At 33.7% G+C, this 144,179-nt stretch overlaps 1 protein-coding gene across 4 annotated transcripts; it reads left to right on the top strand.

Moving 5' to 3' along the window:
* Positions 1–23,900: 23,900 nt before the first annotated feature.
* On the top strand, positions 23,901–79,924 carry LOC149568173 (eukaryotic translation initiation factor 2 subunit beta-like). 4 transcript variants are annotated; one of them, XM_089821180.1, is made up of 11 exons: positions 23,901–23,939; positions 24,037–24,103; positions 24,176–24,243; positions 25,332–25,440; positions 25,594–25,637; positions 25,784–25,838; positions 26,049–26,143; positions 47,919–48,064; positions 77,001–77,143; positions 78,667–78,752; positions 79,426–79,924. In XM_089821180.1, the coding sequence occupies exons 3-11, from the start codon at positions 24,196–24,198 to the stop codon at positions 79,501–79,503; spliced, it is 804 nt and encodes a 267-aa protein (XP_089677306.1). In that variant the 5' UTR covers positions 23,901–23,939; positions 24,037–24,103; positions 24,176–24,195; the 3' UTR covers positions 79,504–79,924. The 4 variants fall into 4 exon arrangements, with proteins under 4 accessions (XP_089677306.1, XP_089677304.1, XP_089677305.1 ...); XM_089821178.1 differs by having other exon boundaries at positions 24,192–24,243; XM_089821179.1 differs by having other exon boundaries at positions 23,901–24,103.
* Positions 79,925–144,179: the final 64,255 nt, after the last annotated feature.

A 144,179-nucleotide genomic window follows, 5' to 3' on the forward strand; every position in this document is an offset into this window, starting at 1 on the left:
TGTTGGAAATATTAAGACAAGCTAAGTTGCTGAGAGGGGAGGGGTGAATTAGTAACTTCTAAAACTTTAATCTAGTTTAACAATTAATCTTTTATGTGAATTCTAATCTAACTACATGCATGAGAAACTAAAAACATGAAAGCATACATAACACTTTAACACAATATTTGGTGACCTAGAAACCTTCCAAATAGAAAGTAAAATGAGGGTGGGGATGATACCCACAAGCTTTAGTACTGTAGTATAAAGTTGGCCTATTAAGGCTTACAATGATCACTTTTGATGATCTGCCCTATTAGGAGCAATAAGGACTACTAGGTCCACCTTGCAAAAGGATTTACAAACATACAATGAAGTATGCACTTGGTAAAGAGATTTACATAAGACTATTAGGTCTACCTTGTTAAAGTATTTGACTGATCCACCTGTTAGGATGAAACAGTAGCTGATCTCTAATCTACAACTTGGTTTGCCAAATGAGATTCCTCTAAGTGTACAAATCACCTTGTTGTGATAGATGAATCTTTGTTGCTCCTTATACTATCGTAGCCTTTTTAATTCACTCTTATGTTCTTCTTTTATGATTACATTACTTCTCCATTCAATGATTTGGATGTGATACAATACATTACATATATATCAATCCAATTACACAATTACAAAGTCGGCCACAATACAAGTTTACACAAATATTACAAAGTCAGCCAAAGTGTAAAAATTTGAGCTCTGAAAACTGACTCAGTGAGGTTCTGATACTTGACATCCACTATCAATGCTTGACATCATCATGCACTCGGTAGACATAGAAGCTCAATCCATACTAATCACTTCCAAGTAGTCTTGAACTCGGTCTACACTGGTGACTCGGCGAATACTACAAAACTCGACATATAAATTGAATCATTTGATTCACACTGTATAGCTCGGTCAACATTATCACCTTGGGCTCGGTATAAACTAAGTCTCTTGGTTAACACTAAGTAGCTTAGTTAACACTAGTCTTGCATCATATCAATTGTAAACTCGGTAAGCATTGCACAACTCAATTTGCACTGGTAAACTCAGCGTACACTGAGATGCTATGTTTACACTATTGATCATCACCTCTATAGTAACTACTTAGTGCAAACTAAAATTTGTCCATAGGACTCATTAGCAAAGGTAGAACTCAGTAATAACTGAAATGCTTGGTTAACACTATTAACTGTACAAGATGCTCGATATGAACTCACAATCTGAATAAGTGTATGTCACTAATAGCAAACATGACTAGAATGTCAACAATCTCCTCCTTTAGCATTAGTGACAAAAACACTTATTAGTCAAAACTAAATTATCCATCACCTTATGTCTCTAACTCGGTAGAGTATATTGTTTTTGAGATTTTTCAAATTTGGTTTTGTAAAGGATACATTTATGTACATGATAATGCTCCCCCATGAATAATATATAGTATACTATACATACAATATACATTTCTTCTACAATTTTCAATTTTCTTCCAAAATTTTCTCATCATCTCCTTATAGCTTCTCCCTCTTATAGCTTCTCCTTATAACTTCTATAGTCTCTCCCCCTTTTTGGCATTAATGCCAAAGATTTATGGTTGCATTTACATAGTAACGCCAAAATAAGATAAGAAATCTGAATGTACCTTCAGTATGAGTGCCAAAGTCTTGTCCCAGTTCTCTTGCAAGACCCTGCATGTGTGTAATGCAACTTGCACTTCTGCTGATAATTCAATCATGTGGTCTACAATAGAGAAATTATTATCATGGATGGGGGTTTTTTAATATGCAATATGCTTCTGCAGTGCATTAATGTTAGGGAGAATCACATTCTGGATATCTATCAATGTAGATATGATTCTTGCCTCTTCTCTGAGTAGTTCTGCCTACATATCTGTCAAAAATCTAATTTTATTAAAGTGAGCAGAGCTAGAACTCAAGTCAAGTTACAATTGATGTGCACTTGTCGTCAGATCCTCATCAATTTTAAATAATTTGTCTTTTATTTCTTTTGTGAAAATCAATGTGTCACATAACTTGCCAAAAAGTAATGATACATTAATACAAGAATTTTCTAGAAAGCCCAAAATAGTTGATAAATCTACTTGGTGAATGGCAATCTATTGAGAAATAAGTTCTAAGACCTTATTCTCAAACTTATTCTCAACTCTCTGTAATAGTTTATCCTGTCCATCTAGATCTTCACTGTGTGGTATTGCTTCTGCCAACTGATACAAAATTGGTTGAGAAGTATCAACCTCTATGCCTATAGCCTCCATTAGAATGTTCTTGGCATCCTCAATGATTTTGAGCCCCTTATTCCTTTCTTCTCTTAGCCTTTTATGCTTGGCTTTCTTTTGTAGAAGTTCACCAAAGGTTTACATTTGATCTGGAGTTAGATTTGAGATGTCCCATTTGGGAATGACAATTTCCTCATCAAGATCTATATCTTCCTCCTTTTCTTTACCTTTACCCAAAAATTTTGTGCTTGGTTGAGGCTTGGTCTCAAGTGTACTTGCACTTATTACTTATGTACTCAGAATGGAAACAATAGTTGAAATAGTAGGACTTGCTACAAAAATTGATACTGCACTCATTGTAGAAATACTATTGGGAATACCTGTTGTAGCCAAAATTGATGTAGAAGGTAGAACTTGCAGCTTGATAGATGAATTACTTGGCACTTCAGTCAATGATGTTCTGAGCTAGACTGGTGCAAAGATTGATTGGGTGTTTGTGCTTGCAATGCTTGTCACAATAAATCCTGTTGAGGTTGTCTCTGTGCTTGATATTATCAATGTTTTGCTTGGAGAGTGAGAAAGTGAGGCTATAACACTACAATAATCTTAACTGGGTCAATTTCCTTAGCATCTTGTGTATCTTCTTCAGTAGCCTCTTGCTCTTGTTCCTCTTCATCATCCTCATTATCAAAATGTCTTACTTCTTCACCATCTTTCTCTTCATCTTTTTCTTGATCATCATCATCATCATCCTTGTCACTATTACTAACTGGAAAATCACTCAGTTTGTGAAGAAGATAGATATACTTCTAAGTATTTTTTGCATTATTCACAACATGCTCTATTTCATTCAACAAAATAAGACAAATATTGAATCTTAAGGTCAAATTTTCTTCATTTTTCTTTAAATATTCTTTCACTTCCTTGGCAGCCAAATTTGGCATGAGCTGTCTCGATGTTTGCTCATAAATATCCTTTGCAATTTTCATTGCTTGTCCTCATCATGGCTTGATTTTTTCCATTAAAGCATTGGGAATTTGCTAAGTGAGTTGATCAGGTGAGTATTTCCATTTACCCATCTTGGATATCAACATGTCTTCAATCTACTTTTACTTATCAGTTGTTCTGGTCTCATATTTTAATGCTTTGAAGTTTGTTATTCCAGAACCTAATTCCAATACTTTCATTCTCTCCTCAAATGTAGGTGGAGACCTCTTGAAAATTGCGTCTCCTTCTTCTTTGTCTTCTTTCTTATTGGAGGATCTCCTAGTGAATACTACAATGGTTGTCTTAGCAGGGTTAGTAATGATTACCTTGCCCCTTTTCTTCAGTGGCTCCTCTTCCTTTGATTCTTCATCCTCTACTTCTTCATCTTCACCTTTGCCCTTGGTCAACAGGAGAGTAGAACTTGTTTTCAACTTGGCAATCCTCTTCTTGCCTTTTTTAACCGCTCGAGGGAGCTTGATCTCCAGTTCTATACTAGCCTTAGCCTCGTCACATGTGCAAAAATATGCAGCCTTGGGATCAACTAGCTCATTTATTAATGCCTCAATTATATCTTTTGTCTCATCAATATTTACCTCATATCCTAGAGGTTTCACCCATGCAATTCTAGGCCTAAGTGCCTAAATGTTTACCTTATCACTATCCACCATAAAACAAACATCATCTTTATAGTCCTCAACTAGTTTCTTGGGGATTCGAAGTCTTTTATTCATTTTATCCTTGAATGCATCAAAATAATTGTCCGTTATACTAGTGTAATTTTCTCCCATCTCAACAATGTATTCATTTATCTGATAAAGTATTGGCACATATTTCCTCCAAACAATAGTACCTTTTGATGGAAAGAATTTCTAAACATTAGAAGAATAAACATGTCAAAAGTGAGCCAAACTTACATGGATTTTTCTTTGATGTCCTGATGCTCTCCATGTTCTTGTTGAATTGATTCAACAATAGCTCGGCAAGGTCAAGAGAAAGGTTATTCTTGAATACCTTGTATGCTAGGTCCATAGCTTCACACGACACACTATTCAACCTACTTGAACTATAGATTTTGTGTGTAATGACATGAATACCGAACTTTAATTCCATGTTTGTGACACTGCTAATCAGCTAGGGTTTTAGTCATTTTATCTTTTGCCAACATTGGGAGACCAATGATTATGTGGATCATCTTCTTGGTTATCAAAATTGGTTGCTCTAGCCATAGCTAACCATTTTGCACATGACTAAGGATAAACCTAATCCATTTCACTTGGAAATCTTGTAGCATGTGAGGAATATGGGCTAAACCTTTTGCCTCGAGATGTTGATGCTCAGGTTTTAACACGCCATCAATGCATAACTCTTTTAAACATTCATCCATTTCTAGTGTGCCAATATCTTGAATCACACATTTAAAATGAGAATGGATATCATTGATCAATAGTACCTTGGAAGGGATTTGTGACTGCACTCCACTTGGAAATATGGTGCTTTCCATTCCACACCACGAACCAACATATCTGAACCTCATTTCGCTTTGTTGGTGGTAGCTTCCATCCTCACTTGGTAGGGTTTGAGGGAATTCAAAAACTTTAATTCACTCAAATCTCCTGAATGCTCTTGAAGATCACTTTGCACAATTTGCTAAAAAATTCACAGTGGAAAAATGACTTCAATTTCATTCCTTTTATCAAATTTCGCCATAAATGCCTAGTACAAATGTTAGATCAAATTCACAAACTGTCATCCACTTCACTAGCATTGATTACTTGGTAGAATCTCCCATCATTCAGTAGTGACATAAGATTTAGTTACTCCTGACCTCGCTCAGTAGAGTCTGTGACCCGACCTCACTCAGTAAGGAAGGTAACTTGGTAGTAACTAGTACCTTTTACTTGGTGATCCCTTTGCATCTTGAATGATGATATGGATCTTTTGTCCTATCAACTAGAACTTATTTAGATGTCTTCTTTAGTAGCCTAGTTTCAATTCTCCTTTAAGAAGTCAAGTGGAAATGGTGGAGTCACCCAGTTCTTGAGTGACTTGATTATCATTGCTTGGACTTGCATTCTCGGCAGACTTTGAAACCCATTGTTGTCTCATTTGTTTTATGATGTTATCAACTTTTTCCTTTTGCCTTCTTTTCATCTTTTATTCTACTAGTATTCATACAGTTCATGGCAAGATGACCAAGTTATGTACAAATGAAACATCTTTTGGTAGTATCTCTTTTCCACAAGTGATGCTTTACACAATTTATGCCAATGTGTACAAATTCTTCATAGTAATAACATCTGCACCAAGTGTTATAGTCCCAACCAAATATAGCTTTCATAATTTATTCTATTGGATTCAATATCTTGGTTTTGCATTCTAATGATTTGTGCCCTTGCTTCTTACATTTGTGACATTTGCCTTCAAATCTTGGTTTCTCATTGCGTTCATTTTCTCTATGACCATGTTGATTGCAATTGTAGCATTTTCCATTGAATTTTGTTTTATAACGCTTCTCTCGTAATTGCTGGTGTAACTCGTATATTTTGGCATTCCTGATATGCAGATAGTTGTCCTTTGTTTTCCAAGTTAGCATGGATTTTCCAACTCCATCTATAGTTTCCTTTTTGTAAATTTTACTGGCATGCTTTTCTATGGTATCAAGTTTAAGTTGCAACCTCTTCTCCTTCTTTTTTATCTCTATGCAAATCTTACATCTTCATTCTACAGGAGGCTCACCATCAATTGGATTGGCTACTAGTTCAATGAACTAGTACTTTTCCACCCATTCTAATTGAAAATTCTTGTTGGACAGATCCCAGCGAGATCGATCTTTCTTTGATTCCAATTTTCTTTTCCCCTTTTGTGCATGAACATGATTTATGGAATCAATTTTGGTTTTCTCACTTGACTGGTTCAGGACTGACTCCAACTCCATAATATCAGCTTGTGACTCCCTACTTAGCGGAAGTGCCCTCAATTTGTGTTCAAGTTCATCCTCGACTGAGATATCAAGTTCACCAACTTGAACTTCTTGAACAAAAGACTCAAATAGTGATGACTCAAAGATTGTGAACAGTGATAGTAGACTACTTAGACTACATATAATAACAATAATATTATTCATTCTCCAAAAAAGGGTACTGCTGCTACGGTACTACCTAATATAATTCACAAACCTATAAACTATCTTAGCATGTGAGATGTCCAATCACCAGTGGACACTGGACAGTAAAACTCAAAAAAAAACCAGTACCATTGTTGACATAAAAAAAGAAAAAATCACTTGTCTTTTATGAAAAGTAGGGTCCACGAGTCAATGGGCAATGCACTCAACACTTTGAAACTTTGATAACAATAAGAAATGTTAGTCTCCAGACTAGAAAAGAGAAAATTGTGTAGAATAATAATATCTTATAGTCCAATCTAGGTTGGCAAATTACACAGGATTAACAAGTAGGAATATCAAATGTAGTGTGAAACACACATTCCTATGCAAGCCCATAGTAGGAAATAGTTGGCTAAATAGGGCTGGTGGTTGACACACGTTTGGGAAATGGTAGGCGATGCCCAACCCAAGCGAAAATTATTTGGTTGTAGTAATGGCAAAAGAATGTGGGCCAATAAGAAACAACATGCAAAGGATGGTGAAATGTTTAAAATAAATGTATCCAAAATGTATATTGCATTGGCAATTGGACCAATATTTTTGACCAATCATGTGATAACTAATGGGTGACTACCATGGGTGTTGGACCCAAATCTAATAAATATCTAGCGACACGGTTGACCTACGTTGCATGCACTATTCACCAAATGACAATTGACTCATGAGACGGGATTGCCAGATAGCGAATATTTGCTGCTAAAGTATTCTCTAGAGCTAATCAATGAAGTCTACTTGCTGAAGGGATAGGTGTTGAATTTCATTGTTCTTTCCTTCTATCTCTTCTCTTATCTTGTTTTTCTCTTCCATGACTTCACACAGTCTCATTGACTAAATTTCTTGCTCTTTTCTTAGTTTTCTTACTTCTTCTTGAAGAGTATTATTCTTTGCCAATAGTTCTTTGATTGCTTCATCAACTTCATCTGAATTGCTTGAACAAATGTCTTCAATTCTTTCTTCAATGTAGAGTGAATCATTCATTTGGATTGCAAGATTGTTTCTTCTTTTCAGGGATTGGGAGAGTTGCTCTTTTGCTTTCTTGAGTTGTCCAATGGCCAATTCCAAATCTCGCTTCTCATGGTCAATAGCCTTGTCAAGCCTGAATACCTCCATTGTCTTTGATCTTTGCTCAAGTGGTTAAACTTTTCTCTAAGAACCACAATGCTCTAATACCAATTCTTGGAAATATTAAGACAGGCTAAGTTACTGAGAGGGGAGGGGTGAATCAGTAACTTCTAAAACTTTTATCCAGTTTAGCAATTAATCCTTTATGTGAATTATGATCCAACTACATGCATGAGAAACCAAAAACATGAAGGCATACATAACACTTTAACACAATATTTGGTGACCCAAAAACCTTCCAAATAGGAAGTAAAACTGGGGTAGGGATGATACTCACAAGCTTTAGTACTACATTATGAGTTGGCCTGTTAAGGCTTACAATGATCACTTCTAATGATCTACCATGTTAGGAGCAATAAGGACTGCTAGGTCCACCTTGCAAAAGGATTTACAAACATACAATAAAGTATGCACTCGGTAAAGAGAATTACATAAGACTGTTAGGTTTACCTTGTTAAAGGATTTGACTAATCCACCTATTAGGATGACACAATAGCTGATCTCTAATCTACAACTTAGTTTGTTGAATGAGACTCCTTTGAGGGTACAAATCACCTTGCTATGATAGATGAATATTTGTCGCTCCTTATACTATTGTAGCCTTTGTAATTTGCTCTTCTACTCTTCTTTTATGATTACATTACTTCTCCATTTGATGATTTGGATGTGATACAATACATTACATATATATCAATCCAACTACATAATTACAAAGTCGGCCACAATACAAACTTACACAAATATTACAGAGTTGGCCAAAGTGTAGAAACTCGGGCTCTAAAGGCTGACTTAGTGAGGTTTTGATACTCAACATCCACTGTCAATGCTCAACGTCGTCATGTAATTGGTAGACGTAGAAGCTCAATCCATACTAATCACTTTCAAGTAGTCTTGAACTCGGTCTGCATTGGTGACTTGATGAATGTTATCAAACTCAACATATAAACTGAATCATTTAATTCACACTATATAGCTCGATCAACATTATCACCTCAAGATCGGTATAAACTGAGTCTCTTGATAAACACTGAGTAGCTCAGTTAACACTAGACTTGCATCACATCAATTATGAACTTGATAAGCACTGCATAACTCGGTTTGCACTGGTAAACTCAGCATATACTGAGATGCTCAGTTTACACTACTAATCATCACCTCTATAGTAATTGCTCGGTGCAAACTAAAATCTATCCATAGGACTTGGTAGGAACTGTAGAACTCGGTAACAACTGAAATGCTTGGTTAACACTGTTAACTGTACAATATGCTCGCTATGAACTCACAATCTGAATAAGTGTATGTCACTAATAAAAAACATGATTGGAATGTCAACAAGTGGCTCTTTGTATTATGTTATATTCATTAATGATGCAACTAGAAAAGTATGAATTTATTTCCTTAGACAAAAGTCTAATGTATTTGTAACTTTTAAAATGGAAAATATTGGTTGAGAATGACACTGGTAAAAGACTAAAATGTCTTAGATTTGATAATGATGGTGAGTATTGCATCAAATATTTTGAATAATATTGTTCCACTAATGGTATTTTTAGGCAAAAAATTATTCTAAGAACCCCATAAGAAGATGGAGTGGTTGAACACATGAACAAGATAATAATGGAGCATACAAGTAGTATGTGGTTGCAACTTGGGATTCCCTTAAACATGTGATTAGAGGATGTAAACACTTCTTTTATTTAATTAATAGAGGTACCGCTACTCTTTTGGGTCATGGTATTCCAGAGGAATCATGATCAGAAAAGAAGGTGAATTATTATTTTCTTAGAGCCTTTGGTTGGAAATTTTTTGCACATGTTGATTATGAAAATAGGGCCAAGCTATAATATAATTCAAATAAACTTATATTTGTTGGATATGGCTTTAATCAACTTAGATATAGACTTTGAGATTTTTAAAATCATAAAACTATAGGAAGTAGAGATATCATATTCAATGAGAGTGTTGTACAAAGATTTGTTGAAACAACATGAGAAGAAAGAAAATAATTGCGTAGTACTAGATGATACTCCAAAAGATGATGTTCTAGTGGTCACTCATGCTCCACAATAATAGCAACAACAAATACCACAAACCTTAGTGAATGTTAGATTATCAACAAGGCTAAGTAGACCTCTATAAAGATTTATCTCTCTTTGTACTCTATTTTAGTACCAAATGCTGGTGAGCTAGAAGGACATGACAAAGGTATGCAGGCAGATACAAAGATTTAGTAGGAGACTGTAATGACTGAAGGAATGGACTCCTTGCTGGAAAATAAAAGTTCGGCATTATGTAAGTTACTTACATGTAAAAGGGATTTACAAAATAAATAGGTTTATAGGATGAAAGAGGAGAACAAAGGTAAGAAAAGATTTAAAGTCCAGTTAGTTGTAAAAGGATTTGGATAGGAAAAGAGCATTGATTTTGATGAGGTCTTTCCTTTAGTTGTTAAAGTGACTTCTATTGAATATTATTTTAAGTATCATGACTATTCAATATTTTCATCTAGAACAACTTGATGCTAAAACAACTTTCCTCCATGATGATTTGGAAGAAGTAATATAAATGAAACAACCACAGGGAATTGAGGTCAAAGGAAAGGATAATATAGTGTGTAGATAGAAGAAAATTTATATGGCTTGAAGTTAACACCTCAATAATGGTACATTAAATTTGGCAGTTTTATGATTGAGCATGGGTATCGTCAGTGTCATTCAAACCATTGTTTTTATTTTAAGAGGCTAGATGATGCTAGCTACATTAGTTTATGTTTATGTGTTGATAATATGCTTGTAATGAGGTCTAACATGGATCACATCAAGGGTTGAAACTATCAGAAGTTTATTGGGAAACTAAGATACTGAGGTGGGGGGGGAGGAGTGGGGGTGAATCAAGATCTATACAACTTTTAACCTTCAAAACAACTTGATTGTATTCACCAAGTTAACCATCTCATATCTATCTTATGCATAACATAACTTGTAATATCAAATGCTCAAATAAATCTAACTATATATCATACCCATGACATGTAAACACATAACACAAAAGATTTTGATAACCTAGGAACCCTCCAAGTTGAAGGTAAAATTGGGGTGGGGATGACACCCACAAATCTTCACTACTGTAGTAACAAAGTTAGCTTGTTAAGACTACAAATTTGACCAATTATGATGATATACCTTGTGATGGATCTACCCTATTAGGAGCTTTAGAAGACTATTAGGTCTACCTTGATTAAAGGATTTAACACTTATAATAAAGTAAGGACTTTGTTAAGAGATTCACAAAGGTCTATTAAAACCACTTTGTTAAGCAATTTACCCTGATTCAATATGCTAAAACTGATCTAGTACCTGATCCTTCAATTTGCACTTACAATTATTGATTACAGATCTCCTCCTTGTAATCTCTGATATGATCTCTTATCTAATAAATCTTTGTTACTCCTTCACTACTTCATTAGGTCACTAACTCTGTTGCTTCACAACTTTCACTTGTAGCTTCCAAAACCTAACTGCTTTGCATAATACTTTGCTTTATCTCACCTATTCATCATTACCATATTGAAATAGGGTTTGGATCTGCATATTTAAAGACATATGTAGAGTCTTCTAGATGCTTCCCTTTTTGCCTCTTCATTTGATTGGTTGTTCTCCCTACACAAGGATCGATAATCTACATCAAAATGTGTAACAAACTCGATAATCATAAAATGTCATGGACATGTCAACTCAAAATGGTTTACCTCAAAGTTTGTAAAATTTTAGACAGTTTTGTTCACTCTATGTTACTTAGCACATATCGTCTCTAATTCTTAGTCGTAACTGATTCAGTCTCTTCTATATGACTCGGCATCTATAAGCTTTAATCGCTCGAAATTCACCAAACTTGGGTTATATGGAAGTACTTAGTGACCAAAGACTTGCTTAGCTCCTGTAGAGCTTGACATATACATGATTATTTACAAGTCTTTACATGATTAGACTTATAGATATTTAATTTGGTTGCAATGATGACCGACTAACTTTGCCTCATATATGACTAAGTGTTTGACACTAATAGACAACAAAACTTAGAAGAACCAACAATCTCCCCCTATGACATTAGTGGCAAAAACACTTTGTCATGATTACATCTGTACATTACAAAAATAATAGTACTCCCCCTATGCCAATGACTCTTTCTTATCTATCCCATTTCAGTTTTCTTTCATATCATTTCATATCATCTATCACCCTTGTTCTTGTCACTTATGTCTGTTGTTGGGGCTGAGTAGATGGAATCAAACCATATTTATTAATGAATGGCTTATGAGTTTGAATGGGCATGGCAAGAACATGATCCCATGTGGTTCTTATTGATTCCAACATATGAATATTTATCTCTAAATTTGTAGCTAATTCAATTAAGCTATCCGCAATAGAAAGATTATGATCTCTTTGAACTAGATACTTTGTTGAAGCCAACTCTCATTGCATAACCTCCAAATGAGGTATCAAAATTGATTGTTGGAGATAAGCTTGGATCTCATTTTGCTATCTATTGTATGTAGCTCAACCAACCTTCCTTGTGTAAACAATAATCTATTGTAATGCATTGAGTTTGATTCAACTGACTGAGAGATAGTCACCTGATAATTTCATATCAGCTTGAATCCTCTGAATGTTTACCTGAAACTTATTTGTAAATCTTGGCACGTCACAAAGATTATTGTACAAATTTTGTATTTTTTGAACAAGTTCTTCAATATTCTATACAAGTGTCATCATTCAACCTTCCTTACTACAGTTATAGTAGAAACTTTCTCCAATACCTTCTTTTTAAATGTTTTCTTAGACTAGGTCATTAGCCTTTCATTTGCTTCAATATCCTTAGTGTTGACTTTTTCAACTATTTGCACTAACTGAGAGATAATGGGGGTCTTCTCGTTAATGGTTTATATATCAAAGGCATCAAAAAATATATCCTTAATATCATGCAACACTTGCTTCTATTGCTACTCTCTTCATCTCTTCTTACTTTCTTTCTTACGAGATGACAGTCTGTTCAAATGTGATATCGTTTTTTAATCCCAATTTGGCATCTCAATAACTTCATCTAGAGTAACTATAGTACCTAGATAAATATCATACTTCTTCTTTCCTTTTCCCTTCTTTGGAGCAATGTTGCTTGGCACATCTAGAGTTAGAGTAGGTGAAGGGGTTTCACCACTCGATCTAGCTTGTATTTTAGTAATCATCTTTAATTGTTACAGTGTCCACTTCTTTCTCTTGTTCAACTCCTCCTGTTGTTAGTCCAAAAATGATTTTCCATGATAATTCATTTTGTTGTACAATAACCTCAACTTTATTTTGTAAAATTCATTTTCTTTCTCTTCTTATCAATAGAAGAAATATTCATATCTATAGTTATTCTTGCTTTTGCTTCTTCATATTGTTGGAAATGGAAAGGCGTAACTAAGAGGGGAGGGGTGAATCAGTTACTGCAAAGACAAATCCAAAAGTCCCTTTAAGATGTCAACACAATCTAAAACCAATAACTTGATCTAACTTGGTTAACACTAAATATTCTATTGTAACTCGGTTAGCACTGAATATATTACTATCACTTAGTTAACACATAGATCTTAATATATTAATGTGATTAGCCTTTATTAACTTATTTGTAGAAACATAAAGAAAATAACATGAACACAAGAGACACCAAGATTTAACGTAGAAACCCAATTTGGGAAAACCACCAATTGCAACTAGTTATTGTTTTTCACTCTTCTGAAGTGAACCCTATTAGGAGCCAACTCTATTAACGGTTACAAAATAAATTGTTAGGTGTGACCCTATTGGAGGATTTAATTCACCCTATTTGGAGTGGCCTTGTTGGAGGTCTTTAGAAACTTCAATCTAAAAATGCTACCTTGTTAGATGATTTTCCAAATAGCTGTTAGGCTAACTTTGTTAAGAGATTTAATTCATTGCTACAATTATTAGAGAGTAACAATGACTTGACCTGATTGCTCATGCAACTGTCTTTGCTGATTCAAATCTCAGTTTTGGATTAATCACTTGATCCTCCTTAATTGGAATGTTCTTCGCAACTCAATCAACTTAGATAATCTATCCTCTTACAAATATCCTTCCAAGTTCACTTCCTTATTCATCATCTTCAAAAATAAACATTTCAATCCTTAACTTGACCTTATATATATAATTGACCTTATCAAGTTGGTTGAATATTCTTTTAATCAATCAAATATTAACCCTTAAGTCAGCTTGTATTAACCAATAAATTTATCAAACTTAATATACTAACAGTTGACTAATACAAAATTAAGTACTTAGTCAACACTGAGAATCTCTTCGTCAACTGGCCCAACTTGGTTAGAATAGGAGTTCTAACATTAACCAACCAACTCGATTAATATTGACTCTCTACTAACTTTCCTTCGGTAACCAAGTGAACGCAGTTAATACTAGACCTTCTTCATTAACCAACTGAGCTCAATCAAACTTGTCTCTGAACTTGGCTAACACTGAACGCTTAACATACACAGGAAATTGCCTTTGATGCTCGAGTGAGCTCGCTATCACTGATTGCTTGGTAAAGGCTTGATATTTTGTGTAACATCAAAGACAACATACAATTTCATAATCATTTTCAACACATATTTTCCAAATAACTCAGCCTTTGCATCAATTTCTTCACTGAGTAGTGCAGTAATGACTGCACTCACATCATCAATCTCAATTTCATAATCAAAAGGTTTAAGCCAAGCTATCCTTGGCTTAACTGCATGTTCATATGTGTAATCAGTATCAACTAGAAAATACACATCATTATAATACTTTTCGACTAAATATGCAAGAATCCTTAATCTCTTCAGCATTTTCTGCTTGAATTCTTCAAAATATCCATCTAGAACTTTCTCATATATTTCTCCCAAATTTGTAATGTACTCACTGATATGCCTAGTAGTAGGTTTGCCTTGTTCCAATTCAATATTTCCAGTAGTATGAAAATAATTTTGAGTGTAAAATAAAATACACATAATCAATGATCTAAACTTACACATTGAATTCTTTGCCTTCCTGATTGATACTGAGTTCTCTTCCAGTTGCAAGCATTGTAACTTGGCAAGATCATATTCATGATCTTTCATCAAAAAATTTCATGCTTGATCAATAGCTATATACAACACACTATTTAGGTGCCTTGATTGATAAAATTTATGTGCAATCACTCTCATTTCAAACTCGATCAATGGATCAGTAATAGTTGAAATAGACATGCCACGTCCATTCCACTCAACCTTGGTATTTGCCTCGATAGCTTATTTTCTTTGGCAACACATTGTCTTCTTCTTGTCAAATGTTGGACAACCCATAACAACATGAGACATCTCCTTTGTAATCTTGAATAGCCCATTGTCTAACCATAACTCAATGTCATGGATTTTTCTCAACACAACCTTGATCCATTCAATTTCAAAATTTCTTAGAAAATCTAGGGCACGAGTTAGCCCTTTCTTCTCAACAATCTTGAATTCATCTTTTAATACCTCTTCATGATACAATTTATGATATGTGACAAGAATTTCATAATCTTCAACTTTACCAATCTTACACATGTAACAACTCCTTACATCATGAATCATAATAACCTTAGGTGGTATCTATGATAACACACCTATCAAATCTCCTTTCATAGTGATTTTAGGAATAACATGGTATTTAGGTGGAGGAAAAGTGTCACTCTTTACCAATTAAACATTTCTTACCTCTTCTTCTTGATTCTTTGCTATTAATGATGATGATGCCATTTCCACATTTAGGGTTTTGAATTTTATTTTATTTCTGAACAACTCGACACAACTATCAATCAATACTCAATTACACTCCAACAACAAATTTGCTCTTATTCACCTAAATGTTTCTTTACAAATTGCTCAAATTGCTCTATGCTTCTCAAAATATGAATGCAAGGTGTGTAAAATGCCTTATACTCTCTATATACACCTTAACTCATTCAATTTAGGGTTATCATAAATGTTGTATCCTTTGTTAGTTGGAATCCAACTATCTCGATCATCATTAACCTTTTGAACTTGGCCTTCATTATACCACTCTATCAATACCATTTAACTCAACCTATACATCAATTTGGTCATTAGATACTTGATCCATATTGCAATACATGGTTAATACAAACAAAATTACTGATGCTCGACACCCAAAATATAAATGATTCTATTGCACAATTCTATCCATAATTCTATTCTAATGCATCTTGTGCTATGCAGATAAGAACTTTGGCACATTTTATGTTAGGAACTGATGTAAGATATGTCATTAAATATATAGTTCCTTACATACATCTCTTGATTAGTTTGAGCTGGTGTGATCACCTTCTCCATTAGATTGGGTGATCTTGACTTCATTTGTTCAACCTCTTCTAGCTCCCACCTTTTTCTTTCAAGTTTGATTCATCTCCCTTTGTTTGTTCAACATCCACTTTGACTTTACCTTTACTATGTTCATTGTTTAGTACTGGTGTTCGGGTCTTGCAGTTCTTGCTCACACGTTCAACCTTGTGACAACTAAAGAAATCTTTCTTAGGTACATTGGCCTACCTTCTGGTTGTCTAGTTAGATTTTGCATGTTGCATTCATGTACTCTATGTCCATACCTTTAACAATTGTAGAAATATCCCTCAAATCTAGGTGTAGTAGGTGCATTGTTCATGTTTGATCTACACTCATGTACTTGATGTCCTTGCTTCTTGATATAAAAATAGTTACCAGTAAATTTAGGTTTAGGGTTTTGCATACCATTCTTGCTTCTGCAAGTGTTTACAGTATATCCGAGTTTACCACAATGATAACATTTAGGTTTGCCTTTTGATTTTTCAATCCTTAGCTCTCCACTCTTGTATGATTCTCCTTCTTTAGTAGATGAATGTTGTTTTATATGCCCTAATACTATGGTGTTGCCAAATGACCTAGGTGATCTCATTAGTTCTTCAAAATAACTTATTGCTTAATTAGGCTTGTTCATCCCTTCCAAAAGTTATTTCTCAGATCTTAACTCATTCCTTAGTAGGTCAGTATGCGATCTCAGATTTTCTATCTCCATGTCTTTCCTATTCAGTTCTTGATTTGCAAGTATTAGATGATTCATAATGTCTAGTTGTGTGTTTGCAAGCTTTTGTACATCAGATGACCTTTCTTCAAGTCTAGTAGTCATTTGTCTTTTTTCTTCTTCGGCCACAACTTTGTCTTCTTCAACTTCTTTTGTTCAGTCACTTTGCATAGCCTTACTGACTGGATTTCACATTCTCTTTTCAATCCTATGACTTCTTCATTTAGAATATTGTTCTTCTCTAATAGACTTGTAATGGCTGCATCACTTTCACTAGAATTTCCATCATCAAGCAATCCTTGTGTATCAACTTCTTGATAATGTGTGTCATTCTATTGACTGGCCATATTCTTTCTCTTTCTTAGGGACTTGCTTAGTTCCTCTCTTGCCATGTCAAGTTGGTGTAGTATGAACTAGATGTGAATTACTTGATTGCCAACAATCTTTCCCAATATGTAAGCCTCCATCTCCAAGATCTGAACTCTTAAGTTGTTAGACTTCTTTGAAGAGAACATTGCTCTGATACCAATTATTGGAAGTTTATTGGGAAATTGAGATACTGAGAGGGGGGGGGGGGGCGGGTAAATCAGGATCTATAAAACTTTTAACCTTCAAAACAACTTGATTGTATTCACCATGTTAACCATCTCATATCTAGGTTATGCATAACATAACTCGTAATATCAAATGTTAAAATAAATCTAACTATGTATCACATCCATGAAATGTAAACACATAACACAAAAGATTTTGGTAACCCAAAAACCCTCCAAGATGAAGGTAACACTGGGGTGGGGATGGCACCTACAAATCTTCACTATTGTAGTATCAAAGTTAGTTTGTTAAGACTACAAATTTAATCACTTTTGATGATCTACCCTATAAGGAGCTTTACAATATTGTTAGGTCTACCTTGATTAAAGGATTTAACACTTACAATAAAGTAAGGACTTTGTTAAGAGATTTACAAAGGTTTGTTAAAACCACTTTGTTAAGAGATTTACCCTGATTCAATCTGCTAAAACTAATTTAGTACCTGATCCTCTAGTCTATACTTATAATTGCTAATTATAGATCTCCTTGCAATCTTTTGTTTGATACCTTATTTGACATATCTTTGTTTTGCCCTTCACCACTTCATTAGGTTGCTAACTTTGTTGCTTCACAACTTTCACTTGCAGCCTCCAAAACCTAACTCCTTCACATAATACTTTGCTTCCTTCATTTCATCTATTCATCATCATATTGAAACAGGGTTTGGATCTACCTATTTAAAGACATCTGTAGAGTCTTCTAGATGCTTCCCTTTTTGCCTCTTCATCTAATTAGTTATCTTGCCTTCATAGGAATCAGTGATCCACATCAAAACGTGTAACAATCATTGTAACAAACTCCATTAAATCTCATGTACATTTTGTTCACTTTGTGTTACTTGGCACATACTGTTTCTGATGCTCGGTCATAACTGACTTGGTTCTTTTTGTATAACTTGACATCTATAAGCTTTGACTACTCGACATTCACTAAACTTAGCTTATGTGGAAGTACTCGGTGACCAAAGACTTGCTCAACTCCTATAGAGCTTGACATATACATGATTATTTACAAGCCTTTACATGACTCAACCTATATAGAGTAACTGGGTCACAATGATGACCAACTGACTCTACCTTATATATGACTAAGTGTTTGACACTAATAGACAACAAACTTAGAGAAACCAACATAAAACAACGGTTAACAAACTCCTTTGTGATGGATTATTTGGGGGAAACAAAATAAATCCTTTGTTTAAAAATTTGAAGAGACAGTAATAACAAACAATTACTCTATCTCAAGTTGATTATGTTGAAAAGGTCAGATTGCAAAGATTTTATAATATGGAAAATGCAAAATTTATTAGCATACATTTGTTGAGTCATTTGAAATTGAGTATGGATATGTGTCTAAATGCACATGAAGACAAGGATAAAATGTGCAAGGTACCTTATGCATCAATAGTAGGTAGTTTAATGTATGCCATGGTATACACTATACTATATATTATAGATGTTGTTGGAGTTGTTAGTAGGAATTCAAGTCATTCTAGGATTGAGCATTAGAATAGAGTCAAACAGGTTATTAGATACTTCAGAGGTACATCCAACAAATGCTTGCATTTTGGGGGCTCCATTACTGATGTACTAGGCTTTTTGGACTCATATTTGGCAAGTGTTATAGATACTAGGTGGAGTACCATAGGATATATAATTATCGTTGGTGGGACGATGGTGAGTTGGATTTTTCAATTGTAGAAGTTGAGTGCTCTATCCATTGCAGATGCAAGTATGTTGCTTCTACTAAGGTAGCCAAAAAGATGATATGGCTATACAATTTCATGAAATAGTTAGGACACTCACATACTAGAAATTCTCTCTCTCTCTCTCTCTCTCTCTCTCTCTCTCTCTCTCTCTCTCTCTCTCTCTCTATCTATCTATCTATCTATCTATCTATCTATATCTATATATATATATATATATATATATATATATATATATATAGAGAGAGAGAGAGAGAGAGAGAGAGAGAGAGAGAGAGAGAGAGAGTTTCATTCATCTTGCTAAGAATTATTCTTTACATTCAAAGATAAAACACATATAATTGTGATGGCATTTCATTCAATCGGGTTTTGGATGATGAACATTTAAAGATGGAAAAGATACATACAAATGACAATCCAATAGACATGTTTACAAAGAAAGTTGAAATCATGTTTAGCTTTGGTTGGTCTTCTAAACTAAACACAATAAAAGAATAATAAGAAGTCTAGGGTGCATCAATCCAATGGGAGCTTCAGGGATAATAATGTGGCTACAGGGTTAGTCTCCAAGTGGAAGGCGGTCTAATGTGGAGCCTGATTAGTCCTCGAGTGGGAGATTGCCAATTTAAGGTGACTGATGGGGAAAGTACTGTACACTTTTTCATAAGCATTTTCAAGATTACTCATTAACCATTTCCCAAGGTTGACTCGCCAAGTATATTTATGGTTAATTTGTTAATACAACATAGTTCATGTAATACTGGATTAGGGTTAAAGTTTCTAAAGTAAAATTACAGCTTCTTACAATGATATTGAGCTACAAGGGAGATTGAACTTGTAATAGATTGAAGTTATTGGATTATAATATTGGTCTCGCTGTTTAATATAGCCTGGGGATTGGGTGAACCATGTTAAATATTTGTGTCTTTTTCTCATTTACATATGGTTTATTCATTTACAATATTGGTTGTATTTACATGTAACTGTTATTTTATGTCTAACTAATCCTGACATTAATTCATGATCAAGCAAGCAGTCATAATTCAAGATCTCTTATACAATTGAACATCCAAGTCTTTAATCCTTCAAAGAACTCTTTTCATTCTTCATCAAGCATTGTTGTAAACTACAATATCCATCATTCAAGGATTTTTTTTAATAATTTGCTTTTGGACCAAGCTAATTTATTAACATTTATGAGCATATCTAAAGAAGCACTAAATCATCAAGGTATAAGGTGACTTATAATTTAGATCTAAGTTCTATTTCATCTTTCCTTATGCAATTTTCTTTCATTTTCAAGGGTGATTCTTAAACAAGGCATTGACTAAGGAAAACACCTTTGTCCAACCTTCTGCCATATTTTTGTATTTGTAGTGATAGGTTACAAAGTTGTCAAACAAAATCTTAGAAGATTAGGACTAGACAAAGCACCCCTGCAAATTTCAAACCAAAATCTAGTGTAGAAGACAACATTGGTGACCTATCCTTGGGTACAAGATGACATTAGCACAATTTACCCTTTAGATCTAGCTTAGAATCAATAAGAAGTTAGATCACAACCTTTAGGTCACACATCTATATTTATAAGTGTCTACATGATCCTCATTATCGGTAGTTCAATTCTAAATCATAATACCTCCTACTTTGATTCTAAGTGACTCAATTCTTCTCTAATGTCTCTCTACATTTACTTTTCAGTTCAATTAATTTAATTCCTAGTTGGGTTAATTGTCTCATCCATCTCTTTCTCAATTCTAAGCAACAAAGAAATTAAAAACCCAAAGGCATTGATATTGCATTAACATCTTTCTTACTAGGTGGCATTAATCATATTATTTATTAAGGTGGTTTTATATTTCATTATGCCATATAAATTGGAGATATTAGTCCCTTTATGTGATCACCTTTTGGTATTGTACAACAATGATAGATAATATGAATAAGTTAGTCTACAATTGAAAGTTATACACATTTTTTTATGGTACTTGATTCCACGCTTACTTAGTACACATTTTCATGTGTGTTTCATTTTGAATGACTTTTAGGACCTTATTATGAATTTAGTTTATACAGTTTAAAATACAAGTCCTCCATTAATTCAACATCGTATCTATATATGAGCGCTTTGTTATCGGTGTCTCTTTAATTATTTCAGCCATTTTAATCACCACTTGCTTACATAGGCCCTATTTTACCATGTGTAGCCTTCTGTATATTAAACCAATATCACAACTCAATTTTACTCATATTTTTGGCATCCATGTATACCAAATTGGACTCCCAATCCAAATTTGAGTTTGTAATGGGTGATCAAGGGTGACTAGTGGGGTCAGAGGAAATTTGGGTAATCCTTGACCTAAGAGTCACCCTTTTACCTAGAGAATTATCCTTAAATTCAAATAAGAGAAAGCCTATTTGGATTTAGTAAGATTCCTAAATCCTCATCAGTCTCCATTGAGTTTTGCACCCCAAAAATTCTTGAGAGCTCTATAAAAGAACTCTTATCACTTCATTGGGGTTAATGAAAGCAATTGTGAATATTTAGCTTTATAATTTGAAGACATCCAATGAAGTGAAGATCTCCAAGTCAAGGAAAATAAGCATGTAACAAGGCTCAAGTTCATTTTCTTTCCATCATCATCATCATCAATGTCAACATCAATCATCAAACATCAACAACAACATGAAAGCTTTCAAGAGATTTTGACGGATAGTAGGACACTACTGACCAATGATTGACTTGTACTCCTCCCTTAGGTCCAGGTATGATTTTATGTTATTTTAAGGATCTCTACATTTGAGCTTTAGATTTGAATTCAATGGTTGCAAATTACATCATCTTATGCATATTTGATTTCAATATCATATAGGGTTTACATATGTAGTTTAATATAATATTTTTTTAAGCTCATAGCAATTTCTTAAATACACTTAGATTCAAAAGAAGACATAATTTCTATTTTGAAATTGACTGTTTATTGAGGTGAAAATAACCAAAGTAGGGGTTGATTGAGGCAAACCTCTAAATAGCTACACACCATTTTTCTCTTTATAGATATAGATATAGGTCAAAATCTAATTGAGGTAGAAGAGACAAATTATTGACATCAATATAGTCACAAATTGCAATTCTAGACAATTTTGTAGGGTCAAGGGCAACTCCTTGGTTAGAGGCGAGCCAAAGTTTCCCATGCCCTGCCATAATTTGCTTAGATTTAGATCATAGTTAGATACAATCCTCAATAACTCAAATCCAAAATCCTATTGGGTTATTTAGTCTCTCGCAACCTGGTCACCTTTGTCCTATAAAAATGAGTTAAGTTCAAACTATAGGTGCACACCATCATTCTCAAATCACTTCTTATTTTGTGTTTGTGATTATTTTAAAGTATTTTTTTAGAATTAAACTAAAAGTCATACATCCACAATCTCTCATTTCTAAGCAACAAAGGAATAAAAGTTCTGAGAGCATTTGTACTAAATTGACTCCTTGATCAAATGGTTAGTCAATCATATTTGTCTCTTATTTTTTTGTATTTCAACTTAATTAAAAACATAGATTTACAAACTTAGATTGACCCATCCAAATTTCCAACCACTATAATTAGCTTGAATACAATGCAAATTATATAAATACTACAAAAATAATGTAAAAGATGTGAATATTTAGAAAAAAAACTTTATAAAAGTGTAATTTAAAAAAAAGCCACTATACTTCAAATATTTTAATAAATAATAAAAAATATAGATTTAAAAAAAAATAAAAAAGATAAGATTAGGCATACTATAGAAAACAAACTCCTCTTTTAATCTACTTAAGAAATCACTATAAAGAAAATACAAGGGGCGCATGCGCCAAAGTTCCTGCCTTCATGATTTTATTGTTGATTGAAGTAGATTTTGGTTAAAATATAATGTATTTAATTTAATAAAATAACAAATAAATAGTAATGAAAAATATAACATTATAGTGCTAAACTAAATTAAATTATGAGTATAGTTAGTATATTATTAAATTATATAACTGCAATGATGTATATTAATTAAAATAGTATAAAATATATAAATAAACATTATAGTATCATGCTAAATTAAAATTAGATGACATCCTAAAGAACATTTATCATACCAAAGATATTTATCAACTAATTATACATGAGATATAGATAAAATTGTATAATTTTTTAAAAAATGAGTTAAATTGATTAATTTCAATTATTAAATTGTTTGATATATCTTGTTCAAGTGATAAATTAATGCAATTGCAGAAGCTGGGCAATATTCTTAAAGTTAAATATAATGCATTAAAAAAATTAAAAAAATTAAAAATAACATTTATGCTTTAAAAAAATGAAACACACTTATAATAAATAAAGTTGATAATATACCAAGCTAAATAATTTGAACTTTATTAAAATTGATACAAAATTAATATTATGTATTTTAAAGTATAAATTAAAAATATCAATATAGTAAAAATTATATATGTTAAATAAATGTATAATCTAATAAAATTATATATATAAAAAAAAAAAAAGTATTAAAAGTAAGTTTAGATATGTAAAAATAAAAATAATTAAATTCTAATTTAAACTTATATACAAATTAAAATTAAAATAAATATGAAATTAAACTATATAAAAAATAATTTTTGAAAATTGACAATTTAAAAAAGTTAAAATCTCTATATTTGAATAACATTTTACAAATTACAAATATAAACATCAATTAAAACTAATTGTCTTTTTAAAAAAAAGTTTATCTGCTTGTCACAAATGTGTGGAAAAGGTACAATTGAAATTAATGCATTCATTAATAAAGGTGTTAGAAAAATGTTTATTTAAAAAAAACGTTTATCTACTTGTCACAAGATTGCAATTAATGCTTGCATTAATAGAAGTGTTAAAATATAAGTTGTTTTTAATCACCATTGAATACAACAGAAAGAATCCATTTTGAGGTCGTGAATAAGCAAAGGTTGGTTGATCTCTCTCGTTTGCTTATTTATTAACGAGGGTTTCTTCTGTCTTCTGAAGAAACGAGTTTTAATCACTGCTTTCAAACGATTTTGCAGTGGACTTTGGTGGAATAGTAGCAACAACTTGTGTCCTCCAGCTTAAGGCAGGGAAAACAAGAATTAAGTAAGCTAGGGTTTCAAGTATTTTTGATAATTTTTTATTGCCGATGGATTGTTTTTACTAATCCCTGGTCAGTTGTTTTGTATTGAAGGAAGATGGCAGACGACGAGGCTCATATTGAAATGAAAGAAGAAGTATCTGAGGTGAGTTTTCTCTATCAATCTTGCTAGCTAGCTATCTTGAACATACGTGATGTGATTCTATACTGGAGTTGCAGGAAATTCCATAATAGTAGTTGTTTGTAGAAAAATTGAAAAAGGAATGGCAAGGCTGTTAGCAGACGTTAATTTCTCCACCACCTACGATTAGGAAATTAGGATCCAAAAAAAGGAAAAATATTAGTATATCGGCAGTTTTTCACCGCAGTAGAAACCAAAGTTATGCTCTGTTCTTATTGCTGTTAAAATATTAACTGATATGTATGCAGTCCCTTAAGTATGTAAACCACAATATTAATTAGGGGCAACTCAGGATTTGTATTTGATTTACTACCATCGGTAGTATCGAGTTTCGTAGTGAAAGCAATGTAATGTGGGTTGACTGATTTAAAAAAAGAATTTTGTGTCTTTGTTGTCTGCTGTAGCAGTAAGTTCATAGTTATTATTTTTTGTTTATTTCTTTGCTTTCAAGGCACTAAGCTGTAAAATAGATGATTCGTTTACACAAGTTTGATTTATGTGGGTTTGTCAAGACACTCAGTTGTAAAAGTAGTTCCATAAACCTTGGGGTATACCATCTGGGAAAGATATTTAATAGCACGGTCATGGAGAGGCTACGCAATTATATCTTTATAGAACACAGAATAAAAATTCAGCAAATGAATTCTAGCTTTTTCTCTTCAAGTTTTTTATTGTGACAAATATGGTTGACAAACCGAACTATGAACAGTTCTAACAATAATTAATAAACGATACACTTCTTAGAAAATGTTGTAAAAGTAAATCTCATTAGTAAAGAGATAGGGAACCTTACAAGTTTGGAAAATCAAATCACAAGCTCCATGAGAGGGAAGCTTAGAGGAGATTTCGAGTCAGAGCATAGGTCTCACTAGGATTAATGAAGCATAATGAAAATAATATAGTCTAAACTTGTAGAAACACATAATACATATTTACAACATGTTTGCCACTTGCCTCATGATTTCGAGTACAATATTATATAATTTAAATCAAGTTGGGATTTCTGTTTCACCATTTTAAGTATATATATTATGTCATGTTATGATTTGCAGCTTGCTCCATTTGATCCTAACAAGAAGAAAAAGAAGAAGAAGGTTGTGCTACAAGATGCGACAGATGAAGGAGCAGAGAAGGTGACAGAGAAAATGGAAAGTCTTTCAGGTAGAATGAATATTCCGGTATTAATGGAAATTTTTATGGAATAGAGCCTTTGTAGGTAATCCATCCTATGTTTCAATTAGAATGTAATCTGCAACATAATACATGATGTATGTAAGAATATTAACTGTTCAACTTTTTTGTATGCATCTACAGTTTCTGATACATTGACTGGACTAAAGAAAAAGAAAAAGAAGCCTGTATGTTACATCTTTAATCCTCTATTGTAATTTTTTTAAAATTTGGAGGTGTTATGATTTTGAGTGATTTAAGGAACTTGAGTGATTTAAGAAACTTTTCAGCATTACATCTGAAAATTGTATTACATGTGTCAATGTTTCTTCAGGTGGAAGGGAGTTTTCAAGATGAGGAGAATGTAGAACCCATAGAGGATGTTAATGGTGAGAAGGCTAAGGTTATCTGGTTGTTTTGATTGGTATCCTTCGTAAAGTAATGAATGCTAGCTTGGACTTTTGATGGAAGTCTAATTGGTTGGTCTTCCTATTTATTTATTTATTTTGGTCTCTTTATCAGAATTTAAAATTAGGGCATCCGACTTTCGAGTTCTATTCTTTTTGACTGCCATCTTTGTGCGTCTTGTGTATTCCCAGGTAACCACGAGGAGGAGGATGAAGGAGGGGAAGAAACTATTTTTCAAGTTCGATATCCATGGGAGGGAAGTGATCGTGATTACAAATATGAAGAGGTGCTTTAGAAAATTTATTAGTTTGCTATTTTGCCTAGGGTAGTTAACTTGTATGTGAGTGAATCATTATATTCATCTCATTAATCAGATGTGTTTCAGCTTGAATACTTGTTTGGATTAATGTTTTTAAATGCAACATTTCTAGATGAATAAAGTGAATCATCCATGAACGCGTGGATAATTATACACAAAATGGAAAAACATTTGGTGGAAATTGATAGAATGTGAATTTTATGAAAAACAGATGGGCAAGTAACCTGTGTGCAGCGTTCAAGAGTCTATTTAGTGACATATATCTCTTTCTATTCTACAAATGTGGTAATGAAAATGTTGTATTATTCAGATTCTTCAAAGTATTCTCATTGTTTCCTTGACATTTTTTTGAGGCCATTTGCCTTTTCCCTTGTCCTTGGCTGCGAAGACCTGTTTTATACTCAGTTTATTACTTCTTCTGGCAAACTACTTCCATCCATATTGCCTGCAAGAGCTTATTGTACAACTCTGTGAACTTTAGGTCAACATTGGTAGATGTGATGTTGAGTGTGTCAATGAAATTTGGAATGGTAATAAAGCATAAGCTATCTTCCAACACTTGGTTGGTAACTAAGCCATCCCTCCTGCAATTTGGAATCATGTAACATAAAAATCTCTAGTTCGCAAACACTTCAAAATTTTCTGCTAATAAAATATTGAAGAATACCTAAAGTGCTCAGTAAAACCTTTAGCCAGAAAATCGAAATTCCTTGCCCTGGTGACTGTAAACTTCAGGCACTGAACAAATAGCTGAAAATTCCTCCATTTGATGAAAAATAAAAAATTCCTGAAATACAGGTCTGTAATCTGATAGAAAACCTTACCACTCAGAAAAATCCACAATTTTGACAAAAAATCTACAAAATATTGCAGAAGACCCACAATTATTCAAAAATTGTCCTAATAGTAACGCACAAGCCCATTGTGCAGGTTTGAAATCACCTAATAAGAAAGGGCCCATGATATTTTAAAAAAAGCATAAAAAATATTTAAAAATGTATCAGCTATGATTTTTCCAGAAAACAGCTTGACTTCTACCAAAGAGCCCAATTTGAACAATCTCACTGTTTTTTTTGCCAAAAAGAGCATGCAATTTTGCAGAACTAAATTCTGACTTTAGCAAAAATATACCTGCGATTTTTGGGGAAAAATACCCAAATAGTTCCGTACATTTTTGTAAAGTAATGTACAATGCTTATTTGGTACTTTTGTGTCATGTGTGTTACTTGAAGTGTCACTGCTAGCACTAGTCTCTAGGTGTTCACGCTTTCTCAAATTTTGAATTTTGACTCGAGCTTTGGTACTATTTTAGAGAGAAATGAACACAGAGAATGATTATCAAGATATTTGATATAAACTAAAGAACAACTGGAGTACAGAGAGCGATTACTTGATCTGGAGACTTTTACTTACAATTAATTTGAGGGTTCACCAACAAACATCATTTTTCAGATATGTAGTTTGTTGTTTTCAGGTCTTTCTTCATGTTGGGTGCTCTGTATATTATCCTTAACAAGTATTTTATTTGTTTCTATTTTAAATCTTTCTATGAATTTTACGATGACAAGGAGCATGATCCCTGTGGCCAATTGGAAGCATTGTAAAGTAAGCTTCTGCCAACATCCTGAAACAAAAATGCTGTGATACAAAGGCTAGAACTAACTAGCTTTTGACCATTTGTTGAGCAAAGGCATTTCATAGGTTATAATCTTTTGCTGATAATGCCACTAACTATGCCGTATGCTTTTTTAAAGATCCATTTGCCACATTCATGCTGTATTCTGGTAGTACTGATGATTATTGTTTTGTTAGATTTTGAGAGGATGTTGATGAAACCATGTGGAATGCTCCAAAGGTTTATGAACAGCATTAGTGTCTTGGAAATGATTCTGTGTGGTAGTATTGGGTTAGCTGCATCATTAGGTGTCTAATGGCTTAAAATCCAATAGAGATTTGGAAAGTTTGTGATCTAACTCGCTGGTTTTGTAAACGGAATGTGCCATGCTAGTCCTAGGTAAGAGTATAGCTATATTTGTATGTGCAAAAAAAGCCCACTGCACAAAATTGAAACTACGTGTTACTTGATGCTACAAATATACACGTACAAAATTTAAAATACATTTGATATTTGATTCTATGACACTTGTGTGACGTTCCTTTTTGGGATGATCCTAAAATTTGCCTTGAAATCACAAGTTCAATAAGAAACACAATATGTTGTTTAGAATTATATATATTTACCAGTTGTATGTCTTCATCAAGATTAATCCTAGTTTAGATCCTGCTATCATGTTAGGCAACATATGAAATATAATTTAGAAGGCCAATTATTTTAATAAGGTTTAGGGATCCAACAACAAATAGAAGTGCATATATATATATTTATATAATTGTCTTAATCTATTTAGTTGGATTATGCAATAGCTTTTGAACTTTAGGAACCAAACCATCAATAATTCCATTTCACATAACCAACTGTAGTAGGTTTTGGAGATGGAAAACTACAAAAGGTGTCTGGAGACTGTTCAGTCCAATTAGTTAAGCTCAAGAATACACAGCATCCAACTAAGACAACTTGCCTCTTGGCCAACAATTGGTAGCAATATCCAACTAAGACAATTCTGACCTGGGGTGTTCTACTTAAATCAAAGAACCCAGGATATTGAGGAAGATTGTATGTGCCAATTAAGCCCAAGAGCATAAAGCATCCAACTAAGAAAATTCGCCCGTGGACCATAAATAGAAGGAACATCCAGTGAAGACAATTCACCCTTGTTCTGTAAATAGAAGGAACCAATCTACTGCCTCTCCCTAACAAATTTCCTTCCATTCACATAAGATTGCTTGTGTGAATAAAGAACATATAAACTAATTATTAAATAAAGAAACATATGAAATTTGCGAACTTTATTAACTTTTAACTATCATTATTGCATGCAAAATACTTGTGAATGCGGTCGTCTGCTGGTTTTTCTTATATCAATCTGATCTGCTGCTTATACCCAGATATAAATATGTGAGAATCTTCTCGGGTTTGATCTTATCCTCTTTTGGATGTTAGGCTTCCTTCCTTTTATTTCTTCCATAAAGAAAAGGGTCATAGTTTTTGTTTTGAAAGGATACACCTTTTTGCAATTGCCACCCTTTTAAAGAGTCAACTCTTCCTCTTAATCGCTTGTTTTATCCTTGATTATATGCTAATTAAATATCTTTTATCCTGGGATCCCACTGCCTTAGATGTTCTTTTTATTTATTTTTTAACTGGCTTCTTGAAGAGTTGTTGCTAAAATGATATCCGTAGCTTAAACTTATAGGTATCCTTAATTGACTTCGTAAATGAATTGTTGTTCTCTTGTTTCATTCATCCCGATTTTACTTAAAATGCTGCAGTTTATGGTAAGGCTGTGACTGTTTTCAAATTGGTGGTGGCATGACAACTTGACAGTGATTGAGTAATTACGAATTCATTGTTATATCATTAATGTTGAACCCTTACAAAATTTGAAAAAAGTAATCATTAAATTAGTAAATACAATAAAAATCTGCATCTTGGTCTTCATTGAAAGCATCCAGATCTAAGTCATCTCTTGGTTCAACATCAATTTAACCACAAGCAACTGGAATGGCACTTCCACTATGTAGATCATGTGGAGCCATGTTCATCATCGAAAATGACCTTCACAAGCTCTGTGTTACATGTATCCAAGTTGGCAGACTTAGGGTTTGTATCCCAATTCTTTATCACCTCTTGCTTGTAGTTATACCTTATGTGATGAGTTGTGTAAGTTGGAATGGGCATAGATTAAATCTTCTGTTTTTTTTCGAGGCAATTCGATATGTTCAATTGACTGGATAAATCAGTCTCTAAAATTCTGTTCAATCAAAGAACTGCTAACTTTGTTTAAAATAAAGATAACATCTGTACAACTAAAAAAAGAAGGAAAAATGGTAAGAAAGTTATTTTTTATTTAAAAATGCTTATTTGTGAGAGGATTTTGATCACATGAGCTACAAAAACATATAATTTTGCCCTTGGAGGTGCAACCATATATGATTGAAAAGGGTAACTGCTACGATCTTGGAGAATATGGGTTTGCTACATTTAGTACTAACATTTGTAGGGTGGGAAATGTGAATTATATTGTGAAGGATAACAATGCTTGGAGAGCTCAAGTTCTTGTTCCACACTCAGATTAATTTGAAGGTAATCACAACCTTCTGATTTATCTTATTGATTACATAAGTTGAAGCCCCAGTGAGTATAGGGTCAAATTAAATCGTTCGGGCTCTGGGAACACAAAGTATAAGCGACAATGATCATTTGGTCAGTCTGGTTAACTCTCTATTCAGGACATTTGTGTTGCGTGTGGATGACAGTGAGGCATGCTAAAGTTCCATATGGATAGAAAGTAAATTTGTCTACATAAAATATAATAATGTAGGCTACACAAATTTCGAGTTCCATAAATACTGGATTGTGATGAAATTACAGATTATATTAGATAAAAAGAAATGTGTATTAAGTTAAGCCAAATCACAAAATGATAGGAGAATAGGAGAGAGATTACCCTAGAAAGTTGGAAAGTTGAAAGAGCCTTCCCTTTAGCATTTGGGAGTGGCTATATTGTGCATGTTGTATTCAAACCATGGACAAGCAAGATAGATGAGTAGGCAAAAGACATTTAAGAAAGGAAATTTGAGAACAATATGCTATTGAATAGAGATGGTATAATATGCTAAGAAAGCTTCAAAGGCATTGTTTACCACTCCAACAAAGGAAGACAAAATGCTTGCAAGGCAAAGTTGTTGTCATGCAAATGCCACAAGGAATAACTATCTTCAAAGCTTTTGTTGATAATCTCACTGTGATAAAAAGGAGCTTCAAGATCTTGATATAAGAAAGATGAAAGATGAACGATGATGATACAAAAAGAAAATAGTGTGGGAGAGACCTTTGTGAAAATTTGAGAGAGAGATTGAATCAATTAGTTGGAGGCAAAATAGAAGCTTTGAAATTGTATTAAAAGAAAATAGTAGTGTTCCTTATCTTCAAAACTCACCACCACATCCTCATGTCAGGAAACTTTGTGGAACAATGAAAATAGAGATGCAAGGGTGATTCACCAGGATGAATTGACAAACTAAGAAACTCACACCTATCTTCTATCAAAATTTGGAAGGAAGATGATTCACTAGTCTTGACGAGGCTAAGCGCTAAAAGGATGAAATGATACTTTGATTTCGTGGAAGATGACTATTCAAATAAAAGTGGAAACTTCTGAATTTAGGGCAATAATGCAAAGCTTGCACATAGAAAAATGGGAAAAATGTTGTGGAAAGGTGTTTACCTAATTAAAACCTCGATTGAGGAATCAACCTTGAAATTGAAATAAAAATGCTTGAAAAGGAAGCATGCTAATATGCAACAGAGGCTTGATAAGATGCTTATACCTTTGCAAGTCTTTGTAATGTCAAAACTACTCATGAAGATGTTTGAAGTTGTCTTTGATGTTGTCTTGACTTTGGATTTGAGCTAGAAGAACATCTAAGTTGTCGTTTTGAGTTTGGGTTCAAATACAGTTTCCAAGAATGTGTTCGCTAGCAGGACAAATTTTGAAAATGGGGTTTGGGTTCAATTGTACAAACAATTATACACATTATTTTTTTCATTTAAAAAAACATAATAGAAAAAGGAAATTAAAATTTAAAATTAAATAATACAAAATTTGATTTAAATTAATCATTATAATATAATAATATACTATTTAATTTATTATTTATTTGTCATCTTTAGACAAGATAATCAAACATCAAAATGACTAAGCTTGGAGATACAATTCTTATGCTTATTTATTTGAGAAATAGTTAATGCTTTGTAATAGAATACAATATTTGCAAGGGTAATCACAAGCACATGTTGCTAGCTTGGAACACATTATGGGTAGCACTATATCATGAAACTGCCAAAAGTTTTGATTTTGTGTTCAGACCAGTCACCTGCATTTTAAGGAGCTAAGCTTATAAGGTTTGCTATCACAATACAAAATATCTCTAGTTAATTACCACGAATTTAATTTCTCACAAATTAGATTCATTTATATGAGTTTGTTGCTAGCTTTAGTGCTTTACATGTACGGATGTGGCTAATGAAGTCTTAAATACACCTTCCTTCACTTCTTGTGATGACTAGTATATCACATACTAAATCATATATTTGGTTCGAAGGGAATCTGTATTTGCCCATAGAGCCCATAGACCTGGTAAACTTAGACAAACATGAATGCCTTCACAAATGCCTAGATCTAGACATCACTCTTTGTGTTCCATGTTTGATGCTTGAATTGGACTTGATAGGAATTGGATTCTCCTTGTTTGGATGCTCTTGATACTTGATGAATTTTTTTATTTATGTACTATGATTATCTTTATTTATTTATTTTGATTATTTATTCTATTTGTTTTTTGATTATTTGTTATTTTTTGTTCTTTTATGATATATTTTGATTATTATATATACTATTATTTCCATATAGTATTTACTATTTGTTGCCTTGGTATCAAACCTACCCAAAATTTTAAAATTTTCATCATGTCAACTAAGGTTACTTGTGGGAAATAGTAGTTGCCTTGTGGCTAATATGTCCTATTCTGCATATGGGTCAAGTAGCCAAAATTCCTCCTGGAGCCTAAAATGAGCCAGAACATGCCTAACTTTGAGTGTTAAAATGGTCACATTTATCAATTTTTTAGTGATTTTATAATTCCAAGGTCTCCGGCTGGTTTACAGCTCTGTCCAACACTATGAATTTTTGGAAGCTGATGCCCGAGTCAAAAGTTATGAGAGGTTAAAGAAAGCTTTGAAAACACATATTTGCAATCAAAATGTCAACCTTTAAATTCGAAAGAGGTTAAGGAACCTACCCCAAAACACGTAATTCCATTCCAATCCTTAACCTGTCTAACAAAAAAAAGGTTAAGAAAGTACTTTGAAAACATGTTTTGGCCAAAAATATTGACCCCCTGTAAAGGAGGTTAAGTGGGAATTTTTTTTTTTGATATGTAATTGGCTGAAGCCTAGATTATATATTATTCATTTATTATTATTGTTAAGATTAATTATTATTACGAGTTAATCTTGAGTAGATTCGAACCCAAGACCTCTCTGATGAGAGGCTCACAATTTACCATTGGGTATGCAATTTATGACATTACAACATTATCCACCACTTTTGGATTTGAGAAGATTCCGTAGAATATTTTCTTGTACCTTTTGACAATTTAATTGCCTGTAATGGTGTAGTTCTACCATGTAATGCCTCCATTTGGGATAATCCTTAATCTTGCCCTAGAATCACAAGTGTAATTTAAATAAGGAGCATAATATTGTAAGAATCATACCTTTACCAATAAAATGTCTTTATCAAGATAATTCTGCTTGAGATGTTGCAATCATGTTAGAGGAAATTTGTAATATAAATCATGAGATTAATTTTTTCTAATTAGGGTTAACAATCCAACAACAAATATAAATAAACATACATGTACATATAAATCGACCACCAAATATTAATACATATACATGTACACATGTCTTTAATTGCCTAAATTGACTTAAACATGCTACTTGGTGATCTAACAAATCGAGCATTGAGGGTTCCCTTTTCTTAAATCAACCATAGTGGGGTTTGGAGAGGAAAGATATAATTGGTACTTGGTTATTGTTCAGTCCAATTAAGCCCAAGAGCACACAATGGCTACAATGGCCAACCAAGACAACTCGCGTCTTGGCCCACAAGCAGCAGGAACATCCACCTTGATGATTCCATCCCTTGGGGGAGGCTACATAATTTGAGGGAACCCAGGTCACAAAGGAAGATTGTGTAATGTCCCTACTAGGTCTAGACTCAGTCATTACCGGCTTACCACAAATTTAATATTTTTGTGCTGTAAACTAGATTGATGAAATATATAGTAATCCAACTTCTATAATATTAGATAGTACAAGGTAGAGAAGATTGTACATGAATCAAGTAATTAGATTCCCTGGCTGTTTACAACTTATAATATTGAGACTGATCTTATTATTTTTTCAGTTATGGAGAAGGGAGAAGACATTGGAGGCAAACGAAAGCACTTAGAGACCATTTGATAGGCTCCCTCCAGGTTTACAGATCCCAGCCCTTATCCTGTCTTGGGACCGAGCCCTCAAGGTTAAAAGGGATCCCGATCCCTTCTTTATCTTGGGAACTATCCTTTTGCATTAGATTGCCCATCTTTGGTTGCTTCAGCCCTCTTCTTCTGTTTATTGAAGTAGTAACAGGATCTATGCACATACACATCTATATATATAATTCTTTTAATATTATCTATGCTCATTCTACTCAGCAGGAAAGACTCAAGTTAATGTGCGTACCAATTATGGTGGTATATATTGATGCCTGAGTTCAGACTTCAGTCTGAAACAAACGTTGCCTGATGAATGGTTTAGACTTTTCTGATCCTTAATTCCATATTGGTTCCTTTACTTCCATGCTGATTGATGATCCCAGTTTGATGAGTGGACTGTTATAAATATATAGTCTGTTTGTAGATGAAGCGGTGCAATACACTTCTCTTGGCTTTGTTGCTCATCATGCCATTAATTTAATGTTTGATTAATCTCAAATTAGTCTTACGATATTAATAATCTCTTGAAAGAGACGCTTGTCTGGGTCAATACTTACTTGCCATGAGTGCCCCTAGTTTGATTGATTACTCAATAGTATGATTGTACAAGGCATAGTTAAAAAAAAAAGCGATATGTGGCTGATATCATGAGATATTGTGAGCAAAACTGCCAGCTGATATAATCGCCAAATAAATCGCTGATGATATTTTGAAAAAATCGCACTGCATTTGGGATGAAAAAATCACAGTTTTTATGATTTTTGGGTCAAAAAACTGCTGATTAAGTCAACTTGAAATACAATAAAGTATTCTAAAAAAGTTTAGAGCTTTTTCATTTTCCCGTAGGCTGCGATGGTTGCTGAGGAAAGGTGCAATTACTGAGGACTATTAAGGCACATAGATTCAGATCGCTGAGAAAACGTAGAAGCACAGATTCAGACACAAGAACTATTTCAATTTTCGACGATATGCCTCAAAGATGCCATCACATGGAGTGCTAATTGTAGGATACACACATAATGGTTTTTCTCTTCAACAGGTTATAGAAAACATTTTTGGAAATTTAATGTAAATTTGTTGAAGTGTGCCAAATTTCATCCCCAATGAATGATTTGGAAAGTCAACACATAGTAGTCAAATCTCCTCACATACACATCACTATTATGCTCCTGTATACACATCAACATCACTATATATTTTTATAAAGCTATAAGTTGTAAATTTATATAACTACAAGTTATGAATTGATGAGTGTGAGTTTATAGTTAAGTTTATAATATACAAATTTTAATTAATTAGAACTGGTTGTTTAAATTTATAATACTATATATTAATACTAAAGTAGTATAATGTTGCATATTAATAAATTCATTATAGAGAGTTATAAATTAGTATAAATTAATAACTGTATTTCTAATAAATTATAATACAGTATATTTATTCTTAATGCTAATATGCATATGCATTGTTTATTAACAGCATTTATAAGTTTATAGTGTTTATAAATTATGAATTCATTATAGAGAACAAATATATTTATTTAAAGTTTTCTTAATTATTTATTAATATCTTTCTATAAAAATTATATATTTTGAAATGTTTGATAAAAGTGTCGATATATTGCCGAGTTTCTAGCGATTCCGAGTTTTTCAAATTTTTTGAGCTAGCCGAGATATTGCTGAAACCGAGTTTTTCAACTATGGTACGAGGTATCGATTATTGCTGGTGATGTATATTGTATGTTTAAGTTTCTTTGATATATTATAATGATTAACATAAATATTTAATTAATTAATTATTATTTATTAAATGATCAATATGAATCATTAATATATTTATTTAATTATTAATTAATTTGTTGATTGTTTTTTATTTAGCAATCAATATATATGATTGATGTATTCAATTAACTAATTTATTTATTAAACTCTTCTTACAGAAGGGGATATGACAGACTTATCAGCCCAATTAGGGCACAACAGTTCACAATGTCTAACCAAGACAGCTTGCCCCTTGGCCTGCAAGCAGCACAATGTCTAACCAAGACAGCTCGCCCCTTGGCCCGCAAGCAGCAGGATTATCTTCTTACATAAAGGGATATCACTGACTGATCTGCCCAATTAAAGCACAAGAGCTTACAACGTCTAACCAAGACAACTCGCCCCTTGGCCTACAAGCAGCAGGATCATTGACCTTGATGATTCCATCCCTTGGGGTTGCCAACTGAATTGGAGGGAACCCATTTCTACCATCACTCCCTAACATATTTCCCTCCATTCCTGCTATGATTGTTTGTGGGAATTAAGAGCAGGCAACTTATTTAATTAAAGAAACATAATAAAGTTTATAAACATCTTGATAAGAGATTTTTGAAGAGCATAACAAATGAACAAGAATGTTATTTCCTGTAATATTTAGTAATTTCTCATATGACCGATTGGATCAATTTGGCTGATCACTGACATCTTATAAACCAATCTGTTCTTTTATGACCAGTGATGCTCCTCCTTCAATTGATTTTCTTGATGCCTTCCTCAAATGAAAACCTATCTTATATATCTTTTGAATGGACACATCCTTTTGCAAAGTTCACTACCTTGCCAAACAAGGTGTCTCTCTCAGAGACTGGTACCTTTTCCTAACTCCTGATGTTTTGAAATCAACTAATTAGAATTAGTTTTATGCCTTTTCCTAATTAATGATAGTTTGAAATCAACTAATTAGAATTAGTTTGAAGATAAATAATTGCTGCTTAAGTCGTTTTGAATATTTTAATTGCTGGGATTTATTGATCGCTGCTTAACACCTAACATAAGTGTTATTTGTCTTAAATCATTGCTGCCATATATAGAATTGCTGCTGAACAAAGCTCTCAAATACCACATCTTTTGTTAGCTATCCAATTTTTGACACAGGCAATAAATATGGATGGTCTTCTATAATGAGTCTTTGTGTGATGGATGTACTTCATGGATTAATGCGGTTTTAAATTCATTTGTTCTTAAAAGAATGGTTGAGGAGGTATTAGGTGGGGGCACAACGTCCCATGCAGAAAGGTATCTGTAAACTGTAATATTTAGATGGATGTATCGGAGATGGGCATCCACCTTGTCCATATCCCCACCTCAGTATAATGACACATTCGAGGAGATGGCAAGGGTGTGTTGTTTCAGTGACCAATAATGGTTTTTTTCATGCATAGGAAAACCATTTCCTTAGGAATCATTTTCCTTTTCTGCTGTTATTGCCTTTATTTTTCCTAACACAGAGTCCAAGCCATTATATATTTTCTCAAAACACAAATAATTTGTATCAACTATGTTGATCATACTTGTTATGGGCTTGATGAAAACTTAATTTCAACATCCATTGATCAATGATTTTATCTTCAGGCCCTTGTTAAATTTGATTACCTCCATGCATTCTGTTGGTTGCAGGTAATTGTGTCACCCAATGGCTCTTGCACGTACAAGTACCAAAATCATTGTATTATGTAAAACAGTATATTGAGTCCTAACAACCTAATTTGTGTGAAGACAAGAAATAACTAATAAAAATAAAAATAAGTACAATATGTCATGAATTAGTTCGAAGCAAGAATTAAAAAATATTCTTATGCTTTTTTTCAGCCGATAACTTTGTTGACCTACAATTTTTGCATTGTCTTTGACAACTTGAGTTTTGAACAACATTTGTAGTACCAACCAACTCTGTGGATGCAATGATGATTCTAGAAATGAAATTTGCATCCTTCATTTGCCCCTCACAACTAGTCATGTTTTCATTGTCCCTTTAGTGGACATTGCAATGATACTTAAAGAGTTTTGCGATTCTTCAATCCATTAGAAATAATGGACACTCTTATTTCAACATAGGTGTATTTGATTGGTTTTAATGATATATGCAGTTTTCTTTCTCTTTTTCCTCCAATGTAATTTGCACATTCTAATGACTAGGAGATGAATAAATGGAGGGTGTTTGACTCTAATCGCTATCGCCTTATCCGACCAATAAGGTGGTCTTGGAAGATTGAAAGGAAAATCATTGGCATACATGCAATATGCAGTGTACTCATATGCAATGTCTAATGTTTCATTCTAAAATGGCTCATCCAATGGGGCCTCTTGTGGGTAGAAAGAGTAAGATATTCTTCTTTGATAGATGCTGTCTACAAGAAAGGATGCAGGTTAGTTATAGTGAAGGACATTTTGTAAATGGCTTCCAATTTCTCTTGTGGGTAGAAAAAGTGGGATATTCTTCTTTGATAGATGGTGTCTGCAAGAAAAGATGTAGGGTAGTTATTATTGAAGGACACTTTGTGAATGGCTTCCAATTCCTTTTTTTGTTAAAAAACAATGTTTTAATTTTTGTGTCTCACTAATTGCACTAGCATTCTTTTTTTTAATGTATACAGTAATTTGTTCCTTTGAGGACATCTTTGTGTTTGTCCCTTAATAAATTCTAATTCTTGGTTGTTCATAGCATGTAAGTTAGCTTTTGCATGATCATGCGAGCCTTTATATTAGGTCCCAAATTGAGTAGAATTCCATGGGAAAGTGCCACCTTCATGAAGTTGTTCAATCATCACAATATACCAATAGAGAGGAGATTTTTGATCAAATTTGAATTGTCTATTGACCTTAGGGGTCACTCAACTTCAACAGTCAGCCTTTCTAAATAGATATGCTATAAGAAGACAAATTTTATTAGTATAGCATGTAATTTTAGTTTCAAAAAAATACAGCCCCACAATATGTATTAGTGTAACAAAAAATAAAACCAAGCACAAAAAAATTCAAAATGTTCAAAAAAAAATCTAAAAGTTTTTTTTGGTAACTCAATGTTACTGCAACCAACAAATCTAATTGTTGTTAGTGGGATTTTGTGAATAGCATTCAGCTGCACACGAGAGGTGGTACCTATTAGTATTTTTGATCATGACAACTAGCAATGCACCACCAATGATCATAGTAATGCCAATCGTTGCAGAGAAAATAAGAAATAAAGCTTGGGAGTATGTTGTAATTTGTTCCTTTGAGGACATCTTTGAGTTTAGCCCTTATCAAATTGTAATTCTATGGTGGGTCATAGCATATAAGTCAGCTTTCACATGATTGTACAAGCCTTTATATTGGGTCTCGGATTGAGTACAATTCCATAGAAAAGTGCCACCTTCACAAAGTTGTTCAATTATTATAACATACCTCTAGAGAGGAGATGGTTGATTAAATTTGAATTGTTTGTTGACCTTGGGGGTCACTCAACTTGAACAATTAGCCTTTCTAGATAGATTGTTCTAAGAAGACAAAATTTAGTAATATAGTATGTAATTTTACTTTAAAAAAATACAACGCTACAATATGTATGAATGTAATAAAAAATAAAAACAATCACAAAAAAAATCAAAATGTTAAAAACAAATCTAAAAGTTTTCTTTTGGGTAGCTCAAGGTTACTGTAAACCAATGAATCTAATTGTTGTTAGTGGGATTTCCTGAATAGCATTCAACTGCATTTGAGAGGCGATGCCTATCAGTGTTTTTGAACATGATAACTACTTATGCACCACCAATAATAATGCCAATCATTGTGGAGGAAATAATAAAGCAAGCTTGGGAATTCACACAAACACTTATCTTTCATTAGTAGGTCCCTTGTGCAAGCTAAAAACTAGCATGTCATCTTTTAATGCTATTGGGTGTTTGTGTGGGCTTGTGTTTCTAAAATGAATCATTTTCAAGTGCTTTGGACTTCTTTTAATTTTCACTCATGTTTCAGGGTCAAACATGCATATTTTATTGTTAAAAATGGTAAATTGAACATTTTTTTCTTTGATGGGGATTTTCTCTTTTGAGCTCCATGAGTGTGCCTTGCTACATTGGGTACCTTGTGGAGATGAACCCGTATGGCATGTGTGATGTTACCTTGTGGAGATGAATCCGTATGGCACGTGTGATGTTATGACTGCACTATATTGTCCCATCCACAAACTGGTGCTTGTTCCTAATGCAGGAGTAGTTTAGTACAATGACAACAGAGAAATGAGAGGAAACTGACTAGTTAGGTTATAGAAATGTGTAAAACATTATTGTAGCTGCATTTTATGAAAGCCAAATATTCTTCTCATTTTCACTTGCCCATTCATTTGATTTACCAATCATTTTTTTCCATTTGTTTGAGGTTGACAAGCAATGGATTTTGTTAGCTTTGTATCCCACATGGTTTAAATACATTTCTAGAAATTGACCAAAGAACATGTGCCTATTAGAAATAATGGTTTGTATGTGTGTTTGTTGTTCGTTCTCTTCCAATTGACATTGTTAAAGACATTAGGCAAGATTGTGCCATTGCCCTCAGACGTACGAAGCGTCCAAGATGGAGTGTCCCCAAAGCTGAAATCTTGGCCTTCAACGAGTTAATTCACAACAATGACATTATTATTTTTGAAGCCGACAAGGGCAATGCAATGGTCATCATGAACAAGCATGATTACATTGCCAAAATGGGTGTCCTCTTTGACTCAAGCAACTACAAACTCTTATCTTGGAATCCTTGCTCTAGAATTCTAAAATGTGTTAAGTCGGCCATAGTGTGCTCCTCTTTTGATGGTATGACAAAGAGGCATCTCATCTCCTCCAAGAAAGTGACTCAAATCTATGGGGTCCTTAAGAGCCATAAAGAGGGCATTCCTTTTAGACCCATTGTTGACACTATGGGCTTTCCCACAAACCTTCTGGCTTCTCATCTTTACAAACTTATCAACCCCTTAGGTTGGTAAATCTGTTTCCTTTATCAAGGACTCCTTTCATTTTGTTGAGTTTATTAAGGACTCTAAACTAGATGACATCGATCTCTTGGTGAGTTTTGCTGTGGGCTCCCTTTTTTCTAAGGTACACATCCTTGAGGTGATCAATATTATGAATAGTAAGGTCGCTGTAGAGATGCCTGCTTGGTGGAGTTGTGCTTAAGTTCTACTTTCTTTGCTTTCCAAGGTGTCGTCTATGAGCAAGTGGAGGGTGTGGCCATGGGCTCTCCTCTCTCCATAGTCATAGCTAGCCTATAAATGGAGTGTTTTGAAGACCTGACACTTTCCTTCTACCCCCTTAGGCTCAAGTGGTGAAAGTGTTATGTGGATGACATGAATGTGTGTTGGCTGCATGGCCTAGACACATTGGATGATTTTCATTCACACCTTAATAGCATTAAATTGTCTATCACTTGCACTATGGAGTTGGAGTCTAGCAACCAACTTCCTTTCTTGGATTTCTTGATTATCAAGAATCCAAATGACTCCCTTGGTTGAGGGGTCTACCGCAAGGCTACACATAGTGACCTTTATTTGCATGCCTTGTCTCACCACCACCTGCACCAAAAAAGTTGGTGTTCTCAAGACCTTAACCTTGAGGGCTTATCATATTTGTGATGGTGACAATTTGGACCAAGAGTTAGACCACCTTTGGCGTATCTTTAGACTCAATGGGTATACCAATAAGCAAATTGCTAGGGCCCTTAGTGAAGCCAAGTCTCGGTTTTCATCCGGTTCTTCTTCCTCCTCCTTTTGATGTCCCCAATATTTTGCTGCCTTATATCAAAGGTATCTCCCATAAGATCTCTAAAATCCTCTCAAAAAAGAGGATTTCATTGTACCTTCAAGAACTCTTCCTTGTGTAGAGTCATCTTCCTCTAAAAGATTATAAGGACATTTTTCTTAGAGGCTGGAGTCTACAAAGTTTCTTGCTTATGCGGGTTGCCATACATTGTTGAAACGAACCACTCTTTTGACATTAGGATCGAAGAACATGGAGCTGACATAAAACATGAACAAGTTTTTATATCTGCCTTTGCTGAACATTCTTTGTCTTCTAAACATCATATTTGTTTAGAAAGCACTGAAATCTTTCACAAGGAAGATAATTTCTTCATGAGGAAGCCATAGAAACCAACGTACACTCCCCTTGGTGATGAGGTTGGGGTCTTAGTACCACAAGGCAACCTTTACTCTCTGCTATCTATGGTTGTGGTTGTGGTTGTCACCATGCGTGATTGTTCTTCCCTTTTGATGCTTGGGTTTTCTTTCCTAGCCTGGGCCTTGACAGGTGTTGCTGCTTCTCGCTTCTCTTGTCTTGGTCGTCGTCCCTGCTCCCATCTCTTGACCATCTTTCTCGCCTCTTGGGGCCTTTGGCTTCTTCCTTCCCCTTACCTTCCTTTTCGCCTTCCATTCTTGCTATGACTCGACATTACCTTGTGGTTTCCTTAGTCCTATGATGTCTCCATCTTTTGGTTCTTTTTTTTTTTTCAAATTTTTAGTTTGATTTATTATTACTATTATTTAATTTTTATTATTATCGTTTCGTTTGTGGTTTTTAGTTTTATTGTTATTATTATCATTTCTTCTTTTATTATCAGTTTTTCTTCTTCTGCTTTTACATGGTATTCTTTATTTTTCTTTTATTAATTCACTTTTGTTTTGTTTTAATTTTTTTTCCTTTTTGTGTGTTATTATTATTATTGTTTTTTAAAGCAAAAATGGATGGAGCAATTAAATATTTTATTTATATATAACTAGTTCAATAACTCCACAGTGAAATAATTAGAAAGGAAACCCTGCTTCTTCGTTGCTGTACAAAGGAGGAAGGGAGAAGAAAGAAGAGGAGCATTAGCCCATTTGTCAACAAGGTGACACTCTTATTAGTCCTTGCTATGGCAGGATACTATTGCATCTGTTAGATGCAATTTATTTATTAGATTTGACCAATCAGAGACTTCAGTATATTTGAAGTCTATTAATTTATTCTAAAGTTTACAAAGTTGATACATTTTCAAAATTAGAAAAAGACTTTTTCTTTAAATTTCTATTGGCTGTGAAAAAAATGATATGGAGGAAAAATAAATTTTTTTGAATCAGAAATTAAGGAAAAGAAACTTTACCTAGTGATGGAGCCCAATTTTTTGCAAAATTTAGGGCCTCTATTTTGAAATAATGTTGGAGATTTGATGATGCCATTGTTGTCATACCAAATAAATATGAGGAATATTAAGAAGTTAGCGAACAAAAAAGGGTACTATTGATCATAATCTAGTTTCAGGCTGAACGTTTGAGAAATATTATAGTTGAACATGCAAGTTGTGGAATCACAAGCATCACACGGCTGGGAATTAGTGACATCTGCAGCTACACATTTTCTTCCTCTAAAACCACAAACAATTACTGTTAGACCTTTGTCAAGATAAGCAGTGAGCCGAGTCATGACGGGATATCCTCTGGCATAAAACCAATGAAGATTTGAAGACTTAAAAATACGGGATTATCTATAGACACTCCATATACAGATGACAATCTAGAATTGTGCAGCCCTCAGAATCAACTTTACTTGGAGCATTTGATTTGCATATGTGCCGTAAATTGCACAAGTTGCTGGAGTAAGGATTGCACGGGTCACATAACATCACTAAAACATTGTATGAACTCTTGACAGTAATAAACAGTAATACGATTGAAAGAAATAAATTCAAATAATGATATTGTGAGTTTCCATAGTATAATATATGGGGGATATGATGGGATCCACACTTGTGTTCTGGTAAACTCGAAAGATTTGCAGAATATTGAAACACAACTCTGTATTTTGAGTCTTATGTCCGTATTATTCAGGAGTTTGATATTGAAGAAGAAAATCCTTATGTGGATACGGTCACTTTGGAGGGGGAGTTTGAAGAAATGGACACGGGCATATCCAGACAGCCCTATTTGCTTTATATCATATAAATCAATTCATACTCCACTAGCATAGGAATAAAATGTTCTAAGCAAATAGACAAATTGTATAAAGGAAAAGCATTAAACAAGTATTCAGCACGAGACAATCAGATGGTATGTGTTGTTGAAGGTTGAAGAGCGATAATGTTTTTCGCTTGCGAAGGAATCAAACAATGTTTTTACTTTATGCATTAATATGCAAACAAAATGGAATTTCATTGAAACAGTAATGTTTGGAATGAAGGAGTTCTTATACTCCACTGTAAAGATCATTCGATTTGAGTGGGGCCTCTATTGTATATATATTGATGATGAGGAATGTGCTACGCATGGTTTTTGAGTCCCTACTACAGATGTACTAAAGCGGCTATGTTGGCTCCTTTAAAGTTGTTTATGCCTTCGATACATACTTTAGACGCAGATTTCTCATATATTGTGTGGTCCTGAAGATATGGTCTTGACTCTTGAGTTATATGTATGAAAGGAACACCCAAAATCTCGAAGCGCAATCCATGCAAGATGAAGAATAGCCTGAAGGAGACAACACAAAAAATGACGACTAGAATAAAGTCAAGAACAACAATTATAGAAGATCCAATAAACTTTTAAAGTATTGGACAGTGGTAAAAGATCATGTCAAAAATTAAAATAAGGACTAATCTTACTATAGACAAAGATTGATAATATGAGTTTGTGATGTGGTTAAAAGAGTTGAAAAGGTGCAAGCAAAGAACTAAAGATGATCGAAGGATTAGTCATTGGAAGCTATGTACTTTATTAAGGAAGTATGAGTTATTTATTGAGAAGGTGTGATTTTTGATTTAATAGTCACGTTCCCTTATTTATAAGATCTATATAGGGGAAGTCAAAAGACATATTCTAAAAACATATTAAAAAAGAATCAAGCCCAAAGAAGGAGCATTTTATATTTATTTTGCAAGGAGGAATAAGGAGAATTAAATATGACTTTATAATGTAATTCATTTATTTTATTTTAATAATAAAATAAAAGGTCCATTGTTTATTTTTCCAAGGCATGGAGAATTAAACTTTAGTTGATTGGTCCTTTATTATGATTTTTCAAATCTGTAAACAATTGATGTCGGATAAGTGGACGAGGTCATCTATGGCTTTTTAAGCTCTATCATTGCAAACATTGTGAAATATTTAACTGTTTCCAAATCTGCGTCTAGTCTGTCTCCCAACCTTAGGAGTTAAGGCACAATCTGGACTAGGTTAGAATTGTGTACATATATTTGATTTGTCGCACCTTGATTATTGAATTGTTGACAGTATAAGTGCATAGAACATTATAAAGTTGTATTTTATAATCTTCATTGTAGTTGACTTTGTTGCCCAAATAAGTTAAAGCACTGGTTTGTTAAATTTATATTTGAAGTTAGAAAATCTAAAACTTCCTTCTTACAAGCATCAAATCCATTATTGACAAACCTTATACAATTCATACAATTCAAGTTCTCAATATTCAAATTCATATTGTTTGACGAGGATTTTGCCAACCGAAGAACTCACAAAGTTTAAATTCACTATAGAAAACCTTGAACTGGGCAGCCAATGTTTGAGGTGAAGGTCTGCCCGCCTGGGTATAACGAAGCTTGAAGTGCAGAGGAATCAAGGTGATTCTCGTTCGCTGGCCAAAACTGATTGCGGAATCCTATCGGAGAAGTGGCAGGCTCTTGGATCCAATCTACAGTTTTGGGAACTAGTAGATTGGCGGCTCTACTGGGGAGAGTTGCTCGCAACAAGTGTTGTGAAGTTACCTAGAATTTCAGATTTTGCAGGCCAGAAATCAGATGGTAGTTCTATCAGTTTGATTGGAAGCATACTCTGATGGAAGTGAGAACCCAGAAGATCAACACATTCCTCGAAAGAGGTGGCGACTCTATTTAAAAAGATTTCAGTTGGTAGCTTTGTTGAGAGAGAAGACTCAAAAGGAAATGATTTGATTACCTAACATGGAGAATATGTACTATGATCAGGAAGAAGATCTATGTTACACCATGGAGGAAGCAAACGTACACCCCCTAGATGCGTTTTTCGATCTGGACGCATTTGTCATTTTTAGTATTCTCATTACTTGGTTTCTATTCTATTGTTTTGATAGAGAAACGGCCTAAGCCTTGATACATCAAAAAGTACAAAGATACATCCAAATAATCAGCTTTTAGTCCCAAGTTACATTTCTTGCCTTTGTTCGTGGTCATTCTTCGTCATTCCCTTCTGCCATTGATCAAGATCTATATATAATCTAAGCACTACATCTTGCACTTATGTTAAGGATAAATCTTTGAAAAGTCACGAAACATGGATACAAAAATGAGATAGAAACGAAATGTAGAGTGATAAAAGCGGTTTCTTAAAATAAAATATACATCTTAATCATCATAAAATACATCTAATAGAGCTAAGTATTCATTCCTCTAACATATCTTAAGCAGCACAATTATTTGTTTGTTACACCGAAGGGTATTTTAGTTGTCTTAGTTACATAATTAAGACTTATTTTGAATATGTATACTAATCTTTACCAGTAAAGCATAGGTAGGCTTACCATGGATATACAGGTCTTTCATTTGATATATTGGCCAGTTGTTCTCTATTTTGTAGGTTATTGTGGTTTGTTAATGAGGGTTATATGATCCTGCAACCATCAGGTAGAAACACTTTTTATATGCTTGCACATGTTTTTCAGGTTCTATTCAGTGCTTCGTAGAGTAAGATTTGATTTGGAGCTGTCATAGTGGTGACAGTGTGCCTTGATTTTTTTTTAATGGGTAACATTCTGCCTTTATAACTTACAATGGCCACCATAGATTTGTTGGAATATAGTCTTACTATACATGCAGGCATATTTGAAGATTACTAGAACATACATAGTTTCTTTTGAAGAAAGACATTCGAGAAAAGTACATCTCTACCACTAGTTTGAGCCTTCCAGACATTTTCAAGAGAGTACTAATGTCCAAGCACCTTTAAAGATTTATTGGAATTTAACTAGTTTGTTCTGAGGAAAACGTTGCAGTACGATTGATGTCATCTACTATTTCTGTTGTGTTTGTTAGCTCCCCTGGGGAATTATATAAGAACATATTTCACGTACACATGGATATTTAAAGGTATAATACTGGAATTTACACAGTTTCACATGGTCTAGACCTTCACACAACATATTTAGGCAGACATTTAAAAATATGCTGGACTTTACATAGTTTCTTTTGGAGGAGAACTTTGCATGACTAGCAGTCTTGCTGCTCAGTTACAGTCTTCAGACATTTTCTGTTAATTATATGTCTAAGCACATTCACAGATATATTATGATTTACATTATTTCTTTTTGAGGAAAACTTTGCACCCAGAGTGATATGCCATCTATTTCTATTGCGTTGTTTGTTAGTTCCCCCAGGACATTATATTAGCATATATTGCACTGGCACATCAAAAGAAATGTGACAATTTACATGAAAGATGTGGGAAAAATTTCTATTGAAAATGATGTCATCTACTGTTTCTACATTGTGGTGCTCTATTTCGTTCTTTGGGGTGTAGCATATTAGTTTTTGCAACCTATGAATCTAGATTTTTCACTTTCCACCCATCTAGGCATTTATGGCTAAATGAAATTTTCATTTACATGTCCTTTAAATGTCTGCACGAGTCCATTGTATATTGTTTCTGTTGGTACTTATAATGATAAGTTATAACAATTAGAGTTATTGCTCCGGACATGGTTGGATTCTCTATGATTTGCTTTAGCAGTTCATAATATGGCAATTTATTGATTGTTGTCTTGCTGATACAGCTTCTTGGAAGAGTATTCAATATCTTGCGAGAGAACAATCCAGAGCTTGCTGGAGACAGGCGTAGAACTGTCATGAGGCCACCTCAAGTACTCCGTGAGGGTACCAAAAAGACTGTGTTTGTGAATTTCATGGATCTGTGCAAAACGTAAGGGGTGTCTTGTGCCTATGCAGTTTTATCTATCTAGAGCTTAATGTTCTGTTCAATTGCACACAAAGTTATTGTTTTAAGGATCTTTAAATTGTTCCATCATTAAATTTCTAGTTATGGCTCACACTCTTAATTTAGACTTATTAGTGCAATTAGGATTGTTTAAAATCCTTCTGGAAATAGATGGCACATTCCTTTTCTTAGATCAGTTTATCAGTTTTTACTTTTTACCTGTCAATACAAATCTAGATAAATAAACAGATAATTCGTGTTATTTAGGTGTTGCTTACTCTTGGTGCGTATATGACAATTTTGTTAAGATAAAACAGTGAGGACTTTTTATGAATGCTTTTTAAACAAGATATGGAGTTTCTGCAATGCTTTTATATAATGACTCATTTTGCCTTGCACAATTTTGTATTTCGAGAGCAGAAAAAGAGGAACATTTAAATTAAAGTTTATTTTGCATTTAAACTTTTAAAGCATTGAGGGTACAGATAAATATACTTGGAAATTCATAATACACCCTGAATACCATTGAAATATGGAATTGAGAGATAAATAGTTGGATCTATTCTTACGAATCAGTGTTGCTTGTTGCACTCCTGTTCATTATATCTTTATATTAAAGTATATAAGGAGTCTTATTTTCATTAAAAACATATTGACAAAGAACTTTTCTGCAAGTAAAGCATTTAGGCTAGAGAGAAATGTACTTGGAAATTTTAAGTGTACAATCACTACTGCAGAATTTAAACTATATACGGAATTTTTTTTCCATTCTTTGCATCCATTCTGGTTTGCTTCCAAATCAGCAGTTCACGTCAGCATTGAAACACTTGTACCATTTTTTTAACCTTTCTCTATTATTTGCAACCACAATCAAATTAAAATTATTTAAGTTATCATGCTTCACTGTGTAATAGAGATGGTAGTGATTGCCAAAGAATTCTCAAATACATGTCTAAATTAGACTACTTTTTCACATCCTGTTTTAAATCACCTCTGTGGTATGACTAGAGTACCTTAATACTGCTTTAAGCATGCCAGTTCATTGTGAGTTTTTTTTGATGCAATTCTGGAGATCTAGTTTGAGGCCTGAGAAATACATCTAAAAAGAGTAGAATAAAAACCAAGATACCCACTAAAACAACACCAGTAGGGGAGAGCCAGGTCAAATATTCTCACCAAAAACTTGAAACTTCACAAGTCAGGCTAAACCTTTTTCACTGTGATACAGAAGGAGCATGTGTCTCAAAAAATGTTCCTTTGGAGCAGCTTTTCTATTATTAAACAGAGTCCATCCTGCTGCATCTTCCTTGTCCTTCCAATGCAGAGAACTAGAATAGTCAATAATACTGAAAAAGAGAATCTGATATCTTCACACCTATGTGCAATCCTTCAGCCTGAGATAATGCTTAAGGGCAGCCTGAAATTCATGTTACCATGTCTAACTTGAAAAGGGAAAGAACGAGAGGTTGCTTAGTGGTGTCTAGTCTCCAGGTCTTTCACTAGGTGATGTCACAACTATCTTTTAGAGTGCCATAGTAGGAAATGTAAGTAGGTTATCTGTTCTTGGGAAACCACAAATCACATTAGCAGATGCTGGGAGGTAAAGGAGGTGTATCTCTAAAAGTCTGTGGAAACATAAGAACCTGTTGAGGGTTGACAAGCAAAGATTGGTTGAGGGGCTCTGATGTTGGCAGATGTTCCAAGGACCAAAGTATCTGGATAATCGAGTGGTGCTTGATTAAACTCTTCAACCAAATGGTGGCTTTTTTATAGGCTTTTTGGGTTAACCATAGGGCATTCCTGAAATGTCACTTTTTTTGGAATAAGGTTTAACAATAAACAGTAATATTAAAGTCAAAATATAAAATAATAAGTACAAAACTTATTAAAAAAAAAAAAAAAAAAAAAAAAAAATAATTATTAGTTAAGTTCAATGAATGGTAAAAAGGCGTGAAATGAAAGTTGTGACTCCCTCATACATGGGAGACATAAAAGAGACCAGAGAACTCCACTTGAAAGGTGGGTAGGGAGGAAGAGAAAAGGGAAGTTGTGAATGAAGTAAGAATTATTGGAAGAGGAAAAAGAAATGAGAAAAAATAAGGAAATGTCTCCCTCAAAGGGTAATAGTTATGAAGGCTTGTGACACTTTTGAAGATGATAATTATGAAGGATTGCGATTCGTTCATAGTGTAGAAATGATGAAGGGGTGACTCTTCCAAAGTGTGGTGGTAATTGTGAAAGGTTGTTAACATAACAAAAAACAGCCATTGATAAAGAGGTGCAACTATCCCCCACATTGGAAGATATAAATGGGAGAAGTTATTAATTTGGAGAATGATATGTTATTCTCAAAGGCACCAATGAAAATTGGTGACCCAATTCTTATGAAAGGTGGTGCCCCCTTCACCAATAAAGGAGGTTTCATTCCAAGCATTGAAGGACTTATCATTCATGATCCTTCATCAATTGATATTCCCTCAAGAAATGAAGCAAACAATCAAACAACAAGATCAAGCAAACAATCATCAAATCCACATCAATTGTCACTCCATCTTGGGATCAAGAAAAAAATGCAATACAGCAATCAAGCATCACTCTATCAAATCAATAGTCATTCAATCATCATTCACCATTATATCAAACTAGCATTCATTATATCATCACTCTTCAATCATCTAATCATAATTACTTTTAACTCTCCAATACCTTGAATCATCTATAATGTCCCCAAGTTTTAGGGCTTATTTGTTAGAAATGGAAAAAGAAATCTGTAAATAAGCAATACCAGGAAAGAATCTAAGTGAGTAAATGCATGAAAAGATATTACCATAAAATAGGAGAGAAAGTTTTGAGCTCCAACACCATGAGACAAGATATTTGGAAAGGGGAAAGCAAAGAAAACCCCTTGTGACATTATGAATGAGGCATGAAAAGCCTAAGAAGGAAGAGAGAGAGAGATAGAGAGCAATGCTAATACAATATTTGATAAGAGGAAGAAACCTCATTGTTAAATGAGAGAAGAGGGTCATTTCTTAAATAGAGATGAGAGAGAGGAGTTAGAATGTAACTCCCATGTCTATGAATGCCAACATTCATATGTGTGTGAGGCCAAGTGTGAGATTCCTCTTAAGGAGGAATAATCTAAAATTAGAAATTACAATACATATTTATCCTCACATATTCCACTAGATGACAAAATAAGATGTAGTGGAAAAAGGACAAAAAAGAAATATATTAGGATACCTTGGCTTATATCCTAATATATTACAACAATAAAGAAAGGAGTTCTAACCTTGGTTTATAAATACACCAAGGAAAGATTACAACTTCTAACACCCCCTTTTAATCTTTACTTGGGGTAATTACATCAAAGGGTAATTTACAAAAATCTGCAACTTAATCTTTAATATGAAGTAATTTGATTGTCTTCAAGCCATATGGAACATTTGTAGATCCAAGAGAAGCACATGAGTCCTTTGAATGTGATCAAGTGGAAGCATAGACACATCTTGGAGAAGGTTCCTTGATGGATTACTTGAAAAAAAAGAACAAGACAAATATCCACAAGTAGAATGCCATCATATATGCAAATTCGAAATCCTTTTAAATAAGGATAATAAAACTCTCATAGAGAAACAATGAGTAAAACATGTTACCACAAAACAATGGAGATAACCTGATATCAAGATAAATTATATGCTCAAAAATTGCCAACAAGGACAAATTGAGTAAAAAGCTTGATCAATGCTCTCATGAAAAGTATATTATACTAATGCACAAATGACCACAGACAAGGCCAACTAATGATACTTGCATCAATCTTGCATCAATCACGTGGATATAGACAGTCCACTTAATGAATCATCCCACTGCAAGCTAATGGGGGCGTCCCTCCATAACATGCATGATTCATGATCTAAGCAATAAAGTATGCAGATCATTATCACATTAATATATGAAAATAACATAAAGGAGAGACATGCTGATCAAATTAGAATTATCATGATTTTTGTTAGGATAATCAAAAGAATGGATTATGAGGATATAACAACATATTGCCTTCAAATTGGATCAAATCATCTGAATTTGGAGAGAAAACTCCAATAATAACATCCTCTTCATTGAGGAACAAAAATGGAACAACATGGAGGGAAACTCCATAAAAATATTATCCTATCAAAATGGAATAGATAGGATCAAATGGAGGGAAACTCCATATAAAATGAGTGCATATCAATATAGGATGGAGGGATACCCCATGGGCCAGATAAGGAAACTATGTATCAGTTATACTGAGGGGACCTACATAGTTATCCTTGAAAAAATTGGCTCCCTATGCAACTTAAAACAAATATCATATAAATCATGTAGATTAATGGTATAAAACCATAAAGTGCCAACATGGGCATAGAATGATGCTATAAAAGCATAAAAGTGCAACTATGGGCACATCAAAATATCAAAATGAAGGCAAATGTGTAAGATTACTCATAATCCAATTAAGTAAAATGATTTAAGGAAGATCAACTAAATATAGATATCAGGTATAAAACTCCATTAAGGGTAAACATGGGTACTCAATGCATTTTGTGAAGGTATATAACAAGTTCTCAATCATAATAGTCATAAATGAAATTATATATTTATTTGGATATATATGTGTGCACCCATATATACTTAAATAAATATACGATAAGTCATAATATTTACCTTTAACAAAAAACATTGAGAAGATACTTCTATAAAAAATATATCAAGAAGAATGAATATGATGAATAAAGACAAAGTGTCTTAAATAGTAATTCAGTCATATCATTTTTACACCACAATTTTGATGGCAAAAGAAAAGAATAAAAAAGAATTAAAAGAAGATGTTACTTAAAAGAAATATTAATATAAGAAAAATTTGCTTGGATTATCTACTCTAACAGCGAGGCTTCTGCAGAGGGTATGCTTGAAATAGGGCTCCGAAATTTAAAAAAAGAATCAAACAAAATTTTCAAAAATAGTTACTGTCAGAACAGCTGTTATAAACTACAGAGTGGGAATATTGAAATTTCATAATGATTCCCAGAGATATTCAAAATCTCTGTCATTTCTCACAGATAAATACAGCAAAGTGGCAGATAAACTTAACATTATGTTTTCAGTATAGTCGTTGCTGCTAAAAAACAATGTTTCGGTTATTAAGTTCACAATGCATTTTCAGATTTGCATATGCCCCGGGGCTGTTTCTCTTCGGCCCTAGAAACAGCCTTGGAAAATCACGCTCAAAACTTTCCCTCCGCCATACTTAGCCCTCGGAAAAAATAAACATTCAAAGCGCAAATTTTGCAGAACCAGCCAATCAATCGCACACAAAAAATAAAGTCGTGCTCGCTGGCTTCAATGAGGCATGCTCTACAGAATGATTTAGTTAGGGGCCGTGAAGAGAATTCCTCTTCTGTGATGGTGAAGCCCCTGTGTGAAGCGTTGGCTGAACAGAATCGCCAATTGCAGCTTGGCTCCAGGCACAGTTAGATAATACAATTTACAGCTAATTTCAAGCTTCGCACATTGGAGCAAAATATCAGGGTCTACTCATTGGAATATTACAAAAACTAACATGATCTTCAGGGTCATGGATACTTCTTTCCTCGTAAATTTCTAGTAAGTTATTGCTTCGGCTGATTAAAGAAAATAGCGAGGATCTTGCAGTTGAAGTAATAGCAATGGCAAGACGAATACAGGAAGTCAATCCCCTGAAAAATTGAGGATTAAAAAACCTGGATAGGGCCGACTTGTAAACAGTGAAAGGTTTTTCAAGAACTAAGACTAAGAAGCTGTTTCTCTACAATTCTAAAGATGTCTGGAACAACTCTAACAAGACAGTCGCAGAGAGGGATGCAGATCTTTGTTAAAACTCTAACCGGCAAGACCATTACTCTTTGTTAAAACAATATAGAAGATTGTGGATGATCAAGCATGGCTATGTAAGCTGCAGAGGACTGAACCCAGATCCATGAGAAACTTCCGTTCAAAGCTATTTTCTAGAGATGAAGAGAGTTGCAGTATGTCAAGTGGACCGTTGGATAGTTCAACAGAGCAATCTTTCAGCATGGAGCAGAAAAGAACAATGGAGAAGCCCGTTGGTGGTACTATGACAACCAGTTGTAATAGTGATGGCGATGAGGAGGATGAATTGGAGTGGGAGGGGAGTGATGAAATGGGAGCGGAAACCAATTCTTTTGATTATTCTCATGCTTTTAGTGTTTTTATTGCTTATAGCAGTGATATATCAGGGGAGTTGCTCAGATGGGCAACGGCAACATCATCACCCGCATGTAAGAATAGTACCATCAATGAGTTCCTTGAGCTTGAAAAGCTCGAAGTAGTTGTCAAGGTACATGGTTACTATAATTTTGGGCCTCTCATGGCCTATTTGTAATTACTAATGTAACAAAATGATATTGCAGAAAAACAGAACAAGCCTTCCAAAACAAGTGAAAAAAAACAGTTCGATAATAAAGAAGGTTACTCTTTTTTAACAAACATTGATATCAAGATAGGAAAACCCTTTGGCGGCAAGCCTTCCAAAGGGGGTTAGATGAAAACTACTAGAAAATAAGAAGTAACCTACACAAATTAGAGCAAACAGAAGTTAATCAGGTTTGGCGGTAAACCAGCCAAACTCAAAAAAAATTCAATTTCTTCCATCTTAAAAAGATTAAAGAAGAAATTAGTGAAATCTCTCTCAAGAGTCTCCTTATAATCGTACCTTCATGCAAACACTCAAAACAAAGATTAAACTGCTCTGATACCATGTTAGAAATGGAAAAAGAAATCTGTAAATAAGCAATACTAGGAAAGAATCTAAGTGAGTAAATGCATGAAAAGATATTACCATAAAATAGGAGAGAGAAAGCTTTGAGCTCCAACACCATGAGACAAGATATTTGGAAAGGGGAAAGCAAAGAAAACCCCTTGTGACATTATGAATGAGGCATGAAAAGCCTAAGAAGGAAGAGAGAGAGAGATAGAGAGCAATGCTCATACAATATTTGATAAGAGGAAGAAACCTCATTGTTAAATGAGAGAAGAGGGTCATCTCTTAAATAGAGATGAGAGAGAGGAGTTAGAATGTAACTCCCATGTCTATGAATGCCAACATTCATATGTGTGTGAGGCCAAGTGTGAGATTCCTCTTAAGGAGGAATAATCTAAAATTAGAAATTACAATACATATTTATCCTCACATATTCCACTAGATGACAAAATAAGATGTAGTGGAAAAAGGACAAAAAAGAAATATATTAGGATACCTTGGCTTATATCCTAATATATTACAACAATAAAGAAAGGAGTTCTAACCTTGGTTTATAAATACACCAAGGAAAGATTACAACTTCTAACAATTTTAATATTATTTAACTTAGTGTCCTATTTTATTTGTGGCGAGCCTTCTGGAGATCATTCAGGATACTTTGATTCCAACTTACTATATTCAGCAAGTCACTTGGATGTTTTGCTCATACTATTTATAGTAAGTTATTGACGTGATTAGTTGGCACCATATCAATACTTGGAAAGTGGATGGATTATTCCCATGAGTTGATATTGGAAATTATCAAGGTATAACTTAATAATATTTATTATACTAAATGACTTAATGATATGATGACTTAAAGGAGGTTAAAGAGTATTTCAGTTGTTTTCACAAATTCACTTAATATAGAATGACAGTATAAATTCATTTTAATTAATAAAGCTCTCTAGCTTTGTTCAAGAAGTTACTTCATAAGGAGGTATTAAAAGTTAAGGATGATTTATCCCACATTGAGCATGTAGGTTCAATTGGAGTTTGAGCAGTCTTTAAAAGCAACCATGTCTTCCTTCAAGAGCATGTCATGAGAATTTTATATGGAAGCCATATCTTCTTGTTATTGAAAGTCAGTGTTTGGTTGGTTTCTAAGGACAAAAACCCTTAGGAAGCTGAAGGTTGGATGCAAATACATACCTTCGAAGTGGAGTGGATTTATATCATAGTTCAACATTGGATTTAATGCATGAAATTGGATTCATAAGTAGCTGAGACAGTGACCATCTGAAGATCAGAAATATACAGATTTCTGGGCACTCACGGCTTGTCCAAATGTCATAAGGAAGTCCATGGCTAAGCATCCTTCTTGAGCAGCGGGACTAGATTTGCATATTTGAGTCCAGAAGTTATCAATAACAGGGGCTGCTGGAAACTACAATTTGTTTCTTCTACTAACATTTTTTTTGTGTATGGACACAGGACTATGGTGTGCTTCAGCAGCAGTATCTTAACTTTACTTTGATTTTCCTGCTCTATTATCTTTTTGTGAGAAAGCCATATATATGCAAATCTGTAGCATCTTGTAAATCACTGAGTAAGCATGACTAGTAAAATCAGATCGAGTCTTGTGCATTGCCAATGTTTGCTTAGTTCTGTAGATGTATAATTTCAGTTGGAAAGGTGAATAATCTAATTGTAAGAAGTTTGAATGGAAAGTGTTTGGAGTAATGCCTCTGCAGTAATCAATGCTTAATTCTGAAATTGAAGATGCCACAATTGTTTGTTTAAATGTATATTCCATATTCTTGTGTTTAATTTGAAATGTTTGAAATTAGAATTAGTGAATTAATGAATATATCAGCTCGAGATGTCTGTCAAAGTGTTTGACAAAATTCTATTGCATGAATTTTGAGATTTGTGGTGCAAAATTGAGGTTAGGAGTGTTAGAGTTGTGGGAGAATGTTGAGTTGAAATTGTTGTTGACATGATGGTTTGATCATAGGTTTTGTTATTGATGTCAACATATGTCCTGTAGTTTCTGACTGGAATAAGACATGCATACAGTATATGGCATTCTTGAGTATGCAAACATGTATTTGTGTTGCAGGATGAATGTAGACCTTAACCACAGCTCCTTATTGTTGATTTGAGTTAGTTACAGTTGTTTTGGCGAAGATTGGTTGCAGGCAGTGAAGAAGAATTATGTCAGAGGCAGTTGTAGAATTTTGACTATAACATGGATTCGAGCTGGACTTAAGGTTTGCAAGCATAATGCATGGTAGAAGACATGGGTTTTGGGTTTTTTAGATCATTTGGTTCATGCTGGATTGATCGCTAGCATCTGGCATGCGAAATGTTGTTCTGGTGTCCGATAGGATTGTGTAGCGTGTTGATTAATGTGGCGAGGGTTAATTATGGACCATAGCTTCATGCCTTAGCATGGTTTTATTTGTTTATTTGTGCATTGGGTAAGTCCTAATAGGCCAACCTTGCTTGGTTGTAACTTGTATAAAGGAAAGTAATTTCCTCTTTTGTAATGTATGAAGTGGTATGGGAATGAAAATAGATGTGCAAGCCTTGATGCATGATATTAGAGCAGAGCTAAAGGATTGTCAGATGCTTTGAGTAGAGCTATAAGTGGAATTTGGTATCATTCCTAGTGTAGTTCATTGGAAATGTTAAGACAAGTGTGTTGTCATCAGTTAGTTCACCATTTGGATTTCCAAATCCTTGAAAGTGGTTTTAACCTTCACATCTTAGACACTGAGTCTTCTTGAAGGTGGATTTAATATTCTCTTTTTGGGCAGTGTGCTTGAGTAGTGAACATTTTGTGAGCAATTTGTTGACCTTCCCCCTAGTTGTGAGTTGTGAACTTTGATTACCTACAAGGAGTCGTAGGGGAACTTTACATCATCAAATTGAAGAAATTAGATCTGACTTGTGTGCCTTCGCCATGATGCTTCTGCAAAACTCATCGTAAGAAGAAATTGAATACTCAATATTAATGAGATATTTGATATTATAGAACATTGTCTTATTTTTAAAGACTTTACAATTTTCCGTAGTGTCGAACCCAGGGAATTAATTTTTCCACATGATTGTTGTGGCTAGTATAATATGCAATATCTGATAGATTAGTATACCACGATTTGTGCTCCAAGTGGACTAAGAAATAAGGTGGCAAACTGGTGGGATATTTGATTTATTAGAACAACACATATCAATAATAGACAATAATACATTTATCTTTTAAAGAGGGGTATCAGTTATTATCAAAGATGTGATCAAGGGGGAATGAGCGATTCAATTAATGAAGGGGCATATTGGCTATGGAAGAATTGCCACAATTTGTAAAAGACCGTACAACATCCAAGGAGGCTTTGAACAACATAAGTAATCATATATGTAGTAGGGCAATTTATATAACAAATTATTGAATTTGTTTGTGGTATAAAGAAATAGTTATGCCTATGTATTTGTGTCATTTGTGTATACTACGATACACACACATGCACCAGTTTATATACAAACAACGAATGCTTGAATCTAACATAAATATCTATGCTTGTATTAATATAAATTTCTCTTTGCAATAATTGATTATATTTTGGGAATGATGAGAGTGCAAGAAGGGGAAGTAGTGGAGGATTACTCATTAGATACATTGCCTCGCGAGAATTGTTAAGGACCATATGAGGCCAAAGGGGATGAAACTCTGCTTTACAGCTTAGGGTTGAAGATTATTTTAAGGGCACCCTATTGTAGTCTCCCTTGTGAACCCCATATTGATAAACTGTTTAAATACATTAGAGGGAATCCTTAATCACTAGACGAGAAGAGGATGACATGATAGAGTGGAACAATGTGTAGGCATCACTAGGTACACCACCTCACGAGAATGGTTGAGGACCACATGAGGCCAATGTGCATGAAGTTTCCACCCCTGGGCCTAGGCTAGGGGATATTTGGGGCACCTTATGATGTCTCCTATCTCAACCTTTGTTATGGTTGAACTCCCACATAGTCATTTAGATTTGTTATTCAAACTTGTATATTTGAATTTCTTAATTGTAGAAAGGGATTTTTTTTTTGGTCGGTAATAATGATTTATTTATTAAAATAGCCTGAAGGAGCTTGCCTCGAAGCAAGAGTGGAAACAAAGGTTCCATTGTCACAAACAGCCGCATAATATCACAATAGAGAACCATACAACCTGAAAATAAAAGGAGTGAAAGATAACTACTAACCCTTGCGTTTTTGTGAGACTTGAGCACCATATCAAGCTTCTTTGAAAATCTAACCTTCTATCTCTTAACCACTTGCCATCCCTCTTCAACTTTGGCAGCCTCAACCTTTCTCGGCACCTCATTTTCATCCAGATCATTTCTACAATCCTCCTCCCCAAACTCCACTGCACACCAAAGCTTTGTCTCGTAATACTCTATCCTGATCTATCCAATCTGTCACTTTAAACTTCTCCCTTCCATCTGGTGTATCCACCTCAGTGAGAACCTCGCTCATTGTCGCTATAGGTATCCATCTTCCCTCTTGTGGGGAGATTTTGCAAAAGGGGCCTAACTTCCGCCACTACCTGAGAAAAACTTAGAGGTTTCTCCATTTTCTTTTCCACTATATAGTGCTGGTTCTAAACATCCTTCCACCATGTAGAAGTATTTGTGGCTTTCCCTTGTGCACATTCTACTACAACATGACCAATTCAAAAACACCTTCTACAAATATGAAGGGAACCGCTTCATAATCTACCAATTGAATCCAACAACCCCTTGCAGATTTAGTTGATATTTCCCCTTGCAGATTTGGTTGATATTTCAGCTGGAAAACCTGTAGGTAAATCCATTTCCACCAAGATGTGTGCAAAAGTAGAATGTTAAGGATTTGAAGAACCCTCATCCATCATCAAAAACCCTCTTAAAGAGTTACCAATGGCCTCCAACATAGAATCAAACCAGAGTTGAAGGGGAATATTTTGAAGCCACACTCAAACAAGAACCTCGTCAAATTTCTTTGATGTTGGACAAAAATTCAGTGTTACACCAGTATGGGGGCGCATTGGAACGACGGGACGCTGGGGTGAGTTTCTGGGACACGGGAAAAATGGGCCTAATTTTCGGGACGGCAGGGGGACGGCCAGGTGATGACGACAAGGGGAGGACGGGACTGAGAGGGGTGTTGTATAGTATACATATAGAACTTGAAATGCTAGTTATGAAATGATGTTTCAGTAGTTCACTAGAACATACCAAATTAAAATACTTGAACATAGCAAAATTGCAACATGAATTAGAACCATTGACATTCAACATAGTAATGTATTACATACCCAATAGTAACATTCAAAAATCAAAATTCAAATAGAAATTCAAGTACACATCCCAGCGGCGGTATGGTTGCAGAATGGCGGAGGTGGGGGTGCTTGGGTACTCAAGTACTCGGTGTGGGGACGTATGGGGGTTGGGTACTTCAAGGTTTGGGAGGGAGGTGCAAGTCTCCAGGTTACACTGCAAAAATTTGGGTGCCATGATTTCAACATCAAAGAAAACTTATCTTCCCAACACCAAAAATGTTTGCACAATACCTCGTTCTTGTTCTAAACATTTTCAAACATGACAACAAAGAACCCTTTTGCAGTCAAATAAATTTGAACACCACTGTCAAGGATGGGTTCCCAGTTCCATGAGATCCAAGAGTGCAACGCTTGTAAACTAGGCCAAATACCATGAAATTGTCCAATAACACCTAGTTCGAAAAAAATTATGAGATTGTGAGAAATCGCCATCTTATCCTCAACAGTGACATCGACTGTAATCGTTTTTGTTGATGGCTTAAAAACAAAATCACGGCAGCCCGTTTGCTTGTTCTCCCAATTGGGAGGGGACACTTTGTCCATGCCATTTATTGGTTGCACTGTGCTTTGACCCTATTTAGGTTGGATCTTTTGCCAAAGTCAGCCATCCACACCCGGATAGGGCCACTCTTCTTTCACTCACCACGGGCCATTATCCATGCGCCCCCCTGTTACTGTTTTCTCTTGCAACCCTATTGTAGCCTCCACTGTGTTAAAACTAGAGCCCATAAATGTCTTTGAAAATAACCAACAATAAGAAAGAGACAGAACTGTAACAAAGAACACCAAAAATATCTTGGGAAAACCCTTTGAGAATGAAGGGAAAAACCCAACCACACAACACAAATATATCTTAATTGAGAATGAAATTTTCAAGTGTACAATATCCTTTGCTCGATGCGAATATATAACAATAGGAGAGACTCTTCACATTATAACTGAAGGTCTCTTGAGATTCTCATAACTCCTATAATTAATTATAACTCTTCAAATATTCATGCCTCAATGCATGTGAATGACACATGTCATTTACGTTTAATATTACAAATTAAATTTCGAGTGTCCTTTTCAGTAGAAGATGACAATAATGGTAATAACGTCCAAATTTCGAGAGAAAGATTTCTATCGCAGTGACATACTTTAACACTCCCTCTTAGCTAGAGAGAGATCTTTAGCTGAACAGTCACATAAAGCTGCAGCCAAAAAATGTCAATGATAAATTCTGATCATACGAATTCAAAACATAATTCACGGAGTTACTCAACATGAACACCTATAACAATGAATTATATTCATGGAATCACTCAACATGAAAACCTATAACAATCAATCATATTCATGGAATCACTCAACATGAAAACCTATAACAATCAATCATATTCATGGAATCACTCAACATGAAAACCTGTAATAATTACTCATTCATGGAATTACTAAACATGAAAAGATTTGCAAGACTCACAGCTAAGCCTTTGTTCATGGACTCTCTCAACATGACATCCAACTCCTGTCACGGAATCTCTCAACGTGATGACAGCATTGACTCTCTCAACATGATGTTCACTATCGCATAGTGAAAGAGTTATCAGAGCTGATCTTACAATCTCATTTATTCATACAAGAATAAAATAGGCAATAACAAACTAAGACTTGATTCCATTTAAGTCTCAAATTTTATAAATACCACAAGCATCACAAGCATAAGCACTCCCTCTTAATTACGATGAAGCCTCCCTCTGAAGCTCAACATCTCCTTCTAAAGGAGCATTCTTGTTCAGACTGCATAATCTCAAGTGCACAATCTCATTGCATCCTACAACCAGTGGATTAAGATAAATCAATCATAGGCACCAATATAAATTAATTCCAAAATATGCATTAGTTAACATCCAATTAAGGAAAGCTTACCTCAAGATTTCCCTCTACACTTCCACCATTTTGAAGGGTGGAAGGTTCAATATGATTGTAAGTGCCACTTCTAAATCATTTGAATAGACTCTCTTGGTATAGACAAACAAATTGTGAAACAGTCCTCGGTGATCTGTACAAATGTTTGCAATCACTCAAAAAAATTAAAAAAATTAAAATAACTTGATGCTCTGCATGATATTCGATGACTAGAGCTATCCTCCGAGATATTCAACCTAACTTTTCTAAGACAGTTACACCTCATACTAAAGAGCAGTCACATATTCCACTTTAATTATATCTCAATGATGTTTCATTTTGAATCTTTCCTTAACGGATGAGGACTTGATTCTTGAATTCATTCATTTCACAATACCGTCAATAGAGGCAAGACTACTCACAAGTATACAACGTAATCAAAATTCAAAGCAAGAGCCCGATTCCCGTGGTAATTTTTGACTTGGGTTGTTCAGTGCAGTCGATGTTGAAAGAGATTTCAGCAACTTCAATGGAAGGATCCAAATTTGATTACAAGGTGTCGCCTTTGACACTTGTGATCTTCTGATCTTTAGCTTGGGGTTCCCATTGTCTTGAATGACTTTATCATAGGCATTCACATCCAGATATGGCTATCACATTTGCAGTTTCTTCATCATATCATTGATAGAGCCACAAGGGATACAACATCATTGAACACGATAGAACTGATATCAAACAAGAGATGAATATGATAGAGCCACAAATACGAAAAAAATAAATAAATATTGACCACTGAAAATTGCATAAATAGAATCGGATAATACTTATCTGATAAAAACAATGTTGCAATCTGATGAGTTCCGCTTTGATATCTCATAATCGTGCAAGTGAAGATGTCTTGAATTTTGATTTCATAGACTTAATCTTCCGTTACTCGAAGACAACCAATATCACAAGAGGTAACTCCATCTAACAAATGGTTGTAAAGATAGAGACACCTTCAGCTTAATATTAAAATAAGGGACATGCAACACACAACAATCCACAATATAAATCAAAGCCTTCACTTCCGTGATGTAAGCCATAATATAAACAAACTCATGGACCAAGAATGATGGAGGGGTAAGAAAGGAGAGCATCTAGAACACAGGGGTCCCGAGAAAGTAGGGCATTTCGATTCATGATGGAGTGTTTCCTGCTTCGACCACTTGTGTTTTGCCATGCCTAGCCACTATTACGAGGTAATTGGTAAATACTTGCTTGATATTAACAGAGACCGAAAGGTCAATTTATACAAAATAATGAGACGATGTTTCCTTAGGAAACCATCGTAAAGAATAGAAACATTCTATTCTAGAGAAAGCAAAAAATGAAAGCAAACTAAAGCTTAAGATATTTACAAGATAACCATTATCTAATAATAGACGACTTATCTATTATTGTAATACCCTCCCTTAATGGTTAATCTATCAAACACACCAAGCTGTCCTTTGAATTTGACAAACTTATCAGGACCAAGGGGTTTGGTGAGAATGTCTGCAGTTTGCTTTGTGGTAGGAACATACTGCAGATCTATAGTCCCGTCTTCAACCAGGTGTCGTATGTAATGACAATGAACATCCACATGCTTGGTTCGTTCATGGAAGATTGGATTCTGTGCTAACTTGATAATGCCTTCGTTATCAACAAACAGAGTAGTCGGTCCTGCTAGTGACATCTGCATATCCCCAAGCATCCAACGAAGCCAAGCAGCTTCACATCTTGCCTTAACAATCCCTCTGTATTCAGCCTCAGTAGAAGAGAGAGAAACTGCTTGCTGCTTCTTGCTGGTCCATGTGATTGCACCGAATCCCAAACTGAACACAAATCCAAATGTTGACTTTTTATCATCAACAGAGCTTGCCCAATTTGAATTCGTGAACCCACTGAGTTTAGGATTAGAACTCCGAGAGTACAAAAGTAAATAATCTAAAGTGCCCTTCACATAACGAAGCACATGCTTCGCTGTCATCCAATGATCAGCCTTAGGAGCTATCATAAAGTGTGAAATATAACTGACTGCGAAGCTGATATCAGGCCTAGTAGTAGAGAGGGAGATGAGGCTGCCTACTAGTTGCCTGTATGTAGTATCATCAATGGAAGGAGAATGAGACTTTGCTGATAACTTGAGACCTTTCTTCATAGGTGTAGATGCAGGTTTGCAATCCTGCATTCAGAATTTGTCTAACAGGGCCTTGGCATATTTGGATTGAGAGATGAATATACCAGAAGACTGTTGCCAAACTTCAACACCTAAGCAATAATGCATGAGCCCAAGGGTAGTCATATTAAAAGACTGGCATAAGTTTTGTTTGATTCCCTGAATCAAAGATGCCTAACTGCCGATAATGATCAGATCATCCACATAGATAATCATAAGGATTATGTCACTGTCAATAGTCTTGATGTACAGATTTGAGTTTGAAGAACTCCTCTTGAAGCCTTTGGCATTGAGGTACTTATCAATCTTGATGTACCATGCTCGAGGGGCCTGCTTCAAGCCATAGAGAGCTTTTGCCAATCTGAGAACCTAATGGTCTTTACCAACAACCTTGAAACCAGGAGGTTGTGTCATGTAGACCTCTTCATGGAGATCACCATTCAGGAAAGCACTCTTTATGTCCATTTGATGGAACTTCCAGCCAAACTGTGCTGCCATGGCTAGGACTAATCTGATGGTGCTCATCTTTGTAGTAGGAGCAAAGGTCTCCTCATAATCAATGCCCTAATGTTGAGAAAAGCCCTTTGCCACTAAACGAGCTTTGTACTTGTCCAAAGTACCATCCGATTTGTATTTGATTTTGTAGACCCTTTTGCAGCCAATGGGTTTCTTCCCTGGTGGAAGATTTGAAACGACCTCAGTGTTGTTCTTCAGTAGGCTCTGGTGTTTACATGTCATGGCCTGTTCCCACTCTGGAATTTCTTTAGCCTTAGAATATGTTTGAGGTTCAAACACACTGTGAATGTTGGCCATAAGGGCAAAGTTAACAGAATTTGTAGTTTTGCTCTTTTTTCGAGCAGTTCTCCCATCAATGAGCTCATCATCACGAAGATCAACAAGTGTCTTAGCCCACCACTTAGGCCGGATAGGAGAATGACCAACAATATTACTAGGAGATGCTTGATTAGGAGGATCCTCATCAGAAGAAGTTGGATCAAACTCAGGTGAAGCATCTACAAAGCAAGGTGATCCTATAGGAGAAGCCGAAGGAGTCTGTACAGGTATCACTGGAGCTGCAGGAGCTATTGGAGCCCTCCCATCAGGTGGACCTAATGGAAGCCGAACAACCCAAATCATGAGTTGCATAGGCTGGTCTGTTGGATCAGGAACAGGAGAATCAGGCATGAATGGTCCTTGCTGCTCATCAAATACTACATCGCAGCTGTATATGAGACGAGATGTCTCAACATCAATCAGGCAGTAGGCTTTGTGAAGATTGCTATATCATACAAGCATCAATTTTTGACTCTTGGCATCCAACTTGGTGCATGAAGCATTAGGGATCCAAACAAAAGCAAGAGAGCCAAAAACCTTCAAGTGACTGATTCTGGGCTTGCGACCTGACTAGGCCTCTTTCGGAGTTTTACCTTTGACTGCCATTGGGGGTGACCGGTTCAATAGATAAACTGTAGTGTTAATTGCTTTTGCCCAAAATTGCTTTGAAACATGTTTGTGTTCTAGCATGGAACGAGCCATCTTGGTGATTGTCCTGTTCCGACGTTCAACTACACTGTTCTGTTGTGGCATGTGGGGTGTGGTTAACTGGCATTTGATGCCATGTGTATCCAAAAAGTTGGAGAAAACATTAGAACAAAATTCACCCCCATTGTCTGATCTAAGAGTAATAATAGATTTTCCAGACTCTTTTTCAACTAAGGGTTTAAACTTTTGAAATACAGTAAATGCATCTGATTTCTTTTTAAGGAAATACACCCACATTTTTCTACTGAAATCATCAACAAACAACAAAAAATACCTGAACCCAAGAATAGGAGTGGCCATAGGGCCACAGATATCGACATGAACAAGCTGAAGTACCTAAGAAGCTCGCCAAGAATCGCCACTGGTGAAAGGTGTGCGATATTGCTTCCTAGCCTGACATGCATCACAAACTCCAAGGTGTTGAGTCCGAATCTCTGGCAAACCAAGAACAAGCTCATCTCGAGCAAGCTATGTGAGATAATGCACATTTAAGTGCCCATATCGCTGATGCCAAAGTGTGTTGACAGAAGATCGCCAAGCAGCCATAGCTAAGTCTTGAGAATCACCAGAATCAGTAAGTCTGAAAAGACCATGATCCTCAAGACCCACTGCAATAGTAGACTTAGTCGCCCGATCAGTAATGGTGCATTGATGTTCACTGAAGGTGACTGCGAAGTGTGGAGAATGTTGCAACAACTGACTGATTGAGAGTAGATTTAGTTCCATCCTTGGAATGTAGTACACATCAAGGAATATGAGATTCCTCCCAACAGATTGAATCTGAATGTGGCCTTTACCGACAACCGTGTACTCTTCTCTGCCATCAAAAATAACATAGTTTGAATAAGGCTGGTAGTCAATAAACCAATCTCTGCGGTGAATGAAATGATGAGAGGCACCTGAATCAATGTGCTAGGCAGATGACTTCACATGATTTGCAGGTCTAGTAGTGAATGAACCAATCTTTGTGGTGAGTGAAATGATGAGAGGCGCCTGAATCAATGTGCCAGGCAGATGACTTCACATGATTTGTAGGTCTTTTAGCCATGAAGGTGTAAAAAGAAGATTCCGCCTACTCAGTGTGCTCTACACTGTTCGCATTGGGCTGCGAACCTGATTGCTTAGATTGGGCAGCGAAGCGTTTCCGAATTCAACCTTCATGTGACCAAACTTGTGGCAGTAGTTGCATTGAATGTTCTTCTTTTTGGAACCATCGGATGCTGGATTAGAAGATTATCCTTTGGAAGGGATTTTGCAGCAAAGGCTTGCTTTGTGGAGGTGGAACTGGAGCTGCTATCGAACTGTTGTTTCCATCGATCTTGTTGAAGCAACAGGGTGCAGAGATCAGTGAACTTTAGATCAACACCAGTAGATGTGATGTTGAGAGTCTTGATAAAATGCTCATAGAATTTGGGTAAACTCTGAAGAGTGATAACCACAATATCCTCTTCCTCCATCTTGCAATCGATGGCAAGTAGCTGATCACAGATTTCCTGAATCCGATTTAGGTGTGCCTAAAGCGCGGTGCGCTCATCCATGACAATAGAAAATAGAGTGCTTTTCAGAAAGAAGGCTCTGCTCTTGTCGGAAGTCTCATGAAGACCTTTCAGATGTGTCCAAATTTCGGCAGCTGTCTTGCCGGATGGAATTTGAGAAAGCTGATCATCAGCCATGGATAATTTGAGAAGCATCACTGCGTCTTGATTATTCAGATCCCATGTATCTTGATCAGGACCCGGAGAAGTCGGACGCTTCGTAACACCCAGAACAAGTTTGATCGGTGTTCCGATATTAAAAAATTGCAATGATACGCTGCTTCCAGGTTCGATAATTGCGACCATTGAATTTGGAATTATGCTCGAGCAATATATTTGTCAGAGATGCCATGACACGTTTTTCAATGAAAAAATGTGAAAATTTGTGAAGGCACATTCTTCGAGGCAAAAATACAAAAGACCCAGAAGAATCAGAGAATGACCTAGAAGAGAGCTCGAAAAACCCAGAGGGAATATGCTGTCGTTTTTTGGATTCGTTGGTTCAAAAATTGAGGTACAAAAATTGAGGCACCTAGAAAAAACAGGTGACAACCTAGTTGAGCTCTCAAAAAACCCACCAAGAATCTACAAGTAAAATAAATTTTCGGACCCAAAAATTAGGGTTTCAGGCCAAACCCTAGCCGAAAGCAATGAAGGTCAATTTTGTAAAAAAAAATGGTGGTTTTCACAGTCAACTAAAGTCCAGACGCAGGCTGACCATGCACAGACCTCCAGTCATGAATGTTAATCGCGTGCAGAGAAATCCAAGCTGTTTGGAAAAACGCAGAGCCGTTTTTCTATATATGTAGAGCCGCGAGTTGGTTTTGTTGTAAAATCGCTCGCGATTTTCCAGTAAAACGCACGACTTTTCCTTTGCGAAAATCACAATGTTTAGATACAGGCAGATGCAAATCGTGAAGAGCCGAATGCAGAGGTCATTGGAAAAATGGGAGCAGTAGAAAAATGCATTTGAAGTCGCGGTTTTTAGGCTAGATTGGTCATCAATTCTTCCAATACGTGAGTTGTGATTTTTTAAAAACCTCAAACAAAAACCATAGTTGAAAATCTTAGGGTTTTTAGAGAGCAAGGATCACAAAATAATTTCGAAAATTGGCTCTGATAATTTCGGAAAAGAAATTATAATTTTCGAAAAAATAAAGAAATATGCTATGATACCATATTAAGAGGTAATTGGTAAATACTTGCTTGTTATTAACAGAGATCGAAAGGTCAATTTATACAAAAGAACGAGACGATGTTTTCTTAGGAAACCATCGTGAAGACTAGAAACATTCTATTCTAGAGAAAGCAAAAAACGAAAGCAAACTAAAGCTTAAGATATTTACAAGATAACCATTAACTAATAATAGATGACTTATCTATTATTGTAATAGCCACAATCAGTCATGCTCGCACGCCAAATCCCTTCTTTCTCATCACTCTGCTGCCTTTCACATGACTTCATCCACAGAAATTGCAAGAAGACCATTTCCAAATTTTTCAAAAAAAAAAAAATCATGTAAGCCACTTCTCAAGTTAGAGAAAATAAAAAAAAATTTTAAAAACCAAAAGAAAAACGCAAAAGCGGCTTCAAGAAGCTAGAAATGCAAAGACATAACCATTTCTTTCATAACGGACAAGCCATAATAAAGATAATAAAATATGGATACAAATGGTCAAAAAACAACTGGCTCCGCCAAAATTAAAAACCTCCAAGATTACTCATATAGAGGGAGAGATGCAAGCATGATGACAAGAAGGGAAATATAACTAGACAACAAACAATAAAAATTTAAAGTCTAGAGCCAACGCTTAGACTCCCATGATATAAAAACCATAAAAAGATCCAAGGCCAAGACAATGATCACGACGAATAAAAATGATGCCAACAAATGTTTTGAGCAATATATGCACAAAAGATTGAGATGCAAGCATGATGACAAGAAGGGAAATATAACTAGACAACAAACAATAAAAATTTAAAGTCTAGAGCCAACGCTTAGACTCCCATGATATAAAAACCATAAAAAGATCCAAGGCCAAGACAATGATCACGATGGATAAAAATGATGCCAACAAATGTTCTGAGCAATATATGCACAAAAGATTGCTATTTTCAACCTGGCTCTGTTACCATGTTAAAACTAGAGCCTAGAAATGTCCTTGGAAATAACCAGCAATAAGAAAGAGACAAAATTGTAATGAAGAAAACCAGAAATATCCTGGGAAAACCTTTCGAGAATGAAGAGAAAAACCTAGCCACACAACACAAATACATCTTTATTGATAATGAAAATTTCAAGTTTACAATATCCTTTGCTTGATTCGAATATATAACAATAGGAGAGACTCTTCACATTATAACTGAAGGTCTCTTGAGATTCTCATAACTCCTATAATTAATTATATCTCTTCGAATATTCATGCCTCAATGCATGTGAATGACACATGACATTTACATTTAGTATTACAAATTAAACTGTGTCCTTTTCAGCAGAAGATGACAATAACGGTAAAACGTCCAGATTTCGAGAGATAAAGATCTCTATAGCAGCTACAAACTTTAACACACTGACTTCTATCGAAACCTGCAACCTAGGAGCCCCACCATTAGCCTTCCACCTCGAATTGCCATTGTTGGAGGATTCACCCTTCAGAAAACGGAACCCCGGTTTGGACATTTGCAGATTGAGTGGCATCCAAACCCCATTTCGCTTGTTGCAGCCACTAGATTGATCTTCCATTGCCACAAAAACCCTAACTGCAGGAGGATGCATGCAGTTGTGCAATGCCATTTGTTAACTCTTAATTGTTTATAGATGTAGAAATGGATGTATTGCATGAGTTATATTACATTATTATCTAACTTGGATGCAAGGTTTCTAAATAGACTCTGTCTTATTCTTAAGGATTACGTCTCTAATTACATTGCACTCTTTATTTTGTTTGAATATGTGAATTTAGAAGCTACTAGATGATTCAAGAAAGGTACATTACAATTTCATTTGCAATAATGAAATAGAAAGATGATGTTTCTAAAAGAAGCAATCCGTTAACTGAGAGTGAAAACAGGAAGATACAAAATTATTTAATTGTAGATATATTAAGTGATCAGATTCATTTGGTGACTTAAATGACCATTATAAGGTAAATAGTATAACATTATTCTAATACCCTCCCATAATTGTCAATTTATTAACTAATTAGTAATACCCTACAAGAGACTAAATTTGTAGGTCATTTAGCTCTAAATACATAGAAGGCTTCCCCCTCCTCATCAAAATACTCTGGAATATGAGTTTGCCATTGACTCTCACTGATATTATAGAACTTCTAGATATGATCAAGTTTACCATAATTGTCCTACATGATGTTGGATACAAAGCAATTCCCCCCACTTTATCAGCTTCAGAAAACTTAACAATCTTTTGACATTCTTAGACACTCTCATCCTGATGATGGACCATGGAGTATGATCCGAAACGTTGATGCAAAAAGCTCACACAATCTAATCCAGAAGCACAGCAGTAAACTTTACAATTCTACAAAACAACCATTAAGCCAAAAATATCGAAAACAGTATCACCCACCAAACACCAGTAAACTCCAATTCATTTGCTGGAGCAGTGTGCGCCATTGGAAACCTGAGGTACGGCCCAAAACAGTCTGCAAGACACAATTTTGTAAAAAAGCCACAGAAACCTTCATCTTCATTTCGAAGGGAAAACTAAAAAATACCCCTGCTGTGTTAACAAAAAATCTTAAAAACCAGCAAACCTATGACCAAGAAAACCCCACAAATTTTGGGAAAAATAGGGCAAAACTCATTTGCAAAATATTACAGTTTTTGTGAAAAATATGAGCAAAACCCACGAACTAACTTTTTTAAAATAACAAATGCACAATTTTTTGTATGACAATCATACAAAAAAGGAAAAACCCCATCGTAAACAGAAAACCTACAAACAAAAAGGTCACATTTTTTACAACAAACGACCAGAAAGAATAAAAAATCCGCCATCCATGATTTTTTTGTGGAAAAAATACCAGCAAACCCTCTGATAACTTTTTGTGGGAAAAAAATCATAAAACCCTCCACAAGCAAATGCAAAAACCCTCCAAAGCAGCAAACAAAACTTCCAGAAAAACACATTTTGAGATATAAAACCCTCATGCGCACAGTTGGAAAACGTACAAAATTTACAAAGAAAATCTTAAAAAATCTTTGGAATGAATGAAGGAAAGATTTTAATAACGTCCGTGAGGCTAAAGCAGCCTATGGGACCACCTAGAAAAAAAAGAGCATCCTCCAGACAAAGGGTGCAAGAACATTAGGCCTTTTGAAGCTGCTTCTTTAAGTCTGCTTTTTGACAATGAATGTTGATCACTAAACTTTCTGTCTTGTCTAGTTGTGTTTCCTCAAAAAGAGTGCCTAAATTGCCTGTTTCTCAAATATCCCCATAGCTGGAGCGGATGTCATTGTATGGTGGGCATTCCATGAGAAAATGTTGCTTGGTCTCCACCACACGCGTGTTGCAAAATAAACATATTCTATCCTCTTAGTCTTCCTTTGGTATCATGCATCTGCCCATTTTGCACCTCAGATGATGAGAGCTTGTCCTAAGTTGTGCTATGAGTATTTCTCCATTTGATTTTTGTTGATCAATAGCTTCGTTCAGATAAAGTGGATGATAATATAAACCTTCTTGATCTGCATATAACATTCAAGCATACATACCGATATACTTTGCCTATATCAGTAGTTACACATATACATTAGAACACAGATCATTATACAATCGCCCACTAAATCTGTTTTGTGTATCCAAGTATATCATCGAGCTGTTCATACAGATCCTTTCCTTGGTATTTCATGTTCATATATAGATCAAGCTATGATCATAAGATCGACTTATTTGCACACATACATACATACGTGTGTATCTCAGATTAAAGTCTGGTTATCTCCCTTTGAGATCAGCGGTTTTGTGTAAAGAGTTGATTAAACTCAAATTAATAATTAACAAATCTTTGTTAGTGAAGAGACATGTCTTGGGTGGACATGGATCCACTTTGTACTCAGCCAGGCAAGAGAGTATTGAAATTCATTAATGCTCTGCCTTATTTGGAGTTCTGAAATCATATTTTAATATTCAGTATTTTTTAATATTGAATCTGCGTCAGATACATTTGGAAATCTGCTTTGCATACATTTGGAATAGATCAAGTCTAACACATTCAGATTTGAATCTGCAAACAAAAGATATCAGAGATTAGTAACCATCCAATTCTGTAAGTAAAAGACTTCCATTACTCAAAATCTGGTAGAAATTTAATTTAACGATATTTAGTCCTATGTATGCTTTCTCATCATGGTCTCTCGTTGGGTTAAATTCTTTGACATAAGAACCTTTTTTGCATCCATTTTGTTTTGACCATGTTACTCTTGAATTTTTCCTTTCCAAACTTTTTTATTCCATCACTGTTTTCCCGACATTCATGCATTCCAACGTTCCATTTTTCCATCCATTTGACATTTTGCTTCATTCACATGTTCTTTTTTCCTTTCTAACTCAGTAAATGCTTAACATGCAAATCTTAAGATGTTTTCTGTGATTAACCTTAATTCCTATTGTTTTCAATGTTGATAGCTATCTTGAAAGCATCCCTTAGTGACTTAGGATCTTTGTCTCTCACTATATGAGCCATTATACTAAGAAAAACATTGAAATAGGTAGTTAATAATAAATTCTCATCTAATCTCACGACTTGAAATTGCTTATACATCCCTTTTTGGAATCTAACATTAAAATCAAATGTGGACTCATTCTAATTTTTCTTGATATTATTAAGTTCGTTCAAAACAAAACTGGCATTAGTGTTGTCTCCATATTGTTCCTTGAAACATTTCTCCAAATCATCCCATGAACCAATGCAATCGCTAGGGAGTCTTCTAAACCAATCCCTAGCGTCCTCTATGTGTGAATGCACAAACAACTTCATAGCAACATCTTCATGTTCAATCTCACAATCATTCAACATATCAGTAAACTTTCTAAGATGTTCTTCACCGCTAATGGCATTATTTCCAAAGAATTTTGTGATTTTATCTCTCAACTCATTTGGAATGGGATGAGGAAAACCAGGAATACCTATAAAAGACATGCTTATACCTTTCCATATCTAGATGGGCCTTTTCTGAAATCCTAAGATGTTTGAAGAGCTAGGTCCAGCAGCTTGGGTTTGCATGGGAGTTTTCCCTTGCTGGGTTGTAGCTAATTGACAAGTTGTAGTAGAAGACGAAGCTGGTACTGATTGGAAAACTCCTTTGATTTTTATTAAAAAATAAAAAAAATAACTTCCAAAGATTCTAGGATTGTACACAATTTTTCATTAACAAGTGTTGAAAACTTTCGGAGTTTAATTCCAGGTATGAAACTACAAATACTAACTAATGGCCTGTAATACGATGAAATTATAATTGATTGTTTGAATAAGTAGTTACAAAGAAGGACATACAAAGTCAATGTTTCTAAAAGAAACAATTGTTAGCTGAGAGCGAAAATAGAAAGATACTGTAACTGCAGTTACATTAAGTGATCAGATACATTAGGTGACTTACATGACCATCATATATTATTCTAATACTACCTGCAAACATCCTCTACGTATAAAAAGATGGATTTTCAGTGTCAGAAATCTGTTTCCAAATACGTTCCTCCACTTGAAGCCATATTTCATATGATACGGCTTTCAAACAAAGTTGCCAGTTCGGATTCTGGTTTGACATATGCTCAATTATTTTTTAGGCTGGTTTCGGGCTCGTTTTGGGTTCATTCGTACAATAATTTTTTTTAAAAAGAAAAAAATTATATATATGTAAAATATGCTGCATCAAATAAGTTTATACACAAGTATGCTAATAGTAGAGCAACTGAACAAAATACACCACCACATATATTTAGTTCAAATGACAAAACAAATTTAGAAACAATAATTCCAATCTTACTAATCAGTCATATGTTGTCAAATATCATCGTGCTCTGCAAAACACCAGAACTCACAATTGCTGCTAAAAGAACACGGCTCTGAATGCCCATGTTTTTTTATTTAGGTAAAACTGTAATGTGAATACAGAGATTCAGACCAACACGAGTAGAATACAGATTGGTACCAGTGGTTGTGAGTGTGAATGCTCGTGAATTTGCCCGTCGGTTGTTGTTAATGTGAATACTCCTGTGACCTGTCCTGAAACAATAATGCCAATCTTACTAATCAATCATATGTTGTCAAATATCATCCTGCTCTGCAAAACACCAGAGCTCACAATTGCTGCTAAAAGAACACAATTCTGAATGCCCATGTTTTTTAATCACAGATCTCTATAAGGAGTTGCCAGGTAAAACTGTAATGTGAATTCAGAATTCAGACCAACACGAGTAGAATACAGATTGGTGCCAGTGGTTGTGAGTGTGAATGCTCATGAATTTGCCTGTTGGCTGTTGTGAATGTGAATACTCCTGTGACCTGTTGTGAATGTCAGTGTTCCTCTCGTGAGTGCAACTTAACTATAGTCTATAATTTATAAACTATAAATTAGTTCCATGCCTTTACTGTGTGTTAAATTGAAAATATGACATAAATGCATTTATTGAAAATTCTGAAGTCCAAAACTTAAAACGAAAAAATTCAAATCACCGTGTCATCGTCTTAGTGCTGACACAGCAGAAAAAAGGTTAAAAACTTTGGTGGAAAGTCAAAATCGCCCAAATTCATTGCAGGTTGCACGGAGGTTTGTAAAGTCTTTTCGGGTTCACATGAAACAAAATCAAAGTCGCACGAACGAATTTGCCATGACTTTCACAGTCATTCAGTGAATTTGCCATGAATTCGGACTGAACTAGATTGCCCAACGAATCAAATGTTGAATGTGATGTGGTCTGAGCGAATACAGTAACTTAGCTTTCAAAGTGTTTATTTTCATTTTGGATCCAAGCAAAATTGCAGTTGACCAGACCATGAGTTTTTGGGTCTTGAGCAAGAAACCTTCCCAAAATAATTATCTATTCCTGGAAAACAAGGATCACTCATAAGCGGAGTTGGAGATAAGGTAGCCTCATCTATACAGGAGTTGGAGAAAAGGTAGGTTCATCTATACAGGAAAAATTTCCAGGCAGCTTGGAATTCTCAATTGTAAAGATTAGGGAAGAATGAAGGCTGGGAGCAGGATTGTATTTGTTCTGGTAGATTTGCTCCCTAGCTAGTCAAGTGTGGGTGGTTAATTGGATTAGTTTCTTCATTGATGGATATGGATATTCTATATGTGGTTATAACAGAACATAATGAATTGAACAGGTGATATTATAGATGTTGTATCATGATGGTTGCTTGAATTTGGCATTTCTTCACCCTGCTTGATTTGCTCGTGTTCATTGTATGATAGAGGACATAGGATAGAGATCAGCGGATATGATTTATGACTATTCTCTGTAAGGGATAGATGATCAGTCTCTCTAATCCACTATAGTTGGCTGGTATAATTTATCACTGTATCATCCTTTTATTATCGTGTCATCCATCTATTGATACAGATGACACAACACTTATTTTAGTGGTGGCAAACTTGTACTCTTGAAAGAGAGGTCATAAGTTCAAATCCCATTGGAGAGTAGGGCATGCACGCCTCATTTTGTAGCACAGTTAGCTGCCTGTGCAAGGAGTACAGGGTAGTCCCATGTTGTTGTCACCATATGTATTATACCCAGAATCATATGGCTGGTGTGATGTACTATAAAAGGACTTTTCTGTTTCTTTCCTCATCTCGTATAATTGATTGAAATGTTCTTATACCTTTGAAGGATGCATTCTTATAACCTATTGCCACGTCCATCTCATTTAACATTTGGCTTTTGATCACAAGTTCATGCTAATCTGATGATTCACTACATTTGTATCCACAGCCTCACATATTGGAAGATTTAATTCTTGAATGTATCATTCAACTGAGGCTCCAGGTGGCAATTTAATTTTTTGAGACTTATATTTATCACGTAAAGGTGCACGCAATGGAAAAAATATATAATTCAATAATGTCGATGTGTTTGAAGAACTTGAGAGTCCTCTTTCACCACTCAATCCAATGCTTTTTCCACAAAATAATTTGTAATCATTTTGTGCTCATTGCAATAATTGACTTTAATATTGTCAGTTAAGCATGGAATTCTAGTACGTCTTTTCTTGGTATACAAATAGAAAAATACTTTTGCATGCTTTATTTCCAACTGAGTACATGTTTGTATGGATTTTATAAGTTGACAAGATCAATAATGGTAGGGACTGTTGTGCTTGGTACAAGTTGCAATCACTTTCAAATGTTTGTCCAATCAGCATTGCCTCTTTGTCAATATCTGTGTGTGATAATTGGAAAGGATATTCTTCTGAGTTATTAACATTGTACATGGATACTTTGGTGTGGGAATAAAGTCCAAAATTTTATTTCTATGGTGTCATTAGTGTGCTGTATATTTATCTGGTTTGATTGAGTTGTACTCAAATTTCCTCTTCATTCTCTTTTTCATTTTGTTTGTTTACAGGATGCATAGACAGCCAGAGCATGTTATGAATTTCTTACTTGCAGAAATGGGGACGAGTGGTTCTCTAGATGGACAGCAGCGTCTAGTTATCAAGGGAAGATTTGCCCCAAAGAATTTTGAGGGAATTCTACGACGATATATCAGTAAGTGTTTTCCTTCTGTGATGAAGGAAAAAAAACACTTTATCTGCTGTTGTAAACAAGGAACTACAATTTTCTCTTTAGATATTGATAAAATGTGCCGGCCACTTTCTTTTAAAGCTTAGTTTTATTGCATTCACATTAGATCCTTTATTAATTATTAGTTTTCTTCTTAAGTTTTTGGCTCTTCAAAATTTAGATAAAGGAAAATTCCTTTATGGTTTACCTGCATTTTTTTTTACCTTAAATGATAAATTCATGAATATAAGATATGATTTCTTATACTTTTCCTCAAGCCTTTGATTTATAATCGCATGAATTGTTTAATTCAAGACAATGAAAATTTCAAATTTATTTCAACATATATATTTACATCTGAATTCTGGGTATTTTTATCGAGTGAACAAAGAAGTTTGTAGGACTTTCTGAACACAGTGAAGGACACTGATCGAAAATACCTCACAGAAGATTATTTAAGAATTTAAAAGATGCAAGGGATGCTTGTCTTTCACTCCGATGGTTCCATCTAGAGGACAAATAAAGCTATCAATGAGTTAAGAGATGAAATGCTATTTTAGGAAAGAAAGATGTATTTTTAACGACTTCAGTAATAATTAATTGCTTCAATGCTGATGTTTTCTTGAGGCATATATAAGTTTAAGAGTTTGCTAATGAAGCGTCTTATGTTTTTTCCTTCAATTTTCTGATGATGATTATAGCTTTAGTATGCTGTTGAAAGAGGTTAAAAAAATTGATAAAAATTAGTTACGATTATAGGCTGTAGTTTTCTGTTGGATCAGTTATGGGACACCATGTGGGTCCACTGTCTTTCTAAATAAGATTTCACTGGTTATAAAGAAATTCATGCTGTCAATGGCTATATAAGATGAAACAGCATGAAAGAATATATTTTCTTGCTTCGTGGAATTCATTGGGGGCATCAATAGAATGGAATATCATGTGTTAGGATCTTGGGAAAGAGAGCAATCTTGATGCATTATACTCTGTTGCGAAGTATGGCTGTTTGATCAATTTCTCAAAACATTAGTCTTTTGAATCTGAGGTCTTTGGCTGTATATTGAAGCCTTCAAATGAACTAGAATATTCAGAAAAATCCAGGATAAAGGTCTATTTAATCTTTCTAATTTAGTTATTGACTGATCCTATAATCGACATAATGAGTTGTAAAATTATTTGTGAAGATTGTGTGGCAGAATCCGTATAGTTTTTACATATTACTTCTGAAGAGTGTTTCAGCAATTGAATCCCAACTTTTCTGCATCTCCTATACTTTGAGATCTATAGGAAGCTGTTATGCAGAACCTAGTATCTCTTATCACTTGGTTTAGAAAGAACAAACATAGATAAATTCTAAGAAAAACTGCTCATACTTGGTTGAAAGATGAACAAAGCTTATAGCGGAGAAAAGCATGAATCATGTACAGACCATTTTGTATTTGTTTGGGATTTGCATGGGCTTTTATTTTTGGCACTGATTGTACTAATTTGAATCTTTAACCGTGCAGATGAATATGTGATATGCAATGGTTGTAAGAGTCCTGATACTATCCTTTCAAAGGAAAATCGGCTTTTCTTCCTTCGCTGTGAGCAGGTAACATAGTACCATTTTTTGTGGGTGTTTCCATTTAGTTCCAAGACACCAATATGTGAGGAATATCATGTGGCTTTTAGTCTAAATTTTAGCGATTTAAGTATAAATCCTGTATATTTTCATTTTGTGAAAAGTCAATCCTGCATGACCCCTTTTTGGTCTGTGAAAATTATATCCTGCATAGTGTCATTTTCTTGAATGGACTCTGCTTTCTGCTGTTATGAATCACCAAGGGTCTGGTATTCCATCCTCTCATGCCTTTTCACTTTAGTAATTGAATGTTGTGCTGGGTTGATTTAGTCTGCAGCAATTAAAATATTCAGAATTTGTTCTTTATCTAATGTCTTCATGTTCATATTTGAATGCTGTGCCATCAAACAACTTTGAAAGATGCTTCTCGTAGACTTGTACAATACTATTATTTCCGTCTCTCATTGTAAACAATAGACTCGTACAACACTATTATTTCGCGTAGACTCGTACAATACTATTATTTCACTGTTTCGGTTTAAGTATATTTTGACTTGTTATCCAGTCTATTGTTTTCGTATTGTAGTTAGAGGGCCTTTTGTGAGTGGATCTTTTTACGATTGCTTCAAATTTTATAAAAGATTAAACAGGACAACGGAGGCATGCTGATTGTTGATTCCTTGTTTTTATTATGTCTCTGCAGTGTGGATGCTCACGTTCTGTAGCACCCATCAAAGCTGGTTTTGTTGCTCGTGTTGCACGTCGTAAAGCAGGGACATAAATCTGAAGTTTGGAGTTTTAGAATACTTTTGCAATCTCATGACAAGCGGTGGATTATCTTCATGTCGAATTTATTCAGGGAAATTGTTTATGGTTAATTATTGTAGTTCTGACATGCTTTATTATGAACATGTTCATAAAGTGTCTGTTGACATTGTCAATTCTCCTGTTGAATCATTTAACTGCCGTTTAAAATCTCTTTTGGCTGAAGAGTTATTTCGAATTTATTTGAGCAGTTTACGCTTTCTTAGGTTTCTGAAATCTTTTATAAAAAGGTACATTAAGTTTGCTTTCCCCACTTGTAATTAAATAAGTCACAAATTGTGAACCTTGTGCCCATAAGATTGAATGACACGCAATGGAAATTGTTGCAGAATATTTGAACTGTGAATGTAAGGATGTTGAATAATTTTATTCAAAAACGACGGCCTCTACTTCCTTTTTTCCAGCTAAATACGTAGTGTTTCCAAACATGCTGAAGGCCTCATAGAGTTTGGATCAGACTCGGTAATATTTTTTAGCTAGAAAACAGAAAAAGGCCTGTTTAAACCGCTAGTTGGTTCGGGGCTTTAATGGCAGATTTTATTTTAGCTTGTTTGGACTGGACACGTTCTATTCTGAGCCTAATATTACATTAAAAAAAGGAAATTTTCAGAGAGGTCGTTTTACACATGAATGTCAGGATTTTAGGCTGCTTTTCCCGATAAACAATTATGACTAAGCTGTTGATCTATACAGTTCTAATCATGAGCTCTTCCAACTTGTTATTGAATCTTGGCCATTTGGTTAAATTTTAAATAAAAGTAAACGCTGCCAGAATGCGGTGCAGATTTAGATATTTGGAAAATCGAATTGTTTATCCTCTATAACCATTCAACATTGAGAATATTCTTAACAATTTAATTTTTAAGCAACTTACAAATTAAGAAAAAGGCTCTCCTAAATTGTTTAATGGTATCTGAGAATTTCTTTCCCCTAGCTATATTATTATACAAATGCAGTGTGGAAGATATTTATGAGGCTTATAATCTTAAATGTTAATTTTATTATTATTGAGTGTACAGGTCTACGCTGATAGTTTTTTCACCTTCCACAAGATACTCTGTGGAGAGCCAAGGCCTCGGGGTATGTTTCTGGAGATTTGAACGTTGGAGGATAGCATAAAAAGACATCACCACCTTTACTAATTGTGCTTAACCTATTGAATTATATTTTTTTGGTCTATTATAATTTTTATGTGGTTTGCCCAGACGTGATTTTTAAGCCCATTTATGTACATGTTGGGATCATCTTTATTAGCTGATTTCCAACAATTCTCTCTAAGCTACTGGCCCCTTTGGTTCTCCAACTACTATAGCCATGCTTTGTGCTGGAGAGCTCTTAAATGTGGCTCAAACGGTATACTGTTTTGGATAGGATTGATTGGGATTTGAATTTAATAGTACCCATTAACATGTGTGGGGGCTCTACTATTGAGCTATTAACTTTATAATTGCTGTTAAGATTGATTAGATTTAAATTTAGGAATACTGATTTACATGCTAAGGTGCTTTACTGTCGAGCTATTCTCCTCCTTTATATTTGGTGTCTTTTCCCATAAATCCTGTATTGCAGCTTGAATGCCCTTTTTGCCGAACACTTAGTAACTACGAATATGATGAAATTCAGTCGGGGGTTAAATTTGGAGATTCCTTCATGGGAATGAATTTGTGTTATCAAAGGTCATTTGTGAAAGTGAATCCCTTTGGAAAAAATTAGACATATTTCAGATAAATTAAAATAATAGGAATATTTTTAAAATAATGTAAACTAATCTGAATATAATAAATACATCAATGTTAAAAAATGTCATCAGTCGAAAACTATTCTATATATTTTGAAAGTCGTTTTGAGAGATTCCACGTGCTGCAGCTGTGTAAATAGGTTCTATTTTATTTTGAACTACTTCAGTCCTAAATGTTTAGCGTGTAATTTTATGATCCGTCATTATAGATGCATTATTGCAACAAGGGGTACTGTGGGTCGTGTAAGAACATGTTTCCCTACTAGAAGGGGAAAGCTAATTTTCAGTTTGAAGCCATCGGTCTTTGAAGAAGTCCAGTTTGAAGAAGTACAGTTTGAAATCATTTGGTTTATGGTGGAACTGTTTTATCAACTCATTCAGTGAGAATTTTTGAATTTTTGTATTATTTATTAACATGTATTTGGATGTCAGATTTAAGATGGAAAGCAAGTTTTTTTTTGGTTTGTCAAACCAGTACTCTTCCCCAAGTTTTTATCAGTACACTACTAGTCTAAACCCTTTACTACACTACTGTACCAAATTTTTTGTTGTCAGACCATTACTCTTCCCCAAGTTTTTATTTGTACACTACTAGTCTACCCACTTTACTACGCTACTAGTTTTCATCTAGTTTTCATGTGCTTCTTACTAATGTATATTTGGATATCAAATTTAAAATGGAAGGCAAGTTTTTTTGTTAGCACACCATTGCTCTAGTATCTCTTTGTTAGCGTATTAATAGACTATCCTTTTTAATGCAATAACAATATTTCTATAATTACTCATATAATATTTAGATAGTCAATGGGAAATTATTTTGAAGAAAAACATTTAAAAAATAACTTAAATGGAATAGACATGCACACTATTGCAAATAATGCATGTAGTCTCCTTGCACACTCATACGTGTACATTTTGGCAAAATGGATATCGCTTTCTAAGATTCGTGACGAGACTAACAACTTCATATGGTTCTTGCAAGTACAGTGGTTGTATCGAACAATGATGGGCTGATTTTTTTCTGCAATGACAACCACCCTTGTAACAAGTGGTATCAGAGTGTGGTCACTAGTTCAAGCCCCCTTGGATAATGCTCAGAATGTTGGCAAAATGGTTAACACTCCCCTTGGGATTTGTGATATGGGAATTATTGCCTCTTATGGATTCGATAAATCTAATAGTTGTATCAAGCATTAATAAGTCAATCTTTTGGTGCAACGATAACAACACTTGTAACAAAACACACACCCACCCACACACAATCAATTCACAAATATATTATAGATATGATGGATAGACAAGATACAACTTTAAGGTGCAACAATAATTAAATATCATAACAATGTACATGGTTTCCATTGGCGTAAAAAGAAGAAATCAAATAGTTTTTTAGCCAATTCATGTGTATTATATGCATTCTATCAAAAAATCATTTTAATAGCTCTTAAACTATCTTTGCTCATTTTCAAGGGTAGATTGAGGTTCAACTTTTGCAAGCTATTGAACTCCTCTAGGCTATAGTGCTAATCAACTTAGAAAAGATGGGGGCATTTATAATGCAGTTCTTGTAAAGGCCCCTTTGATTATCTCCAAATTCATGCAACCAAACATAGACTCTAGGTTGAAAAAACCCTATTGCTATTGAATTTCTAGGTTCGATCGTGTAAAGATTTTTCCACCAACATTTCAAATCATAATACTTGATCCATCATTAGGATGCAGGGGAGCCAAAGAGAAGAGAGATGGATCACGTAGTGTGATTCAAAAAAACTTTTAATTCATAGTTGTTAAAAGTGTTTTTTTGTAATTTATGTTTTAGAAACTCATTTTTCTCCTTTCCTTTTTTCTCCAGCAATCAATAGGATCTGTGATAATAATAATTTTTTAATTAACAAATAAATTATAAAACTCAAACTATATAACAAATTGAAGATGCCAAAAAACATTTTGTTCTTATTGGTTAAAAGAAAAAATGTTGATGGACAAAATCTTTGCACAATCGAACCCAAAAATTCCATAGCAGTCTAATGGATTGTGAACATCTTTTGGTTCTAATCAAACTCAATATTCATCCATTTTATATGTTTCTCTATTGTTGTTTTCATGAAAATCATTCCAATCTCTTAAACTCTCTTTGCTTGTTTTTAAGAGAGTATGCTAGGGTTCAATATTTGCAAACTTTTGAACTCTTATATTGTATAATACTAGCTTGACTTGGAAAAGACATGGGCATTTAGAATGAAGTTGTTAAAAAGCCCCTAATGATCATCCCATTGCACATAACTTTAGATTAATTAATAGATCTTAACTAAACTTAAACCTTGGGCTAAGCTAATCTATATCTAAGTTTATCTTTTTCATAATCGAAAATATTATTAGCCTTGTCACCAATTTTAGAACATTTGGCTAAATGTGGCAGATTTATAGAGCTTTATAGCTAAGGTATATACTTATCATTCCAAACATACAAGGTTTCAAGTTTATGTTTTGATTTTGAGTTAAATGAGTGCAAAGGTGATTGAATCATAAAATGCAGAGAGAAAGAGCTAATAAATCATATTGCAAATATTGAGCATATTATTCATATACAAAAGATTTTACAAAAGTATATTTCCAATTTAATTTTTTGCAATTTCACATCTTTCATTGCATTCAAATAGAGAACTACATAGCACAAGAGTTCAAGAACCATACAATACAACTGAATGCACGATAATGTGGAAGTCAAGAAATAGGCGTAGGGTAGAGATCTGTCATTTCCTGAGCAGGACGACAGACTGAAAGTAGCATTTCTAGCTAGCTGGTTGTCGAGTTGCACCCTCATGAACATGTACCTACAAAATATTAGAGGGGGGTTTAGTCTACATGAGACTAAGCAATGGTGATTACCAATATTTATTGACTCCTACATTATTGAACATCTAATCGCACATGTTTCATCCAACAAGTTCCCTGAATGTGCAGGTATAGATAATGATATTTCAAGTATGTAAAATGGTAAATAAGTATGTACACAATGCCATGATTAGAATTGCTAAATTGAAAAGGAAAAGCTTTTAAAACATACAAATCAAAGATATTGCTCAAATAGTCAAGGATTCAATAAATACAAAGATGGGTCCATTTGGCTATGGCAATAGGAATAGGGGAATAGGAATAGCTATTCTGGAATAGAAAATGAGGTACATATTCCTATTCCTTGTTTGGTTCAGCCAAAATTTGATGGGGAATTTGTGGAACCAAAAATTTACTTTTTCTAAAATAAATAAAACTGGAATAGGAATACGTATTCCAATTCCACCTATTTGAGTGGAATTGCAAAAACTCATTTTTGGGCCAAAATTGGAATACATATTCTTATTTTATTTCATATTCCAATTTTGATTTGGTGCATTCAAATGAAGAATTCAAAATTTTAAGAATTTACATATGCCTATTCCGCTTGTATTCCCGTTGCCAAACGCGCTAGTATTTTTACTAGTTTTCCTAAAGCAAATCATGACTTCGAATAAAAATATGATATAAAATCCAAGAGCTGCGTTCAAAGTATAAAATAAAGGAAAGGTCAAAAGGTGAATTTGAAAAGAAAACTAGTATTTCAACAAATAATTGCCTAGTATCAATGTATCACAATAGAAAATTTGAGCAATGTGAAAGGTTTGTAGCAATTTCAGTTCAATGCTTTATGGAAACTAAATCATATCATTAACATCCAAATATTTTAATTAGTTTTTGTATGGTGATTTTGAAAATTGTAGGCCTCACACACGTTGTCTTGTGTTTGCGGGCTCCTACGACTTCCTTGCCATTGCTGTCTAAGGATGGTTCTAGTTTAATTGGGGTTGGGGTTGCCGTGGTGGGGGTTAGAGCTGGTGGTGGTGAATCTGTGTGTGCTTCCAGGGGCTCTACAACTCCAATAGATAATGATGACATTCGTTTGATTTCTCCCCTTGTTGCGGTGGGGGGATTTGGTAAGGGCTTTCCCTCTGCTTCTTTGGTTTTCGAGCATGTGTTTTTTCAGGGGGGTCTCTAAATAGGTCTATATTGTTGCATTCGACTGCTGATGAAGCCATCCTGAGCGAAACTATGGCTTGGAAGGAGGTTGGGGGGGGGGGGGTGGCGCGGGGAATAAAAATGGGCCCTCTTACACCCAATTTGTTAAGGAGGCGACTGTCCTCCCTATAAATTGCACCATTGACTAAATTTCAAAAAAATGAAAACACAATAATTTTTTTTGAAAATTTCAGTATTTGATCTTCATGATTTGTATATTTTGTGAGAAAAACAATTTTTTGAGAAAATTTCGTTGTTTTTTTGTGAATATGAAAAAGAATCATGTTTGACATTTTTTTTTGTCTTTGGTGCTTTTTCTCTAGAGATTAGCTAGCGCCATTTGTTAAAGGTGGGAGTTTTAGGGTTGGCTCTAAGTCCATTTCTACTTCGTTCTTGACCCGTAAATTTATTGCACTTGAGTTGGATGAAGACACTATTCTAGGGATTGTGCAAAGGATTGCAACCCTCAAGGTGGATGCAGTTATTTGCAAATTTAGGGGCTTCTAGCCTTCTTTCAAGGAGCTTTACACTTGGATTACTAAGCATTGGGAGCCTCATTTTACTAACTTTGTCCGAATCTTTCTTATGGTGAAAGACTTCTTTATCGCCAGATTCGATAATCTAGACGATAGTAGAGCTATTTTATGTGACCATTTCTTCACATGGGAGAACCACTTCCCTTTGATGACCAAACAGTGGCAAAAGGACTTCAATCCTACCACTGAATCTTTTTGCAAAATGCCTATTTGGGTACTACTTCTTAACCTCCCTCTTCATCTTTGGCATGATTCTATTCTTGAGGAAGTTGGAGAGGATCTAGGTGACTTTCTAATGGTGGATTCAAATTCTTCTAATATATTACATTCTACCTATGCTCGAATTCTTGTTGATATTGATGCTTCCAAAGGTTTTTTGGTAGAGTTCAAACCATGTAGTCCTATTGGCTCTTGGGTCTGATTTTTAGACTATGAAGGTCTTCCTTTCAAACACAGGATTTGCTTCAATACCGAGCATGTTGCGGCTAAGTGCGAGAAAGTCAAATCTAATAAATCCTCCTCATGGTGGAAGGGTGCTTTGCTGCAATATTATTCGGTATCCAAGTTTCCTTTTTCCGATGGGGTAGTTCTCTCAGAGGCTATTGCTGCTTGCTAGGATGGTGGCTTTGTCCCTTCTTAGGATCAAATGTTGGAAGTTGGTTCAAATCAGAAGGATGTCGTTGCTGCGATTCTTCATGTGGTTGACTCTACTTGTGAATCTGTTGGTGTTACTTTAGATGCTTTTGTTGTGGATGATCCTCTTTGTGATGTTGCTGGTGTTACTTTAGCTATTGATGCTCGTCAAAATAATGTTCCTGATTCGATTCAACATGATATTTTTGAACCTATTGCTAGCCGTGCTACTATTAGCCTGACTATTGATGGTGTTGGGGTTGATGATTTAGTTCCCTTTGTTGATTTGTGTTGAGATAATGGGTGTTGCCCACATTGCATAATATTGTTATATTGTATTATTTTATTTTATTATATAATTTTGTACCTAGGATCACCTAGATGGATGTGCAACATTGTAAAGATTTCCATGGGTTATACTTGATGAGTTGGATTGTAATATTGTAGTAATATTTGATGTAGTTATTTAATATTGGAAAAAATAATTAAATGACCAATATTAAATGTGGGGTTAATGGGTTGGGTAGCACATGGTTTTAGCTCATGGTTTATGTAGTACCACTTGGTGGTTTTGTGGGACTTGCTACTATATAAGAAACCACAAGGGTAGTTATAGAGACAAGACAAAAAGGCAAAAAGGAAAGTTGAGCAATACAAGGCTTTATAGGTTAGCCAAGGGTGCATTTGTAAAGGTTGGAAGTAGGACATGGGACGTGTGGATTTGTGCTTATTCACATGGATTGCTTGGTTGTGGCTATGGATTTGAAGGCTTCCATGGTTGAATTGCAATAGTTTTTTGCTGAATAATACATGGCGATGGATGCTTTTGGAGGTTGGGTTTTTCCCCTCAATTCTCAATGAGGGTTCCCTAGGGTATATCTTGTGTCACATTTTTGTGGGTATGTCTTCTAGTCTCTTGCATGTGGATTTTAATTGCATATTTCTTTTAGATATATTATGGGTTATTTAGAAATAATTATAATTTTTTTTGCAAGTTTTCTTACAAGTGGTATCAGAGCTATGGTTGTGTTGTTGTAACCCTAGATTGAATCCATGTGAATGCATGAGAGGATTTAAAAAAAAAGGTGTAAAAAAATTGCAGAGAAAATTATAAAAAGGTTGTCTTGGTAAAACAACCATAACTTTGTCTTAGGATATTGAATTTCAGACTTCTTATAGTCATTGGAAAGCTAATTCAAAGTACTAAAACTTGGGGTAGATTTTATTCTATGAGTTGAGTTTTTGTTAGGTTTTAAGAGCCCAAAAGTTAGATGTTTATTTAAGTACAAATTAGGGCATAACTTGGACATACAGAGTCGGATTTTGGACATCGAGTAGTCAACGAAAATTTCTTTAAGAGATCTATACATTGGTTCAAATTTGGTGCAGGTTTGGCATGATTTATTTAGTGATATATTGATTTGAATAGTTTATGATATATATTGACTATGGTAACATTGTGAGTTTATGACATTGTATGTTTTGAAGATTTGAGATTTGATGTCATTGTATACTCAGTTTATATTTCATATTGGTCTTATGATGCTATGGTTATTATTGTTTGATTTGGATATGTTGGGTCTACAAGTTGTGCGGTGTTGTAAGCGGTCTATACTTACAGTTGCATTTATGGCTTGGTTATGGGTTGTCTATGCCCTAAGTCACATGATTTTTTGATTTTTCTTCATGTAGAAGGGATGAGATGTTGTTGCCAGGTACAATCAAGGTGGAGGATTGTGGTTGACTATTTTATACCGATAGGTTGGACACGTTGAGAGTTATATTGTTAGTTCATGTATATGATCATAGTGTCATGGATTTTGACATGACATGATTGGATATATAGGTACATCCTTGGTTTTCAATGGTTTGGATTTTTGATTTAGTTATGGTGTTATAAATATCTTCTTGGTTGAGGATCATGGTTATTTGGTTTTCTTTTGAGGAGCTCATGATGTGCACTTTGACTTGTTTGATGGTTTGATTCCTTGTCGATTCTCATGGTTAATGGAGGATGGTTTTTCATCATGATGTCATGGACATCTTCGATACATGGTTTAGTGGGATCTTGTGATAGTGATGAGATGGTAGTGTAGGATTAGTTCCTGGTTTGGTTTGTATCTTCTTGATTTGGAGATTTTGGTTTCAATTGGTACAAACACTTTGGTTGAGTATATAGACTTGGAGGATCTTCATGTAGGAGATGGATTTTATGATGCAATGGGTGACTCGGTACCATAGTTGAGTGGGAGTTATTGGCATTGATATATTTATTGAGTGTTTGCAAATTTTGGAGGTTTGTCTTAGATCCTACTGCTACATAAACATCTTTGACATTGCATGGTGCACTTGTTATCTTCATAGTGTGTGAATATGGTTGGATCTTGAGGACTCATGAGGTTCTTGGTTATCTTCATGGTGTATGGAGATGGTTCTTCATGGTATGTGGAGATGTTATTCTTCATGGCATGTGGAGATGGTTGCATCTTGAGGACTCACGGGGTTCTTGGTAAAGATGTGGTTTATGCTTTCATTTGGCATGTTATCCTTGGTGTTAGGATGATTTCATTATTATATCATGGTATACTCCTGATACATGTTTAGAGTTTATATAAGTTATGGTATGTTTATATGGAGCATGTTGTCTTTTTGGTTAAGATGTTTAGATCATGTTGTCATGTTTATGGTCCCGAGGCCATGGTTGGAACTTTTACATTGATCTTGGTTTAGTTTCTTGGAATTGAACACATTGATCATTTTCTGGATACTTCATAATATTGCTATGTTGCATTTGGAGCTGACATGGGCTGATTGGTTACAGGTGGTCATGGATACTTAGAGATGGTGATGATGCTAATTTCTCTTGGATTAGAGAAGTATTTTTTGGGATGATTGATAGTTTTCAACAAGGAAGTCTAGGTTGTATTCACCTAATATGGACTTGAGAGGAGATTGTACTTAGATGAGTCTTGGTTGGTGACTTGGATATCTTGATGACCATTCTCATTCCCCACTCTTAGTCTACTCGACGGTTTGTTACTTGAGAGGTATAGCCCATTATTTTTCTTAGGTGCATTGTGTTTATACTTGTCTTTCATGATATGGATCTTGAGCTATTGTACTTGATTTAGTTCTGAGGGTTCATTTGAGAGATGGTTTAGCATTGGTTATCTCCTTGTACATATGTTTTTATGATGGTTGAGTTTGGGAGATGGTTTTAAATTGGGCACTTTCCTTGGATTAGGAATGGTTATTCCTTGGATTAGAAATAGTTAATGAGTTTGATCTTCTTGTGAGAGGCTTACATCCATGATTAGTTACATGGTATGGTTTGGGTGTTGTTGTGGCTTCTTGGTTGGGATTTTATGGAGGAGATCATACTTGCATAGTTTACATCTAAAGGTGTGTGTAGAAGGACATGATGTAGGTTATTATTTGCATGGTTTCTCTCTAGTCTCGGTTATCTTCCTAGATGTTTAGTTTTCACTTACATTGGATTTAAGATTGGTTAAAGATTGTGATCACTAGTTTGTGTTCATATATGTCATGTGAGAGATGACATGGTTGTTCCTTTATCTCTTTCTTTTGTTGTTGTGGAGAACTTGGGAGATTGTTGGAGACTTGTTCTTGCAGGTTATTGGTTCATGCATTGTGGATGTCCTTCATACTACATGAATTCACTTCTTTGAAATGTTGTGAGTGGATTCATTACAAATTTGACATTATCTTTTGCAGTGTGAGCTTCTTGTTATTTATGTGACATATAATTATCTTGAGGCTTTTGACTACAGGTAACAGATTGGATATGTCGATGATGTGAGATTCACTTGGTATACCTTTGGAGGTATGGATTGTTGGATGGGTTTGACACTTGCTATGGGTGCTATTTTAGTTATGGATATTTTGACAACTACAGATACATGTGATTACCTTTGGATCAAGATTTTGTGCTTGAAATTTCAGTTGGTACAAGATTTTATCATCTTCTTATGTGACAGGTTGGGTGGTTTTTTCTTTGGATGACTTCTATGCATGTCCAATAACAGTGGCATAATAGGAGGTTGGATCATTCATGTTCAAGAGGCTGGGTACTTTGATTTTTTTGTGGGTACTAAGATAGAGAACATGGTGTATTTTGATCCACGATGGTGGATGTGCTAGGAGCGATTGTTTCCTTGTTCATTTATGTGGCTACGTATTGACCCTATGCAATGTATACAACAAGTGGGAGATTGTTGAGATAATGGGTGTTGCACACATTGCATAATATTGTTATATTTTATTATTTAATTTAATTATGTAATGTTGCACCTAGGAGCACCTAGATGGACATGCAACATGTAAAGATTCTCATGGGATATACTTGATGAGTTGTATTGTAACTTTGTGGTAATATTTGATGTAATTATTTAATATTGGAGAAAAGAACTAAATGCCCAATATTAAATGTGAGGTCAATGGGTTAGTAGGACATGGTTTATCTAATACTACTTGGTGGTTTTGTGGGATTTGCTACTATATAAGAAGCCACAAGGATAGTTGTAGAGACAAGACAAAAAGGAAAAAAAGAAAGTCAAGCAAGAAAAGTCTTGATAGGTTAGCCAAGGGTGCATTTGTGAAGGTTGGAAGCATGGCATGAGATGTGTGGATTCATGCTTGTTCACATAGATTGCTTGATTGTGGTTATGGATTTGAAGGCTTCCATGGTTGTATTGCAATAGTTTTTTGTTGAATAATGCATAATGATGGATGCTTCTGGAGGCTAGTTTTTTTGTTAGGATTAACTATAGACATAAATAACAATTGCATGTAAATATAAACAATATTAGAAACAAATAAATTGCATAGAAGAGAACACAAGACACCAAGATTTAATGTGGTTCACCCAATACGTCCCCCAAACAAGTCCACTATTATTACGATTTAGTGATTACAACTTGATTACAATTCGTAATCCCTTACAACTCAATACCATCACAAGAATTTTTTTTCGCTCACACCTTATGGAAAAATTCCTAACCCTAAGCCCTTTTATACAAGTATTTTTTACGCTTTAGGGTTATAGTTAATTACAATATGTAGGCCCAAAATTACTGATAAAATAGGGCCCAAACTAGCAATTTCTCACTTGGGGACTAGATAGGTTCCACACTGGACAACAATCTCCCACTTGGAGACTGATCTTGTAGCAATACTGCTACCACATGATGCTCTCACTGGATCAAACCATCCTGGACTTAGCTGTTCTTTTATTCTATTCAATCTAGAAGACCAACCAAAGCTAAAGAGGAGTTCAACTTCTCCCTTGTCACTACCTTTGTAAACATATCTGCTTGATTGTCATCTATATGTATCTTGTCCATCTTTAACTATCCATCATCCAAACTGACTGAATGAAATGGTATGACAACTGAATGTGTTTTGTCTTTGAATGCAGAGCAAATTTCTTCATAAGATGAATGACACTATGATTGTCTTTAAACAAATAATTATCCTTCTGAGGGTGTCCCAATTCTTCCAAGAAGAACTGTAGCCATATCATCTCCTTGGCTACCTCTGTAGTAGCAACATACTCTACCTTTGTAGTGGATAAAGTGTTCATCTTCTATAACCTAGAAACCCAGCTCTCTACTACCCCACCAACAGTAAATACATAACCTGTAGTACTCCTCTTGGTATCAATATCCCCTACCAAATCTGAGTCAACATATCCTTGTAAATCGGTAGTGGAGCCCCCAAAATGTAGACACTTATAGGATGTTCTTCTCAAATATCTAAGAATCTATTTAACTGCATTCCAATGCTCAAGCCCTAGATGACTCATATACTTGCTAACGACTCCCACTGCATGTGCAATATCTAGCCTCATACATACCATAACATACATCAAGCTTCCTACAATTGAAGCATAAGGTATCTTGGACATCTTATCCTCCTCTCCTTGTGTCTTTGGACACATCTCCTTAGTCAACTTCAAATGACCAGGTAAAGGTGTGTTGACAACTTTAGCATTCTCCATAGAGAAATGTTGCAACATCTTTGCAATATAATCAGCCTGAGATGATGTCAATTTCGCATTCTTCCTATCTCTGCAAATCTTCATACCAAGGATTTGTTTTGCTGCCCCCAAATCCTTCATAGAAAAGGAGTGCTAACTGATCTTTTAACCTCTTAATGTGATCCATGTTAGACTCAACTAAAAGCATATCATAAACATATAAACATAAAATAATATAGCTATCACCATCCAACCTCTTAAAGTAAACACAATGATCTGAATGACATTGACTACATCCATGCCCATGCATAAAACTGTCAAATTTTAGATACCATTGCCGAGGTGCTTGCTTCAAGCCATATAAACTTTTTTTCAATCCGCACACTAAATTTTCCTTACCTTTGACCTCAAATCCCTGTGGCTGTGCAATAAATATCTCTTCATCCAAATCACCATGAAGGAAGGCCATTTTAACATCAAGCTGCTCCAAATGCAAATCTTCAGTAGCCATAATACTTAAAACAATATCAATAGAAATCATTTTAACAAGAGAGAATATCTCATCAAAATTAATGCCCTTTTTCTGTGAAAATTCTTTTACAACTAACACGACTTTAAATATTGTTTTACCTCCATCCTCTTCTTTCAACCTGTAAACCCATTTATTCTATAAAGTCTGTTTACCTATAGGCAACTTGCATAAATCCCAAGACTTATTTTTCAACAAGGAGTCCATTTCATCTGGCATTGCAGACTCTCATTGAATCTTAGTATCCACTTTCATAGCTTCATCATAACATTCAGATTCACTAGCATCTGTTAGTAAAATAGAGTACAATGAAGGAGAAAATCTTTCTAGAGGTCTAGTTAGCCTTGTTGACCATCTAACATTCACTAGGGTGTGTGGTATTTGTGGTTGTGATTGTTGCAGAATCATGAGGAATAGCTAGAACACCATCTTTTGGAGCATCATCCAAAACTACATAATCATCTCCATTTTTCTCATGTTGCTACAATATATCTTTGTACAACACTTTCTCATTGAATATGACATCATTGCTTCTTGCAATTTTACGATTTTCAAAATCCCAAAGCCTATAATCAAATTCATCAATGCTATATCCAACAAATACACATTTCTTTAACTTAGCTTCTAGCTTGGTTCTATTTTCAGAATCTATATGAGAAAATGCTTCACAACCGAAGGTTTTGAGAAAAGAATAACTCACCTTCTTACCATTCCATGCTTCCTTTGGAATACCACAGTCCAAAGGAGTAAAGGGACCTCTATTAATCAAATATACAATAGTATTGACAACCTCCTCCTACATGTTTAAGGGCAACCCAACATGTAACTTCATGCTCCTTGCACACTCCATTATTGTCCTGTTCATGCGTCCAACCACACCATTTTCTTGTGGAGACCTTGGAACAATTTTCTGTCTACAAATACCATTAGTATAGAAATAATCTTCAAAGTCATGACTGCAATACTGACCACCATTATCAGATTTGAGACATTTTAATTTCTTACCAGTCTCATTTTCAACTAAGCATTTCCATTTCTTAAAAGGTTGAAATGCATCAGATTTTCGTCTAAGGAAATAAATCCATACTTTTTAAATTGTATCATCAATAAATGTAACATAATAATGAGAGCCACCAAGGGAAGATACCTGAGTTGGTCCCCATACATCTGCACACACAAGCTCTAATTTTTCATTTTTCTTTTCCTTCCCAATCTTCACAAAACTCTTTTTTTTTTTTTTTCCATACACACAACTTTAATAGAAATCCATATTGACACATTTCAGACCTGGTAAAACTTTTTTTGAATGAAGTAATTTCATACCTTTCTCATTCATGTGCTCAAGTGTGTTGTCCTATAACGCTAAATTTGAATCTACAATAATTGTTCGTTCTCCTTGCTCAACAGCAACAATTGCTCCTAAACATTCATTTTTCTCTAAAACAATCAAAGTAGAAGGAACAATATGACATGTACAAAGATATAAGGTGCCTACTTTCACACCTTTTGCTACTACAAGGGAACCTTTTGAAACCTTTTAATTTTTATCATTAAAAGTAACTACAAAACCCTCATCATTGAGTTGCCCAGCTGAAATTAAATTCTTACTCAGCCTTGGAACATGTCTTGTCTCATGTAGTAGCCAATGATTCCCATTCTACAACTTAATCTTAACTTTTCCCTTTCCAACAATCTGACAGGGTTCATTTTCCCCCAAATAAACAAGCCCAAAATCCCCTTGGATATAATCAATGAAATAACTTCTATGAGTTGTAGCATGAAATGAATCACTAGAATCTAAAACCCATGAATCATCAACACTCTCTAAAGATAGAAGTAAAGCATCCTCTTTGGATTTGTTATTTATCACATTTGCCTCCTTGTTCCCTTCTAGTTTATCTCCTTCATTATTTTTTCGAGTCCAGAAATCTTTCTTCTTATGCCCTGGTTTCCCACAGTACCAACAATCTCTCAGTTCTTTGGATTGAGACCTCTTCCCCTTTGACTTTCCTCTTGATTCCCACAATTTCTGAAATTATTTCCTCTCTCAGTCATCCTGTCTTTGCTTTGTGCGTTCAAAGCACTTCCTGATGTAGATCCACCTGACATTTTTTTGCGATTTTCCTCACAAAAAATAACACCAATCACATCATCGTATTTTAGAGTATTAGATCTAGAAATGGAATTACTAATAGCCATTACCAAGCCATTCTAGCTTTCAAGCAAAGAACACAAAATCAAAAGAGCCCTAATTTTTTTATTAAAATTAATACCCACAAAAGATAACTGACTAGTAACAGTATTAAACTCATTTAAATGATCCACAAGAGATCCACCTTTGACCAATTTCATATTAAATAAACACTTCATGAGAAATTTCTTATTTGAAGTGGAGGGCTTTTCATACAATTTTGCTAGGGTTTTCATTAACTCTTCCATTGTCTTTGCTTTTGTAATGTTAAATGTCATTGATGGTGCCAAGCATAATTGAATGCTTCAAAGTGCTTTTCTGTCTAAAATCTCCCAGTCCTCATCTATCATAGTTCCTTGTTTCTTTGTTTTTCCTTCCAGCAACTTCAATAAATCCTTTTGATAAAGATAGTCCTCCATTTGCATTTTTTACATATGAAAGTTCTACCCATTAAACTTGTCAACCTTCAACTTACCCTCATCTGCCATTGCTCCCACTCAACTGTGAGACTCCCACTCAACCGTGAGACTTTCCTATAGAGGATAACTAAAAAAACAACCTCTCTTTGATAACACTTGTTAGGATTAACTATAAACAAAAATAATAATTACATACAAATATAAACAATATTAGAAACAAATAAATCGTACAAAAGAGAACACAAGACACCAAGATTTAATGTGGTTCACCCAAACCCTGGGCTACGTCCACCAAATAGCAAGTCCAATATTATTACGATCCAATGATTACAACTTGATTACAATTTGTAATCTCTTACAACTCAATACCACCACAAGAAGCAATTTTTGCATCACACCTTATGTAAAAATCCCTAATCCTAAGCTTTTTATACAAATATTTTTGCTGCTTTAGGGTTATAGTTAATTATAGATTCATCTTCCATCATTTTAGCATCTTTAAATGCACATATCCAATTTTGTAATCTCATTCTCCTTGCATGTTTATCACCTTAAAAAGTAGATTCTAATGCTTTCCAAATTTCATTAGATGTTTCAAGTGAATTTACTTGATTGTATTCATTTTCTAGAAGAGCTGTTAGTAGAGCTTCTCTTTCTGTCATGTAACACATGAATAGATCTCTTTCATCTTCACTGCATCCTTCTAGCTTTTCTTCTTCAATGATTGTCTTCTTACTCTTTGTCAAGATCCAATATCCTAGATCCATGCACAACAAATGGGTCTTTATCTTCTCCTTCAAATTGTCATAGTTGGCCCCATCAAATCTAGGACTATCCTTTCTGAAAAGATTTTCCATTGATCTCCCAAAGCTGTTAAGCTTATCCTTCAAGGACTTGATGCTCTAATACCAATTGTTAGAATATATAGTCCATTGATATAATTGAGAGGTGGTGGTGGGGGGGGGGGGGGGGGGGGGGGGTGGTGAATCAGTTATTCGATTATTATCACAATTATCAGCCTTAAACAAACTTAACCATATGAGTAACATAAATTGAAGCCACAACAAGATACACAATAACATCATATATGTTAACTAGGAAAACCCTTGATCAGAGGGAAAACCTTGGTGGGGATGGTACCCACAAGATGATGTACTAATATAAATTTTCCTTGTTAAAGGATGAACCCTATTAGAAGCCTATGAATACATTCAATACATATGAGTCCCTATTAGAAGATTTTGAATCCTTGTTAAGAGATTCCAACCCTGTTAGGAGTTGTGCCAACCCTATTAGGATTTATTGAAGAAATATGGACCCACTATCCAAACAACTTCAAGGGAAAGACCAATGAATCCACTATCCAAATGATCTCTGTATTATTCCTTGCAGAATAATAGAATTGTACTATACTTTTCCTTCCTCTTTCTCTGTCCTGTCAACTAGACTTCTACTCCTTCTAATCTTGTAACCAAATAAAAAATCTCACATTCAATAATCCCTTGGTTCACTTACATGCATTCAATAAACATTCTACTTCTTTTTGTACTTCAAACTTCATAAAATGGTCACTTCCCTCATGTATCATATAAAAAACAAGGAAAACATCTTTCCTTTATACCATATCTTCATAATAATTCCTTCAGTCAACCTTGAGGCTTTCCCAATTAATTATAATAAGATAATTAATTAATTACAATTACAATAGCACTGTCGACTCACATTCTATGAAAAAATTCACATGTGTAATACCAAGGCTTGCACACTTGTTGTCATCATCAACTATCTGTCTTCTATCACTTCCTAACTCTGTTTCTTCTTACTGCATCTCAGATGTAAGATAGCTAACAATCATTAGGAACTACTTTCCCAATACTCTTTCTTTGAATTGCTCTCTATATATTAGGTACAACTTCAGTTTGTCTTCAACTTAGACTCTACACACTCGACCACATCATCAAGACACAATACTAAACATGTCCATAACTATGCATCACTAGATAATCAAAACCATTGTACATACCATCAAGATCTTTTTCTGCTACTTAGCCAGTCTTTATAGAAACCATGCTATGTTGACATCAATGACAAACACAGTCATGAATGCCACATATCAATACTCTCCAATTCTTGGGATACTACCTCAAAGCAGTATCATCAACATTCATGCTAAAAATCTCCCCCTTTGGCATTGATGGCAACATAGATGAAAATATCTAAGTTCCAAGAATACCAAGTAATACTCTGCTATTGCTGTTGTTGTCATCTTCTCAAATCCTCTCCATCAAGCAAGTTTTGAAATATTCTAGACTTTAGGAATGACATAAGATGTTCACATGCTAAATAAATCTCAACAGAATAGGTACATACTGCTTCTACTTAGAAATCAATTGTTAATTCACACTAAACAACATCAGGTGCATATTCTTGCTTCCTTTCATGAATCTTTCTAAATCTCTCTAAAGAGATGTCTCTCCCCTATTGCTTAGGAGTCATTCTCATGAATAATATCCCCCATGCCTTAGGAGACGTTTTCCCATGCATACTCTCCCCCATTGACATCAATGTCAAATTTCTTAATCTCAATGCTACAACATACCAATTATTAAATACCAATTGCTAATATGCTGCACGAAGTCTTCAACCAGCTTGAGCATCCAAAGATATTATTCAATAGCACATACCAAGAGTCCTTAGTGACTTAGATCGTCACAAATGCTCCCCCATATAGGAAGCATTAGTATGCAGTCCAAGAAAACAATAGTTCTTTGTACCATTGGACTGATGCACTCTCTGAATCACCTACTCAGAAGTAGGCAAGGGCATAACCCCAAGCATACCTCTCAAGTACTCTAATGTATCTTTAGGAAAAAACTTCGTAAAGATATCTAAAATCTGATCTCCTTTTTTGTTTATTCTCTCTCAGCACATGATACTTAATAGATATTTGATTAGTCTTAGAATGCAATACATGATTCCTAGACATACTCACTATACTTTTGTTATCATAGTAAATGATAACGGGTTCTTCAAAATTAATTTTGATATCCTTCAACATCTGCTTCATCCACATAACTTGATTATAGTTATTTGGTGTTGCAACATATTCTGCCTCAATTGTACTCTGTGAAATACAATCTTGCTTCTTGATTAACCAAGAAACCAATCTTCCTCCAAGAAAGAGTTCTCCACCACTAGTGCTCTTTCTATCATATAATGCCTTCCCAATCTGCATCAATATATGCACATAGAGTGAAATTACTCAATCTATCATACCAAATGGCATAGTCAGATGTCCCTTTCAAATATCTGAATATTCTCTTTACTACTGCAAAATGATACTCTTTAGGATCAACTTGAAATCTAGCTACAATCCCAACTGCATTTTTTATATCTGGTCTAGTGTGAGTCAGATACTAGAAACCTCCAATCATGGATATGTACTTCTTCTTCTCTACTGCAAGTGTCTCATCTTTATTGGATAACTTGTGACTAGTTATCATAGGTGTACGAACATGTTTACAACTTTCTAAACTAAACCTTTTCAATAATCCATTCAAGTACTTAGCTTGTGAAATAAAAATACAATCATTGTTTTGTATAATTTGCAATCCTAGGAAAAAATTCATTTCTCCTATCATGCTCATTTCAAACTCATTCTTCATCTCTTCAGCCAAATTATCACTCTCTTCATCATTACCTCCAAAAATGATGTCATCAAAAAATATTACAATAATCAACAAACCATTTTCAACTTCTTTCAAATATAAGTTAATGTCTAGCAAATCCAAGCTTTTCCAAATAACTGTCCAACCTTGCATAATATGTTCTAGGTTCTTGGTTCAGACCATATAGAGTTTTCAAAAATGGAGGTAAGTTAATGATGTGTATTGATTTTAAGGCCATTAATGGGATCACTATAAGATATAGGTTTCCTATTCCTAGAATAGATTATTTGTTAGATTTTTTTATTGGGGCTAGATATTTCAAAAATATAGACATAAAAAGTGGTTATCACCAAATCAAAGTAAAGGAGGGTGATGAGTGGAAGACTACCTTCAAAACTATAGAAGGTTTGGATGAATGACTTGTCATGCCATTTGGGATTACAAATTTCCCTAGTACATTAATGAGGTTAATGAATTAGGTACTTAAGGACTACATTGTTAGTTTTTTTTTTGTTTATCTTGATGATATATTGATTATGTAGAAAAACTAAAGAAGAACATTTTGAAAATTTGCAAATTATGTTGTAGAGATTTCATGATGATAAGTTGACAATCAACTTGGATAAGTGTGACTTCCTATAGAAAGAGTTGGTATACCTTGGCTTTGTATTGTTAGAAAGTAACCTTAAGTGGACCCAAGGAATGTTGAAGCTATACTTAACTGGAAAACTCCAAAAGCATGGATAGAGGTAAGAAGTTTCCATGGCTTAGCCCAATTCTATAGAAAGTTTATCAGAGAGTTTAGTGAGATTTTTGCTCCCATATTAGATACCATAAAGGGTGGAGTTAAAGTTAAGTTCAAATGGAAAAAAGAGGCTGATAGAGGGTTTGAGTTATTGAAAAAGAAGGTAGCCACACAACCTATTCTTGTCTTAACTAGTTTTGAAAATTTGTTTATAATAGAGTGTGATGTAAGTATTGTAGTAGTTAGTGAAATTATTAGTCAAGAAGGAAGGCCAAAATATTTCTATAGTTAAAAGCTAAATGAGGCCAATAAGATATACTCATCGTATGTCCTATAGCTATATGCTTTGGTTCAAGCCCTAAGGAAATGATAAAACTATTTTTTACCTAAAGAATTTGTTGTCTTTAATGGCAATCAAGATTTGATCTACATAAATACCCAAAATAAATTGAGCCATAGGCATATAAAGTGGATGGAATAGATACAAGCTTACACATTTACAAAAGAAGGGCCAAAGCAGGAAAGTTAATGATGTATTAAGAAGGAGGTTGCTCACTATTCAAGAAGTACAACTATAAAGCATTGGAGTGGAGAGATTCAAGGATCTTTGCAAGGATGATGAAGACTTCTTAGAGGCATACAAGATATGCATTGAGTTCAAAAATTATTTCCATAGTCAGTTTAGATACTATACATTGCAAAATGGATTATTGTTTAAGGATGGACAATTATGTTTTCCTAGGGGGTATGTGAGAGATAATGTCATACAAGAAAAATAAAACGGTAGCCTAAGTGGTAAATTTGGCCTCAATAAGACACTTGAGTTGGTACAAAAGTTCTATTTTTGGCCAAAGGTATAGAAATATATAAGGTAGTATGTTGAAGAATGCATAATTTTTCAAAAGGCAAATGGTACTTCTACAAATGCTGGTCTTTACCAACCACTTCTTATTCCCAATATACCATGGGAATGTATTAGCATGGATTTTAATGTTGGTTTTCCAAGGACTAACATAAGTTTAGATAGTGTATTTGTGGTTGTTGATAGGTTTGGAAAGATGAATCATTTCATCCAATGATAGACTACTCATGATGCTATCTATATAGCTCATCTATTCTTCAAAAATATGGTAAGAATCCATGGATTTCCATTGAGAATTGTATAAGAAAAATATGTTAAATTCATGGGTCATTTCTAGAAAATACTGTGGAAGAGGCTTAGAACTAACCCATCACTTGGTTCAGCCTATCACCTATAGATTGGTGGCAAAAAAGAGGTCATTAATAAGGTCTCAAGTAATCCCTTAAGGTGTTTGACAAAAGAATATGGTCAATTATGGGATCAAGTATTACCCCAAGTTGAGTTTTCTTATAATGATAGTGTTAATAGGACTAGTGGAAAGATTAATTTTGAAATTGTGTATGGTGTTCATCCAAGAGAGGTATGTGAAGTTAGAGAGTTGGGAAGCCTAGAAGGAAGGAGTGGACATGCTGAGGACTTAACACACTCTATGAAAGTACATGAATAGGTTAAGATGTCACTGATAGAATTCACTCAAAAACTAAAGGCTAAAGTTGATGACATAAGAAGATATATGCAATTTGAGGTTGGCGACTTGGTCATGGTCTGCCTCAACAAGGAAAGACTTCAGAAGGGTTTTCTTACTAAGTTGCAGATGAGAAGATAAGACCCTATCCAATCTTATCCAAATATGGTCAAAATGCATACAAAGTAGACCTTTCTACAGATCTAGCTATTTCACTAGTATGCAATGTGTAAGACTTGAAAAAAAGAGAGGTCGTGTTTCTAACAATGAAGATAAGGTTACTGAGGTTGGAAATTATATCATTAATGTGTCATTACAATCAAAGGAAAAAATACAAGGCGAGAAGGTTTTGGACACAAGGGTCAAGAAAAATAATAGACATGGAATATATATGGAATACCTTATTAAGTGGAGAAAAATACCTAAATTAGAGGCCACTTGGGTTACAGAGAAAGAGTTTAAGAATTTCGGAATCAATACTAAACTCCTATCACCAAGTGTGACATAGCTTCTTTGTAATGGGGGAGAATGGTGTAGGAGCACCTAGGAATGGGATAGTTCCTTAGTAAATTTTTGGCTTGTACATTACTCTAGAACAATAATAAAGTGAATAATGATTCCAAGAGAGTCTCAAGTGTGTCTTATATTATTTGAATGGTGAGAAATATGTTTGGGTAAGAGTTTCCACAAGTTGCATAGTTTTTCCATCATATTGCCAAAGTTGCTAAATAGGTCCTAATATGTGATTTGAGTCCAAAATTATTTCCAAGAGAAATAATGAAGTTGAATATGTTTACAATAAATTAAGGCATCAAACTGCACTCATTTGTGGTGTTTGTGTATGATAGAAGGCCAATAGTGTAAAAGTTGTCGAGTTGTCATTGACAAGGTTTTGGAAAGATTTGGCATAACACTCAAAATCAGCTATTGGATAAATTTGGTAGTTTAAGAAAAAAATAATAAGGTATTTAAGACCATCCAATTCTTGAGATAAAGGCTAGTTTGTGTTTCTGACAAAATCAATAGCAAGCAATTGGTTTTATTCTACAATTTTTCCATAGTCAAGCTTGAAACTCAAACATCTATCACTTAAAGGATTAAATAAATTATTTTGTCATTGTAAATAGTTAGAAAATTACATTTAGTTTATCTATGTGTGCTGGTAGAGTTATATTAGAAACTGTGTTTAGTAAAATATAAATCAAACAAATGTTGCTAGTTTTTTGGACTAGTCAAGGTTTATGATTGAATAATGGCATTTTCTTGAAACTCCAATGTGGGATCATCAAAACCATTTGGGATATGGAAATACATTCTTTTTATAATGTAAATTATCATGTTGGAGGTGAAATGAGTTGATTTTATTTTTGGTGGCTTGCCATAGGTGAGACTATAGGTACTCGACTAGGAGCAAGTATAACAACAATTGAAGGAAGAATGAATGGATAGATTAAGGAATGTGATCAAAGGGTCTTAAAGTGTTTTCTGAGTCTATATGATTATTGAGAAGCCTTGAAAATGATTGGTGAATCCATTTGACACAATTTTGAGCCAAGAAATAAGAACCAATCCAAACCCTTAACTGAATATCCCTAATTGTGAACAAAGGTATAAAAATCACTTGGGAATTCCAAACCCTAAAAATATTGAAGCTATCCAAAAAGGGTATCTTAATCCAAAATTTATTATTGTGCCATTTGGAGAGAATTTAAGATAATTTTAGAAAGGTGGGTTTAGAGATTTAACTAGGCCTTAAAAGAGCTACTAGGCCTAAAACCTAATTGTATTGAAATCAGTAGGAAGAAGACATTAAGAATAATTGAAATGGAGTAAAGAATGGTTGGAAGAACATGTTTCAAGGCCAATCCGTCCTACCATTATTTGGGAAGGTTTAGAGGGATGAGTAGAGTGAAGTTACAGGGTTGAGTTCAAGTGAAAATATGAGGTTTTACACTTCATAGAGAGATCTTAGGAAGAAGTAGGAGATTAAGTGAGATCTCCTTGAGGTGAGGCTTAGGTCAAGAATCATAGAAGACGCAGTGTAGGGTCTAGTGAAGGATTATAGGTGACTCATTGTAAAGATATCCCTATCACTTTACCCTTTTTCATAATTTTGATATATTTGAGGGCCTCCAAGGTGCCCAATTTAGTTTCTTAGTCATAATTTGGGAGTTACCAATTATACAATAAAACTACCCATCTTCTTTAGGGGGTATGTCACTAAATAGTGAGATCCTAAACTTAATGGAAGTAGTTAGATAAGAGTTAAGTGAGGGCAACAACTACTAGGATAATAATAAGAGAGTAATTAGACTCAAAACAATCAAAATCATAGACATCATCAATGGCCCACATCTCATCTCCAAAAAAATCCTATAAAAAACTCCCACCTAAACACTATTAGTGTTATTGGAGTTTTTCCTACCAAGCATCCCCTAAGGAAGAGAGGCATATGGTAATGTACCAATGATGAAGGTTTAGGATTCATAAATGGTGTATGATCCTCTCCAACTAAAAATAGGGAAAGGGAGTCATGTTTCTCTTTAAGGTCACACACTTTTCTATGTTCACCAATGACTATCTATTGAGTATTTAGGGTTCTATGTTTAGATAAAATATTTGAGTGGCCAAAGGGTTAAGTTTCTTGTGCCCCATAGAGGTAGGAAATGCATTTTGAGGAGAAGGATTCCTTAATTCCTCCTTCAACTTATAAAAAAATTCAACCAAATAATAGCTATGAGTATTATCCAACATGGTAGGGTTTGACCAAGTAGGTTGATGTGTAGGATTCTTAGTACTAGAATTTGGTTTTAAAGAAGTAAAAATAAAATAGGTTAAATTTCTTGGATCCTCAAGCCTATATTTAGTTCATGTGATTTAGAAGGAAAATTTCTACCTTTAAACATCAATTTTTCCCCCTCCAATGCCCTTCTTTGTTGAAAAGAAACAAAAAATTCAAAAATCCTAGAATTTTAATATGAAAACTAAAGTTTCAATTCCCTTTTATTTTTCAACAAATCTAGGATATCAATACTAGGATTGATGGCCAATATGAGTCTCACATCCAAGTGTGACAATAGGGTTATAGAATCTTGTATTTTAACAACTCTACCTAAAGTCTCCATATTCTTAAGATGAAAATAACATAGAAAGGGGGAGACATTCTTAACAATAACCCATCTAAGACTTGACAAAACCAAAAATTAATTTTCATTAGTATATATTGACCTAAATAGGATCCTAAAGCCCCAAAACTATATACTTACCACCTCCTTTTGTCCAAGAGGAGGTTTGAAAAAATAAATACATAAATAAACATCCTTAAATCATTCTACAAAAATTATAGTAAAATCCTACTTTTTAAAAACCATATATTCGACATAACTTATGTGAGGAAACCTAAAAACACCATAATCCACCAGAACAATTGTAAATATTATTAATATTTTTCATTCTAAATGATTGAAAACATAATAAAATTAGATTTGACAACCAATAAATTATGTAGGGGGATCTTATCTCTTCACCATATTTGTCTATAGAGATCTTATCTCTTCCTTCACCATATTTGTCTATAGATTTTTTTTTTTTGAGGAGAGTTGTAGTTTCTAACTTATCACCTTCATGTATCCTAAAAATGATGCTAGTGATTATTTCCAAGAAGGATTTCTTCACCAACTCCCCACCAATAGCATGTTTGACAATGGTAAAAGCTAGAGGCCCATCAATACCATAGTTCACAAATGAGAAGACACAAGAACAAGCATCCTTACATCCAATTCTAGAACCATTTACACACATCCAATTCTAGAACCATTTACACATGAGAGGGGTCATCATTTCAAATTCTTATGGATTCTTAGAGATCTAAGAATTTGAGGAAGTAAATCTTTCTTTTCTATTCCTACCTAGTAAATTCTTGTTTTGTTACATATAGCTTACTTTTAGTTTTATAAATCTTTATTGATAAGTTAGAGTACTAATTTGTGTTTCTCTTAAAGGTTAAGTTTAGCCTTTATTTTTTATTATTTTTATTTTTGAATTATGTTCTAGTTTTTAATTAGTTTTTTTGTTGTGATTAGTTTTTTTGATTTGTTAATTTAAGTTAGTTTGGATTTTATTTTTTGTAGATTTGTTTATATTTTAATTTTTATTAATTTTATCTAAATTTTAAATTTTGTTAAATAGTTTAGATCTTAATTTTTGCTAATTAGATTAATTTTTAGTGTATTTTTCTTTTTCTCTTTGTAGAGATATAATTGTACTTGTGTTCAAGTACAACACATTTGTCAAAGATTAAAAATTAAAAAATATTGATGATATTTTGTGCAAGTCCTCAATCATTTTTTGAATATCATATCTTAAAACTACTCATACTATTTGATGTAGAATTCTTGTCAAAGAACTTGGGCTTTAAGACTAATTGTATGATTTTAGCATAGATCATACTTAATTTGGTCCAGTAAAAAGAACCTAAGTGTTTGATGTGTTAGGTGCATTAGGAATATTATGTGTATCCTAGATAGAATTTTTTTAATCCTCTTCCCTCACCTTAGTGGATCTTGGGTGTAAGATAAATTAGATCTATCTTTCAGTTGGTCTATCTCTTGAAAACTTGTTAAGGCTAGGTGAGATGGTAAGAATGAAGAGATAGAAATATAAAGACCAAAATCTTCCTCACCTTTACACAAGAAAAGTGGTTGTGATTAATGTCACAATAAATAAGCGTGAGTTCATCATGCTAACAAAAATACCTCTTAGTATTCATAAGATACATTAATATCCCTCATTATGAGACATAAGACCCCTTATTTTGAAATATTTGGAAGAGCTCTTAATTGGGTGAATCACTTTGGATACGACCACCTGAATGGATGCACTCACCAAAAATCTAATTCTTGTACTAGAAAAAATCCTTCTATTTGTTAGTGTAGTAGGTTACCCAAGCCTTTGAAGCCATCCCATGTTGTCATAGTTCTTATTAGGCATACTAGTTCCTTGGGAGGCGATGACCCAAGAAATTTAAAGTTTGGTATTTTTGAAAAGAGAGTGCACTCTAATGGGGAGCTCATACCACCCAAATTATAAGATATTTACTATAAATACGTGTGGCTCAATTTTATCCACAATGAGAATTAAAAAGTATTCTTAGCCAACCTCGTATTTGTAATTGAGCATATTTTTTATTATAAAAAATAGTTCTATTTAGTTTAATTTGTGTGTGGGTACAACATAAAAATATTCAAACAATCAACACCACACTTGAAACTTTGTCAAAATAAATAAAATTGTTACCAAATACTTGTCTTGCATATTTTATCATTATAACTATGCTCATTCAAAATAAAAATATGAAACATAGGTCATCTTAGTTTTATTGACATCATTCTTCTATCCTGAATCTTGTAGATTCCACTATTTTTTCCTTGCACATCCATATCATTTAGTTTGGTTAGATAAACTTGCATACTTATTTAATTTCATCTTATTCTATCTTGTCTCATATAAAACATTCCAAATACAAATCAAAACCTCTTCAAAGTCTATTCAAGTCACCCAAATTCTTCCAAAACCATAGATCTTTGTCATTTTTGTTGAACCTAACTTCATCCTAGCATTAGCCTTTTACCCCAACCATTAGTCTCATACTTGCATTATCTTATAACTTTTCCTAGTTCAATGATTTAAAATATCATACATGAACATGGCCTCCTTGGCTCAACAAATCCATGATCTCAATAGATAAATTTAATAATTCCAAAAATTTAAACCAATGATATATTATGAGAAATAATTTCAAGATATAAAGAATACATAACTTGAAAAGATTCTTGAATGACCCTATGAAGTGGAACAACAAATATTGGAAGATCAAAATCCAAACTCAAAGAAATATGATATAGATTCCTTCCTAAAAGAATATGATGCTTCTATGAACAAATTCCAATTGAAATATAACATGAATATAGAATTCCCATCTTTGGGGAAATCTCTTGTGTCATCTTTTTTGGAACTTCTTGAGAACAATATTATTATCACCTAAAGAAACAAAACATCGATATCCATGGTTAAGTAACTACTGTGTGTATCATAGACACATTGAAAAATTCAAATCATATGGAATTGAAACATAAGATTCAAAATCTTATTTATGATAGTAAAATCAAAGCTGAAGATCCTAATAAAAAAACTACTTATATGGGTAAAAGCACAAATTTGTGTCACCTTTTAGGACCTCTAAATTTATTTTGGTCAAATCTCATTTATCTACCAAAAATCAACTTTTTTCAAAAATTAAAAATACCCTTTTATAGATTAGAGTCAATATCATCATTATATAAATTTCATAACGTTTTGATTAGTTATAATATGTTATAATTTCAAAATAATAGAAGTAGGTATTTTAACATTTGAGAAGATGCTCCCTTAGTAAAGGAATAAATAAATATCAAATCATATAAAAAAATTAAAATTTATACATAGCCCTAGAGGAGAGAGCCCTCTTCAAAAATATGTAATTTTTTTTTCAAAAAGGGGTAGATTTGATAGGGGAGTTGATGGGAGGGCAAAAATAGTTGTTCAACCTTGAGTACTTATAAAAAAGAAAATATACATCAAAAACTAATATATATATTTTTTCCCTACGTATACATGTCATATATGACATACTTTCTAATCATAGAAAAAAAGATGATTTTCATATACTTGTTTGACAGGGACTACACCCTATGTTTTTCGCAATAGTAAAGGGACTTCAAAATTAGTAAAAATTAATAATTTTTTACTAAAATAAAATAAAAAATTATAGGAATATAATTAATCTAATTTCACACATTTCATTAGTTTACATCATCTCCAAATTCTAAACACAAATACCAATTTTAGGTCATTAAAGTTGAACAATTTGCATTTTAGGATCCTTTTTCTTTAGAAAAGGTGACACACTTTTGTGCTCTTACCCATATGCATGATCAAATTCATGAACATATGTCCAAAAATTACCCACATATATCCTTCATTTGTCCCACCATTTCTTCACATCCTCATGCTTCCTTAGAATACTTTACATAATGTCCCTTAAAAATAAACTAAATGGTAACCATTTTTATGTTAACTCTCAAGGACATTTTAATATAGAGATCCAAGTTAATCTTGGTGCAAATACATACCACACTTCAAAAATCCCAGATCTTATTCCTTTACACACTTTGATCCCAATCATACATACTCTAGGAATTCATATTCAAAATATTTCATCATCATGCTCAAACATGGATGCCCTCTGAGAATCACTCATGAATATCTCGACTCCTACCTTTTTTGTATAAGTGCATCCATGTTAAGATGATAATATAAATGATGAATAATAAATTACTAATATATATCAACATTAGGATACTAAAATAATTTAACTTCATCTAATTTTTTACAAATATCTCATTTCCCAAGAATCATACTATCCATTACATCAAATCTAATGAACCTATTGAAAATGCAAAGAACCCCTTTTAGTCAATCTAATGATTCTTCTCCATGTCAAGATCAAATAATCCAATCATATACTTGTCATAATCCTATATGTTTACATAAATAACCTATTATTCCTCCTCCCCCCTCATAATAATAGTCCTTCTTAAGTTATAATTTCCCCTCAGGATACCATAACTTCTATCAAATCCATTAGCAGTGAAATTTTTAATATAAATAAAGATCCTAATGATGATGACCATGAACACATATATAAAAATTTAAATGTTGATATGCATTGAATAATTTATATTCATTCATTTAAGGACAAACACATGCATTCCCATCCTTTAAACCCATCTTGGGTTCATATTCTCCAAGGATTAAGCCTTTATTCTTTCCAACTATTTTAGATGCTTATGTACCTTTATTTGATTGCCATATCATAAATTTAGGTAAGAAAGGAACACACCCTTGAACACCTTTCAAATATGTATCTACACAAACTCATCTAAAAAACATCCATATCATCCATAAATTCTAATTCCTTTGGAAGCAATTTGGATGCCAAGAATAAAATACATAAATACACAAATCCACATATATTCAAGGGTCAACATATCTAGAGTAATCAATATGTCAAAAAAAAGAAACATGTTATCCAAAACAAAGAAAATAAAATCAATATAAAAATTTGTTAATCGATAGGGTTGTGTTGATCTCTAAGCCATGTTGCCTATTAGTGTTAAACATTTAGTCATTTCCTAGGCATAGTTGGCCAGTTATCACTGAGACCAAGCCATCCAATATGGGTCAAGAAATGTATGATAGAATTTTTTATATTGAAGTAAAAGTCAAGAAAGTCTTTAGTTGCCAAGAATTCCTTTTTTGACTTAGTGATAGTGTATGCCGAGTGTGTTAGAAGTCAGTTGAAACCAAGCAAAGAAGAGATAGTTTAGTCTAATTGACATTGTACGTGCCAGACATTTAGATGCTGAGGGAAAACATTAATATAATTATGGACCAAGCATCAGGATATTTAAGTGCCGAGTAAACGAGTTTTGACATATGTTTTTGTGATGGCACGCACACTTATGTATACTATTTTTTGCCAATTTCTACACGTAATTTATGAATTATTGAGACAACTAAGAAGATAATTTCACAATTTTTTAGAGGTCATTGATCCCTATGTGAGATGATCAACCAATTAGAAAAATAGAAGGACTAAACGACAAAAGGGATGAATCTAGATCATTGATCTTCATCTAGAAGGTTCATCATTTGTTTATTTAAAGAGGGACTCAAACCTTAAATGAGTAGGATATGAGAAGAATGGAAGTAGAAAAAAAGTGATAGTGAAAGAAGGCTATGTTTGTGTGTTAGAAGCAAATAGATAATATATATAAACACTAGTAGTGAAATAGAATAACATAGAACATCTAATTAGAAGATCAAATCAAAAATTGGAAAGAGAAGATCCGTAACCTATAAATAGAGTGCTAACTGAAGGATTAGGTACTAAAATATTCTAACCAGTATATTAAGGTAAATCTCTTAACATAGTGGTTTTAATAAACCTATTCAAATATCATAACATAGTGCTTACTTAGTTGTAAGTTTCAATCCTTTAATCAAGGTAGACTAAAGAAGTCTTGTATGATCTTAATAGGGAAGACCCCACACATGGTAGATTATAATAAGTGATCAAACATTGTAGCCTTAAAAAATACACTTTATTACTATAGTAGTGAAGATTTGTGGGTGTCATTCCTTTCCCAATTTTACCTTCACCTTGGAGGGTTTCTAGGTAATTAGATCTTGCATGTTATGTGTTTACATTTACCTTCATGATTATGGATGCGATGCATATTGAGATCTATTTCAGCATAACAATTTATGGTTATATACTTGGTGATCTAGATATGAGATGGGTTAATGGTGAATGCACTTGATTTACTATTTATTTCAAGAAGTGAATTTTTTTATGGATCTTGATTCGCCCCCCTACCTATCAGTATCTTACTTCCTAATAATACTTCAAAAAATTGGTATTAGAGCCTAGTTTTCTTAGAATAAGTATAACAACTTGAGAGTTAAGATCTTGGAGATGGAGGTTTACAAGTTGGGAAAGATCACTGAGAATCAAAACCTTGACACCCAAATCATTCTGTAACAAATTGAAGCAGCAAGAGAGGAGTTGAAGTGATCCTTAAAGAAATGGAAAGAGTTGACCATTCAGAAGAATGATACTCTATATGTAGAAGATACTAAAGTACTACTTAAAGATGACAACTCTAGTGAAAGTGCTGCAACAATAGCAGATCTATTGGAGAAGAACAACATACTGATTGAAGAAGTTAGAAGATTAAAGAAAGAAGATAAAATCCAACCAGTAAGGCTATTTGACGTGAATGAATAGAAAAAAGAAGGCCGAGAAAGAAAAATCATGGTAGAAGAAGACAAGAGCCAAATGGATACTTGACTTGATGAAAGGACATATGATGTGCATAAGCTCACATGTAATCAACTAGAAATTGTGAATCAACTGCTACTTGCAAATCAAGAATTGAGGAGAAATGATATGGAGATTACAAATATGAGATCACAAAATAATCAACTAAGGAATGAGTTAAGAAATGAGAAGGAACTAGTGGAAAGGATGAAAAAACTTAATGAACCTATAAGATACTTTGAAGAACTGATGAGATCACCAAGAACACTAAATGACACCTTTGGACTAGGATATTCCAAGCACCTATCATCCACTAAAAAAGGGAGAGTCATCAAAGAGTGGAGAACATAGAAATGTGAAGCCAAAGCACAACATGTTAGCATGAATGATGATGGAATTCCTTTGGGGGAGTATCCTAAGCATTGGTGAGCATGTGGCATGATTGAAATGTTGCATTAATGACTATGTTTATCATTGATGAAAACATAGTACAGTTTCTTTGAAGAATGGCAGAGTAGTAGACAAAGATTGTGGTCATGCAGATGGAGTTTTGATATTTAGGTTACATGTGGTTAAGGATATGTTCTATATTATGTCTTGATGATGAGTTTAAGTGCGCATCAAATAAGTTGAATAAATGCAAAAGATATACAAGATTTATAGAGAGCAGTGCAGAGATAGAGTACCTAAGAAGCAATTTTTGATGATTGGATTGTATCTCCTAACAAAGATAGAATAAGGATATGTGAAGTTACACAGAGACAAATGATAGTTTGGAGACAAATGATAGTTTGACAATGATATTATAAAGTGTGCAAGTCTTGGAGTTGCACATGTGAGATTTTGTTAAGACTATGCGCCAACAGTGCTATGTGATTGCAAAATAATTAATTATCTTACTGTGGTCCTATTATAACTAATTGAGAAAGCCTCAAGACTGACTCAAGGAATTATTTTGAATACTTGGTATAAAAAAAAGTATTTTCCTTGGTTTTAAAATCTGATCATATTGTGAATCAAGTGCAAAGTGTGCAAAGAAGAGAAGAGTGTTTGGTAAATGTGAGTAAACAATCCAAGAGATTATTGGATGTGAAGTTTGTGATCTAGTATTGAGGTCCGAAGGAGAAAAAGTCTAGTTGACAGTACAAAGGAAGAGGAAGGAGAAGTAAAATTCAATTCTATTATTTTGTAAGGAATAATACAGAGATATTTTGGAAAATGGGTTCATTGGTCTTGCCCCTAAAGCTATTTGGACAGTGGGTCATTTTTCCTTCTACAATTCATAACAAGGTTGGTACAATTCTTAATAAAGTTGGAATCTCCTAACAGGGACCGATATGTACTGTATATTTTCATAGACTCCTAACAAGGTCCATCTTCTAACAGTGAATATTTATATTAGTACATCATCTTATGGGTACCATCCCCATTGGGGTTTTCTCTTTGATTAAGGATTTCCCTCGTTAACATATCTGGTGTTATTGTGTACGCGTATCTTATTATGGTTGTTGATTATATTTTTCATATGGTTCAGGTTTAATAATGTTGATAATTATGATAATATTTTGATAACTAATTCACTCCCTCCCTCTTAGTTATATTGGTGGACTCTAACAATTGATATCAAAGCATCAAGTCCTCGAAGAGAAAGCTTAATAGATTTGGGAGATCAATGGTGAGTCACTTTAGAAAAGATAATCTTAAGTTTGATGGGGTTAACTATGATAGTTGGAAATAAAAGATGAATACTCATCTACTATGTATGGGTCTAGGATATTGGTTTTTGATAAAAGGTAACAAAATAATTGTGAAGAAAGCAAGCTTGTGGAATGCAGTGAAGAAAAAAGTGATATGTTCATGAGCAATATGAGAGCTAGAAAAGTCTTACTGACAAGTCTTCCTAAGAATGAATACAATTAGATAAAGTCACTAGAAATATCTCATAAAATTTGGAAAGCTTTATAGTATATTGAAGGGGATATACATACAAAAAGGATAAGATTACCAAATTGGTTATGCTTGTTTCAAGATGCTAAAATGATAGAAGATGAATCTGTAAGAAGTTATGTTGGTAGGGTATCTAAGATTGCTACAAGAATCAAGTCATATGGTGGATCCAAGGAAGAAGATGAGATTGTATGAAATATCTTGAAAACTTTGATACCACCATTCAAGAAAGTAGGACAAATGATTGAGCTTTTGATACCTTGTACTGAGAAGTTAACCAGGGAAACTTTTCTTGGAAGATTAGATATAGTATAAACTATTTTGAGATATTTTGGAGAATTGACAAGAATAGATACAACTTTTAGTGCCTCAAGTGTTTGTCCATGCTTATCTAGAAGTGGAAGCACTCATGGAGATTTTGCTAGCAGAAATAGAACCATACCTAAAGAAGACAAAAAGATTAAAGAAGGTATATCCCTGCTTTCAAGAAGAGAACTTGATGGTAAGAGAATATTTAAATGTTATACTTGTAATGAATTTGGTCATTATGCATCTAAGTGTCCTAAAAGAGAGGAAACGTATAAAGGACATTTTAATTCTAGAAGACCAAGAAACTATTTGTATGCAAATGAAGATGAGGAATCTAAGGAAAGAGTTTAGAGTGAAAGTGATGATGAGTTAGAATTTGTACCATAAAAGAAGGCAATCTTGACATAGAAATTATAGAAGAGAAGGCTCTAGTTTCATAGGTAGAAAATAAATCTGATTAGATAATAGACAATGCATGTTCATATCACATGACTAGTGATATGAACAATTTTGTTAAATTTATAAATCATGATGGAGGTATTATTATAGTTGGTAAAAATGTAGCCTATCACATTATAGGAATACTATTACTTTTGATGGAAAGACTAACATTGATGATGATTACTTTGTTGATGGTTTAAAGAATAACGTGTTGAGTGTTGGATAGTTGGTGGATAAAGGTTACCTATTGAATTAACAAAAAAAACCTTTTATAATAAAAGATAAAGATGGTAAGCTGACTAGAATAGGTACAAGATTAGAGATAATGTATTTCAATTTAATCCTACTAAGATGACATGTTTGGTCGCAAAAGTGGACAACAATTGGTTATGGAATAGAAAGTTTTGTCATATAAACTTTGATAACATAGTGAAGGTTAGTAGCACATTTTCACTTAGAGATTTTCCTAAGAAAATGAAGCCTACTAATGTTGTTTGCAAAGAATGTCTCATGCCTAAGCAAAAGAAGGTATCATTTCCCAGCAAGAAGTTCACTACTATAGAGAAGCTAGAGATTGTTCATACAGATTTAAGTGACCCTACCAAGATAAGATTATTTTATGGCAAAAGGTATTTTATGATTTCATGAGAATGATGTGGGTAGCATTTCTTAAAGAGAAATCTAAAGCATTTGAGAAGTTCAAGATATTTAAGAATATAATTGAGAATAAATCTTTTGTTAAGATTAAATGTTTAAGATCAGATAGAGGAGGAGAGTTTACTTCTAGAGAGTTTAACATGTTTTGTGAAGAGAATGGAATTAAGAGACAATTTTAATCATCTAAGACCCTTGAGAAGAATGAGATATCAGAAAGGAGGAACATATCAATATCAAAGGAAACAAGAGAAATGATGTATCCAAGTAATTTTGGAGATAAGTATTCAATACAATAGTTTACACCATGAATGGAGAACATATCAAAAAAGGTATGAATAAAACTCCTTATGAATTATGGTTTGGTCATACACCTTTAGTAAAGTATTCTAGAATTTTTGCAAGAAAGTGTTATATAAAAAGAGATAATGATGTTACTAAGTTTGATCCAAGAAGTAATGAAGGTATGTTCTTGGCTATTCATTCAAAAGAAAAGCTTACATATGTTTTAATCATAAACCAAGACAATAGTTGAGTGCAAATGTAAAAGTTGATGAGAAGTTTGGAATTAAGAAAAATATGATGGATTACAATTTTGATGAGGAAGAAGAAAATCCTAGAATGGTTAGAGAGAGTGTAGAATTTTTCTTTGAGACTAACAATGACTTGCATAATGATGTGCAAATTATTGAGAAAAGAGGAGAAAAAAATCTAAACCAAGAGATGAGACAAGAGTTGTGTTAGCAACTCCTATCTCTAATAAGAACCTGACAAAGAATCACCCTCTAGAGCATATAATTGGAAGCATAGAAAAAGGAGTTGTTGGTCTGGTTTTCACTTAAAATTTATCCTAATGCATCTCTAAGTGAATGTTCTAGTTCCTTTTGTGAAAATTAGGGTTTTTTGTTTTAAATTTAGCTAACCCTAGAATAACCCTAATTTTTGTTTCAGTAAGTATTGCCCTAGAAAGCTTATGGATTATGTTTACATAGCGTACCATTTCAAAATAAAAACATGCAGGAAAAAGCCTTTTAAATGTCCCTTTTATTTATTCTTGGGTACCTTTTAAAAAGTTCTTTAATTATCTAATATTTCCTAAGTCTCTGAAATAAATTTTCAACCCAAGCTTGCACTTCAGTATCCTACATGTTTATTTGAAAAAATGATCAATTAACGATAAACCTTGATCTTTCTCAAGATCAAGGGTTGTTGCTTTATCACCAAGAGAAATTGCAAGCTATTTACCCTTGGAAACATGATGGCTAGGTACTACTTATCTATGGGACCCGGTCAAAAGGAAGAAGATTTAAATTATAAATTCTGCACTGTCAGATCTTTCCATGATCAATGGTGGTGACTTTGTCTCCAAGAGAAATTGTAAGCTATTTTCCACTAGCGACATAGCCACTAGGCAATACTTATCTACGAGACCCAATTGGAAGGAGGAAGACTTAAAGCATACAGTATGCACCATCATATCCTCACATTATCAACAGTAGTCGCTTTATTGCCAAAGGAAACCATATGGTTTTTACCCTTGGTGGCATAGTGACAATCTGCCACATGGATATGTGGCAAGACCAACCCTTGAAGATGACACTGTAGATTCCATGTCATCAATATCTTGTTAGGTTGATAGGATATTAGACTTTTAGATGCCATGAGGGATTTCCATTGAAGGAAATAAAATTTTGTTCCGCATTATTAGATCTTCTCAAGATCGATGGTGGTCGCTTTGTTGCCAAAGGAAGTTATAAGAACTTTATCCTTGGTGACATAGCAACCTGAAGGGATTTTTGTGGGCCCACGTTGTGTGTAATGTGATTATCATAAGCTCTACCATCCAATGCAAGGTTGATCAATGATGGTCACTTCATTGCCAATGGGAGTTGTTCAATTTTTATCCTTGGTGACATAGTGAGAACATGACATGTGTCTAGAGGCATAAGTGGGTCCAATGTAAGTTGCCAAAAATGAAAGAAAGGGCTCATGTGGAAGGATTCAATTAGATTGACTACCAAATGGTAAGGTTGAAGCTGAGTGACAAAATGTTTTATTCCTAAATTGTCATATTTTTCAAATATTGAAGACTTGTTTCAAAATTTAAAGGTGATGTCACTCCATTTCTCTGCAATCCATTTATGAGAGTTAACGCTCCTTGTGTGAAATAAAACCAAAGATACAGTGCAAATAGTCAAAAATTTATTCATGCAAATGTATTTTTAAGTTTCTAGAGGCATGACTTATTGAAGAGCTTATTTGACCACTTGGTTGAATTGTGAAAACCTTCTACATCAACGATTCATTGTAACACTCAGAGAAGAAATGAGAAACCCAAATAAGTATCACAATCTACATATAATTCAAAGAATCTTGGTTACTCTGCAATATTGTCCAATATGCCTCCAAAAAAAGAGTTTCTTGGGAAAGGTAGAATACGTTAGTAAAAATATCCATGATGATTTTCAGGAACAATTGAGCTAATCCACAAACGAATCAAACTAAATGAAGAAATTAATCCCTGTAAACCCTAGGCTCTGAGTTGTAGATGGATTGTTTGATAAGGGGAATTGGACTAGGGATGCCATAACTTCCAAAACATGGATCCAATTTTTTAAGAAATGGTTCTTAGAAAGGAAATTTTTTACCCCCCATGGAAATATTTGGAATTTTGATTTAGGCAAGTTAGTAGTCCTTGGGGTTTTCATGGATTTAGACCTTCTCACAACTGTATTCCAAAATTACAACCTAGTAGCCAGGATGGTGAGAAGAATAGATAGGGAGTGTTTAATGAAAATTACTACAAAATAAATTCAAGAGGTTTTTGGAATGGAGTCAACCACATATTACCATTAGATCATAGACTTTCAAGGACTGGAAAAAGAATATTTATCTCGTAAAGATCATATCAGACAAGGTGCACTAAGAGGACAATTGGCCACAATTGGTAATTTGACTTTTGTTACAATATCAACTAAAGAGCCTTTCAGCAAATAGTTTTTCAATACTAGGGCCATAGACATTTACATGACTTTGTGCAGGGATTTTGATGAAGATAAAAAATAGTCCATGCCAATAAAATTCATGTATATGATGACACAAATCTCTTCTTTTGGTGTGGATATTATTTTTGATTTTGCATCCTATTTAGTAGAGGAAATTCACACAGGTTTGATTGGAATTGAAAAGGGAAAAATAAAGAAAAAATATGGTTACTACTATTTAATGATGCATATGTTCTTGTATAAAGGTATTACTTTATTTGAAAAAGAAATGTTGTTGAATAGATAATATGAGGGAGAAGCTTTGCTAGTTTAATTGTGGAGTGAAGATATGACCTGGGATGCATAGGGGACTAGTTTTGTGAGATTTGATAGATACTTTGCATTTAGGTTGAGGAGCCTATTGTTAAAGGATAATCCTAGGATACCTAAGGCATTGCTAGATTTCATTAGGCCTATGGATAACCTTATTGGTTGGAAGGTTTCCCATAATTGGGTAGATATCATTCCATACCCTATGTCAACAGTGTTTAAAGTATATGGATTCCAAGGAACTCCCCATGTAATTCCCTACCAAGTACCTCTTAAGGTGGGAATAGCTGAAATGTTATGGTAGATAGGTGGATTAGAGGAAACATAACTGAATGGTCGGTCTAGGGGTTCTATTTTCCCATCTTTTATAGTGGCTCATCAATTCATAATCACAAAATGGGGTTGCTTGTTTTTATATAAATTCTTGGACCACTACAAAATGGCTGTCTCTTATGATTATTTCAATAAAAGTGAAGGAATTTTTGATATTTTTAGACAAAGGGCTAGGACTGGTGCCAAAAAAAATCAACCCTACTTCCTCTAAGATATAATAAGAAATGAATTCTCTCCAAGAATAAGAGATAAAAAAGGAGAAATGGAGAGTTTATTTTAGGGTTCTAGAATTTATTATTATTTTTGACAAATAATATAAGCCTTTGAAAGATGCAAAGATAGAGGCAGATAAGATAAATAAATTGATGATCACTTTTTTGGAGATCATGGAGGCCATGAATGAAAAGAAGACATTTTTTTTATCAATTCTTATCCTGACAAGGGCTGAGAAATCATGAAAAGGTTATCTTTTACCCCTGCAGTATGATCAGGGCAATTGGTTATTTAGAGAAGGTCTACCTATAATGTCTTTACGAATAAAGCACATACATGTAGTTGACAAGGGTAAATAGATAGTTGGATCAACTAGTATTGTTATGGAAGAGAGGCTTGAAGAGCCAAAGCCTAAGAGGCAAAAAATAAAAGAAAAACAATTGCCCCAAATAGACTCAATCCCCATTGCATATAGGAGATGAACAACTCACTAAGGAGAAAATGAAACAATTAGGATCCCAAGGAGGAGTTTCTATTATTGTTTTAGAATAAGAAAAAGGAAATCCTCAAGAGCCTCCTATTCCTAGCCTTGAGCTAAATATTTTCAATTACAAAGGAAGGGAATTGGACCCTATTGTAGAACAAGCTAGTCATGAATTTCTTTCTGATGACAACTTTGTTAAATCAAGGGCTTTTTATCAATTTGCATGGAGAACTAATATTGAACTATTTGAAGAAAGGTGTAATAAGAAAAGGTAGAGAATCCTAAGATGGAAGAGGCATTTATACAATATCATATACAGGATGAGATGACATAGAAGTTTAAAAGCCTGGCCCCTGAAGAAGGAAGAAAAATGATAAGATCATTTGAGGTTTTGCTCTTTCCAAACTAGGACATTGCAGATGCAATAGTATTTAGAACTATTACCAAAAAATTAAGTGCAAATGAAAAGGTAAAGGAGTTGAGAGGTGCTAAATTTAGTGAGGATCATGCTACATTAGTTATTTGGTCTATGACAAGAGGATCCAGAGCTAGTTCCTCCCAGCCTGATGATAGTAATTTGATGGGAAAATTAATTGTAAAAAGGGTAGAGGATACTCCAAATGAGGAGGTTACAAAGCTAAATTTTGGGAAAACCAACCTCACCCTAGCCATAACTAGGAAGGAGAAATTGGAAAAGTTAGAATTACAAGAAAAATATGAACAAGTTCTGGCGGCTTATAATAAAGAAGTACAAAAGAGAATAGAGCTTGAGAATAAGGTGATAGGAAACCAAGGATAGTCCAGAAAACCTAACGTTAATTATTTTCATACATTAGTGGAGCCTTTTAAATTCACTCCTCTTATAGAAATTCTAGATGCACCATAGAGACCTCAATATTATACTACATAGGATTTCAAAGAAGAAAAGAGAAAACTATGGTCATTGCATGTGGAATTAGATATCCAATATGAGGACAAGTTGAGGAAAGCAATTATGCATTTAGTAGATAAAATTGGTTGGCCTACATTCTACGAGCAATTGGAATAAGTAATAAACATATGGAATGAGCTGAAAGGAAATGAGGATGCTTTGAAGCCAATTGTCAATAAATGGAACAACGAGGATAAAGATGTCACTTTTCTATGTTTTTCAATTATTAGTTTATCTTGTGAACAAATAGATTTTTTTTTTGACTTGACTAATGATCTCTCTAAGGTTGATAATAAGAGAATTACATTACAAAGGAAAAACATAAACCATCTTGCAAAGTATAAGAGTAGAAACTTTGAATACTTTCCCCATGCCCTAGATAAAAAAGATAAAGAGGAATGGGCCAAGGAATTGGATGATCTCTTATGCCTTAGGATGAATTAGGTCATAAATGAAAAGGGACATGCATGCTGGGAAAATACAATTGAAGAAGTTTTTAAAGTCAAAATATTTTATGGTTCTTTAAGAGAAGAGTTTATTGAAATAGATAGTATACTAGGAGAACATGTAATGAAGAAACAACATGAGATTTTGAATTTTAATTGGCCAAATGACACACTTTTTGACAAGTGGATGGAATATTTTGTCCATGCAAAGTAGTTAGATCTTGGTGAAATTGATGAAGATGAAATGGAGCAAGATGATATGCAAATAATTGATGCCTCGATTAAAGCAAAAGAAGACAAAGGTACACAACTAGCTATAGAGACAAATACAAATGTTGAAACTAATGACTTGGCAATGGGAAAATTAAGTGTGACTATCAATTTTTTAGTACAAGATGACATGGATGGAGAACCTTGAGTTCAACTCAGTTTTCAAATATCAGAATAGGGTCCATCTCAAGCAAGTCCAATGGCCACATGTTTCGAGGAATGAAAACTATGACAAAGCCAATCATAAAATCCTTAGCAATAAAGAAGTGCATTAGAAATGGTCTCCACAAAATGAATGTTCACAATACAAATCATTTTGTTGCACCAATTTTTGTCTTTTATGATAGTAAATTTTGTAAATATCTTTTTGTCTTAAGGACAACTATCAGTACTCTCTAGGCTTGAAGCTTGTTGCATCTCACACTATATAAGTGAGATTCCAAGGCTAGAGAAAGGGTCCAAACATTTGTGTAATTTTAGTTTTTGCTAATTTTATTTCGGTCTAGTTTCCTTGATGCCAATTTTGTGATGTATTTTCTTTACAAATTCCAAGAATACATTAATTTTCTAGGATCATGGTGTCTTGTCTTAAGTTGTTTTGAGTATTACCCCAATGTTATATAATTTTCAAAGAGGATTAATACAAAGACGAATTGTCACCATATCTTTTTTCTTTGAACCTTGTCTCCATTATTATTGACTGGTTGCTTTGAGATTTTGTGGAAAAGCTTGTTCAATTTGATGCAACTAGGATAGGTTGTATGTCAATTCACTATTGCTTTTGATTCAATGAATTGAGTAAATACTTTAGTGATATGATAGGATTTCTAGGTAGTAATAAAGATATGCATAAGAATGAGTCTTAAGGAAGATTGCTGATAATATTGATTGTAATGCAATCAATTAGGTCAAAATAGTTGGATAGACTCCGAATCCCAATGGATGAGGCACTGATCAATTATCTTAGTTTGTATATGAAGAAATCATGGATAAGCATCAAGAAAATTCTTAAAATCAAAATCAATTTTACTTTAAATGTATGAAGATTATCATAGCTGGTCAATACTTGTTTTCATTTAATCTTTGTGTTTTAGTTAGCTGCTGTTACCCAAAATTACTTGTAAATTTAAGAAGAATAATGACCAAAAATCTGGGATAAGGGATGATTATTATAATAGGATTTCATTTAATGAGTGAAGTGTGAAGATAGTATCAAGTTTTGAGTCTTTTTATCCCTCAGGTGCACCTGCCTTGGTTTTTGCAGAGCTAGAAGAGTAGAAAATCTTTATGATTTTGTTGAAGTTGGGTCTATATCTCAAGACCATCTAGTTAAGCATAGGAAGTAGCTAATCCTTAGGTTATTTTGATCTTCACTATCCTAGTATCAGGTGTTTTATTACTTGGTAGTTGAAAAACACCAATAGGAGTGATGAAAAGAAACAGAGTAAATGAGGAATTATGTTTGATTTCTCAAATTGACCCTAAGAGTGTAGATGAGGCATGTAAAGATGATCATTTGATTCAAGAAATGAAGGAAGAACATATCATATTGTAAAGAATGATACATGGGAATTTGTTCCTAGACCTAAAGAAAAGAATGTTATAGGAACTAAATGGGTTTTCAGAAACAAGATGAATGAACAAGGTGAAGTTGTAAGAAAAAAAGCTAGACTAGTATGCAAAAGTTATTCATAGCATGAAGGAATAGATAATGAAGGAACATATTCCCTAGTAGCAAGAATGGAAGTAGTGAGAATTTTCTTGGCTTATGTAGCAAATAAGAAGTTGAAAGTGTATCAAATGGATGTTAAATCAACTTTTCTGAATGGAGAACTTGAAGAAGATGTATAGATTGAGTAGCGTGAAGGATTTCCTTTGAAAAAAGACAAGGATATGATATGTAGATTAAATAAATCTCTATACGGTCTAAAATAAGCACCTAGAACTTGGTATGCAAGGGTGGACAAGTATTTGGAAAAGATTGGTTTTGCTAAAGGTATGACATATAGTAACTTGTACTTGAAAGAAATTGAGAATGACTTGCTGATAATAGTGATATTTGTTGATGACATAATTTTTGGAGATAATGATGAAGAAATTGATAAGTTTTTTGAAGAAATTAAGAATGAGTTTGACATGAACATGATTGAGATGAAGTTCTTTTTAGGTTTGTAGATTATGCAAAACAGTGATGGCATTTTCACTTCATAAGCTAAGTATTTCAAAGACTTGTTGAAAATATTTGTCTTGGAAAATTGTAATCCTGTTGGCACATAATTGATAATTGGTCACTACTACAATTGTGCATAATAAGTATAGATCCATGTTTGGAGGTTTTTAGTATCTGTATCACACTAAAATAGATATAGAAAATGCAGTTGGGATTGTAGCTAGATTTGAAACTGATCCTAAGGAGTATCATTATACAATAGTAAAGAGGATATTCAAATATTTGAAGGGAACATCTAATTTTGGGATATGGTATGAAATATCAAGTGATTTCACTTTATGTGCTTATACTGATGCAAATTGGGTAGAGAATATGGATGACATAAAAAGAACTAGTGGTGGAGAAATTTTCTTAGGAGGAAGATTGGTTTCTTGGCTAAGAAAGAAACATGATTATATATCAAGGAGTCCAACAGAGACATAGTATGTAGCAATAAAAAATAATTTTAATTAGGTCATGTGGATAAAACAGATGCCAAAGGACATTGGGATAGAATTTTTAGAACATGTTATCATATATTATGATAACACAAGTATAGTAAGTATGTCAAAATATCTTGTATTGTATTATAAGATTAAGCATATATCTATTAAGTATCCTATTTTGAGAGAGAAGGTTGTAGAGAAAGAGACCATATTAGACCATGTTATTACTAAATATTAGATTGCATAGATCTTTACAAAGCCCTTTCCTAAAGGTACATTTGAGTATGGGGTTATGCCCCTACCTACTTCAGAGTAGATGATGTAGAGATTGCATCAGTCCAGTGGTACAAAGCACTATTATTTTACTAGAATAAACACTGATGCTTCCTATATAGTGGAGTATTTTTGATGAGAAGAGTCACTAAGGACCCTTGGGTATTGGTCTTGAACAATGTCTTTGGACACTTGAGCTGGTTGAAGAATTGGAGCAGATGATTGGAATAATGAGGCCTTTCTCATTGATGTCAATGGGGATATATGTACATGAAAACCATCTCTACTTTATTAGGGAGATTTAGAAAGATTCATGTAAGGAGAAGAAATATCTCTATGGGAGAGATACATAACATGAATAGTTATGAAGCTAAGAGTTGTTTAACGTGTGAAAAACTAATGCCAATTCTAAGAATTGCATAATAGAGCAATTTTCTAGAGGATTTCAGATTTAATTGATGAAGATAATTTGAAGAGATAAGAATAAAGATTTAATTGATGAAGAAGATTTGAAGAGATGAGAGAAGAAAAATAGTACTATTTGGTATTCTTGGAACCTAGATGTTTTTTCATCTGTATTTCCATCAATTCCAAAGGGGGAAATTGTTAGCATGAATGTTGATGGTATTCCTTTGGAGGAGTATCCTAAACATTGGTGAGAATGTGACATCATTAAGATCTTTCATTCATGACCATGCTTGTCATTGATGATAACATAGTATGGTTTCTATGAATACTAACAAAGTAGTAGACATAGGTTGTGTTTGTATGGACAAAGTTTTGATGCTTAGGTGACACACGGTTAAGGACATGTTCTATACTATATCATGATGATGAGTTTAAGTGAACATTGAATAAGTCAAATAAATACATAAGATATGTAAGATTTATAAAGAGTAGTGCAGAGACAAAGTACCCAAGAAGCAGTTTTTGATGATTGTATTATATCTCCTAACAAAGATAGAATAAGGATATGTGAAGTTACATAGAGAGAATGAATATTCTAATGATGTTGTCAGTGAGTGTGCAAGTCTTGGAGTCACATGTGTGAGAAGTTGTTAAGATTGTGAGCCAATAGTTTTATGTGATTGTGAAATAATTAATTATCTAATTGTGGTCCTATTATAACTAATTGGGAAAGCCTCAAGGCCAACTTAAGGAATTTTTTTAAAGACTTGGTATAAAGGAAAGTATTTTTCTTTGTTGTAAAATGTGATTGTGTTGTGAATCAAGTTGCAAGTGTGTGAATAAGAGCAGAGTGTTTGGTAAATGCAAGTAAGTGATACAAGGGATTATTGAGTGTGAAGTTTGTGATCTGGTATCAAGATTAGAAGGAGCAAAAGTCTAGTTGATAGGATAGAGGAAGAGGAAGGAGTAGTAAAATTAAATTATATTATTCTACAAGGAATAATATAAAGATCATTTGGATAGTGGGTTCATTGGTCTTTCCTCAAAAGATATTAGGACAGTGGGTCCATTTGCCTTCTACAACTCCTAATAGGATTGGCACAACTCTTAACAAAGTTGGAATCTCCTAATAGGGATTGATATGTACTGAATGTTTTCATAGGCTCTTAATAGGGTCCATCCTCAAACAAGGAATATCTATATTAGTACATCATCTTATGGGTACCATCCCCACCAGGGTTTTCCCTCTGATCGAGGGTTTCCCTGGTTAACATATCTGGTGTTATTGTGTATCTTGTTGTGGTTTTAGTTAAAAAACCTACATGTCATCACCGTGGGAAGCTTGGACACACAACCAATAACTGCAAAAGCAAGAATGGTAAGAAAAATCCTAAGCCCAAATTTAATGGACATTTCTTTAATTGTGAGAACAAGGACACCAAGCTCATTAATGTAGGTCAAAGGCTAGAAATACACAAGTTGCACCTAGATTTGAAGGTCATTGATACAACTATTAGAAATATGGACATAGATCTCAAGAATATAGATTGAATGCATAATCAAATTGGACAACTAAAAGGAAAGAAGATGCACCCAAACAAGGTAACTCTTATAACTAGGATTACAACACATAGTATAGTTGTCATTATTGTGGTCAATATGGTCATATTCCAGAAAACTATATCAAGACACATATCAGAGGGAAATAGAAGAGTTGGTTGAATGCAAATCTGATTTGTTTTAGTTGTTACAAGATTGGACATGCAAGTAAGAAATGCATGATCTAAGCACTAGAACCAATCAATGAACATAACAAAGGAAAAGAAGAAAAATGATGTAGAGAAGACAAGGAATGAGATGAATCAAACTTGGAGAAACAAGGAAGAAGCTGAAAGTAGTGGAACTAGTGAAGGTAAGGTCACCCAATCCAATGGATTAGGTGATCACACAATTTATAACTAAGCAAAGAAGGTATGTAATGAATTGTAAATTCAATTACTATATATTATATCAATTTCTAACATAAGACAAGGTAAAGTCCATATCCGCATGAATTAGGATAAATTATAGTAGATTTGAGATAATAATTGAGCAAAGGAATCATATGCATGATTGATGACTTGTATCAATATTAATTCCTATAGTGACTAAGTATCACTATATGGACTGAGCTTCTATACATACCGAGTTGATATGTTAAGTATGTAAGTAGTAATGGAGACTGAGTGGTGGTTATGAGCAAGAAATGAAAATAAGGCATTGTGAAAAAAATTTATGTGTCGATCGAGGTAGTTGTAAGGAGCCTACCTATGTATGAAGCATTTATTGAAAACCCGTTTCAACCTTTTGAGTGTATATATCAAATTTTGAAGTCTATTTTTTCTCACCCAGCAATTAGAGAACTTATAAGCAATTAACTAGAGTATTTTGTGCAAAGATGTGTGAAGATTCATCAATGTGCCTTTGATTAATTCAATAAAGTAATAAAGGTATTATTATTGTTGTTGAGTTACTCAATATTTATTTTTTCAAACCCTAGAATGAAGATATGAAAGCAAGCACATTTATTTAGATGAAGAAGGCATGAAAGGAAATCAAGAACATTCAATTGGTGAGTAATGAAGCCTATCCACGTCTAAAATTTAAAGCTATACAAGAGATTGCATTGAAGGGAGATCTATTAGGTGCCTTATCATTGACTCCATCAAAGGTACTTATGATTCATGATGTAAGATCATGTTTTACTTGCAAAATTTGTGAAATTGGAGATTATGAGTTGAGAGAAGAATACAAAAAGTAGTGCAAAAACAAAGTAGTGAAGGATGAATACAAAATTATCATAAAAAGGGTTAGTCTGTGCCCTAGATTTTCCTCATGATTTCAAAATTGAATGGTTAAAGATAGTTTTGAGACGAATTCATGACATACAATATGGTTGGAAAATGGATCGATTAAAATTACCAAGAAGATTATCCATTGAGTCATAGGGTATCCTACCCTAGATCTGGTGAAGACCATGCATTGCCAAGAAAAAAATCTCATTTAAGAACAACAAAGGACAAGTGAAATGATTGAGGAATGTTGATTAATGACATTGAAGAACCTATTATTAAATTTGTCATTTGTGTGATAGTTGATAATTTCACCACTTTATATGACTGAATAGTGTGCCCGAAATAGCAGTGGACCTAGGTTACAAGATTGTGAAGAAAGACCACAACTATGACCTTGTTGAGTTGTAATTGATGATATTAGTTGAGAATTTGGGAGTGATTAGGAATGCCAAAAATACTTAATGTAAGTTTTTTTGAATTCTTATGTGTGTATTCTTCTATGGGAATTTTTTTTTCCTACTTTTGGTGATGTTGTCTAGAGTACAGACTGACCTGTGACATAATAGATAGATAATTTTATTCAACAACTTGGAGAAAACTTTGAAAGCATAATGAGTAGTTATTTTGATGAATCTAAGAAAAAGATTATGAAGAGAAGCATAATTCCTATGTCTCTCATTGAGAAGTATTATGATGATGTTTGTTTTCTTGTTGACACTGATTATACTTATGTGCAAGCTATAATTTTGAGGGTACAATGGTTAAAGCCCTTGTCCTATGAATTGAACATTGATGAAACATATAAAAATTTTACAACATGAATGGAATAAGAGGTAGATGGGATAGCCAAAGCATTTGGTAATTATGAAGAAACAAAAAAATAGATTACCACTTTTTTGAAGATTGCCACCCTAGAGAGGAAAAAGAAGAAAATGATGAAAAATATTGAGAAGACCTTTGGTCAAGGTGAAGAGAAGAGTGTACCAATATAGATTACACAAGTTCAAGGAGAGGACTAATCTAGTGATGAGGAGGAGAGAAAGGATGAAGAATATGTTGCATAGAAGAAAGGTAAATAGATAGTAGTGGCCAAGCATAAGGAAAAGAAACCAAAACTTATTACTATTTCTGAATCATTAGTGAAGGAGAGCTTGAAGAAGCTTACCCCTCCTAGTAATAGACCAAGAATAAGGGCTACAATGATTGCAATTTTATCTAGGCCACAAAAGAAGAAACAATAGGAAAAAGTGGCTAGCTCAGGAAAAAGAAAGAAAGCTCAAACAAGTACTAAGCTGAGTCAACCCAGTAAGAGACCAAAGATGAGGCTAGTTTTGCAAAATGATGAAGAAGATGAAGAAAATATTGAATCTGATGACATTAGCCAATTTAGAGTGGCTATACACAAAAATAAAACTAATATGGATGAAATTTTATTGAACATTAAAATAAGTGTAGGTTTTTCAGGGATCTAATTCATAAAGTATGAGAAATTGACGAAAAGTGATAAAGTATAGATATAAGAAGCAATCATAGATATGATTGGAAATTTCAAGATGACTCCAATAGAAATTGGAAATCTCATACCTGAGGAGATGTATAATAAAATTAATGAACAATGGAAATCTTCTATAACCACTGAGAAGTGAGTAAGGGAAGGCAATTCAGCCAAAGTAATGCTTGAACTAACACCAAAACAAAGGGAAAAGTTCACTAAACAATATAGAAAAACTTTGTTCTCAAATATCGAGTATTCTCTATATTGAAAAATAAAATTGAAGAAGTTGTAAATCAAAGAACTTTGATATGGAAAGTTATTTTTGGACTAATGCTAGAAAAAAGATACAAATAAGGATGAAGATACATTAGGCTAGATAAAGTTGGACAATACAGAAGACATGGATGAACCTGTAAGTTTAGAAGTGGTAATAAGAAAGAAAGTGGAGGAGAGTGAACAACACAATGTTATCACCATTGAGGATATACAAGAAGAAAATCAACAAAATGTGAAAATCTTGACAAAGGAAGAGATCAAAAGTGAAGCACTTAGTAAGGTAACCTTTGATTCACCTCTTCCATGCACTCATCCTATACTTATTCAAATTCAAGAATATCCAAAGGTAGAGAGTTTGTCAACTATGAGCATTTTATTAGATAGTTATACCATACCTACATTCACATATGAGGTGAAAGATAAGGAAGGGAATCCAAAGATTCTAATTTAAATTTCTCCTACCGAGGCCACAAGGGACATTGAAAAGGAAGAATAACAAGAGAAAGATCAAGAATATACACTTGCACATGATGCCTCAGGACCTCACATTGAGGGAGACAAGGAGGCCAAGAAACATATTGAGCAATCTTAGAAGAATACATACAAAATTCCAACCTTAGTTCACTTTCCAAATGTTGTGGCATAATCTACTAAATCATCAATTGTTACAACTAGTCAATAGATACAGGGACTGAGTACTAATGCAATATCTTTGAAAAGATCATGGCTGAGTGCCAGTACTCCTAGATCATAGAAGCTAAAGAAAAAGGTTAAGTCACTTAGGTAACCAATGAAATTGGATGAGGTCATTGTCATTCCAAAATATGACCTTGAAAATATAACCCTTGAGAAAATGAAAACTTTGCAAGACCTATTAAAAATTAAGAAAAAACAAGAAGAGCTGAGAATAGAACATCAACAATGACAATTATTTCATGAAATCAAAGATATTTTTGTAGACACATTTGATATTCATGATGTACATGAGAAAAAATCAATAATAGATCTATTAATTCATATTATTGAGAAAGTCAATAATGATGATATTAAGGCCAAGGAAAAATTGTTGAAGTGGTACGAAAAGAAATTTGAGTGCTAAGTTTTGGAAAAAGTTTCAACAGAAATAACAATCAAACAGGTTGAACTTTCCAATCTTGTAAATACTATAGAAGGAGTTTTGAAGATTGTTTATTATTTGTATAGAAATATTTTTGATTTTGTACTCTTCACATTAGAGAATCAATGATATATTGATAAACTTCAAGAAGACTTGAAGTCCTTAGGACATTCGTTGAGTAGGGACACAAGTTCAAGCTCTATGCATTGCAATAGATTAGCTTTTGCACAAGGATGATTAGCTACATTACAAGCTAAATACTATAACGTGAGAGCTAAATTGATCTCCATTTAGTCCCTATTTCAGCCTCATTTGGAGGTGATGTAAAAGGAAATTTTAGCTACAAAAGATATAGTTAAGAGATATTCAAAATTCTCTACAACAAACAATTTTGTTGATCTTGATGCACAACTTGAGATCAAAATACAGGTTTTAGACTCAGTCAGATCTAGCTGGGATCATACATTTGTAATGATTTTACAATCATAAGACATTTTTGGACAAGTATAAAATTGACCCCTACACCCCCCACAAGCATGAGTAAAAAAGAAAGGGGGAAATAAATTGAAAGGGAGAAATAAATATAGATCATAGATCAGAACAAGGGAAATACAAATCACATATCAGAATAAGGGGGACATAATAAATCATGGAGATACATTTTTGGAGATATGTATATATGGTGTACATTGAACGAGTTACAATCTAAGGGGGAGTGCTATTTTGTAATTTTGAACGAAATAATAAGTCATGACAAAGTTTTTTTGCCACTAATGTCAAATGGGGAGATTGATGATCTCTAAGCCATGTTGCCTATTTATGTTAAACATTTAGTTATTTCCTAAGAAGAGTTGGTCGATCATCACTATGACCAAGCCATCCAATAAGGGCTGAGAAATGTATGATAGACTTGTTTATATTCAAGTACAAGACAATCAAGTCTTCAATTTCCAAGTGTTCCAATTTTGACCGAGTGATAGTGTATGCCGAGCATATTAGAAGTTAGTTGATGCCAAGCAAAGAAGATATAGTTTATGCTAAGTGACATAGTATGTGCTGAGCATTTTGTCAAAGATTATTGATTCCTATGTGAGGTGATAAAAAAATTAGAAAAATAGAAGAACTAAATGGTAAAAGAGATGAATCTAGATCATTGATCTTGATCTAGAAGATTCATCAATTATTTATTTAAAGAGTGACTCAAAACCTAAATGAGTAGGATGTAAGAAGGATGCAATTAGAGATGAAGTGATAGAAAAGGAAGTCTATGTTTTTGTGTTAAAAGCAGAGAGATAAGATAGAGTAACCCTACCAATGAAAGAGTAGAACATATAACATCTTAAAAGGAGATTAAATAAGAATTGGAAAGAGAAGATTTGTAATCCAGCAATAGAGTACTAACTGAAGGATTAAGAACTGAAACATTCTAACCAATGTATCAAGGAAAATCTCTTAACAAAGTGGTTTTAAAAATCCTATTAAAATTTCATAACAAAGTGCTTGCTTAGTTGGAAGTTTAAATCTTTTAATCAAGGTAGACTAAATAAGTCTTGTATGCTCCTAATAGGGTAGGCCTCTCATAGGGTAGATCATCATAAGTGATAAAACAATTGTAGCCTTAACATGCACACTTTATTATTGTAGTAATGAAGATTTGTGGGTGTCATCCCCACCCTAGTTTTACATTCACCTTGGAGGGTTACTGGATAACCAAATCTTGTGTGTTACATTTTACATTTACATTCATGTTTATGGATGTGATGCATACTTAGATCTATTTCAACATAATATTTTATCATTATATAGTTGATGCTCTGGTTATGAGATGGGTCATTGGTGAATGCACTTGATTTACTATTTCTTTCAAGAAGTGAAATTTTTTATAGATCCTAATTCACCCCTCCTCTCAATATCTTACTACCTAATAAGACTTCCAACAGGTTGCTATTGCACCAAAATATCCACCTGTAAATACCTGATATAACTACCAGAATTATAGAAGATACAAGAGGTTGTTAAAAAATGTCACAAATTGAATGAGGGAAATTGGACCACTTCCAAAAATCCCTCTTCCAACATTACTCACTATGGCCTATAAGGGTTCAAACATGTGACCAAGCTTCGATGCCAGTTATTAATCACCAAGGTTATCATTGTACCACAAGATTGACTTATAAATCCTAATACAACCACTTGACTTATAGTAGACACAAGAGGTTGTTAAAAATATGTCATAAATAAAATGAGGAACTCTAGACCATTTCCAACAAAATATATGTGTGTTCCTACGTCCCTTGTTGAAGAAATAGACTCTGAAGAATCACAAAGAATAGAAAATCAAAAGCTACATGGATTCCTAAATCCATTGTTGAATAAATGAATTCTAAAATATCACAAGGAAAATTAAATTAAAATTTTTCATGGATTCTAAAGTTTCTTGTACATGACTTTCACACTGAAGAAAAAATAACAATTGGCATTGAAGCTTTCTACTCCAAAGATCCTCTCCAATTCTCCATATAAACATATTTCTGCATCAAAATATCCTCCATCCATTTTGAGTCCTTATGTCTTGAAATCCACATCCTTTTCTCTGTCATAATTTAAAACTTTAAAATCTACTTTTCCTCTATCAATACCCTATCTCCATTCAAGGGTGTGCAATGTTGATGTTGTTACCCTTTCCATCTACTCCTACATATATCTTATAGCACCCCACTCCTTATCCAACAAATTATTCCAATCCTCTCCTCCATTATCCAACACATTAATTTTTTCTTTTCACTTGGTTATCTAATAATTTAAATTATTCTTGATCTAAATCCATTTATCCTCAATTTCTTCTTTGAGCATTCTTTCAATAGCCATGGTCTATTGTAGCACATATTTAATGGATATGATCAAAAGAACAAGATGATTGATTTATTCCTTCATATGTTATAATTGATCCATCTTGATTCCCAAAAAGTATTTAAAACCATTAAAAATAAAAAAAAACAAAAAAAATCCAAAAAAAGAGAGATAAAATCCAAAAATATGTAATAAATTATCTTGAAAACAAATATTTTGAGTAACTATCGTCACATTGTTCTTAACGAAAATTGGAATTAACCAATAACCTATCACAATATCGTACTACCATGTGATCATCAATCTTTATCATATTATCTAGTGTCTTCCTCAGACACTCTCCTAATCAATCATTTGTCTTATACAAGATGAAACCTTCATGGAACTAGACATGTTGATAAAATCAAATACATGGATCATGGTGCAAATGATTTTTTCCAAAAATAGGATGTATATTTTTTTCATGTATTTTATTGTTTCTAAGTTTATATTTGGTGACATGTCTTATATCTTTTCTGGGATGTCTCAAGAGAGAGAACTTATCTCCACTAAAGGTGAGGATGGGGAATTTTCACTTGTTTGATTCTTGTTGATTATTCCCTAGTAATATGATGATTCATCTTAAGAAGTGATTGGATAGAATCATCGAGGATGTATGAGTCTCATGTGAACTAGGGAATTCCTTAAGTGTTTGATGTGTTTTCCTCCATATAATGGTTATGTTGATTTGTTTGGATATTTCTGTGTTTGAATGAACTCATTGCATTTCCATAATAATATCAGTGTTGATATTATCACTTATGAGCACAATAAATCTCATCACCTCAAAATTAATTTCTTTTTCATCACATTTTCCCCTCCCTTTCAATTTTCTTTGTTATTCTATTTACTTCTCATCATTTCATATCTTTAGTCTCATTTCGTTCTTTCATCCTTTTTTAATCATTTTAACTTCCCTAATTTATCATCATATTTCTTCTCTATAATTTATTTTTTTAGAATTTTATGTGACTCTACAATAGCCCTATGATCAAATAAAAGCAAGATAACTTCCACACACTAGTACATTTGGGACCATCTGCTGATGAATGTTCATCATAATTTCAATGCCTAATAGGGATAGCTTTAAAAAACCACCCTTTGGAAAAAATATAAATTTTCGATGAATCAAACATTAGTTCAGGGGAAAAATTAGCAAATTTATTTATTTTAGTAGGAAAATATTTAATTTTATTGGTAATTTTTTTCAATCATATAAAAATTATACAAAATCTTGGTAAATCTTTCATTATTGATGAAAATCATAGAATAAAGTACACAAGCCTAGAAACCATGATTTTAAATAATTATATGGAGCCTAATTAATTATCAAACTTGAAGGTTAAATTTAGCTCACTTTTATCATTATAGTTTCTCTTCAAATTATTGATTGGTGGTTTGGAGGCAACACCCCTATTATTTATAACCATTGGATAATCCTAAATCAATAGCCTAAATCCTATTTTAGGCCAAAATTTTCAAAGAATACCAAGTTTTAAAGAAAGGCCCAAAAATAAAGACACGTGTTCCTAGTCAAATATATTTTGGGGACAAGTGAGAAAGGATAAAAAGTTTCATGGAAAGTCTCAAGAATAGAGATGCATGATAATCTAAGTACTTAACTTGTAATCTAACTTATTTTTTTATTTATCAAATATTGGAAAATATGACCATCGATTAAGATAAGCCTTGGAAATTATAGGAAAAAATATTTAATTTATCACATGGAAAAATTAGATTCCATTGAAGAAGCATCAACAAAGTACAAATACTTTTATATTATTATTGGTGATTGGCCTAAGCATGGGACCCAATTTTCACAAAGTACAAGCAACATGGCCACCCCAAAAGTGCAAAAAATTTAGCCAAATTTGGGGTCCTCGATGAGTGAGATGTTGGTATGTTTGTCACTACACCAAAATCTTGAGCTATCAACAAATGTCACAAACACCAGAGTTACCCAGATCCACGAGAGGCAGTTAAGGCCATGTTAGGAACCCCGAAGGAGGTGCTCACCATGAAGTCAACAATCTCCCCCTCAACACCAATTGAGGGTTCCACACCGAAAAAATGAAGGAGACCTCTAGAGAGTCAAACTCATGACCCAAGGCTTTGATACAAATTTTTGGTATGTTTACCATTGAGACAAAAGCTTGAGCTATCAACAAACATCACAAACACCAAACTTACCTAGATTTATCAGAGGCAGTTAAGCCATGTTGGGAACCCTAAAGGAGGTATTGACCATGAAGTCAACATGAGATTAGACATTAAAGTTAGCCTTGATGCCCAATTGTCATACTTTTCAGGAACAAAGACAAAGATCCCTCATCAAAAATTTTTTGTCAAAAATTTTGACAAATAAATTTCCATCACAAGTCTAATAACCAAGACATCATAAAAGATTGACTAAAAGAAGCTATGGAATTGACAAAAAACTTGGAATTTTCATTTGAATTTTGATGAAACTTTTAATGAATAGTTGCAATGGTAATGACAAGGCTGCCAAACCTATGATGAAATAATATTTCATAGGCTTGAGAACCTCATTAGTCATGCGATGAAAAATTCATCTAAATACTAAAAAATTCTTATCATATGAATGACGACTTTGCCAAACCTATGATGCTATTTTTCATTGCATGTTTGGTAATGTCATCGTTTCCATTGAAACTATTCATTAGAAGCTCAATGAAAGTTTCATCAAAATTTTGACAACAATTTCAAGATCCTAAAATTTTAAATTTAATACTTGTGATTTGCAATCTAAAAGATCACATTCAAATGAAGTTGAACCAATTTGACCTTGAAACCTCTGATTAAGATGAATTTTGGTTTTCATATGCAAGTCTAGTTGTAGATATGCTTCTATCCTTGTGTTGTGACTCTTTCACACATGGGAGTAGGAGCTAATATTGGAATGGTGAAAAATTAAACATATTCTCATCCTATTATATTATTGTTATCTTTATGTACATGTCTAAGAGTGCTATTATTAGCTTGAGAAAGAATACCTTACAAGATATTATGTGTAAAAGACTTAGTGACAAGTTTTGGGCCCCATCATACACCAACTTCATTGTTAAAATCTTTTCTATGTTTTTTCATTAGTATGCTTCATTTGTCTTGTTAAAGCTATCTCTAGGACCAATCTCCTAGGTGTAGTTAAATCTACAATATTTTCACTTTAATTTTTTTTCCCTTTTTTCATCTATAGTTTATTGATGATCTCGTATTTTATCCTTTTGAAAATCAATACTTGGCTTTGAAGATAGGAAAACACTCTAGGATTGTGGAATTGGAACTCAATGGTTCTAATTTTCAATGAACTAGGTAATACTTTGGTAGATGATATTTTTCATTGTAGTTTAGATTTGGATTTTTTCTTCTTCTAAATTTTGGTTTATAGAAAGATATAGCTATGACCTATGTGACAATAAGAGTTTGACTACCACGAAATATTTCACTACTATTTATAGAAGATTTGTGTGCATTAATGTGTAGCTTTTGTTGTTGGAATTGCTCAATGAAGTCTATGAGCATGAAGTAATTTAAATAATTTATTTTATCCATGAGAATTGTTTCTCCTATGGGTCATTTTTTGAAACACTTTTGCATGTGAATATCAAACGGGAGAACTCTAGGTTGGGTGTGTTTTTCACCTTTTAGGTCCTAAGATCAAATGTAACTTAATTTTTCATAAAAGGGTTACTTATGTGTGCATCTTTGACATTCACGAAGTGGGGAAATAGGATGCCCATATGAGTGTGAGGACGTATATAATTATTTTATTTGATTTGGGGATAGAGAAATATTGTTGCAAGGAGACATTGATTAGAGGGTCACATAGTGGATTTTTAAGAGAATTTTCCATAATTAGTTTATGTAATATGTAATTAGTGTTTTGTGGGGGTGTGCTTTGGCATGGTAGTTTCCCACTAGGTTCTTAATGGTTGAAGATTTTCATATTAGGAGTTGCATTCTACTTTTGAGTTACATTTTGTTATGGTCAAATAAAAATGCATGGTACCTATGAGGCATCGAGTTGTGGATGATTATAACTCAATCCATATGCATGGACAACATAAGAAGTTGAAAAAATAAAATTTCTAGCACATGTATGCATTCCTCTTAGAGATGTCTATATGTTTTTAATGTTACACCATTATTTTCACAAGAAAATGCCTACTAAGAACCAAGTTTATTATTGGGGTACTCACTATCTTTTAATACATTGTGTTAAGTTTAATACTCTTGGTAATCTCCTTTACATTCAATATCCTTTATGCATGTCCAAGTTTTGAGTTTATATCAAATAGAATTGTGAGGCGCTTGATCACAAATTGTCCTGAATGTACTAGTCAAAAAAATAAGTTGATGGATCTATTAATGGCACCACTTGCATGCTAGATCCCTTTTTCTCTATTCACAATTTAGCTTCACTTTTATCAATCTCTACTTTAGAAATCAATCATACCCTCTATAATTACAAAAATATCTTACAACTTGATGCTCTCTCTTGTTACATTTCTCTTCAAACAACATCATACAATTTTGTCTTGATACAAACTTGAACTTGGACATTAATTTAAAGGATTATTGAGTGTAAAAGAAGTTACCAAGAGCATTGAACTTAAAACAATGTAGTAAAAGAAAATAAAATCCCACTAATAAACCTAATACTTGCTAGAAAATTTTTCATACAAATAATGACATAACATTAAAAATATATAGATATATCTAATAAACCTACATACCTCTACTGGAAATTGTTGTGATGTGGAGCCTAATCAAAATCATAGGTTTATTTGACATAGTTTCCCCCTATATTATTTCTATGGAGGTTTGGGGGAAGTGCCCCCAAGACAGGGTCAAGGGACAACACCCTAGGTGCACTCCTTGTCATAGTACAGGGTAGGGTCAAGGGGCAACACCACCTTAGGGGTTTTTGGGGGTAGCACTTGTGAAGCCAAAAATGACTACTATTATAGAGACACCTACTACTATTTTTCTATTAGATGACTTATTCAAGCCCTAACTTTGTAAGTGACAAAAGATTGTATAAAATGGCTTAGGGTTAAGGATTTCATAATGTATGATGAGATTGTAGCTACTTGTGGTGGTATTGAGCTATAAGGGATTGCAAATTATACCCACTAGATAATAATTATATTGGACTTGTTGTTGGAGGACATATCCCAGTGATTGGGTGGACCATGTTAAATCCTTGTGTATTGTTTTCTCTTCTGTGCAATTGATTATTTTCTAATATTGGTTATATTTGCATATAATTGTTATTTCTGTCCACAGTTAATCTTAACAAGTGGTATTAGAGCCTAATTATCATCATTTCTTTTTTGTTTAGCCCAAATTGTCATCATTTTTTTTAGCTATCCTATGTAGGAAGGTCTCACAGTTGAGTGTAAGCAATGACAAATGAGGGTAAGTTGAAGATTGAGAAGTTTAATGGGAAGAACTTTTAGTTATGGAAAATGCAAATGGAGGACTATCTTTATCAGAATGATTTATGATGATCATTGGAAGGAATAGCCAAGAAACTTGGAACTTTGATAGATTAGGAGTAAATTTTTTTGGATAGAAAGACACTTGGAAGTATTCTATAATGCCTGGCACAATCAATGATATTTAACATTATAAAAGTGAAGATGGTGGAAGAGTTGATGCAAACCCTAGCAAAGCTATATGAAAAGCCCTTTGCTTCAAATAAGGTATTTCTTATGATGCATTTATTTAATATGAAGATGAGAGAAGGTGGATCTATTATAGATCATTTAAATGAGTTTAATATGGTTACTTGTTAGTTATCTTCTATGAATGCTAATTTTGATGAAGAAATTAGGGCTCTCTTGATTTTGTGTTCTTTTCCTAAAAGCTAGAATGGCTTGGTCATGGCTATGGGTAATTCTATTTCTAGATCTAATACCCTAAAATTTGATGATGTGATTGGTGTTATTCCAAGTGAAGAAACTTGTAGGAAAACCTCAGGTGTATCTACATAAGAAAGTTATTTGAAGGTAAAAAGAAAAAGTAGAATGACTAAGAGAGGAAGAGATTATGAAAATTATGGAAAATCTAGAGGAAAATCAAACGGAAAGAGGTCTCAATCTAGAGGACCAAGAAATTGCTAGTATTGTGGGAAACCAGGGCATCAAAAGAAAGATTGTTGGACATGAAAGAACAATAAAGGAGATAAACTAGAATAGAGCAAGGAGGAAAATATGGTAAGTAACAAATCTGAAGAGGATTTTTTTTTAATTTCTTTAGAAAGTGTTGATGATCCATGAGTTTTAGATTTAGGGCTTCATTTCATGCTACTCCTCATAGAGGTTATTTATTAGATTATGTCTAAGGGGATTTTGGGCTTGTTTATTTGGGGGATAATGAATCCTATCAAATTGTTCGAAAGGGAAAAATTAAGATTAAATTGTAGAATGAGAATCACTTTATATTGTAAGAGGTAAGACATGTTTCAAGGCTAAGTAGGAATTTAATTTCAATAGGGCAACTGGGTGATGAGGGTTGCATAGTTATGCTTAGTGAAAAAAATATGGAAGATTTCAAAAGGTTCCCTTGTAGTAGAAAAATATGTGAAAGTAGGCACCTTATATCTTTGTACAGGTCATACTATTCCTTCTACTTTAATCATTTTAGAGAAAAATGAATGTTCAGAAATAATTGTTGTAGTTGAGCAGGGAGAACAAATAGTTGCTGTAGATTCTATTACAATATTATGGAACAACAGAATTGGGCACATGAGTGAGAAAGGTATGAAATTACTTCTTTCAAAGAAAGTTTTACTAGCTCTAAAATGTGTTAATATGGATTTTTGTGAAAGTTGTGTGTATGGAAAACAAAAGAGAGTGAGTTTTGTGAAGAGTGGGAAGAAAAAGAAAAAAAATGAAAAATAGAGCTTATATATATAGATGTATGGTGACAAACTTAGGTATCTTCTCTTGGTGGCTCTCATTATTATGTTACATTTATTGATGATGCAACTAAAAAAGTATGGGTTTATTTCCTTAGACAAAAATGTGATATATTAAAAACTTCTAAGAAATGGAAATGCTTGGTTGAAAATGAGAATAGTAAAAGATTAAAATGTCTAAGATCTAATGTTATGAATTTAAATATTATTGCTCCAATAATAGTATTCATAGATAGAAAATTGTTCCAAGGACTCCACAAAATAATGGAGTGGCTAAATGCATGAACATGACAATAATGGAGTGTGCAAGGAGCATGAGGTTGCATGTTGGGCCACCCTTAAACATTTAGGTGAAGGCTATTGATATTGATGTTTATGTGATTAATAGATTTCCCTCTACTTCTTTGGGCTGTGGTATTCCAAATGAAGCATGGACTGGTAAGAAGGTGAGTTATTCTTTTCTCAAAAATTTCAGTTGTGAAGCAATTGCACATATAGATTCTAAAAATAGAACCAAGATGAAGCTAAGCCAAATAAATGTCTATTGCTTGGATATGGAATTGGTGAATTTGGCTATAGGCTTTGGGACTTTGAAAATCATAAAGAAGCAGGGATGTCATCGTCAATGAGAAAGCATTGTACAAAGATATTGTCATGCCTGACCTTACTCCTTTTTGTTTCCCCTTATTTTCTTTAGTTTGTTGCATTTGACACTAGTTCTATTGCTGGAATATTTTAAACCCTGAACACTATTTTGTTTATGATCAGACATATTAGTTTTGGATTGTGAGATACATTTATTATGGATACTGCTTTTGTATTTCAGTTTGATTGTACTCGAGATTTTAGTTGATCAGATCTAGTTGTATAGTCGATTTAGAAGTGTATGATTTGATCTTAGAACTGAAGCAGGTTTTGATATGTATGGAGGTTTGCAAGGAATTCTTGTTGTAGGATTGTAATTGCAGGTTTTCTAGTTATTGCTATGATTACGAAAATCAGATTTGGATTATTTCATATAGATTTATGTGTTGGTATACTTGAATTCTATATTCTTCAGCAGTTATATTATATTGTGAACATGATGTTAACTAGGATGTCTGTAAAACTCACATGTGTATATATGTATCTGTGTGGGTGTTCACATAGATATTAATTCTTTATTTTATTGTTGTAAATTAAACACATTTAATGTGTGTATGGAAAATACATTCTGGTATTCCTAAGATTGAGAATTTCTCATTTATATTGGTGTTTTTTAAAATTATTTTTGAGATATTAATTTCACACTTATATGTATTCAACTTGCGTAAATATATAAACATATGTGTGAATATTAATTCACACATATATTTATATATATTAATGTGGATATTTTGAAAATTCACACACAAATTTATATGAATATAAGTGTGAAATATTCACACATATATTCACATAAATTAAAGTGTGAAGTAAGTATATTGAACTTGGTAATGTGTAGTTATACCCGCGGCTATTATAATATATTTGGCTATTGTTTTATTCATATATAATGTTTGAAAATGAAGATTTCATTTCCCTAAAACCCTAATGGGTTTCGAATGCTATGAAGAAGGTTTTATATTCATTGTTTTGATAGCCAAATATGGCGGTGGTTATGAGGTAGCTGTAGGAATGACTCTTTGCAGAGTTTAAGTTCATTGAATGTAATTTTTAATGGGGCTTTAATTGCACTGAAGTCCTTGGTCGCCCATGCCTTTGCAAGCTTGGCTCTATGGAAGCAATGCCGATAACTTGGCCTTATTGCTCTGTGTATGCATAACACTTGTGTTCAGTTGTTGAAGATTCGACAATATGAAGGGTTTTGGTTGGAAGGAGATACTCTCTTACGAAGATGAGCATGGTTATACTGCTCATAGCAAGAATTTCTATTGGTTTTTCTGCTATATTTCATTATCACAGTTGCATGCTTGTTGTTTGGTGTTCACAATTGGGAAGTGTGCTTTGGACCTTGCATTTGGGGCTTTTCCACCTACTGTGATTTGAGGTAGGGGGGAATTTTCTAACCTATTCCTTTACTATTATTTGGGTGTTAATTGGTTTGAAGGAAATAGAAAATGTTGCAGTTTAAAAAAAAAAAATATCGATACCCAAGTATGGGTGTATGCAAGATTGGGAAAATTAAGTGTTGAGTTCTGTATATATCCATATTTGGATTATGGGTATTATGTGTTTACATGCATTGTCTTTGCATTTGGATTAGATGTTGTTTTAAATCAGGCTTTCCACATTTAGTTATATAAATCTAAGGCTCTCTTTTGTGTGTTTTACCTCCGTGTGTGATATTGACATTTTGTCATATAGATGACATACAACATAGGACACAGTTACATTATGAAATGGGTTTTAGTTTGGGCTCATATAATTTGTAAAATAGTTTATTTATTACTCATGTTCAAACAAATGATGCAGATTGTAGTGTTGTTGGTTGAATTAGTATGTGGTTTCACCAAGTTTGTCTATGAGAATATATATATATATATATATATATACACACACACACACACATATACATATATATATATATATATATATATATATATATATATATATATATATATATATATATATATATATATATATATATATATATATATATATATATATATACACACACATATATATATATATATATACACATGTGCGGTTTTAAGTTTGACCCACAGTGTTTAAAAAAAAAAAACTTATGGTATTTGAGTTGTTTGAAATTTGAAACATAGACAACTATCGAGCAAATATATAAAATCAAGGGCAGACATTTGGTCATACAGTTAGCATGAAACTTGAATTAGCAATTTACAATATAGTGTTATTTTGCGATTAAAATTTTGTTGATAGCCGATACTTGTTGAGTTGTATGGTGGTTCGAATTACTTATCAATTGTTTAAGTTATTTATATGATTTTTGGAAACTTAGTTAATTGCTGTTATCAACACCAGTCGTGACATTTTGTCAAATAGTTAAGAGGAAACTTGAAATAGGTAGATATATCATTGCGACAACATAATTTACTCATTAAGTTATGGAAAGTTATAGAAGGGTATTAAGTTATAATAGCTGATGTTTTATTGAATTGTGCTTATGATCTGGTTTCATTCACAATTGTATAAGGTATTATGTGATAGTTAAAAAATTAGATAGCTGATGTTACTCAATGCCCAAAATAAAAATTATGTTGTACAGTAAGTGTGCATCTTAAAAACATAGTAGACTTTCATTTTAGTTAATTACGGTTATTGGCATGCTAGAAGTTTTATAGTACCTGTGTGAATGGCATAATGATTTGATTTCAGTCTCAAAGTTTCGTATCTTATTGAGATCTTGTAGTAGTGTATTGTTAAATAGTTTGTGTAAATTTAAAAAGGTAATAGGCTATGAGTTGTCCGTAAGAAGAACTTGCAATTGAATATTGGAAATAATGTTGAATATACAATATCATTATTAATGTTCTTTTGTATAAAGCAATAACTAAGATTGGACATGGAGAAGTCTGCCAGATACGATTAAATTAGTTGATTAAGTTATGAAACATTTCAATGAACATTGATATGATGTTTTGAGATTGAAATTTTATGAATTAGAAATCTTTTATCCTAAAGATGTTATTCAGTTCATTATTTGAATTTGACACTATTTTCAATTAGAAAAGATGTGCCATTGGTATATGTTGATGAAGTTTCATTTTAAACAAGAATATCTTATGCATTTTGATTTGTTATCTTGGTCATTTTGAAGTTACATATAGATGATTATGTTAGCAGGAGGTTGATTGTATAGTATTGAGATCAAGTATGTACTGTTAAGCTGAGATAACAGTTTAATTGTATTTGCATGATTTTGATATTGTAGGGTTTGTTTCTGTTGTTATAATTATCTATATTTACCTTTGAAATTGGCAGAATAAGATGTGTTACAAATGGATTAAAGGATGTAGTATCATGTTGAATACTAATTTTATATCTGTGCATGTACATTCTTAGTATATCTGTTTGATGTGTATTTTAAGAATAATTGTGATGAACATATATCGGGGTCGCTGAATTTGGTTGATCCTATTCAGTTAATTAATTCAGTGATAACTTTAGAATAAATTGGGTGGATTAATTACATATAAAAAGATAATTGGCCTTACCTATGATTTAAACCTATATGGTTAAGTATGGAGAACAAGGCATATCTCTATTTTGTCATTGAAAAGTATAATAGAGAATACGATTATGTGTTGACTATGGGCATACTGTATATGGATGTAGAATCTTAATGCCATAACGATGACATCTCAATATATATATGATTCATTATGGGTTATTCTTAGTGCGAGTTTAATTTTGCATTGTTAAGTAAATGTTTACTTCCCGCATATTAATTTTGGAAC

This window comes from Cupressus sempervirens, chromosome 3 (genome assembly GCF_028749045.1).
Source record: "Cupressus sempervirens isolate cs-2001-9-10 chromosome 3, ASM2874904v1, whole genome shotgun sequence".
Classification (NCBI taxonomy): Eukaryota; Viridiplantae; Streptophyta; class Pinopsida; order Cupressales; family Cupressaceae; genus Cupressus; species Cupressus sempervirens.

What these genes read in the sequence shown, in the direction of transcription:
- LOC149568173 (XM_089821179.1), top strand. Translation starts at nt 24,196, where the DNA reads ATGGCAGACGACGAGGCTCATATTGAAATGAAAGAAGAAGTATCTGAG. An exon ending in TGAAAGAAGAAGTATCTGAG is followed by an intron (nt 24,244 to 25,331) that starts GTGAGTTTTCTC and finishes TATGATTTGCAG; the next exon opens with CTTGCTCCATTTGATCCTAA. An exon ending in TCTTCCTTCGCTGTGAGCAG is followed by an intron (nt 78,753 to 79,425) that starts GTAACATAGTAC and finishes ATGTCTCTGCAG; the next exon opens with TGTGGATGCTCACGTTCTGT.